Genomic DNA, 133,285 nt, shown 5'->3' with positions numbered 1-133,285 from the left:
CAGGGTGCTCAGTGCTCAGTACTCAGGGTGCTCAGTGCTCAGGGTGCTGGGTGCTCAGTGCTCAGGGTGCTGGGTGCTCAGTGCTCAGGGTGCTCATTGCTCAGGGTGCTGGGTGCTCAGTACTCAGGGTGCTGGGTGCTCAGTACTCAGGGTGCTCAGTGCTCAGTACTCAGGGTGCTAGGTGCTCAGTACTCAGGGTGCTCAGTGCTGAGGGTGCTGGGTGCTCAGTGCTCAGGGTGCTGGGTGCTCATTGCTCAGGGTGCTGTGTGCTCAGTGCTCAGGGTGCTGGGTGCTCAGTGCTCAGGGTGCTCGGTGTTCAGTGCTCAGGTTGCTGGGTGCTCAGTACTCAGGGTGCTGGGTGCTCAGTACTCAGGGTGCTCATTGCTCAGTACTCAGGGTGCTCAGTGCTCAGTACTCAGGGTGCTCGGTGCTCAGTGCTCAGGGTGCTCAGTGCTCAGTACTCAGGTTGCTCGGTGCTCAGTGCTCAGGGTGCTCAGTGCTCAGTACTCAGGGTGCTCAGTGCTCAGTGCTCTGGGTGCTGGGTGATCAGTGCTCAGGGTGCTGGGTGCTCAGTACTCAGGGTGCTGGGTGCTCAGTGCTCAGGGTGCTGGGTGCTCAGTGCTCAGGGTGCTGGGTGCTCAGTGCTCAGGTTGCTGGGTGCTCAGTACTCAGGGTGCTGGGTGCTCAGTAATCAGGGTGATCATTGCTCAGTACTCAGGGTGCTCAGTGCTCAGTACTCAGGGTGCTGGGTGCTCAGTACTCAGGGTGATCATTGCTCAGTACTCAGGGTGCTCAGTGCTCAGGGTGCTGTGTGCTCAGTGCTCGGGGTGCTGGGTGCTCAGTCCTCAGGGTGCTGGGTGCTCAGTGCTCAGGGTGCTCGGTGCTCAGTGCTCAGGGTGCTGGGTGCTCAGTACTCAGGGTGCTGGGTGCTCAGTGCTCGGGGTGCTGGGTGCTCAGTACTCAGGGTGCTGGGTGCTCAGTACTCGGGTGCTGGGTGCTCAGTGCTCAGGGTGCTGGGTGCTCAGTGCTCGGGGTGCTGGGTGCTTAGTGCTCAGTGCTCAGGTTGCTGGGTGCTCAGTGCTCGGGGTGCTGGGTGCTCAGTGCTCAGTACTCAGGGTGCTGGGTGCTCGGGGTGCTGGGTGCTCAGTACTCGGGGTGCTGCGTGCTCAGTACTCAGGGTACTGGGTGCTCAGTGCTCAGGGTGCTGGGTGCTCAGTGCTCGATGTGCTGGGTGCTCAGTACTCGAGGTGCTGGGTGCTCAGTGCTCAGGGTGCTGGGTCTCAGTGCTCGGGGTACTGGGTACTCAGTGCTCAGTACACAGGGTGCTGGGTGCTCAGTGCTCGGGGTGCTTGGTGCTCAGTGCTCAGTACTCAGGGTGCTGGGTGCTCAGTGCTCGGGGTGCTGGGTGCTCAGTACTCAGGGTACTCGGTGCTAAGTACTCAGGGTGCTGGGTGATCAGTGCTCAGGGTGCTGGGTGCTCTGTACTCAGTGTGCTGGGTGCTGCTGAGTGCTCAGTGCGCAGTGCTCGGGGTGCTGTGTGCTCAGTGCTCAGGGTGCTGGGTGCTCAGTGCTCAGGGTGCTGGGTGCTCAGTACTCAGGGTGTGGGGTGCTCAGTACTCAGGGTGCTGGGTGATCAGTACTCGGGTGCTGGGTGCTCAGTGCTCAGGGTGCTGGGTGCTCAGTGCTCGGGGTGCTGGGTGCTCAGTACTCAGGGTGTGGGGTGCTCAGTACTCAGGGTGCTGGGTGATCAGTACTCGGGTGCTGGGTGCTCAGTGCTCAGGGTGCTGGGTGCTCAGTGCTCAGGGTGCTGGGTTCTCAGTGCTCAGGGTGCTGGGTACTCAGTACTCGGGGTGCTGGGTGCTCAGTACTCAGGGTGCTGGGTGCTCAGTAATCACGGTGCTGGGTGCTCAGTGCTCGGGGTGCTGGTTGCTCAGTGCTCGGGGTGCTGGCTGCTCAGTGCTCGAGGTGCTCGGTGCTCTGTACTCAGGGTGTTGGATGCTCAGTGCTTGGGGTGCTCAGTACTCAGGGTGCTGTGTGTTCAGTGCTCAGGGTGCTGGGTGCTCAGTACTCAGGGTGCTCGGTGCTTAGTACTCAGGGTGCTGGGTGCTCAGTATTCCGGGTGCTGGGTGCTCAGTGCTCGGGGTGCTCGGTGCTCAGTGCTCAAGGTGCTGGGTGCTCAGTACTCAGGGTGCTCATTGCTCAGGGTGCTGGGTGCTCAGTACTCAGGGTGCTGGGTGCTCAGTGCTCAGGGTGCTCGGTGCTCAGTACGTTGGGTGCTCAGTACTCAGGGTGCTGGGTGCTCAGTGCACAGGGTGCTGGGTGCTCGGTGCTCGGGGTGCTGGGTGCTCAGTGCTCGGGGTGCTCAGTGCTCAGTACACAGGGTGCTCAGTGCTCAGTACTCAGGGTGCTGGGTGCTCAGTGCTCAGTGTGCTGGGTGCTCAGTACTCAGGTTGCTGGGTGGTCGGTGCTCAGTACGCTGGGTGCTCAGTACTCAGGGTGCTGGGTGCTCAGTACTCAGGGTGCTCGGTGCTCAGTACTCAGGGTGCTGGGTGCTCAGTGCTCGGGGTGCTCGGTGCTCAGTACGCTGGGTGCTCAGTACTCATGGTGCTGGTTGCTCAGTCCTCAGGTTGCTGGGTGCTCAGTACTCAGGGTGCTGGGTGCTTAGTACTCAGGGTGCTCAGTGCTCAGTACGTAGGGTGCTCAGTGCTCAGTGCTCGAGGTGCTGGGTGCTCAGTGCTCGGGGTGCTGGGTTCTCAGTGCTCGGGGTACTGGGTGCTCAGTGCTCAGGGTGCTGGGTGCTCAGTGCTCAGAGTGCTGGGTGCTCAGTACTCAGGGTGCTCGGTGCTCAGTACTCAGGGTGCTCAGTGCTCAGTACTCAGCGTGCTGGGTGCTCAGTGCTCTGGGTGCTCGGTGCTCAGTACTCACCGTGCTCAGTGCTCAGTACTCAGCGTGCTGGGTGCTCAGTGCTCAGGGTGCTGGGTGCTCAGTGCTCAGGGTGCTCATTGCTCAGGGTGCTGGGTGCTCAGTACTCAGGGTGCTGGGTGCTCAGTACTCAGGGTGCTCAGTGCTCAGTACTCAGCCTGCTCAGTGCTCAGTACTCAGGGTGCTCAGTGCTCAGGGTGCTGGGTGCTCAGTGCTCAGGGTGCTGGGTGCTCAGTACTCAGGGTGCTCATTGCTCAGTACTCAGGGTGCTCAGTGCTCAGTACTCAGGGTGCTCGGTGCTCAGTGCTCAGGGTGCTCAGTGCTCAGTACTCAGGGTGCTCGGTGCTCAGTGCTCAGGGTGCTCAGTGCTCAGTACTCAGGGTGCTCAGTGCTCAGTGCTCTGGGTGCGGGGTGCTCAGTGCTCAGGGTGCTGGGTGCTCAGTACTCAGGGTGCTGGGTGCTCAGTGCTCAGGGTGCTGGGTGCTCAGTGCTCAGGGTGCTGGGTGCTCAGTGCTCAGGTTGCTGGGTGCTCAGTACTCAGGGTGCTGGGTGCTCAGTACTCAGGGTGATCATTGCTCAGTACTCAGGGTGCTCAGTGCTCAGTACTCAGGGTGCTGGGTGCTCAGTACTCAGGGTGATCATTGCTCAGTACTCAGGGTGCTCAGTGCTCAGTACTCAGGGTGCTCAGTGCTCAGGGTGCTGTGTGCTCAGTGCTCGGGGTGCTGGGTGCTCAGTCCTCAGGGTGCTGGGTGCTCAGTGCTCAGGGTGCTCGGTGCTCAGTGCTCAGGGTGCTGGGTGCTCAGTACTCAGGGTGCTGGGTGCTCAGTGCTCGGGGTGCTGGGTGCTCAGTACTCAGGGTGCTGGGTGCTCAGTACTCGGGTGCTGGGTGCTCAGTGCTCAGGGTGCTGGGTGCTCAGTGCTCGGGGTGCTGGGTGCTTATTGCTCAGTGCTCAGGTTGCTGGGTGCTCAGTGCTCGGGGTGCTGGGTGCTCAGTGCTCAGTACTCAGGGTGCTGGGTGCTCGGGGTGCTGGGTGCTCAGTACTCGGGGTGCTGCGTGCTCAGTACTCAGGGTGCTGGGTGCTCTGTGCTCAGGGTGCTGGGTGCTCAGTGCTCGATGTGCTGGGTGCTCAGTACTCGAGGTGCTGGGTGCTCAGTGCTCAGGGTGCTGGGTGCTCAGTGCTCAGTACTCAGGGTGCTGGGTGCTCAGTGCTCGGGGTGCTGGGTGCTCAGTACTCAGGGTACTCGGTGCTCAGTACTCAGGGTGCTGGGTGATCAGTGCTCAGGGTGCTGGGTGCTCTGTACTCAGTACACAGGGTGCTGGGTGCTCAGTGCTCGGGGTGCTGGGTGCTCAGTGCTCAGTACTCAGGGTGCTGGGTGCTCAGTGCTCGGGGTGCTGGGTGCTCAGTACTCAGGGTACTCGGTGCTCAGTACTCAGGGTGCTGGGTGATCAGTGCTCAGGGTGCTGGGTGCTCTGTACTCAGTGTGCTGGGTGCTGCTGTGTGCTCAGTGCGCAGTGCTCGGGGTGCTGTGTGCTCAGTGCTCAGGGTGCGGGGTGCTCAGTACTCAGGGTGTGGGGTGCTCAGTACTCAGGGTGCTGGGTGATCAGTACTCGGGTGCTGGGTGCTCAGTGCTCAGGGTGCTGGGTGCTCAGTGCTCGGGGTGCTGGGTGCTCAGTACTCAGGGTGTGGGGTGCTCAGTACTCAGGTTGCTGGGTGATCAGTACTCGGGTGCTGGGTGCTCAGTGCTCAGGGTGCTGGGTGCTCAGTGCTCAGGGTGCTGGGTGCTCAGTGCTCAGGGTGCTGGGTACTCAGTGCTCGGGGTGCTGGGTGCTCAGTACTCAGGGTGCTGGGTGCTCAGTAATCACGGTGCTGGGTGCTCAGTGCTCGGGGTGCTGGTTGCTCAGTGCTCGGGGTGCTGGCTGCTCAGTGCTCGGGGTGCTCGGTGCTCTGTACTCAGGGTGTTGGGTGCTCAGTGCTCGGGGTGCTCAGTACTCAGGGTGCTGTGTGTTCAGTGCTCAGGGTGCTGGGTGCTCAGTACTCAGGGTGCTCGGTGCTTAGTCCTCAGGGTGCTGGGTGCTCAGTACTCCGGGTGCTGGGTGCTCAGTGCTCGGGGTGCTCGGTGCTCAGTGCTCAAGGTGCTGGGTGCTCAGTACTCAGGGTGCTCATTGCTCAGGGTGCTGGGTGCTCAGTACTCAGGGTGCTGGGTGCTCAGTGCTCAGGGTGCTCGGTGCTCAGTACTTTGGGTGCTCAGTACTCAGGGTGCTGGGTGCTCAGTGCACAGGGTGCTGGGTGCTCGGTGCTCGGGGTGCTGGGTGCTCAGTGCTCGGGGTGCTCAGGGCTCAGTACACAGGGTGCTCAGTGCTCAGTGCTCAGTGTGCTGGGTGCTCAGTACTCAGGGTGCTGGGTGCTCAGTGCTCGGGGTGCTGGATGCTCAGTAATCGGGGTGCTATGTGCTCAGTGCTCAGGGTGCTGGGTCTCAGTGCTCGGGGTACTGGGTACTCAGTGCTCAGTACACAGGGTGCTTGGTGCTCAGTGCTCGGGATGCTGGGTGCTCAATAATCAGGGTACTCGGTGCTCAGTACTCAGGGTGCTGGGTGATCAGTGCTCACCGTGCTGGGTGCTCAGTACTCAGGGTGCTGCGTGCTCAGTTCTCAGGGTGCTGGGTGCTCAGTACTCAGGGTGCTGGGTGCTCAGTGCTCAGGGTGCTGGGTGCTCAGTGCTCAGGGTGCTGGGTCCCCAGTGCTCGGGGTGCTGGGTGCTCAGTACTCAGGGTGCTGGGTGCTCAGTACTCGGGGTGCTGGGTGCTCAGTACTCGGGGTGCTGGGTGCACAGTACTCAGGGAGCTGGGTGCTCAGTACTCAGGGTGCTGGTTGCTCAGTACTCGGGTGCTGGGTGCTCAGTGCTCAGGGTGCTGGGTGCTCAGTGCTCGGGGTGCTGGGTGCTCAGTGCTCAGTACTCAGGGTGCTGGGTGCTCAGTGTTCGGGGTGCTGGGTGCTCAGTGCTCAGTACTCAGGGTGCTGGGTACTCAGTACTCAGGGTGCTGTGTGTTCAGTGCTCAGGGTGCTGGCTGCTCAGTACTCAGGGTGCTCGGTGCTTCGTACTCAGGGGGCTGGGTGCTCAGTACTCCGGGTGCTGGGTGCTCAGTGCTCGGGTTGCTCGGTGCTCAGTGCTCAAGGTGCTGGGTGCTCAGTACTCAGGGTGATCATTGCTCAGGGTGCTGGGTGTTCAGTACTCAGGGTGCTGGGTGCTCAGTACTCAGGGTGCTGGTTGCTCATTACTCAGGGTGCTCGGTGCTCGGGGTGCTGGGTGCTCAGTGCTCGGGGTGCTCGGTGCTCAGTACTCGGGGTGATCAGTGCTCAGTACTCAGGGTGCTGGGTGCTCAGTACTCAGGGTGCTGGGTGCTCGGTGCTCTGTACGCTGGGTGCTCAGTACTCAGGGTGCTGGGTGCTCAGTACTCAGGGTGCTGGGTGCTCAGTACTCAGGGTGCTGGGTGCTCAGTGCTCAGTGTGCTGGGTGCTCAGTGCTCGGGGTGCTCGGTGCTCAGTACGCTGTGTGCTCAGTACTCAGGTTGCTGGGTGCTCAGTGCTCGGGGTGCTGGGTGCTCAGTACTCAGGGTGCTGTGTGCTCAGTGCTCGCTGTGCTGGGTGCTCAGTACTAAGTTTGCTGGGTGCTCAGTGCTCAGGGTGCTGTGTGCTCAGTGCTCAGGGTGCTCGGTGCTTAGTACTCAGGGTGCTCGGTGCTCGGGGTGCTGGGTGCTCAGTACTCGGGGTGCTGGGTGCTCAGTACTCAGGGTGCTGGGTGCTCAGTGCTCAGGGTGCTGGGTGCTCAGTGCTCGGGGTGCTGGGTGCTCATTACTCAGGGTGCTGGGTGTCAGTACTCAGGGTGCTCAGTGCTTGGGGTGCTGGGTGCTCAGTACTCAGGGTGCTCAGTGCTTGGGGTGTTGGGTGCTCAGTACTCAGGGTGCTGGGTGCTCAGTGCTCAGGGTGCTGGGTGTTCAGTACTCAGGGTGCTGGGTGCTCAGTACTCACGGGGCTGGATACTCAGTGCTCAGGGTGCTGGGTACTCAGTGCTCGGGGTGCTGGGTGCTCAGTACTCGGGGTGCGGGGTGCTCAGTACTCAGGTTGCTCAGTGCTCAGTACTCAGGGTGCTCAGTGCTCAGTACTCAGGGTGCTCAGTGCTCAGGGTGCTGGGTGCTCAGTCCTCGGGGTGCTGGGTGCTCAGTGCTCAGTACTCAGGGTGCTGGGTGCTCAGTGCTCAGGGTGCTGGGTGCTCAGTGCTCAGGGTGCTGGGTGCTCAGTGCTCAGGGTGCTGGGTGCTCAGTGCTCACGGGGCTGGATACTCAGTGCTCAGGGTGCTGGGTACTCAGTGCTCGGGGTGCTGGGTGCTCAGTACTCGGGGTGCTGGGTGCTCAGTACTCAGGGTGCTCAGTGCTCAGTACTCAGGGTGCTCAGTGCTCAGTACTCAGGGTGCTCAGTGCTCAGGGTGCTGGGTGCTCAGTGCTCGGGGTGCTGGGTGCTCAGTCCTCAGGGTGCTGGGTGCTCAGTGCTCAGGGTGCTCGGTGCTCAGTGCTCAGGGTGCTGGGTGCTCAGTACTCAGGGTGCTGGGTGCTCAGTACTCAGGGTGCTGGGTGCTCAGTGCTCAGGGTGCTGGGTGCTCAGTGCTCAGGGTGCTCGGTGCTTAGTACTCAGTGTGCTGGGTGCTCAGTACTCAGTGTGCTGGGTGCTCAGTGCTCGGGTTGCTGGGTGCTCAGTACTCAGGGTGCTCGGTGCACAGTGCTCAGGGTGCTGGGTGCTCAGTGCTCAGGGTGCTCGGTGCTTAGTACTCAGGGTGCTGGGTGCTCAGTACTCCGGGTGCTGGGTGCTCAGTGCTCGGGGTGCTCGGTTCTCAGTGCTCAGTGTGCTGGGTGCTCAGTACTCAGGGTGCTCATTGCTCAGGGTGCTGGGTGCTCAGTACTCAGGGTGCTGGGTGCTCAGTACTCAGGGTGCTCAGTGCTCAGAACTCAGGGTGCTCAGTGCTCAGTTCTCAGGGTGCTCAGTGCTCAGGGTGCTGGGTGCTCAGTGCTCAGGTTCCTGGGTGCTCAGTACTCAGGGTGCTGGGTGCTCAGTGCTCAGGGTGCTGTGTGCTCAGTGCTCAGGGTGCTGGGTGCTCAGTGCTCAGGGTGCTCGGTGCTCAGTGCTCAGGTTGCTGGGTGCTCAGTACTCAGGGTGCTGGGTGCTCAGTACTCAGGGTGCTCATTGCTCAGTACTCAGGGTGCTCAGTGCTCAGTACTCAGGGTGCTCGGTGCTCAGTGCTCAGGGTGCTCAGTGCTCAGTACTCAGGGTTCTCGGTGCTCAGTGCTCAGGGTGCTCAGTGCTCAGTACTCAGGGTGCTCAGTGTTCAGTGCTCTGGGTGCTGGGTGCTCAGTGCTCAGGGTGCTGGGTGCTCAGTACTCAGGGTGCTGGGTGCTAAGTGCTCAGAGTGCTGGGTGCTCAGTGCTCAGGGTGCTCGGTGCTCAGTGCTCAGGTTGCTGGGTGCTAAGTACTCAGGGTGCTGGGTGCTCAGTACTCACGGTGCTCATTGCTCAGTACTCAGGGTGCTCAGTGCTCAGTACTCAATGTGCTCAGTGCTCAGGGTGCTGTGTGCTCAGTGCTCGGGGTGCTGGGTGCTCAGTCCTCAGTGTGCTGGGTGCTCAGTGCTCAGGGTGCACGGTGCTCAGTGCTCAGGGTGCTTTGTGCTCAGTACTCAGCGTGCTGGGTGCTCAGTGCTCGGGGTGCTGGGTGCTCAGTGCGCAGGGTGATGGGTGCTCAGTGCTCGGGGTGCTGGGTGCTTAGTGCACAGTTCTCAGGTTGCTGGGTGCTCAGTGCTCGGGGTGCTGGGTGCTCAGTGCTCAGTACTCAGGGTGCTGGGTGCTCACTGCTCAGGGTGCTGCGTGCTCAGTGCTCAGGGTGCTGGGTGCTCAGTGCTCAGGGTGCGGGGTACTCAGTGCTCGGGGTGCTGGGTGCTCAGTACTCAGGGTGCTGGGTGCTCAGTACTCAGGGTGCTGGGTGCTCAGTGCTCGGGGTGCTGGGTGCTCATTGCTCGGGGTGCTCGCTGCTCAGTACTCAGGGTGCTGGGTGCTCAGTGCTCGGGGTGCTCAGTACTCAGGGTGCTGTGTGTTCAGTGCTCAGGGTGCTGGTTGCTCAGTACTCAGGGTGCTCGGTGCTTAGTATTCAGGGTGCTGGGTGCTCAGTACTCCGGGTGCTTGGTGCTCAGTGCTCAGTGTGCTCGGTGCTCAGTGCTCAAGGTGCTGGCTGCTCAGTACTCAGGGTGCTCATTGCTCAGGGTGCTGGGTGCTCAGTACTCAGGGTGCTGGGTGCTCAGTGCTCAGGGTGCTCGGTGCTGAGTACGTTGGGTGCTCAGGACTCAGGGTGCTGGGTGCTCAGTGCTCAGGGTGCTGGGTGCTCAGTGCTCAGGGTGCTGGGTGCTCAGTGCTCAGGGTGCTGGGTGCTCGGTGCTCGGGGTGCTGGGTGCTCAGTGCGCGGGGTGCTCGGTGCTCAGTACTCAGGGTGCTCAGTGCTCAGTACTCAGGGTGCTGGGTGATCAGTGCTCAGGGTGCTGGGTGCTCAGTACTCAGGGTGCTGGGTGCTTGGTGCTCAGTACGCTGGGTGCTCAGTACTCAGGGTGCTTGGTGCTCTGTACTCAGGGTGCTCGGTGCTTAGTACTCAGGGTGCTGGGTGCTCAGTACTCCGGGTGCTGGGTGCTCAGTGCTTGGGATGCTCGGTGCTCAGTGCTCAAGGTGCTGGGTGCTCAGTAGTCAGGGTGATCATTGCTCAGGGTGCTGGGTGTTCAGTACTCAGGGTGCTGGGTGCTCAGTACTCAGGGTGCTCGGTGCTCAGTACTCAGGGTGCTGGGTGCTCAGTGCTCGCGGTGCTGTGTGCTCATTACTCAGGGTGCTGTGTGTCAGTACTCAGGGTGCTCAGTGCTTGGGGTGCTGGGTGCTCAGTACTCAGGGTGCTCAGTGCTTGGGGTGTTGGGTGCTCAGTACTCAGCGTGCTGGGTGCTCAGTGCTCGGGGTCCTGGGTGCTCAGTGCTCGGGGTGCTGGGTGCTCAGTGCTCGGGGTGCTGGGTGCTCAGTGCTCGGGGTTCTGGGTGCGCAGTGCTCGGGGCGCTGGGTGCTCAGTGCTCGGGGCGCTGGGTGCTCAGTGCTCGGGGTGCTCGGAGCTCAGGACTCAGGGTGCTGGGTGCTCAGTGCTCTTGGTGCTCGGTGCTCAGTACTCAGGGTGCTGGGTGCGCAGTGCTCGGGGTGCTGGGTGCTCAGTGCTCAGGGTGCTGGGTGCTCAGTGCTCAGGGTGCTGGGTGCTCAGTACTCGGGGTGCTGGGTGCTCAGTACTCGGGGTGCTGGGTGCTCAGTACTCAGGGTGCTCAGTGCTCAGTACTCAGGGTGCTCAGTGCTCAGTACTCAGGATGCTCAGTGCTCAGGGTGCTGGGTGCTCAGTGCTCGGGGTGCGGGGTGCTCAGTCCTCAGGGTGCTGGGTGATCAGTGCTCAGGGTGCTCGGTGCTCAGTTCTCAGGGTGCTGGGTGCTCAGTACTCAGGGTGCTGGGTGCTCAGTACTCAGGGTGCTGGGTGCTCAGTGCTCGGGTTGCTGGGTGCTCAGTACTCAGGGTGCTCGGTGCACAGTGCTCAGGGTGCGGGGTGCTCAGTGCTCAGGGTGCTCTGTGCTTAGTACTCAGGGTGCTGGGTGCTCAGTGCTCAGGGTGCTGGGTGCTCAGTACTCAGGGTGCTGGGTGCTCAGTACTCAGGGTGCTCGGTGCTCAGTGCTCAGGGTGCTGGGTGCTCAGTACTCGGGGTGCTGGGTGCTCAGTACTCAGGGTGCTGGGTGCTCAGTGCTCAGGGTGCTGGGTGCTCAGTGCTCGGGGTGCTGGGTGCTCAGTACTCGGGGTGCTATGTGCTCAGTGCTCAGGGTGCTGGGTCTCAGTGCTCGGGGTACTGGGTACTCAGTGCTCAGTACACAGGGTGCTGGGTGCTCAGTGCTCGGGATGCTGGGTGCTCAATAATCAGGGTACTCGGTGCTCAGTACTCAGGGTGCTGGGTGATCAGTGCTCACCGTGCTGGGTGCTCAGTACTCAGGGTGCTGCGTGCTCAGTTCTCAGGGTGCTGGGTGCTCAGTGCTCAGGGTGCTGGGTGCTCAGTGCTCAGGGTGCTGGGTCCTCAGTGCTCGGCGTGCTGGGTGCTCAGTACTCAGGGTGCTGGGTGCTCAGTACTCGGGGTGCTGGGTGCTCAGTACTCGGGGTGCTGGGTGCACAGTACTCAGGGAGCTGGGTGCTCAGTACTCAGGGTGCTGGTTGCTCAGTACTCGGGTGCTGGGTGCTCAGTGCTCAGGGTGCTGGGTGCTCAGTGCTCGGGGTGCTGGGTGCTCAGTGCTCAGTACTCAGGGTGCTGGGTGCTCAGTGTTCGGGGTGCTGGGTGCTCAGTGCTCAGTACTCAGGGTGCTGGGTACTCAGTACTCAGGGTGCTGTGTGTTCAGTGCTCAGGGTGCTGGCTGCTCAGTACTCAGGGTGCTCGGTGCTTCGTACTCAGGGTGCTGGGTGCTCAGTACTCCGGGTGCTGGGTGCTCAGTGCTCGGGGTGCTCGGTGCTCAGTGCTCAAGGTGCTGGGTGCTCAGTACTCAGGGTGATCATTGCTCAGGGTGCTGGGTGTTCAGTACTCAGGGTGCTGGGTGCTCAGTACTCAGGGTGCTGGGTGCTCAGTACTCAGGGTGCTCGGTGCTCGGGGTGCTGGGTGCTCAGTGCTCGGGGTGCTCGGTGCTCAGTACTCGGGGTGATCAGTGCTCAGTACTCAGGGTGCTTGGTGCTCAGTACTCAGGGTGCTGGGTGCTCGGTGCTCTGTACGCTGGGTGCTCAGTACTCAGGGTGCTGGGTGCTCAGTACTCAGGGTGCTGGGTGCTCAGTACTCAGGGTGCTGGGTGCTCAGTGCTCAGTGTGCTGGGTGCTCAGTGCTCGGGGTGCTCGGTGCTCAGTACGCTGTGTGCTCAGTACTCAGGTTGCTGGGTGCTCAGTGCTCGGGGTGCTGGGTGCTCAGTACTCAGGGTGCTGTGTGCTCAGTGCTCGCTGTGCTGGGTGCTCAGTACTAAGGTTGCTGGGTGCTCAGTGCTCAGGGTGCTGTGTGCTCAGTGCTCAGGGTGCTCGGTGCTTAGTACTCAGGGTGCTCGGTGCTCGGGGTGCTGGGTGCTCAGTACTCGGGGTGCTGGGTGCTCAGTACTCAGGGTGCTGGGTGCTCAGTGCTCAGGGTGCTGGGTGCTCAGTGCTCGGGGTGCTGGGTGCTCATTACTCAGGGTGCTGGGTGTCAGTACTCAGGGTGCTCAGTGCTTGGGGTGCTGGGTGCTCAGTACTCAGGGTGCTCAGTGCTTGGGGTGTTGGGTGCTCAGTACTCAGGGTGCTGGGTGCTCAGTGCTCAGGGTGCTGGGTGTTCAGTACTCAGGGTGCTGGGTGCTCAGTACTCAGGGTGCTGGGTGCTCAGTGCTCGGGGTGCTGGGTGCTCAGTGCTCGGGGTGCTGGGTGCTCAGTGCTCGGGGTGCTGGGTGCTCAGTGCTCGGGGTTCTGGGTGCGCAGCGCTCGGGGCGCTGGGTGCTCAGTGCTCGGGGTACTCGGTGCTCAGTACTCAGGGTGCTGGGTGCGCAGTGCTCGGGGTGCTGGGTGCTCAGTGCTCAGGGTGCTGGGTGCTCAGTGCTCAGGGTGTTGGGTGCTCAGTACTCGGGGTGCTGGGTGCTCAGTACTCGGGGTGCTGGGTGCTCAGTACTCAGGGTGCTCAGTGCTCAGTACTCAGGGTGCTCAGTGCTCAGTACTCAGGGTGCTCAATGCTCAGGGTGCTGGGTGCTCAGTGCTCGGGGTGCGGGGTGCTCAGTCCTCAGGGTGCTGGGTGCTCAGTGCTCAGGGTGCTCGGTGCTCAGTTCTCAGGGTGCTGGGTGCTCAGTACTCAGGGTGCTGGGTGCTCAGTACTCAGGGTGCTGGGTGCTCAGTGCTCGGGTTGCTGGGTGCTCAGTACTCAGGGTGCTCGGTGCACAGTGCTCAGGGTGCTGGGTGCTCAGTGCTCAGGGTGCTCGGTGCTTAGTACTCAGGGTGCTGGGTGCTCAGTGCTCAGGGTGCTGGGTGCTCAGTACTCAGGGTGCTGGGTGCTCAGTACTCAGGGTGCTCGGTGCTCAGTGCTCAGGGTGCTGGGTGCTCAGTACTCGGGGTGCTGGGTGCTCAGTACTCAGGGTGCTGGGTGCTCAGTGCTCAGGGTGCTGGGTGCTCAGTGCTCGGGGTGCTGGGTGCTCAGTACTCGGGGTGCTATGTGCTCAGTGCTCAGGGTGCTGGGTCTCAGTGCTCGGGGTACTGGGTACTCAGTGCTCAGTACACAGGGTGCTGGGTGCTCAGTGCTCGGGATGCTGGGTGCTCAATAATCAGGGTACTCGGTGCTCAGTACTCAGGGTGCTGGGTGATCAGTGCTCAGGGTGCTGGGTGCTCAGTACTCAGGGTGCTGCGTGCTCAGTTCTCAGGGTGCTGCGTGCTCAGTACTCAGGGTGCTGGGTGCTCAGTGCTCAGGGTGCTGGGTGCTCAGTGCTCAGGGTGCTGGGTCCTCAGTGCTCGGCGTGCTGGGTGCTCAGTACTCAGGGTGCTGGGTGCTCAGTACTCGGGGTGCTGGGTGCTCAGTACTCGGGGTGCTGGGTGCACAGTACTCAGGGAGCTGGGTGCTCAGTACTCAGGGTGCTGGTTGCTCAGTACTCGGGTGCTGGGTGCTCAGTGCTCAGGGTGCTGGGTGCTCAGTGCTCGGGGTGCTGGGTGCTCAGTGCTCAGTACTCAGGGTGCTGGGTGCTCAGTGTTCGGGGTGCTGGGTGCTCAGTGCTCAGTACTCAGGGTGCTGGGTACTCAGTACTCAGGGTGCTGTGTGTTCAGTGCTCAGGGTGCTGGCTGCTCAGTACTCAGGGTGCTCGGTGCTTCGTACTCAGGGTGCTGGGTGCTCAGTACTCCGGGTGCTGGGTGCTCAGTGCTCGGGGTGCTCGGTGCTCAGTGCTCAAGGTGCTGGGTGCTCAGTACTCAGGGTGATCATTGCTCAGGGTGCTGGGTGTTCAGTACTCAGGGTGCTGGGTGCTCAGTACTCAGGGTGCTGGGTGCTCAGTACTCAGGGTGCTCGGTGCTCGGGGTGCTGGGTGCTCAGTGCTCGGGGTGCTCGGTGCTCAGTACTCGGGGTGATCAGTGCTCAGTACTCAGGGTGCTTGGTGCTCAGTACTCAGGGTGCTGGGTGCTCGGTGCTCTGTACGCTGGGTGCTCAGTACTCAGGGTGCTGGGTGCTCAGTACTCAGGGTGCTGGGTGCTCAGTACTCAGGGTGCTGGGTGCTCAGTGCTCAGTGTGCTGGGTGCTCAGTGCTCGGGGTGCTCAGTGCTCAGTACGCTGTGTGCTCAGTACTCAGGTTGCTGGGTGCTCAGTGCTCGGGGTGCTGGGTGCTCAGTACTCAGGGTGCTGTGTGCTCAGTGCTCGCTGTGCTGGGTGCTCAGTACTAAGGTTGCTGGGTGCTCAGTGCTCAGGGTGCTGTGTGCTCAGTGCTCAGGGTGCTCGGTGCTTAGTACTCAGGGTGCTCGGTGCTCGGGGTGCTGGGTGCTCAGTACTCGGGGTGCTGGGTGCTCAGTACTCAGGGTGCTGGGTGCTCAGTGCTCAGGGTGCTGGGTGCTCAGTGCTCGGGGTGCTGGGTGCTCATTACTCAGGGTGCTGGGTGTCAGTACTCAGGGTGCTCAGTGCTTGGGGTGCTGGGTGCTCAGTACTCAGGGTGCTCAGTGCTTGGGGTGTTGGGTGCTCAGTACTCAGGGTGCTGGGTGCTCAGTGCTCAGGGTGCTGGGTGTTCAGTACTCAGGGTGCTGGGTGCTCAGTACTCAGGGTGCTGGGTGCTCAGTGCTCGGGGTGCTGGGTGCTCAGTGCTCGGGGTGCTGGGTGCTCAGTGCTCGGGGTGCTGGGTGCTCAGTGCTCGGGGTTCTGGGTGCGCAGCGCTCGGGGCGCTGGGTGCTCAGTGCTCGGGGTACTCGGTGCTCAGTACTCAGGGTGCTGGGTGCGCAGTGCTCGGGGTGCTGGGTGCTCAGTGCTCAGGGTGCTGGGTGCTCAGTGCTCAGGGTGTTGGGTGCTCAGTACTCGGGGTGCTGGGTGCTCAGTACTCGGGGTGCTGGGTGATCAGTACTCAGGGTGCTCAGTGCTCAGTACTCAGGGTGCTCAGTGCTCAGTACTCAGGGTGCTCAATGCTCAGGGTGCTGGGTGCTCAGTGCTCGGGGTGCGGGGTGCTCAGTCCTCAGGGTGCTGGGTGCTCAGTGCTCAGGGTGCTCGGTGCTCAGTTCTCAGGGTGCTGGGTGCTCAGTACTCAGGGTGCTGGGTGCTCAGTACTCAGGGTGCTGGGTGCTCAGTGCTCGGGTTGCTGGGTGCTCAGTACTCAGGGTGCTCGGTGCACAGTGCTCAGGGTGCTGGGTGCTCAGTGCTCAGGGTGCTCGGTGCTTAGTACTCAGGGTGCTGGGTGCTCAGTGCTCAGGGTGCTGGGTGCTCAGTACTCAGGGTGCTGGGTGCTCAGTACTCAGGGTGCTCGGTGCTCAGTGCTCAGGGTGCTGGGTGCTCAGTACTCGGGGTGCTGGGTGCTCAGTACTCAGGGTGCTGGGTGCTCAGTGCTCAGGGTGCTCCGTGCTCAGTGCTCGGGGTGCTGGGTGCTCAGTACTCGGGGTGCTATGTGCTCAGTGCTCAGGGTGCTGGGTCTCAGTGCTCGGGGTACTGGGTACTCAGTGCTCAGTACACAGGGTGCTGGGTGCTCAGTGCTCGGGATGCTGGGTGCTCAATAATCAGGGTACTCGGTGCTCAGTACTCAGGGTGCTGGGTGATCAGTGCTCAGGGTGCTGGGTGCTCAGTACTCAGGGTGCTGCGTGCTCAGTTCTCAGGGTGCTGGGTGCTCAGTACTCAGGGTGCTGGGTGCTCAGTGCTCAGGGTGCTGGGTGCTCAGTGCTCAGGGTGCTGGGTCCTCAGTGCTCGGGGTGCTGGGTGCTCAGTACTCAGGGTGCTGGGTGCTCAGTACTCGGGGTGCTGGGTGCTCAGTACTCGGGGTGCTGGGTGCACAGTACTCAGGGAGCTGGGTGCTCAGTACTCAGGGTGCTGGTTGCTCAGTACTCGGGTGCTGGGTGCTCAGTGCTCAGGGTGCTGGGTGCTCAGTGCTAGGGGTGCTGGGTGCTCAGTGCTCAGTACTCAGGGTGCTGGGTGCTCAGTGTTCGGGGTGCTGGGTGCTCAGTGCTCAGTACTCAGGGTGCTGGGTACTCAGTACTCAGGGTGCTGTGTGTTCAGTGCTCAGGGTGCTGGCTGCTCAGTACTCAGGGTGCTCGGTGCTTCGTACTCAGGGTGCTGGGTGCTCAGTACTCCGGGTGCTGGGTGCTCAGTGCTCGGGGTGCTCGGTGCTCAGTGCTCAAGGTGCTGGGTGCTCAGTACTCAGGGTGATCATTGCTCAGGGTGCTGGGTGTTCAGTACTCAGGGTGCTGGGTGCTCAGTACTCAGGGTGCTGGGTGCTCAGTACTCAGGGTGCTCGGTGCTCGGGGTGCTGGGTGCTCAGTGCTCGGGGGGCTCGGTGCTCAGTACTCGGGGTGATCAGTGCTCAGTACTCAGGGTGCTGGGTGCTCAGTACTCAGGGTGCTGGGTGCTCGGTGCTCTGTACGCTGGGTGCTCAGTACTCAGTGTGCTGGGTGCTCAGTACTCAGGGTGCTGGGTGCTCAGTACTCAGGGTGCTGGGTGCTCAGTGCTCAGTGTGCTGGGTGCTCAGTGCTCGGGGTGCTCGGTGCACAGTACGCTGTGTGCTCAGTACTCAGGTTGCTGGGTGCTCAGTGCTCGGGGTGCTGGGTGCTCAGTACTCAGGGTGCTGTGTGCTCAGTGCTCGCTGTGCTGGGTGCTCAGTACTAAGGTTGCTGGGTGCTCAGTGCTCAGGGTGCTGTGTGCTCAGTGCTCAGGGTGCTCGGTGCTTAGTACTCAGGGTGCTCGGTGCTCGGGGTGCTGGGTGCTCAGTACTCGGGGTGCTGGGTGCTCAGTACTCAGGGTGCTGGGTGCTCAGTGCTCAGGGTGCTGGGTGCTCAGTGCTCGGGGTGCTGGGTGCTCATTACTCAGGGTGCTGGGTGTCAGTACTCAGGGTGCTCAGTGCTTGGGGTGCTGGGTGCTCAGTACTCAGGGTGCTCAGTGCTTGGGGTGTTGGGTGCTCAGTACTCAGGGTGCTGGGTGCTCAGCGCTCAGGGTGCTGGGTGTTCAGTACTCAGGGTGCTGGGTGCTCAGTACTCAGGGTGCTGGGTGCTCAGTGCTCGGGGTGCTGGGTGCTCAGTGCTCGGGGTGCTGGGTGCTCAGTGCTCGGGGTGCTGGGTGCTCAGTGCTCGGGGTTCTGGGTGCGCAGTGCTCGGGGCGCTGGGTGCTCAGTGCTCGGGGTACTCGGAGCTCAGTACTCAGGGTGCTGGGTGCACAGTGCTCGGGGTGCTGGGTGCTCAGTGCTCAGGGTGCTGGGTGCTCAGTGCTCAGGGTGTTGGGTGCTCAGTACTCGGGGTGCTGGGTGCTCAGTACTCGGGGTGCTGGGTGCTCAGTACTCAGGGTGCTCAGTGCTCAGTACTCAGGGTGCTCAGTGCTCAGTACTCAGGGTGCTCAATGCTCAGGGTGCTGGGTGCTCAGTGCTCGGGGTGCGGGGTGCTCAGTCCTCAGGGTGCTGGGTGCTCAGTGCTCAGGGTGCTCGGTGCTCAGTTCTCAGGGTGCTGGGTGCTCAGTACTCAGGGTGCTGCGTGCTCAGTACTCAGGGTGCTGGGTGCTCAGTGCTCGGGTTGCTGGGTGCTCAGTACTCAGGGTGCTCGGTGCACAGTGCTCAGGGTGCTGGGTGCTCAGTGCTCAGGGTGCTCGGTGCTTAGTACTCAGGGTGCTGGGTGCTCAGTGCTCAGGGTGCTGGGTGCTCAGTACTCAGGGTGCTGGGTGATCAGTACTCAGGGTGCTCGGTGCTCAGTGCTCAGGGTGCTGGGTGCTCAGTACTCGGGGTGCTGGGTGCTCAGTACTCAGGGTGCTGTGTGCTCAGTGCTCAGGGTGCTGGGTGCTCAGTGCTCGGGGTGCTGGGTGCTCAGTACTCGGGGTGCTGGGTGCTCAGTGCTCAGGGTGCTGGGTCTCAGTGCTCGGGGTACTGGGTACTCAGTGCTCAGTACACAGGGTGCTGGGTGCTCAGTGCTCGGGGTGCTGGGTGCTCAATAATCAGGGTACTCGGTGCTCAGTACTCAGGGTGCTGGGTGATCAGTGCTCAGGGTGCTGGGTGCTCAGTACTCAGGGTGCTGCGTGCTCAGTTCTCAGGGTGCTGGGTGCTCAGTACTCAGGGTGCTGGGTGCTCAGTGCTCAGGGTGCTGCGTGCTCAGTGCTCAGGGTGCTGGGTCCTCAGTGCTCGGGGTGCTGGGTGCTCAGTACTCAGGGTGCTGGGTGCTCAGTACTCAGGGTGCTGGGTGCTCAGTGCTCGGGGTGCTGGGTGCTCAGTGCTCAGTACTAAGGGTGCTGGGTGCTCAGTGCTCAGTACTCAGGGTGCTGGGTGCTCAGTGCTCGGGGTGCTGGGTGCTCAGTACTCAGGGTACTCGGTGCTCAGTACTCAGGGTCCTGGGTGATCAGTGCTCAGTGTGCTGGGTGCTCAGTACTCAGTGTGCTGGGTGCTGCTGGGTGCTCAGTGCGCAGTGCTCGGGGTGCTGGGTGCTCAGTTCTCAGGGTGCTGGGTGCTCAGTGCTCAGGGTGCTCGGTGCTCAGTACGTTGGGTGCTCAGTACTCAGGGTGCTGGGTGCTCAGTGCTCAGGGTGCTGGGTGCTCAGTGCTCAGGGTGCTGGGTGCTCAGTGCTCAGGGTTCTGGGTGCTCGGTGCTCGGGGTGATGGGTGCTCAGTGCTCGGGGTGCTCGGTGCTCAGTACTCAGGGTGCTCAGTGCTCAGTACTCAGGGTGCTGGGTGCTCAGTGCTCAGGGTGCTGGGTGCTCAGTACTCAGGGTGCTGGGTGCTCGGTGCTCAGTACGCTGGGTGCTCAGTGCTCAAGGTGCTGGGTGCTCAGTAGTCAGGGTGATCATTGCTCAGGGTGCTGGGTGTACAGTACTCAGGGTGCTGGGTGCTCAGTACTCAGGGTGCTCGGTGCTCAGTACTCAGGGTGCTGGGTGTTCAGTGCTCGGGGTGCTGTGTGCTCATTACTCAGGGTGCTGGGTGCTCAGTACTCAGGGTGCTCAGTGCTTGGGGTGCTGGGTGCTCAGTACTCAGGGTGCTCAGTGCTTGGGGTGTTGGGTGCTCAGTACTCAGGGTGCTGGGTGCTCACTACTAAGGGTGCTGGATGCTCAGTGCTCGGGGTGCTGGGTGCTCAGTGCTCGGGGTGCTGGGTGCTCAGTGCTCGGGGCGCTGGGTGCTCAGTGCTCGGGGCGCTGGGTGCTCAGTGCTCGGGGTGCTCGGAGCTCAGTACTCAGGGTGCTGGGTGCTCAGTGCTCGGGGTGCTCGGTGCTCAGTACTCAGGGTGCTGGGTGCTCAGTGCTCGGGGTGCTCGGTGCTCAGTACGTTGGGTGCTCACTACTCAGGGTGCTGGGTGCTCAGTGCTCAGGGTGCTGGGTGCTCAGTACTCAGTGTGCTGGGTGCTCAGTTCTCAGGGTGCTGGGTGCTCAGTACTCAGGGTGCTCGGTGCTCAGTACTCAGGGTGCAGGGTGCTCAGTGCTCAGGGTGCTGGGTCCTCAGTGCTTGGGGTACTGGGTGCTCAGAGCTCAGGGTGCTGGGTGCTCAGTACTCAGGGTGCTGGGTGCTCAGTACTCGGGGTGCTGGGTGCTCAGTACTCAGGGAGCTGGGTGCTCAGTACTCAGGGTGCTGGGTGCTCAGTACTCGGGTGCTGGGTGCTCAGTGCTCAGGGTGCTGGGTGCTCAGTGCTCGGGGTGCTGGGTGCTCAGTGCTCAGTACTCAGGGTGCTGGGTGCTCAGTGCTCGGGGTGCTGGGTGATCAGTACTCGGGTGCTGGGTGCTCAGTGCTCAGGGTGCTGGGTGCTCAGTGCTCGGGGTGCTGGGTGCTCAGTGCTCAGTACTCAGGGTGCTGGGTGCTCAGTGCTCGGGGTGCTGGATGCTCAGTGCTCAGTACTCAGGGTGCTGGGTGCTCAGTGCTCAGGGTGCTGGGTGCTCAGTGCTCAGGGTGCTGGGTTCTCAGTGCTCAGGGTGCTGGGTACTCAGTGCTCAGGGTGCTGGGTACTCAGTGCTCGGGGTGCTGGGTGCTCAGTACTCAGGGTGCTGGGTGCTCAGTACTCAGGGTGCTCAGTGCTCAGTACACAGGGTGCTCAGTGCTCAGTACTCAGGGTGCTCAGTGCTCAGGGTGCTGGGTGCTCAGTGCTCGGGGTGCTGGGTGCTCAGTACTCAGGGTGCTGGTTGCTCAGTACTCGGGTGCTGGGTGCTCAGTGCTCAGGGTGCTGGGTGCTCAGTGCTCGGGGTGCTGGGTGCTCAGTGCTCAGTACTCAGGGTGCTGGGTGCTCAGTGTTCGGGGTGCTGGGTGCTCAGTGCTCAGTACTCAGGGTGCTGGGTACTCAGTACTCAGGGTGCTGTGTGTTCAGTGCTCAGGGTGCTGGCTGCTCAGTACTCAGGGTGCTCGGTGCTTCGTACTCAGGGTGCTGGGTGCTCAGTACTCCGGGTGCTGGGTGCTCAGTGCTCGGGGTGCTCGGTGCTCAGTGCTCAAGGTGCTGGGTGCTCAGTACTCAGGGTGATCATTGCTCAGGGTGCTGGGTGTTCAGTACTCAGGGTGCTGGGTGCTCAGTACTCAGGGTGCTGGGTGCTCAGTACTCAGGGTGCTCGGTGCTCGGGGTGCTGGGTGCTCAGTGCTCGGGGTGCTCGTTGCTCAGTACTCGGGGTGATCATTGCTCAGTACTCAGGGTGCTGGGTGCTCAGTACTCAGGGTGCTGGGTGCTCGGTGCTCTGTACGCTGGGTGCTCAGTACTCAGGGTGCTGGGTGCTCAGTACTCAGGGTGCTGGGTGCTCAGTACTCAGGGTGCTGGGTGCTCAGTGCTCAGTGTGCTGGGTGCTCAGTGCTCGGGGTGCTCGGTGTTCAGTACGCTGTGTGCTCAGTACTCAGGTTGCTGGGTGCTCAGTGCTCGGGGTGCTGGGTGCTCAGTACCCAGGGTGCTGTGTGCTCAGTGCTCGCTGTGCTGGGTGCTCAGTACTAAGGTTGCTGGGTGCTCAGTGCTCAGGGTGCTGTGTGCTCAGTGCTCAGGGTGCTCGGTGCTTAGTACTCAGGGTGCTCGGTGCTCGGGGTGCTGGGTGCTCAGTACTCGGGGTGCTGGGTGCTCAGTACTCAGGGTGCTGGGTGCTCAGTGCTCGGGGTGCTGGGTGCTCATTACTCAGGGTGCTGGGTGTCAGTACTCAGGGTGCTCAGTGCTTGGGGTGCTGGGTGCTCAGTACTCAGGGTGCTCAGTGCTTGGGGTGTTGGGTGCTCAGTACTCAGGGTGCTGGGTGCTCAGTGCTCAGGGTGCTGGGTGTTCAGTACTCAGGGTGCTGGGTGCTCAGTACTCAGGGTGCTGGGTGCTCAGTGCTCGGGGTGCTGGGTGCTCAGTGCTCGGGGTGCTGGGTGCTCAGTGCTCGGGGTGCTGGGTGCTCAGTGCTCGGGGTTCTGGGTGCGCAGTGCTCGGGGCGCTGGGTGCTCAGTGCTCGGGATACTCGGTGCTCAGTACTCAGGGTGCTGGGTGCGCAGTGCTCGGGGTGCTGGGTGCTCAGTGCTCAGGGTGCTGGGTGCTCAGTGCTCAGGGTGTTGGGTGCTCAGTACTCGGGGTGCTGGGTGCTCAGTACTCGGGGTGCTGGGTGCTCAGTACTCAGGGTGCTCAGTGCTCAGTACTCAGGGTGCTCAGTGCTCAGTACTCAGGGTGCTCAATGCTCAGGGTGCTGGGTGCTCAGTGCTCGGGGTGCGGGGTGCTCAGTCCTCAGGGTGCTGGGTGCTCAGTGCTCAGGGTGCTCGGTGCTCAGTTCTCAGGGTGCTGGGTGCTCAGTACTCAGGGTGCTGGGTGCTCAGTACTCAGGGTGCTGGGTGCTCAGTGCTCGGGTTGCTGGGTGCTCAGTACTCAGGGTGCTCGGTGCACAGTGCTCAGGGTGCTGGGTGCTCAGTGCTCAGGGTGCTCGGTGCTTAGTACTCAGGGTGCTGGGTGCTCAGTGCTCAGGGTGCTGGGTGCTCAGTACTCAGGGTGCTGGGTGCTCAGTACTCAGGGTGCTCGGTGCTCAGTGCTCAGGGTGCTGGGTGCTCAGTACTCGGGGTGCTGGGTGCTCAGTACTCAGGGTGCTGGGTGCTCAGTGCTCAGGGTGCTGGGTGCTCAGTGCTCGGGGTGCTGGGTGCTCAGTACTCGGGGTGCTATGTGCTCAGTGCTCAGGGTGCTGGGTCTCAGTGCTCGGGGTACTGGGTACTCAGTGCTCAGTACACAGGGTGCTGGGTGCTCAGTGCTCGGGATGCTGGGTGCTCAATAATCAGGGTACTCGGTGCTCAGTACTCAGGGTGCTGGGTGATCAGTGCTCAGGGTGCTGGGTGCTCAGTACTCAGGGTGCTGCGTGCTCAGTACTCAGGGTGCTGGGTGCTCAGTACTCAGGGTCCTGGGTGCTCAGTGCTCAGGGTGCTGGGTGCTCAGTGCTCAGGGTGCTGGGTCCTCAGTGCTCGGGGTGCTGGGTGCTCAGTACTCAGGGTGCTGGGTGCTCAGTACTCGGGGTGCTGGGTGCTCAGTACTCGGGGTGCTGGGTGCACAGTACTCAGGGAGCTGGGTGCTCAGTACTCAGGGTGCTGGTTGCTCAGTACTCGGGTGCTGGGTGCTCAGTGCTCAGGGTGCTGGGTGCTCAGTGCTCGGGGTGCTGGGTGCTCAGTGCTCAGTACTCAGGGTGCTGGGTGCTCAGTGTTCGGGGTGCTGGGTGCTCAGTGCTCAGTACTCAGGGTGCTGGGTACTCAGTACTCAGGGTGCTGTGTGTTCAGTGCTCAGGGTGCTGGCTGCTCAGTACTCAGGGTGCTCGGTGCTTCGTACTCAGGGTGCTGGGTGCTCAGTACTCCGGGTGCTGGGTGCTCAGTGCTCGGGGTGCTCGGTGCTCAGTGCTCAAGGTGCTGGGTGCTCAGTACTCAGGGTGATCATTGCTCAGGGTGCTGGGTGTTCAGTACTCAGGGTGCTGGGTGCTCAGTACTCAGGGTGCTGGGTGCTCAGTACTCAGGGTGCTCGGTGCTCGGGGTGCTGGGTGCTCAGTGCTCGGGGTGCTCGGTGCTCAGTACTCGGGGTGATCAGTGCTCAGTACTCAGGTTGCTGGGTGCTCAGTGCTCGGGGTGCTGGGTGCTCAGTACTCAGGGTGCTGTGTGCTCAGTGCTCGCTGTGCTGGGTGCTCAGTACTAAGGTTGCTGGGTGCTCAGTGCTCAGGGTGCTGTGTGCTCAGTGCTCAGGGTGCTCGGTGCTTAGTACTCAGGGTGCTCGGTGCTCGGGGTGCTGGGTGCTCAGTACTCGGGGTGCTGGGTGCTCAGTACTCAGGGTGCTGGGTGCTCAGTGCTCAGGGTGCTGGGTGCTCAGTGCTCGGGGTGCTGGGTGCTCATTACTCAGGGTGCTGGGTGTCAGTACTCAGGGTGCTCAGTGCTTGGGGTGCTGGGTGCTCAGTACTCAGGGTGCTCAGTGCTTGGGGTGTTGGGTGCTCAGTACTCAGGGTGCTGGGTGCTCAGTGCTCAGGGTGCTGGGTGTTCAGTACTCAGGGTGCTGGGTGCTCAGTACTCAGGGTGCTGGGTGCTCAGTGCTCGGGGTGCTGGGTGCTCAGTGCTCGGGGTGCTGGGTGCTCAGTGCTCGGGGTGCTGGGTGCTCAGTGCTCGGGGTTCTGGGTGCGCAGTGCTCGGGGCGCTGGGTGCTCAGTGCTCGGGGTACTCGGAGCTCAGTACTCAGGGTGCTGGGTGCACAGTGCTCGGGGTGCTGGGTGCTCAGTGCTCAGGGTGCTGGGTGCTCAGTGCTCAGGGTGTTGGGTGCTCAGTACTCGGGGTGCTGGGTGCTCAGTACTCGGGTTGCTGGGTGCTCAGTACTCAGGGTGCTCAGTGCTCAGTACTCAGGGTGCTCAGTGCTCAGTACTCAGGGTGCTCAATGCTCAGGGTGCTGGGTGCTCAGTGCTCGGGGTGCGGGGTGCTCCGTCCTCAGGGTGCTGGGTGCTCAGTGCTCAGGGTGCTCGGTGCTCAGTTCTCAGGGTGCTGGGTGCTCAGTACTCAGGGTGCTGCGTGCTCAGTACTCAGGGTGCTGGGTGCTCAGTGCTCGGGTTGCTGGGTGCTCAGTACTCAGGGTGCTCGGTGCACAGTGCTCAGGGTGCTGGGTGCTCAGTGCTCAGGGTGCTCGGTGCTTAGTACTCGGGGTGCTGGGTGCTCAGTGCTCAGGGTGCTGGGTGCTCAGTACTCAGGGTGCTGGGTGCTCAGTACTCAGGGTGCTCGGTGCTCAGTGCTCAGGGTGCTGGGTGCTCAGTACTCGGGGTGCTGGGTGCTCAGTACTCAGGGTGCTGTGTGCTCAGTGCTCAGGGTGCTGGGTGCTCAGTGCTCGGGGTGCTGGGTGCTCAGTACTCGGGGTGCTGGGTGCTCAGTGCTCAGGGTGCTGGGTCTCAGTGCTCGGGGTACTGGGTACTCAGTGCTCAGTACACAGGGTGCTGGGTGCTCAGTGCTCGGGGTGCTGGGTGCTCAATAATCAGGGTACTCGGTGCTCAGTACTCAGGGTGCTGGGTGATCAGTGCTCAGGGTGCTGGGTGCTCAGTACTCAGGGTGCTGCGTGCTCAGTTCTCAGGGTGCTGGGTGCTCAGTACTCAGGGTGCTCGGTGCTCAGTACTCAGGGTGCTGGGTGTTCAGTGCACGGGGTGCTGTGTGCTCATTACTCAGGGTGCTGGGTGCTCAGTACTCAGGGTGCTCAGTGCTTGGGGTGCTGGGTGCTCAGTACTCAGGGTGCTCAGTGCTTGGGGTGTTGGGTGCTCAGTACTCAGGGTGCTGGGTGCTCACTACTAAGGGTGCTGGGTGCTCAGTGCTCGGGGTGCTTGGTGCTCAGTACTCAGGGTGCTGGGTGCTCAGTGCTCGGGGTGCTCGGTGCTCAGTACGTTGGGTGCTCACTACTCAGGGTGCTGGGTGCTCAGTGCTCAGGGTGCTGGGTGCTCAGTACTCAGTGTGCTGGGTGCTCAGTTCTCAGGGTGCTGGGTGCTCAGTACTCAGGGTGCTCGGTGCTCAGTACTCAGGGTGCAGGGTGCTCAGTGCTCAGGGTGCTGGGTCCTCAGTGCTTGGGGTACTGGGTGCTCAGTGCTCAGGGTGCTGGGTGCTCAGTACTCAGGGTGCTGGGTGCTCAGTACTCGGGGTCCTGGGTGCTCAGTACTCAGGGAGCTGGGTGCTCAGTACTCAGGGTGCTGGGTGCTCAGTACTCGGGTGCTGGGTGCTCAGTGCTCAGGGTGCTGGGTGCTCAGTGCTCGGGGTGCTGGGTGCTCAGTGCTCAGTACTCAGGGTGCTGGGTGCTCAGTGCTCGGGGTGCTGGGTGATCAGTACTCGGGTGCTGGGTGCTCAGTGCTCAGTGTGCTGGGTGCTCAGTGCTCGGGGTGCTGGGTGCTCAGTGCTCAGTACTCAGGGTGCTGGGTGCTCAGTGCTCGGGGTGCTGGATGCTCAGTGCTCAGTACTCAGTGTGCTGGGTGCTCAGTTCTCAGGGTGCTGGGTGCTCAGTACTCAGGGTGCTCGGTGCTCAGTACTCAGGGTGCAGGGTGCTCAGTGCTCAGGGTGCTAGGTCCTCAGTGCTTGGGGTACTGGGTGCTCAGTGCTCAGGGTGCTGGGTGCTCAGTACTCAGGGTGCTGGGTGCTCAGTACTCGGGGTGCTGGGTGCTCAGTACTCAGGGAGCTGGGTGCTCAGTACTCAGGGTGCTGGGTGCTCAGTACTCGGGTGCTGGGTGCTCAGTGCTCAGGGTGCTGGGTGCTCAGTGCTCGGGGTGCTGGGTGCTCAGTGCTCAGTACTCAGGGTGCAGGGTGCTCAGTGATCGGGGTGCTGGGTGATGAGTACTCGGGTGCTGGGTGCTCAGTGCTCAGGGTGCTGGGTGCTCAGTGCTCGGGGTGCTGGGTGCTCAGTGCTCAGTACTCAGGGTGCTGGGTGCTCAGTGCTCGGGGTGCTGGATGCTCAGTGCTCAGTACTCAGGGTGCTGGGTGCTCAGTGCTCAGGGTGCTGGGTGCTCAGTGCTCAGGGTGCTGGGTTCTCAGTGCTCAGGGTGCTGGGTACTCAGTGCTCAGGTTGCTGGGTACTCAGTGCTCGGGGTGCTGGGTGCTCAGTACTCAGGGTGCTGGGTGCTCAGTACTCAGGGTGCTCAGTGCTCAGTACACAGGGTGCTCAGTGCTCAGTACTCAGGGTGCTCAGTGCTCAGGGTGCTGGGTGCTCAGTGCTCGGGGTGCTGGGTGCTCAGTCCTCAGGGTGCTGGGTGCTCAGTGCTCAGGGTGCTCGGTGCTCAGTGCTCAGGGTGCTGGGTGCTCAGTGCTCAGGGTGCTCGGTGCTCAGTACTCAGGGTGCTGGGTGCTCAGTGCTCAGGATGCTGGGTGCTCAGTACTCAGGGTGCTGGGTGCTCAGTACTCAGGGTGCTCGGTGCTCAGTGCTCAGGGTGCTGGGTGCACAGTGCTCGGGGTGCTGGGTGCTCAGTACTCGGGGTGCTGGGTGCTCAGTACTCAGGGTGATGGGTGCTCAGTGCTCAGGGTGCTGGGTGCTCAGTGCTCGGGGTACTGGGTGCTCAGTACTCGGGGTGCTGGGTGCTCAGTGCTCAGGGTGCTAGGTCTCAGTGCTCGGGGTACTTGGTGCACAGTGCTCGGGGTGCTGGGTGCTCAGTACTCGGGGTGCTGGGTGCTCAGTACTCAGGGTGCTGGGTGCTCAGTGCTCAGGGTGCTGGGTGCTCAGTGCTCGGGGTACTGGGTGCTCAGTACTCGGGGTGCTGGGTGCTCAGTGCTCAGGGTGCTGGGTCTCAGTGCTCGGGGTACTGGGTACTCAGTGTTCAGTACACAGGGTGCTGGGTGCTCAGTGCTCGGGGTGCTGGGTGCTCAGTGCTCAGTACTGAGGGTGCTGGGTGCTCAGTGCTCAGGGTGCTGGGTGCTCAGTACTCAGGGTACTCGGTGCTCAGTACTCAGGGTGCTGGGTGATCAGTGCTCAGGGTGCTGGGTGCTCAGTACTCAGTGAGCTGGGTGCTCAGTTCTCAGGGTGCTGGGTGCTCAGTACTCAGGGTGCTCGGTGCTCAGTACTCAGGGTGCTGGGTGCTCAGTGCTCAGGGTGCTGCGTCTTCAGTGCCCGGGGAGCTGGGTGCTCAGTACGCTGGGTGCTCAGTACTCAGGGTGCTTGGTGCTCTGTACTCAGGGTGCTCGGTGCTTAGTACTCAGGGTGCTGGGTGCTCAGTACTCCGGGTGCTGGGTGCTCAGTGCTCGGGATGCTCGGTGCTCAGTGCTCAAGGTGCTGGGTGCTCAGTAGTCAGGGTGATCATTGCTCAGGGTGCTGGGTGTTCAGTACTCAGGGTGCTGGGTGCTCAGTACTCAGGGTGCTCGGTGCTCAGTACTCAGGGTGCTGGGTGCTCAGTGCTCGCGGTGCTGTGTTCTCATTACTCAGGGTGCTGGATGTCAGTACACAGGGTGCTCAGTGCTTGGGGTGCTGGGTGCTCAGTACTCAGGGTGCTCAGTGCTTGGGGTGTTGGGTGCTCAGTACTCAGCGTGCTGGGTGCTCAGTGCTCGGGGTCCTGGGTGCTCAGTGCTCGGGGTGCTGGGTGCTCAGTGCTCGGGGTGCTGGGTGCTCAGTGCTCGGGGTTCTGGGTGCGCAGTGCTCGGGGCGCTGGGTGCTCAGTGCTCGGGGCGCTGGGTGCTCAGTGCTCGGGGTGCTCAGAGCTCAGGACTCAGGGTGCTTGGTGCTCAGTGCTCTTGGTGCTCGGTGCTCAGTACTCGGGGTGCTGGGTGCTCAGTACTCGGGGTGCTGGGTGCTCAGTACTCAGGGTGCTCAGTGCTCCGTACTCAGGGTGCTCAGTGCTCAGTACTCAGGATGCTCAGTGCTCAGGGTGCTGGGTGCTCAGTGCTCGGGGTGCGGGGTGCTCAGTCCTCAGGGTGCTGGGTGATCAGTGCTCAGGGTGCTCGGTGCTCAGTTCTCAGGGTGCTGGGTGCTCAGTACTCAGGGTGCTGGGTGCTCAGTACTCAGGGTGCTGGGTGCTCAGTGCTCGGGTTGCTGGGTGCTCAGTACTCAGGGTGCTCGGTGCACAGTGCTCAGGGTGCTGGGTGCTCAGTGCTCAGGGTGCTCTGTGCTTAGTACTCAGGGTGCTGGGTGCTCAGTGCTCAATGTGCTGGGTGCTCAGTACTCAGGGTGCTGGGTGCTCAGTACTCAGGGTGCTCGGTGCTCAGTGCTCAGGGTGCTGGGTGCTCAGTACTCGGGGTGCTGGGTGCTCAGTACTCAGGGTGCTGGGTGCTCAGTGCTCAGGGTGCTGGGTGCTCAGTGCTCGGGGTGCTGGGTGCTCAGTACTCGGGGTGCTATGTGCTCAGTGCTCAGGGTGCTGGGTCTCAGTGCTCGGGGTACTGGGTACACAGTGCTCAGTACACAGGGTGCTGGGTGCTCAGTGCTCGGGATGCTGGGTGCTCAATAATCAGGGTACTCGGTGATCAGTACTCAGGGTGCTGGGTGATCAGTGCTCAGGGTGCTGGGTGCTCAGTACTCAGGGTGCTGCGTGCTCAGTTCTCAGGGTGCTGGGTGCTCAGTACTCAGGGTGCTGGGTGCTCAGTGCTCAGGGTGCTGGGTGCTCAGTGCTCAGGGTGCTGGGTCCTCAGTGCTCGGGGTGCTGGGTGCTCAGTACTCAGGGTGCTGGGTGCTCAGTACTCAGGGTGCTGGGTGCTCAGTACTCGGGGTGCTGGGTGCACAGTACTCAGGGAGCTGGGTGCTCAGTACTCAGGGTGCTGGTTGCTCAGTACTCGGGTGCTGGGTGCTCAGTGCTCAGGGTGCTGGGTGCTCAGTGCTCGGGGTGCTGGGTGCTCAGTGCTCAGTACTCAGGGTGCTGGGTGCTCAGTGTTCGGGGTGCTGGGTGCTCAGTGCTCAGTACTCAGGGTGCTGGGTACTCAGTACTCAGGGTGCTGTGTGTTCAGTGCTCAGGGTGCTGGCTGCTCAGTACTCAGGGTGCTCGGTGCTTCGTACTCAGGGTGCTGGGTGCTCAGTACTCCGGGTGCTGGGTGCTCAGTGCTCGGGGTGCTCGGTGCTCAGTGCTCAAGGTGCTGGGTGCTCAGTACTCAGGGTGATCATTGCTCAGGGTGCTGGGTGTTCAGTACTCAGGGTGCTGGGTGCTCAGTACTCAGGGTGCTGGGTGCTCAGTACTCAGGGTGCTCGGTGCTCGGGGTGCTGGGTGCTCAGTGCTCGGGGTGCTTGGTGCTCAGTGCTCAGGGTGCTGGTTTCTTAGTCCTCAGGGTCCTGGGTGCTTAGTACTCAGGGTGCTCAGTGCTCAGTACACAGGGTGCTGGGTGCTCAGTGCTCGGGGTGCTGGGTGCTCAGTGCTCAGTACTCAGGGTGCTGGGTGCTCAGTGCTCGGGGTGCTGGGTGCTCAGTGCTCAGTACTCGGGGTGATCAGTGCTCAGTACTCAGGGTGCTGGGTGCTCAGTACTCAGGGTGCTGGGTGCTCGGTGCTCTGTACGCTTGGTGCTCAGTACTCAGGGTGCTGGGTGCTCAGTACTCAGGGTGCTGGGTGCTCAGTACTCAGGGTGCTGGGTGCTCAGTGCTCAGTGTGCTGGGTGCTCAGTGCTTGGGGTGCTCGGTGCTCAGTACGCTGTGTGCTCAGTACTCAGGTTGCTGGGTGCTCAGTGCTCGGGGTGCTGGGTGCTCAGTACTCAGGGTGCTGTGTGCTCAGTGCTCGCTGTGCTGGGTGCTCAGTACTAAGGTTGCTGGGTGCTCAGTGCTCAGGGTGCTGTGTGCTCAGTGCTCAGGGTGCTCGGTGCTTAGTACTCAGGGTGCTCGGTGCTCGGGGTGCTGGGTGCTCAGTACTCAGGGTGCTGGGTGCTCAGTGCTCAGGGTGCTGGGTGCTCAGTGCTCGGGGTGCTGGGTGCTCATTACTCAGGGTGCTGGGTGTCAGTACTCAGGGTGCTCAGTTCTTGGGGTGCTGGGTGCTCAGTACTCAGGGTGCTCAGTGCTTGGGGTGTTGGGTGCTCAGTACTCAGGGTGCTGGGTGCTCAGTGCTCAGGGTGCTGGGTGTTCAGTACTCAGGGTGCTGGGTGCTCAGTACTCAGGGTGCTGGGTGCTCAGTGCTCGGGGTGCTGGGTGCTCAGTGCTCGGGGTTCTGGGTGCGCAGTGCTCGGGGCGCTGGGTGCTCAGTGCTCGGGGTACTCGGAGCTCAGTACTCAGGGTGCTGGGTGCGCAGTGCTCGGGGTGCTGGGTGCTCAGTGCTCAGGGTGCTGGGTGCTCAGTGCTCAGGGTGTTGGGTGCTCAGTACTCGGGGAGCTGGGTGCTCAGTACTCGGGGTGCTGGGTGCTCAGTACTCAGGGTGCTCAGTGCTCAGTACTCAGGGTGCTCAGTGCTCAGTACTCAGGGTGCTCAATGCTCAGGGTGCTGGGTGCTCAGTGCTCGGGGTGCGGGGTGCTCAGTCCTCAGGGTGCTGGGTGCTCAGTGCTCAGGGTGCTCGGTGCTCAGTTCTCAGGGTGCTGGGTGCTCAGTACTCAGGGTGCTGGGTGCTCAGTGCTCAGTACTCAGGGTGCTGGGTGCTCAGTACTCAGGGTGCTCGGTGTACAGTACTCAGGGTGCTGGGTGCTCAGTGCCCAGGGTGCTGGGTGCTCAGTACTCAGGGTGCTGGGTGCGCAGTACTCAGGGTGCTGGGTGCTCAGTGCTCGGTGTGCTGGGTGCGCAGTACTCAGGGTGCTGGGTGCTCAGTGCTCGGTGTGCTGGGTGCTCAGTGCTCAGGGTGATCAGTGGTCAGTACTCAGGGTGCTGGGTGCTCAGTGCTCAGTGTGCTGGGTGCTCAATCCTCAGGGTGCTCAGTACTCAGGGTGCTCAGTGCTCAGTGCTCAGTACTCAGGGTGTTCAGTACTCAGGGTGCTGGGTGCTCAGTGCTCGGGGTGCTGGGTGCTCAGTACCCAGGGTGCTGGGTGCTCAGTACTCGCGGTGCTGGGTGCTCAGTACTCAGGGTGCTGGGTGCTCAGTGCTCGGGGTGCTGGGTGCTCAGTGCTCAGGGTGATCGGTGCTCAGTGCTCAGGGTGCTGGGTGCTCAGTACTCAGGGTGCTCAGTGCTCAAGGTGCTGGGTGCTCAGTGCTCGGGGTGCTCGGTGCTCAGTACTCAGGGTGCTGAGTGCTCAGTACTCAGGGTGCTGGGTGCTCAGTACTCAGGGTGCTGGGTGCTCAGTACTCAGGGTGCTGGGTGCTCAGTGCTCCAGGGTGCTGGGTGCTCAGTGCTCGGGGTGCTGGGTGCTCAGTGCTCAGGGTGCTGGGTGCTCAGTGCTCATGGTGCTGGGTGCTCACTACTCAGGGTGCTGGGTGCTCAGTACTCGGGGTGCTTGGTGCTCAGTATTCAAGGTGCTGGGTGCTCAGTGCTCAGGGTGCTGGGTGCTCAGTCCTCGGGGTGCACCGTGCTCAGTGATCAGGGTGCTGGGTGCTCAGTACTCAGGGTGCTCGGTGCTCAGTACTCAGGGTTCTCAGTGCTCAGTACTCAGGGTGCTGGGTGCTCAGTGCTCAGGGTGCTGGGTGCTCAGTACTCAGGGTGCTCAGTGCTCAGTACTCGGGGTGCTTAGTGCTCAGTACTCAGGGTGCTCAGTGCTCAGTACTCGGGGTGCTGGGTCCTCAGTGCTCAGGGTGCTCAGTGCTCAGTGCTCGGGGTGTTGGGTGCTCAGTGCTCAGGGTGCTGGGTGTTCAGTACTCAGGGTGCAGGGTGCTCAGTACTCAGGGTGCTTGGTGCTCAGTGCTCAGGGTGCTGGTTTCTTAGTCCTCAGGGTCCTGGGTGCTTAGTACTCAGGGTGCTCAGTGCTCAGGGTGCTGGGTGCTCAGTGATCGGGGTGCTGTGTGCTCAGTACTCAGGGTGCTCAGTGCTCGGGGAGCTCGGTGCTCAGTACTCACGGTGCTGGGTGCTCAGTACTCAGTACTCGGGGTGCTGGGTGCTCAGTGCTCAGGGTGCTCAGTGCTCAGTACTCAGTGCTCAGGGTGCTCAGTGCTCAGTGCTCAGGGTGCTGGGTGTTCAGTACTCAGGGTGCTGGGTGCTCAGTACTCAGGGTGCTGGGTGCTCAGTACTCAGGGTGCTGGGTGCTCATTCTCGGGGTGCTGGGTGCTCAGTGCTCGGGGTGCTGGGTGCTCAGTACTCAGGGTGCTGGGGGCTCAGTACTCAGGGTGCTGGGTGCCCAGGACTCAGGGTGCTCGGTTCTCAGTACTCAGGGTGCTGGGTGCTCATTCTCGGGGTGCTGGGTGCTCAGTACTCAGGGTGCTGGTTGCTCAGTACTCAGGGTGCTGGGTGCTCAGTACTCAGGGTGATCTGTTCTCAGTACTCTGGTTGCTGGGTGCTCAGTGCTCGGGGTGCTGGGTGCTCAGTACTCGGGGTGCTCAGTGCTCAGTACTCAGGGTGCTGGGTGCTCAGTACTCAGGGTGCTGGGTGCTCAGTGCTCAGGGTGCTGGGTGCTCAGTACTAAGGGTGCTGGGTGCTCAGTACTCAGGGTGCTCAGTGCTCAGTACTCAGGGTGCTGGGTGCTCAGTGCTCAGGGTGCTGGGTACTCAGTACTCAGGGTGCTGGGTGCTCAGTACTCAGGGTGCTGGGTGCGCAGTGCTCAGGGTGCTGGGTGCTCAGTGCTCAGGGTGCTGGGTGCTCAGTACTCAGGGTGCTGGGTGCTCAGTGCTCAGGTTGATCGGTGCTCAGTACTCAGGGTGCTCAGTACTCAGGGTGCTGGGTGCTCAGTGCTCGGGGTGCTGGGTGCTCAGTACTCGGGGTGCTGGGTGCTCTGTACTCAGGGTGCTGGGTGCTCAGTGCTCGGGGTCCTGGGTGCTCAGTGCTCAATGTGATCGGTGCTCAGTACTCAGGGTGTTAGGTGCTCAGTGCTCAGGGTGCTGGGTGCTCAGTACTCAGGGTGCTCAGTGCTCAGGGTGCTGGGTGCTCAGTCCTCGGGGTGCTCGGTGCTCAGTACTCAGGGGGCTGAGTGCTCAGTACTCAAGGTGCTGGGTGCTCAGTACTCATGGTTCTGGGTGCTCAGTACTCAGGGGGCTTGGTGCTCAGTGCTCAGGGTGCTGGGTGCTCAGTGCTCAGGGTGCTGGGTGCTCAGTACTCGGGGTGCTCAGTGCTCAGTACTCAGGGTGCTCAGTGCTCAGTACTCAGGGTGCTCAATGCTCAGGGTGCTGGGTGCTCAGTGCTCGGGGTGCGGGGTGCTCAGTCCTCAGGGTGCTGGGTGCTCAGTGCTCAGGGTGCTCGGTGCTCAGTTCTCAGGGTGCTGGGTGCTCAGTACTCAGGGTGCTGGGTGCTCAGTGCTCAGTACTCAGGGTGCTGGGTGCTCAGTACTCAGGGTGCTCGGTGTACAGTACTCAGGGTGCTGGGTGCTCAGTGCCCAGGGTGCTGGGTGCTCAGTACTCAGGGTGCTGGGTGCGCAGTACTCAGGGTGCTGGGTGCTCAGTGCTCGGTGTGCTGGGTGCGCAGTACTCAGGGTGCTGGGTGCTCAGTGCTCGGTGTGCTGGGTGCTCAGTGCTCAGGGTGATCAGTGGTCAGTACTCAGGGTGCTGGGTGCTCAGTGCTCAGTGTGCTGGGTGCTCAATCCTCAGGGTGCTCAGTACTCAGGGTGCTCAGTGCTCAGTGCTCAGTACTCAGGGTGTTCAGTACTCAGGGTGCTGGGTGCTCAGTGCTCGGGGTGCTGGGTGCTCAGTACCCAGGGTGCTGGGTGATCAGTACTCGCGGTGCTGGGTGCTCAGTACTCAGGGTGCTGGGTGCTCAGTGCTCGGGGTGCTGGGTGCTCAGTGCTCAGGGTGATCGGTGCTCAGTGCTCAGGGTGCTGGGTGCTCAGTACTCAGGGTGCTCAGTGCTCAAGGTGCTGGGTGCTCAGTGCTCGGGGTGCTCGGTGCTCAGTACTCAGGGTGCTGAGTGCTCAGTACTCAGGGTGCTGGGTGCTCAGTACTCAGGGTGCTGGGTGCTCAGTACTCAGGGTGCTGGGTGCTCAGTGCTCCAGGGTGCTGGGTGCTCAGTGCTCGGGGTGCTGGGTGCTCAGTGCTCAGGGTGCTGGGTGCTCAGTGCTCATGGTGCTGGGTGCTCACTACTCAGGGTGCTGGGTGCTCAGTACTCGGGGTGCTTGGTGCTCAGTATTCAAGGTGCTGGGTGCTCAGTGCTCAGGGTGCTGGGTGCTCAGTCCTCGGGGTGCACCGTGCTCAGTGATCAGGGTGCTGGGTGCTCAGTACTCAGGGTGCTCGGTGCTCAGTACTCAGGGTTCTCAGTGCTCAGTACTCAGGGTGCTGGGTGCTCAGTGCTCAGGGTGCTGGGTGCTCAGTACTCAGGGTGCTCAGTGCTCAGTACTCGGGGTGCTTAGTGCTCAGTACTCAGGGTGCTCAGTGCTCAGTACTCGGGGTGCTGGGTCCTCAGTGCTCAGGGTGCTCAGTGCTCAGTGCTCGGGGTGTTGGGTGCTCAGTGCTCAGGGTGCTGGGTGTTCAGTACTCAGGGTGCAGGGTGCTCAGTACTCAGGGTGCTTGGTGCTCAGTGCTCAGGGTGCTGGTTTCTTAGTCCTCAGGGTCCTGGGTGCTTAGTACTCAGGGTGCTCAGTGCTCAGGGTGCTGGGTGCTCAGTGATCGGGGTGCTGTGTGCTCAGTACTCAGGGTGCTCAGTGCTCGGGGAGCTCGGTGCTCAGTACTCACGGTGCTGGGTGCTCAGTACTCAGTACTCGGGGTGCTGGGTGCTCAGTGCTCAGGGTGCTCAGTGCTCAGTACTCAGTGCTCAGGGTGCTCAGTGCTCAGTGCTCAGGGTGCTGGGTGTTCAGTACTCAGGGTGCTGGGTGCTCAGTACTCAGGGTGCTGGGTGCTCAGTACTCAGGGTGCTGGGTGCTCATTCTCGGGGTGCTGGGTGCTCAGTGCTCGGGGTGCTGGGTGCTCAGTACTCAGGGTGCTGGGGGCTCAGTACTCAGGGTGCTGGGTGCCCAGGACTCAGGGTGCTCGGTTCTCAGTACTCAGGGTGCTGGGTGCTCATTCTCGGGGTGCTGGGTGCTCAGTACTCAGGGTGCTGGTTGCTCAGTACTCAGGGTGCTGGGTGCTCAGTACTCAGGGTGATCTGTTCTCAGTACTCTGGTTGCTGGGTGCTCAGTGCTCGGGGTGCTGGGTGCTCAGTACTCGGGGTGCTCAGTGCTCAGTACTCAGGGTGCTGGGTGCTCAGTACTCAGGGTGCTGGGTGCTCAGTGCTCAGGGTGCTGGGTGCTCAGTACTAAGGGTGCTGGGTGCTCAGTACTCAGGGTGCTCAGTGCTCAGTACTCAGGGTGCTGGGTGCTCAGTGCTCAGGGTGCTGGGTACTCAGTACTCAGGGTGCTGGGTGCTCAGTACTCAGGGTGCTGGGTGCTCAGTGCTCAGGGTGCTGGGTGCTCAGTGCTCAGGGTGCTGGGTGCTCAGTACTCAGGGTGCTGGGTGCTCAGTGCTCAGGTTGATCGGTGCTCAGTACTCAGGGTGCTCAGTACTCAGGGTGCTGGGTGCTCAGTGCTCGGGGTGCTGGGTGCTCAGTACTCGGGGTGCTGGGTGCTCTGTACTCAGGGTGCTGGGTGCTCAGTGCTCGGGGTCCTGGGTGCTCAGTGCTCAATGTGATCGGTGCTCAGTACTCAGGGTGTTAGGTGCTCAGTGCTCAGGGTGCTGGGTGCTCAGTACTCAGGGTGCTCAGTGCTCAGGGTGCTGGGTGCTCAGTCCTCGGGGTGCTCGGTGCTCAGTACTCAGGGGGCTGAGTGCTCAGTACTCAAGGTGCTGGGTGCTCAGTACTCATGGTTCTGGGTGCTCAGTACTCAGGGGGCTTGGTGCTCAGTGCTCAGGGTGCTGGGTGCTCAGTGCTCAGGGTGCTGGGTGCTCAGTGCTCAGGGTGCTGGGTGCTCAGTGCTCGGGGTGCTGGGTGCTCAGTGCTCAGTGCTCAGGGTGTTGGGTGCTCAGTGCTCAGTGCTCAGGGTGCTGGGTGCTCAGTACTCTGGGTGCTCAGTGCTCAGCACACGGGGTGCTGGGTGCTCAGTGCTCAGGGTGCTCAGTGCTCAGTGCTCGGGGTTCTGGGTGCTCAGTGCTCGGGGAGCTGGGTGCTCAGTGCTCGGAGTTCTGCGTGCTCAGTACTCAGGGTGCTTTGTGCTCAGTGCTCAGTACTCAGCGTTCTGGGTGCTCAGTGCTCAGAGTGTTGGGTGCTCAGTACTCAGGGTGCTGGGTGCTCAGTGCTCAGTGCTCAGGGTGCTCAGTGCTCAGGGTACTGGGAGCTCAGGGTGCTGGGTGCTCAGTGCTCGGGGTGCTGGGTGCTCAGTGCTCAGGGTGCTGGGTGCTCAGTGCTCAGTGCTCAGGGTGCTGGGTGCTCAGTGCTCAGTGCTCAGGGTGCTGGGTGTTCAGTACTCAGGGTGCTGGGTGCTCAGTACTCAGGGTGCTTGGTGCTCAGTGCTCAGGGTGCTGGTTTCTTAGTCCTCAGGGTGCTGGGTGCTCAGTACTCAGGGTGCTGGGTGCTCAGTACTCAGGTTGCTCGGTGTACAGTACTCAGGGTGCTGGGTGCTCAGTGCCCAGGGTGCTGGGTGCTCAGTACTCAGGGTGCTGGGTGCGCAGTACTCAGGGTGCTGGGTGCTCAGTGCTCGGTGTGCTGGGTGCGCAGTACTCAGGGTGCTGGGTGCTCAGTGCTCGGTGTTCTGGGTGCTCAGTGCTCAGGGTGATCAGTGGTCAGTACTCAGGGTGCTGGGTGCTCAGTGCTCAGTGTGCTGGGTGCTCAATCCTCAGGGTGCTCAGTACTCAGGGTGCTCAGTGCTCAGTGCTCAGTACTCAGGGTGTTCATTACTCAGGGTGCTGGGTGCTCAGTGCTCGGGGTGCTGGGTGCTCAGTACCCAGGGTGCTGGGTGCTCAGTACTCGCGGTGCTGGGTGCTCAGTACTCACGGTGCTGGGAGCTCAGTGCTCGGGGTGCTGGGTGCTCAGTGCTCAGGGTGATCGGTGCTCAGTGCTCAGGGTGCTGGGTGCTCAGTACTCAGGGTGCTCAGTGCTCAAGGTGCTGGGTGCTCAGTGCTCGGGGTGCTCGGTGCTCAGTACTCAGGGTGATGAGTGCTCAATACTCAGGGTGCTGGGTGCTCAGTACTCAGGGTTCTGGGTGCTCAGTACTCAGGGTGCTGGGTGCTCAGTGCTCCAGGGTGCTGGGTGCTCAGTGCTCGGGGTGCTGGGTGCTCAGTGCTCAGGGTGCTGGGTGCTCAGTGCTCATGGTGCTGGGTGCTCACTACTCAGGGTGCTGGGTGCTCAGTGCTCGGGGTGCTCGGTGCTCAGTATTCAAGGTGCTGGGTGCTCAGTGCTCAGGGTGCTGGGTGCTCAGTCCTCGGGGTGCACCGTGCTCAGTGATCAGGGTGCTGGGTGCTCAGTACTCAGGGTGCTCGGTGCTCAGTACTCAGGGTTCTCAGTGCTCAGTACTCAGGGTGCTGGGTGCTCAGTGCTCAGGGTGGTGGGTGCTCAGTACTCAGGGTGCTCAGTGCTCAGTACTCGGGGTGCTTGATGCTCAGTACTCAGGGTGCTCAGTGCTCAGTACTCAGGGTGCTGGGTGCTCATTGCTCAGGGTGCTCAGTGCTCAGTGCTCGGTGTGTTGTGTGCTCAGTGCTCAGGGTGCTGGGTGCTCAGTGCTCAGTACTCAGTGCTCAGGGTGCTGGGTGCTCAGTACTCAGGGTGCTGGGTGCTCAGTGCTCGGGTTGCTGGGTGCTCAGTACTCAGGGTGCTCGGTGCACAGTGCTCAGGGTACTGGGTGCTCAGTGCTCAGGGTGCTCGGTGCTTAGTACTCAGGGTGCTGGGTGCTCAGTGCTCAGGGTGCTGGGTGCTCAGTACTCAGGGTGCTGGGTGCTCAGTACTCAGGGTGCTCGGTGCTCAGTGCTCAGGGTGCTGGGTGCTCAGTACTCGGGGTGCTGGGTGCTCAGTACTCAGGGTGCTGGGTGCTCAGTGCTCAGGGTGCTGGGTGCTCAGTGCTCGGGGTGCTGGGTGCTCAGTACTCGGGGTGCTGGGTGCTCAGTGCTCAGGGTGCTGGGTCTCAGTGCTCGGGGTACTGGGTACTCAGTGCTCAGTACACAGGGTGCTGGGTGCTCAGTGCTCGGGGTGCTGGGTGCTCAATAATCAGGGTACTCGGTGCTCAGTACTCAGGGTGCTGGGTGATCAGTGCTCAGGGTGCTGGGTGCTCAGTACTCAGGGTGCTGCGTGCTCAGTTCTCAGGGTGCTGGGTGCTCAGTACTCAGGGTGCTGGGTGCTCAGTGCTCAGGGTGCTGCGTGCTCAGTGCTCAGGGTGCTGGGTCCTCAGTGCTCAGGGTGCTGGGTGCTCAGTACTCAGGGTGCTGGGTGCTCAGTGCTCAGGGTGCTGGGTGCTCAGTACTCAGTGTGCTGGGTGCTCAGTTCTCAGGGTGCTGGGTGCTCAGTACTCAGGGTGCTCGGTGCTCAGTACTCAGGGTGCAGGGTGCTCAGTGCTCAGGGTGCTGGGTCCTCAGTGCTTGGGGTACTGGGTGCTCAGTGCTCAGGGTGCTGGGTGCTCAGTACTCAGGGTGCTGGGTGCTCAGTACTCGGGGTGCTGGGTGCTCAGTACTCAGGGAGCTGGGTGCTCAGTACTCATGGTGCTGGGTGCTCAGTACTCGGGTGCTGGGTGCTCAGTGCTCAAGGTGCTGGGTGCTCAGTGCTCGGGGTGCTGGGTGCTCAGTGCTCAGTACTCAGGGTGCTGGGTGCTCAGTGCTCGGGGTGCTGGGTGCTCAGTGCTCAGGGTGCTGGGTACTCAGTGCGCAGGGTGCTGGGTGCTCAGTACTCGGGTGCTGGGTGCTCAGTGCTCAGGGTGCTGGGTGATCAGTGCTCGGGGTGCTGGGTGATCAGTACTCGGATGCTGGGTGCTCAGTGCTCAGGGTGCTGGGTGCTCAGTGCTCGGGGTGCTGGGTGCTCAGTGCTCAGTACTCAGGGTGCTGGGTGCTCAGTGCTCGGGGTGCTGGATGCTCAGTGCTCAGTACTCAGGGTGCTGGGTGCTCAGTGCTCAGGGTGCTGGGTGCTCAGTGCTCAGGGTGCTGGGTTCTCAGTGCTCAGGGTGCTGGGTACTCAGTGCTCAGGGTGCTGGGTACTCAGTGCTCGGGGTGCTGGGTGCTCAGTACTCAGGGTGCTGGGTGCTCAGTACTCAGGGTGCTCAGTGCTCAGTACACAGGGTGCTCAGTGCTCAGTACTCAGGGTGCTCAGTGCTCAGGGTGCTGGGTGCACAGTGATCGGGGTGCTGGGTGCTCAGTCCTCAGGGTGCTGGGTGCTCAGTGCTCAGGGTGCTCGGTGCTCAGTGCTCAGGGTGCTGGGTGCTCAGTACTCAGGTTGCTGGGTGCTCAGTGCTCGGGGTGCTGGGTGCTCAGTACTCAGGGTGCTGGTTGCTCAGTGCTCAGGGTGCTGGGTGCTCAGTGCTCGGGGTACTGGGTGCTCAGTACTCGGGGTGCTGGGTGCTCAGTGCTCAGGGTGCTGGGTCTCAGTGCTCGGGGTACTGGGTACTCAGTGTTCAGTACACAGGGTGCTGGGTGCTCAGTGCTCGGGGTGCTGGGTGCTCAGTGCTCAGTACTCAGGGTGCTGGGTGCTCAGTGCTCAGGGTGCTGGGTGCTCAGTACTCAGGGTACTCGGTGCTCACTACTCAGGGTGCTGGGTGCTCAGTGCTCGGGGTGCTCGGTGCTCAGTATTCAAGGTGCTGGGTGCTCAGTGCTCAGGGTGCTGGGTGCTCAGTCCTCGGGGTGCACCGTGCTCAGTGATCAGGGTGCTGGGTGCTCAGTACTCACTGTGCTCGGTGCTCAGTACTCAGGGTTCTCAGTGCTCAGTACTCAGGGTGCTGGGTGCTCAGTGCTCAGGGTGGTGGGTGCTCAGTACTCAGGGTGCTCAGTGCTCAGTACTCGGGGTGCTTGGTGCTCAGTACTCAGGGTGCTCAGTGCTCAGTACTCGGGGTGCTGGGTGCTCAGTGCTCAGGGTGCTCAGTGCTCAGTGCTCGGTGTGTTGTGTGCTCAGTGCTCAGGGTGCTGGGTGCTCAGTGCTCAGTACTCAGTGCTCAGGGTGCTGGGTGCTCAGTACTCAGGGTGCTGGGTGCTCAGTGCTCGGGTTGCTTGGTGCTCAGTACTCAGGGTGCTCGGTGCACAGTGCTCAGGGTGCTGGGTGCTCAGTGCTCAGGGTGCTCGGTGCTTAGTACTCAGGGTGCTGGGTGCTCAGTGCTCAGGGTGCTGGGTGCTCAGTACTCAGGGTGCTGGGTGCTCAGTACTCAGGGTGCTCGGTGCTCAGTGCTCAGGGTGCTGGGTGCTCAGTACTCGGGGTGCTGGGTGCTCAGTACTCAGGGTGCTGGGTGCTCAGTGCTCAGGGTGCTGGGTGCTCAGTGCTCGGGGTGCTGGGTGCTCAGTACTCGGGGTGCTGGGTGCTCAGTGCTCAGGGTGCTGGGTCTCAGTGCTCGGGGTACTGGGTACTCAGTGCTCAGTACACAGGGTGCTGGGTGCTCAGTGCTCGGGGTGCTGGGTGCTCAATAATCAGGGTACTCGGTGCTCAGTACTCAGGGTGCTGGGTGATCAGTGCTCAGGGTGCTGGGTGCTCAGTACTCAGGGTGCTGCGTGCTCAGTTCTCAGGGTGCTGGGTGCTCAGTACTCAGGGTGCTGGGTGCTCAGTGCTCAGGGTGCTGCGTGCTCAGTGCTCAGGGTGCTGGGTCCTCAGTGCTCGGGGTGCTGGGTGCTCAGTACTCAGGGTGCTGGGTGCTCAGTGCTCAGGGTGCTGGGTGCTCAGTACTCAGTGTGCTGGGTGCTCAGTTCTCAGGGTGCTGGGTGCTCAGTACTCAGGGTGCTCGGTGCTCAGTACTCAGGGTGCAGGGTGCTCAGTGCTCAGGGTGCTGGGTCCTCAGTGCTTCGGGTACTGGGTGCTCAGTGCTCAGGGTGCTGGGTGCTCAGTACTCAGGGTGCTGGGTGCTCAGTACTCGGGGTGCTGGGTGCTCAGTACTCAGGGAGCTGGGTGCTCAGTACTCAGGGTGCTGGGTGCTCAGTACTCGGGTGCTGGGTGCTCAGTGCTCAGGGTGCTGGGTGCTCAGTGCTCGGGGTGCTGGGTGCTCAGTGCTCAGTACTCAGGGTGCTGGGTGCTCAGTGCTCGGGGTGCTGGGTGCTCAGTGCTCAGTACTCAGGGTGCTGGGTGCTCAGTGCTCAGGGTGCTGGGTGCTCAGTGCTCAGGGTGCTGGGTGCTCAGTGCTCAGGGTGCTGGGTACTCAGTGCGCAGGGTGCTGGGTGCTCAGTACTCGGGTGCTGGGTGCTCAGTGCTCAGGGTGCTGGGTGATCAGTGCTCGGGTTGCTGGGTGATCAGTACTCGGATGCTGGGTGCTCAGTGCTCAGGGTGCTGGGTGCTCAGTGCTCGGGGTGCTGGGTGCTCAGTGCTCAGTACTCAGGGTGCTGGGTGCTCAGTGCTCGGGGTGCTGGATGCTCAGTGCTCAGTACTCAGGGTGCTGGGTGCTCAGTGCTCAGGGTGCTGGGTGCTCAGTGCTCAGGGTGCTGGGTTCTCAGTGCTCAGGGTGCTGGGTACTCAGTGCTCAGGGTGCTGGGTACTCAGTGCTCGGGGTGCTGGGTGCTCAGTACTCAGGGTGCTGGGTGCTCAGTACTCAGGGTGCTCAGTGCTCAGTACACAGGGTGCTCAGTGCTCAGTACTCAGGGTGCTCAGTGCTCAGGGTGCTGGGTGCTCAGTTCTCGGGGTGCTGGGTGCTCAGTCCTCAGGGTGCTGGGTGGTCAGTGCTCAGGGTGCTCGGTGCTCAGTGCTCAGGGTGCTGGGTGCTCAGTACTCAGGTTGCTGGGTGCTCAGTGCTCGGGGTGCTGGGTGCTCAGTACTCAGGGTGCTGGGTGCTCAGTGCTCAGGGTGCTGGGTGCTCAGTGCTCAGGGTGCTCGGTGCTTAGTACTCAGGGTGCTGGGTGCTCAGTACTCAGGGTGCTGGGTGCTCAGTGCTCGGGTTGCTGGGTGCTCAGTACTCAGGGTGCTCAGTGCTCAGTGCTCAGGGTGCTGCGTGCTCAGTGCTCAGGGTGCTCGGTGCTCAGTACTCAGGGTGCTGGGTGCTCAGTGCTCAGGGTGCTGGGTGCTCAGTACTCAGGGTGCTGGGTGCTCAGTACTCAGGGTGCTCGGTGCTCAGTGCTCAGGGTGCTGGGTGCACAGTGCTCGGGGTGCTGGGTGCTCAGTACTCGGGGTGCTGGGTGCTCAGTACTCAGGGTGATGGGTGCTCAGTGCTCAGGGTGCTGGGTGCTCAGTGCTCGGGGTACTGGGTGCTCAGTACTCGGGGTGCTGGGTGCTCAGTGCTCAGGGTGCTGGGTCTCAGTGCTCGGGGTACTTGGTGCACAGTGCTCGGGGTGCTGGGTGCTCAGTACTCGGGGTGCTGGGTGCTCAGTACTCAGGGTGCTGGGTGCTCAGTGCTCAGGGTGCTGGGTGCTCAGTGCTCGGGGTACTATGTGCTCAGTACTCGGGGTGCTGGGTGCTCAGTGCTCAGGGTGCTGGGTCTCAGTGCTCGGGGTACTGGGTACTCAGTGTTCAGTACACAGGGTGCTGGGTGCTCAGTGTTCGGGGTGCTGGGTGCTCAGTGCTCAGTACTCAGGGTGCTGGGTGCTCAGTGCTCAGGGTGCTGGTGCTCAGTACTCAGGGTACTCGGTGCTCAGTACTCAGGTGCTGGGTGATCAGTGCTCAGGGTGCTGGGTGCTCAGTTCTCAGGGTGCTGGGTGCTCAGTACTCAGTGAGCTGGGTGCTCAGTTCTCAGGGTGCTGGGTGCTCAGTACTCAGGGTACTCGGTGCTCAGTACTCAGGGTGCTGGGTGATCAGTGCTCAGGGTGCTGGGTGCTCAGTACTCAGTGAGCTGGGTGCTCAGTTCTCAGGGTGCTGGGTGCTCAGTACTCAGGGTGCTCGGTGCTCAGTACTCGGGTGCTGGGTGCTCAGTGCTCAGGGTGCTGGGTGATCAGTGCTCGGGTTGCTGGGTGATCAGTACTCGGATGCTGGGTGCTCAGTGCTCAGGGTGCTGGGTGCTCAGTGCTCGGGGTGCTGGGTGCTCAGTGCTCAGTACTCAGGGTGCTGGGTGCTCAGTGCTCGGGGTGCTGGATGCTCAGTGCTCAGTACTCAGGGTGCTGGGTGCTCAGTGCTCAGGGTGCTGGGTGCTCAGTGCTCAGGGTGCTGTGTTCTCAGTGCTCAGGGTGCTGGGTACTCAGTGCTCAGGGTGCTGGGTACTCAGTGCTCGGGGTGCTGGGTGCTCAGTACTCAGGGTGCTGGGTGCTCAGTACTCAGGGTGCTCAGTGCTCAGTACACAGGGTGCTCAGTGCTCAGTACTCAGGGTGCTCAGTGCTCAGGGTGCTGGGTGCTCAGTTCTCGGGGTGCTGGGTGCTCAGTCCTCAGGGTGCTGGGTGGTCAGTGCTCAGGGTGCTCGGTGCTCAGTGCTCAGGGTGCTGGGTGCTCAGTACTCAGGTTGCTGGGTGCTCAGTGCTCGGGGTGCTGGGTGCTCAGTACTCAGGGTGCTGGGTGCTCAGTGCTCAGGGTGCTGGGTGCTCAGTGCTCAGGGTGCTCGGTGCTTAGTACTCAGGGTGCTGGGTGCTCAGTACTCAGGGTGCTGGGTGCTCAGTGCTCGGGTTGCTGGGTGCTCAGTACTCAGGGTGCTCAGTGCTCAGTGCTCAGGGTGCTGCGTGCTCAGTGCTCAGGGTGCTCGGTGCTCAGTACTCAGGGTGCTGGGTGCTCAGTGCTCAGGGTGCTGGGTGCTCAGTACTCAGGGTGCTGGGTGCTCAGTACTCAGGGTGCTCGGTGCTCAGTGCTCAGGGTGCTGGGTGCACAGTGCTCGGGGTGCTGGGTGCTCAGTACTCGGGGTGCTGGGTGCTCAGTACTCAGGGTGATGGGTGCTCAGTGCTCAGGGTGCTGGGTGCTCAGTGCTCGGGGTACTGGGTGCTCAGTACTCGGGGTGCTGGGTGCTCAGTGCTCAGGGTGCTGGGTCTCAGTGCTCGGGGTACTTGGTGCACAGTGCTCGGGGTGCTGGGTGCTCAGTACTCGGGGTGCTGGGTGCTCAGTACTCAGGGTGCTGGGTGCTCAGTGCTCAGGGTGCTGGGTGCTCAGTGCTCGGGGTACTATGTGCTCAGTACTCGGGGTGCTGGGTGCTCAGTGCTCAGGGTGCTGGGTCTCAGTGCTCGGGGTACTGGGTACTCAGTGTTCAGTACACAGGGTGCTGGGTGCTCAGTGTTCGGGGTGCTGGGTGCTCAGTGCTCAGTACTCAGGGTGCTGGGTGCTCAGTGCTCAGGGTGCTGGGTGCTCAGTACTCAGGGTACTCGGTGCTCAGTACTCAGGTGCTGGGTGATCAGTGCTCAGGGTGCTGGGTGCTCAGTTCTCAGGGTGCTGGGTGCTCAGTACTCAGTGAGCTGGGTGCTCAGTTCTCAGGGTGCTGGGTGCTCAGTACTCAGGGTACTCGGTGCTCAGTACTCAGGGTGCTGGGTGATCAGTGCTCAGGGTGCTGGGTGCTCAGTACTCAGTGAGCTGGGTGCTCAGTTCTCAGGGTGCTGGGTGCTCAGTACTCAGGGTGCTCGGTGCTCAGTACTCAGGGTGCTGGGTGCTCAGTGCTCAGGGTGCTGCGTCTTCAGTGCCCGGGGTGCTGGGTGCTCAGTGCTCAGGGTGCTGGGTGCTCAGTACTCAGGGTGCTGGGAGCTCAGTACACGGGGTGCTGGGTGCTCAGTACTCAGGGAGCTGGGTGCTCAGTACTCAGGGTTCTGGGTGCTCAGTGTTCAGGGTGCTGGGTGCTCAGTGCTCGGGGTGCTGGGTGCTCAGTGCTCAGTACTCAGGGTGCTATGTTCTCAGTGCTCGGGGTGCTGGGTGCTCAGTGCTCAGTACTCAGGGTGCTGGGAGCTCAGTGCTCAGGGTGCTGGGTGCTCAGTGCTCAGGGTGCTGGGTGCTCAGTGCTCAGGGTGCTGGGTACTCAGTGCTCAGGGTGCTGGGTGCTCAGTACTCAGGGTGCTGGGTGCTCAGTACTCAGGGTTCTGGGTGCTCAGTGCTCGGTGTGCTGGGTGCTCAGTGCTCGGTGTGCTGGGTGCTCAGTGCTCGGGGTGCTCGGTGCTCAGTGCTCAAGGTGCTGGGTGCTCAGTACTCAGGGTGATCATTGCTCAGGGTGCTGGGTGTTCAGTACTCAGGGTGCGGGGTGCTCAGTACTCAGGGTGCTCAGTGCTCAGTACTCAGGGTGCTCAGTGCTCAGTACTAAGGGTGCTCAGTGCTCAGGGTTCTGGGTGCTCAGTGCTCGGGGTGCTCGGTGCTCAGTACTCAGGTTGCCGTGTGCTCAGTGCTCAGGGTGCTGGGTGCTCAGTGCTCAGGGTGCTGGGTGCTCAGTGCTCAGGGTGCAGGGTGCTCAGTACTAAGGGTGCTCGGTGCTCGGGGTGCTGGGTGCTCAGTGCTCGGGGTGCTCGGTGCTCAGTACTCGGGGTGCTCAGTGCTCAGTACTCAGGGTGCTGGGTGCTCAGTGCTCAGGGTGCTTGGTGCTCAGTACTCAGGGTGCTGGGTGCTTGGTGCTCAGTACGCTGGGTGCTCAGTACTCAGGGTGCTGGGTGCTCAGTACTCAGGGTGCTGGGTGCTCAGTACTCAGGGTGCGGGGTGCTCAGTGCTCAGGTTGCTGGGTGCTCAGTGTTCGGGGTGTTGGGTGCTCAGTGCTCGGGGTGCTCGGTGCTCAGTGCTCGGGGTGCTTGGTGCTCAGTAATCAGGGTGCTGGGTACTCAGTACTCGTGCTGGGTGCTCAGTGCTCAGGGTGCTGGGTGCTCAGTACTCAGGGTGCTGGGTGCTCAGTGCTCGGGGTGCTGGGTGCTCAGTACTCAGGTTGCTGGGTGCTCAGTGCTCAGGGTGCTGTATGCTCAGTGCTCAGGGTGCTCGGTGCTTAGTACTCAGGGTGCTCGGTGCTCGGGGTGCTGGGTGCTCAGTACTCGGGGTGCTGGGTGCTCAGTACTCAGGATGCTGGTTGCTCAGTGCTCAGGGTGCTGGGTGCTCAGTGCTAGGGGTGCTGGGTGCTCAGTACTCGGGGTGCTGGGTGCTCAGTGCTCAGGGTGCTGGGTACTCAGTGCTCAGGGTGCTGGGTGCTCAGTACTCAGGGTGCTGGGTGCTCAGTACTCAGGGTTCTGGGTGCTCAGTGCTCGGGGTGCTGGGTGCTCAGTGCTCGGGGTGCTGGGTGCTCAGTGCTCGGGGTGCTCGGTGCTCAGTGCTCAAGGTGCTGGGTGCTCAGTACTCAGGGTGATCATTGCTCAGGGTGCTGGGTGTTCAGTACTCAGGGTGCGGGGTGCTCAGTACTCAGGGTGCTCAGTGCTCAGTACTCAGGGTGCTCAGTGCTCAGTACTAAGGGTGCTCAGTGCTCAGGGTTCTGGGTGCTCAGTGCTCGGGGTGCTCGGTGCTCAGTACTCAGCTTGCTGTGTGCTCAGTGCTCAGGGTGCTGGGTGCTCAGTGCTCAGGGTGCTGGGTGCTCAGTGCTCAGGGTGCAGGGTGCTCAGTACTAAGGGTGCTCGGTGCTCGGGGTGCTGGGTGCTCAGTGCTCGGGGTGCTCGGTGCTCAGTACTCGGGGTGCTCAGTGCTCAGTACTCAGGGTGCTGGGTGCTCAGTGCTCAGGGTGCTTGGTGCACAGTACTCAGGGTGCTGGGTGCTTGGTGCTCAATACGCTGGGTGCTCAGTACTCAGGGTGCTGGGTGCTCAGTACTCAGGGTGCTGGGTGCTCAGTACTCAGGGTGCTCGGTGCTCAGTACTCAGGGTGCTCAGTGCTCAGTACTCAGCGTGCTGGGTGCTCAGTGCTCTGGGTGCTCGCTGCTCAGTACTCAGGGTGCTCAGTGCTCAGTACTCAGAGTGCTGGGTGCTCAGTGCTCAGGGTGCTGGGTGCTCAGTACTCAGGGTGCTGGGTGCTTACTACTCAGGGTGCTCAGTGCTCAGGGTGCTGGGTGCTCAGTACTCAGGGTGCTGGGTGCTCAGTGCTCAGGGTGCTCAGTGCTCAGTACTCAGGGTGCTCGGTGCTCAGTGCTCAGGGTGCTCAGTGCTCTGTACTCAGGGTGCTCAGTGCTCAGTGCTCTGGGTGCTGGGTGCTCAGTGCTCGGGGTGCTGGGTGCTCAGTGCTCAGGGTGCTGGGTGCTCTGTACTCAGGGTGCTCAGTGCTCAGGTTGCTGGGTGCTCAGTGCTCGGGGTGCTGGGTACTCAGTGCTCAGTACACAGGGTACTGAGTGCTCAGAGCTCGGGGTGCTGGGTGCTCAGTGCTCAGTACTCAGGGTGCTGGCTGCTCAGTGCTCGGGGTGCTGGATGCTCAGTACTCAGGGTGCTGGGTGCTCAGTGCTCAGGGTGCTGGGTGCTCAGTACTCAGTGAGCTGGGTGCTCAGTTCTCAGGGTGCTGGGTGCTCAGTACTCAGGGTACTCGGTGCTCAGTACTCAGGGTGCTGGGTGATCAGTGCTCAGGGTGCTGGGTGCTCAGTACTCAGTGAGCTGGGTGCTCAGTTCTCAGGGTGCTGGGTGCTCAGTACTCAGGGTGCTCGGTGCTCAGTACTCAGGGTGCTGGGTGCTCAGTGCTCAGGGTGCTGCGTCTTCAGTGCCCGGGGTGCTGGGTGCTCAGTGCTCAGGGTGCTGGGTGCTCAGTACTCAGGGTGCTGGGAGCTCAGTACACGGGGTGCTGGGTGCTCAGTACTCAGGGAGCTGGGTGCTCAGTACTCAGGGTTCTGGGTGCTCAGTGTTCAGGGTCCTGGGTGCTCAGTGCTCGGGGTGCTGGGTGCTCAGTGCTCAGTACTCAGGGTGCTATGTTCTCAGTGCTCGGGGTGCTGGGTGCTCAGTGCTCTGTACTCAGGTTGCTGGGAGCTCAGTGCTCATGGTGCTTGGTGCTCAGTGCTCAGGGTGCTGGGTGCTCAGTGCTCAGGGTGCTGGGTACTCAGTGCTCAGTGTGCTGGGTGCTCAGTACTCAGGGTGCTGGGTGCTCAGTACTCAGGGTTCTGGGTGCTCAGTGCTCGGGGTGCTGGGTGCTCAGTGCTCGGGGTGCTGGGTGCTCAGTGCTCGGGGTGCTCGGTGCTCAGTGCTCAAGGTGCTGGGTGCTCAGTACTCAGGGTGATCATTGCTCAGGGTGCTGGGTGTTCAGTACTCAGGGTGCGGGGTGCTCAGTACTCAGGGTGCTCAGTGCTCAGTACTCAGGGTGCTCAGTGCTCAGTACTAAGGGTGCTCAGTGCTCAGGGTTCTGGGTGCTCAGTGCTCGGGGTGCTCGGTGCTCAGTACTCAGGTTGCTGTGTGCTCAGTGCTCAGGGTGCTGGGTGCTCAGTGCTCAGGGTGCTGGGTGCTCAGTGCTCAGGGTGCAGGGTGCTCAGTACTAAGGGTGCTCGGTGCTCGGGGTGCTGGGTGCTCAGTGCTCGGGGTGCTCGGTGCTCAGTACTCGGGGTGCTCAGTGCTCAGTACTCAGGGTGCTGGGTGCTCAGTGCTCAGGGTGCTTGGTGCTCAGTACTCAGGGTGCTGGGTGCTTGGTGCTCAGTACGCTGGGTGCTCAGTACTCAGGGTGCTGGGTGCTCAGTACTCAGGGTGCTGGGTGCTCAGTACTCAGGGTGCGGGGTGCTCAGTGCTCAGGTTGCTGGGTGCTCAGTGTTCGGGGTGTTGGGTGCTCAGTGCTCGGGGTGCTCGGTGCTCAGTGCTCGGGGTGCTTGGTGCTCAGTAATCAGGGTGCTGGGTACTCAGTACTCGTGCTGGGTGCTCAGTGCTCAGGGTGCTGGGTGCTCAGTACTCAGGGTGCTGGGTGCTCAGTGCTCGGGGTGCTGGGTGCTCAGTACTCAGGTTGCTGGGTGCTCAGTGCTCAGCGTGCTGTATGCTCAGTGCTCAGGGTGCTCGGTGCTTAGTACTCAGGGTGCTCGGTGCTCGGGGTGCTGGGTGCTCAGTACTCGGGGTGCTGGGTGCTCAGTACTCAGGATGCTGGTTGCTCAGTGCTCAGGGTGCTGGGTGCTCAGTGCTAGGGGTGCTGGGTGCTCAGTACTCGGGGTGCTGGGTGCTCAGTGCTCAGGGTGCTGGGTACTCAGTGCTCAGGGTGCTGGGTGCTCAGTACTCAGGGTGCTGGGTGCTCAGTACTCAGGGTTCTGGGTGCTCAGTGCTCGGGGTGCTGGGTGCTCAGTGCTCGGGGTGCTGGGTGCTCAGTGCTCGGGGTGCTCGGTGCTCAGTGCTCAAGGTGCTGGGTGCTCAGTACTCAGGGTGATCATTGCTCAGGGTGCTGGGTGTTCAGTACTCAGGGTGCGGGGTGCTCAGTACTCAGGGTGCTCAGTGCTCAGTACTCAGGGTGCTCAGTGCTCAGTACTAAGGGTGCTCAGTGCTCAGGTTTCTGGGTGCTCAGTGCTCGGGGTGCTCGGTGCTCAGTACTCAGGTTGCTGTGTGCTCAGTGCTCAGGGTGCTGGGTGCTCAGTTCTCAGGGTGCTGGGTGCTCAGTGCTCAGGGTGCAGGGTGCTCAGTACTAAGGGTGCTCGGTGCTCGGGGTGCTGGGTGCTCAGTGCTCGGGGTGCTCGGTGCTCAGTACTCGGGGTGCTCAGTGCTCAGTACTCAGGGTGCTGGGTGCTCAGTGCTCAGGGTGCTTGGTGCACAGTACTCAGGGTGCTGGGTGCTTGGTGCTCAATACGCTGGGTGCTCAGTACTCAGGGTGCTGGGTGCTCAGTACTCAGGGTGCTGGGTGCTCAGTACTCAGGGTGCTCGGTGCTCAGTACTCAGGGTGCTCAGTGCTCAGTACTCAGCGTGCTGGGTGCTCAGTGCTCTGGGTGCTCGCTGCTCAGTACTCAGGGTGCTCAGTGCAAAGTACTCAGAGTGCTGGGTGCTCAGTGCTCAGGGTGCTGGGTGCTCAGTACTCAGGGTGCTGGGTGCTTACTACTCAGGGTGCTCAGTGCTCAGGGTGCTGGGTGCTCAGTACTCAGGGTGCTGGGTGCTCAGTGCTCAGGGTGCTCAGTGCTCAGTACTCAGGGTGCTCGGTGCTCAGTGCTCAGGGTGCTCAGTGCTCTGTACTCAGGGTGCTCAGTGCTCAGTGCTCTGGGTGCTGGGTGCTCAGTGCTCGGGGTGCTGGGTGCTCAGTGCTCAGGGTGCTGGGTGCTCTGTACTCAGGGTGCTCAGTGCTCAGGTTGCTGGGTGCTCAGTGCTCGGGGTGCTGGGTACTCAGTGCTCAGTACACAGGGTACTGAGTGCTCAGAGCTCGGGGTTCTGGGTGCTCAGTGCTCAGTACTCAGGGTGCTGGCTGCTCAGTGCTCGGGGTGCTGGATGCTCAGTACTCAGGGTGCTGGGTGCTCAGTGCTCAGGGTGCTGGGTGCTCAGTACTCAGGGTGCTGGGTGCTCAGTGCTCAGGGTGCTGGGAGCTCAGTACTCAGGGTGCTGGGTCCTCAGTGCTCAGGGTGCTGGGTGCCCAGTGCTCGGGGTGCTCAGTACTCAGGGTGCTGTGTGTTCAGTGCTCAGGGTACTCGGTGCTCAGTACTCAGGGTGCTCGGTGCTTAGTACTCAGGGTGCTGGGTGCTCAGTACTCCGGGTGCTGGGTGCTCAGTGCTCGGGGTGCTCGGTGCTCAGTGCTCAGTGTGCTGGGTGCTCAGTACTCAGGGTGCTCATTGCTCAGGGTGCTGGGTGCTCAGTACTCAGGGTGCTCAGTGCTCAGTACTCAGGGTGCTCAGTGCTCAGTACTCAGGGTGCTCAGTGCTCAGGGTGCTGGGTGCTCAGTGCTCGGGGTGCTGGGTGCTCAGTGCTCAGGGTGCTGGGTGCTCAGTACTCAGGGTGCTGGGTGCTCAGTGCTCGGGGTGCTGGGTGCTCAGTGCTCAGGGTGCTTGGTGCTCAGTACTCAGGGTGCTGGGTGCTTGGTGCTCAGTACGCTGGGTGCTCAGTACTCAGGGTGCTGGGTGCTCGGGGTGCTGGGTGCTCAGTACTCGGGGTGCTGGGTGCTCAGTACTCAGGATGCTGGGTGCTCGGGGTGCTCGGTGCTCAGTACTCAGGTTGCTGTGTGCTCAGTGCTCAGGGTGCTCGGTGCTCAGTGCTCAGGGTGCTGGGTGCTCAGTGCTCAGGGTGCTGTATGCTCAGTTCTCAGGGTGCTCGGTGCTTAGTACTCAGGGTGCTCGGTGCTCGGGGTGCTGGGTGCTCAGTACTCGGGGTGCTGGGTGCTCAGTACTCAGGATGCTGGTTGCTCAGTGCTCAGGGTGCTGGGTGCTCAGTGCTAGGGGTGCTGGGTGCTCAGTACTCGGGGTGCTGGGTGCTCAGTGCTCAGGGTGCTGGGTACTCAGTGCTCAGGGTGCTGGGTGCTCAGTACTCAGGGTGCTGGGTGCTCAGTACTCAGGGTTCTGGGTGCTCAGTGCTCGGGGTTCTGGGTGCTCAGTGCTCGGGGTGCTGGGTGCTCAGTGCTCGGGGTGCTCGGTGCTCAGTGCTCAAGGTGCTGGGTGCTCAGTACTCAGGGTGATCATTGCTCAGGGTGCTGGGTGTTCAGTACTCAGGGTGCGGGGTGCTCAGTACTCAGGGTGCTCAGTGCTCAGTACTCAGGGTGCTCAGTGCTCAGTACTAAGGGTGCTCAGTGCTCAGGGTTCTGGGTGCTCAGTGCTCGGGGTGCTCGGTGCTCAGTACTCAGGTTGCTGTGTGCTCAGTGCTCAGGGTGCTGGGTGCTCAGTGCTCAGGGTGCTGGGTGCTCAGTGCTCAGGGTGCAGGGTGCTCAGTACTAAGGGTGCTCGGTGCTCGGGGTGCTGGGTGCTCAGTGCTCGGGGTGCTCGGTGCTCAGTACTCGGGGTGCTCAGTGCTCAGTACCCAGGGTGCTGGGTGCTCAGTGCTCAGGGTGCTTGGTGCTCAGTACTCAGGGTGCTGGGTGCTTGGTGCTCAGTACGCTGGGTGCTCAGTACTCAGGGTGCTGGGTGCTCAGTACTCAGGGTGCTGGGTGCTCAGTACTCAGGGTGCGGGGTGCTCAGTGCTCAGGGTGCTAGGTGCTCAGTGCTCGGGGTGTTGGGTGCTCAGTGCTCGGGGTGCTCGGTGCTCAGTGCTCGGGGTGCTTGGTGCTCAGTAATCAGGGTGCTGGGTGCTCAGTACTCGTGCTGGGTGCTCAGTGCTCAGGGTGCTGGGTGCTCAGTACTCAGGGTGCTCGGTGCTCAGTGCTCGGGGTGCTGGGTGCTCAGTACTCAGGGTGCTGGGTGCTCAGTGCTCGGGGTGCTGGGTGCTCAGTACTCAGGGTGCTGGGTGCTCAGTGCTCGGGGTGCTGGGTGCTCAGTACTCAGGTTGCTGGGTGCTCAGTGCTCATGGTGCTGTATGCTCAGTGCTCAGGGTGCTCGGTGCTTAGTACTCAGGGTGCTCGGGGCTCGGGGTGCTGGGTGCTCAGTACTCGGGGTGCTGGGTGCTCAGTACTCAGGATGCTGGTTGCTCAGTGCTCAGGGTGCTGGGTGCTCAGTGCTAGGGGTGCTGGGTGCTCAGTACTCAGAGTGCTGGGTGCTAAGTGCTCAGGGTGCTGGGTCTCAGTGCTCGGGGTACTGATTACTCAGTGCTCAGTACACAGGGTGCTGGGTGCTCAGTGCTCGGGGTGCTGGGTGCTCAGTGCTCAGTACTCAGGGTGCTGGGTGCTCAGTGCTCGGGGTGCTGGGTGCTCAGTACTCAGGGTACTCGGTGCTCAGTACTCAGGTTGCTGGGTGATCAGTGCTCAGGGTGCTGGGTGCTCAGTACTCAGTGTGCTGGGTGCTGCTGGGTGCTCAGTGCACAGGGCTCAGGGTGCTGGGTGCTCAGTGCTCGGGGTGCTCGGTGCTCAGTACACAGGGTGCTCAGTGCTCAGTACTCAGGGTGCTGGGTGCTCAGTGCTCAGGGTGCTGGGTGCTCAGTACTCAGGGTGCTGGGTGCTCGGTGCTCAGTACGCTGGGTGCTCAGTACTCAGGGTGCTGGGTGCTCAGTACTCAGGGTGCTCGGTGCTCAGTACTCAGGGTGCTGGGTGCTCAGTGCTCGGGGTGCTCGGTGCTCAGTACGCTGGGTGCTCAGTAATCAGGGTGCTGGGTGCTCAGTACTCAGGGTGCTGGGTGCGTAGTACTCAGGGTGCTCAGTGCTCAGTACTTAGGGTGCTCAGTGCTCAGTGTTCGGGGTGCTGGGTGCTCAGTGCTCGGGGTGCTGGGTGCTCAGTGCTCGGGGTGCTGGGTGCTCAGTGCTCAGAGTGCTGGGTGCTCAGTACTCAGGGTGCTCGGTGCTCAGTACTCAGGGTGCTCAGTGCTCAGTACTCAGCGTGCTGGGTGCTCAGTGCTCTGGGTGCTCGCTGCTCAGTACTCAGGGTGCTCAGTGCTCAGTACTCAGAGTGCTGGGTGCTCAGTGCTCAGGGTGCTGGGTGCTCAGTACTCAGGGTGCTGGGTGCTTAGTACTCAGGGTGCTCAGTGCTCAGGGTGCTGGGTGCTCAGTACTCAGGGTGCTGGGTGCTCAGTGCTCAGGGTGCTCAGTGCACAGTACTCAGGGTGCTCGGTGCTCAGTGCTCAGGGTGCTCAGTGCTCTGTACTCAGGGTGCTCAGTGCTCAGTGCTCTGGGTGCTGGGTGCTCAGTGCTCGGGGTGCTGGGTGCTCAGTGCTCAGGGTGCTGGTTGCTCTGTACTCAGGGTGCTCAGTGCTCAGGTTGCTGGGTGCTCAGTGCTCGGGGTGCTGGGTACTCAGTGCTCAGTACACAGGGTGCTGAGTGCTCAGAGCTCGGGGTGCTGGGTGCTCAGTGCTCAGTACTCAGGGTGCTGGCTGCTCAGTGCTCGGGGTGCTGGATGCTCAGTACTCAGGGTGCTGGGTGCTCAGTGCTCAGGGTGCTGGGTGCTCAGTACTCAGGGTGCTGGGTGCTCAGTGCTCAGGGTGCTGGGAGCTCAGTACTCAGGGTGCTGGGTCCTCAGTGCTCAGGGTGCTGGGTGCCCAGTGCTCGGGGTGCTCAGTAGTCAGGGTGCTGTGTGTTCAGTGCTCAGGGTACTGGGTGCTCAGTACTCAGGGTGCTCGGTGCTTAGTACTCAGGGTGCTGGGTGCTCAGTACTCCGGGTGCTGGGTGCTCAGTGCTCGGGGTGCTCGGTGCTCAGTGCTCAGTGTGCTGGGTGCTCAGTACTCAGGGTGCTCATTGCTCAGGGTGCTGGGTGCTCAGTACTCAGGGTGCTCAGTGCTCAGTACTCAGGGTGCTCAGTGCTCAGTACTCAGGGTGCTCAGTGCTCAGGGTGCTGGGTGCTCAGTGCTCGGGGTGCTGGGTGCTCAGTGCTCAGGGTGCTGGGTGCTCAGTACTCAGGGTGCAGGGTGCTCAGTGCTCGGGGTGCTGGGTGCTCAGTGCTCAGTACTCAGGGTGCTGGGTGCTCAGTGCTTGGGGTGCTGGGTGCTCAGTGCTCAGTACTCAGGGTGCTGGGTGCTCAGTGCTCAGGGTGCTGGGTGCTCAGTGCTCAGGGTGCTGGGTGCTCAGTGCTCAGGGTGCTGGGTACTCAGTGCTCAGGGTGCTGGGTGCTCAGTACTCAGGGTGCTGGGTGCTCAGTACTCAGGGTGCTGGGGGCTCAGTGCTCGGGGTGCTGGGTGCTCAGTGCTCGGGGTGCTGGGTGCTCAGTGCTCGGGGTGCTCGGTGCTCAGTACTCAGGGTGCTGGGTGCTCAGTGCTCGGGGTGCTCAGTACTCAGGGTGCTGTGTGTTCAGTGGTCAGGGTGCTGGGTGCTCAGTGCTCAGGGTGCTCGGTGCTTAGTACTCAGGGTGCTGGGTGCTCAGTACTCCGGGTGCTGGGTGCTCAGTGCTCGGGGTTCTCGGTGCTCAGTGCTCAAGGTGCTGGGTGCTCAGTACTCAGGGTGATCATTGCTCGGGGTGCTGGGTGCTCAGTGCTCAGGGTGCTGGGTGCTCAGTACTCAGGGTGCTGGGTGCTCAGTACTCAGGGTGCGGTGTGCTCAGTACTCAGGGTGCTCAGTGCTCAGTACTAAGGGTGCTCAGTGCTCAGGGTTCTGGGTGCTCAGTGCTCGGGGTGCTCGGTGCTCAGTACTCAGGTTGCTGTGTGTTCAGTGCTCAGGGTGCTGGGTGCTCAGTGCTCGGGGTGCTCGGTGCTCAGTACTCGGGGTGCTCAGTGCTCAGTGCTCAGGGTGCTGGGTGCTCAGTGCTCAGGGTGCAGGGTGCTCAGTACTCAGGGTGCTCGGTGCTCGGGGTGCTGGGTGCTCAGTGCTCGGGGTGCTCAGTGCTCAGTACTCGGGGTGCTCAGTGCTCAGTACTCAGGGTGCTGGGTGCTCAGTGCTCAGGGTGCTTGGTGCTCAGTACTCAGTGTGATGGGTGCTCGGTGCTCAGTACGCTGGGTGCTCAGTACTCAGGGTGCTGGGTGCTCAGTACTCAGGGAGCTGGGTGCTCAGTACTCAGGGTGCTGGGTGCTCAGTGCTCAGGGTGCTGTGTGCTCAGTGCTCGGGGTGCTGGGTGCTCAGTGCTCGGGGTGTTGGGTGCTCAGTGCTCGGGGTGCTCGGTGCTCAGTGCTCGGGGTGCTTGGTGCTCAGTAATCAGGGTGCTGGGTGCTCAGCACTCGTGCTGGGTGCTCAGTGCTCAGGGTGCTGGGTGCTCAGTACTCAGGGTGCTGGGTGCTCAGTGCTCAGGGTGCTGGGTGCTCAGTGCTCAGGATGCTGGGTGCTCAGTGCTCGGGGTGTTGGGTGCTCAGTGCTCGGAGTGCTCGGTGCTCAGTGCTCGGGGTGCTTGGTGCTCAGTGCTCAGGGTGCTGGGTGCTCAGTACTCAGGGTGCTCGGTGCTCAGTACTCGGGGTGCTGGGTGCTCAGTACTCAGGATGCTGTTTGCTCAGTGCTCAGGGTGCTGGGTGCACAGTGCTAGGGGTGCTGGGTGCTCAGAACTCGGGGTGCTGGGTGTTCAGTGCTGAGGGTGCTGGGTCTCAGTGCTCGGGGTACTGGGTACTCAGTGCTCAGTACACAGGGTGCTGGGTGCTCAGTGCTCGGGGTGCTGGGTGCTCAGTGCTCAGTACTCAGGGTGCTGGGTGCTCAGTGCTCGGGGTGCTGGGTGCTCAGTACTCAGGGTACTCGGTGCTCAGTACTCAGGTTGCTGGGTGATCAGTGCTCAGGGTGCTGGGTGCTCAGTACTAAGTGTGCTGGGTGCTGCTGGGTGCTCAGTGCACAGTGCCCAGGGTGCTGGGTGCTCAGTGCTCAGGGTGCTGGGTGCTCAGTACTCGGGGTGCTGGGTGCTCAGTTCTCAGGGTGCGGTGTGCTCAGTACTCAGGGTGCTGGGTGCTCAGTCCTCGGGGTGCTGGTTGCTCAGTGCTCGGGGTGCTATGTGCTCAGTGATCGGGGTGCTCGGTGCTCAGTACACAGGGTGCTCAGTGCTCAGTACTCACGGTGCTGGGTGCTCAGTGCTCAGGGTGCTGGGTGCTCAGTACTCAGGGTGCTGGGTGCTCGGTGCTCAGTACGCTGGGTGCTCAGTACTCAGGGTGCTGTGTGCTCAGTACTCAGGGTGCTCGGTGCTCAGTACTCAGGGTGCTGGGTGCTCAGTGCTCGGTGTGCTCGGTGCTCAGTACGCTGGGTGCTCAGTACTCAGGGTGCTGTGTGCTCAGTACTCAGGGTGCTGGGTGCTCAGTACTCAGGGTGCTGGGTGCTCAGTGCTCGGGGTGCTGGGTGCTCAGTGCTCGGGGTGCTGGGTGCTCAGTGCTCGGGGTGCTGGGTGCTCAGTGCTCAGAGTGCTGGGTGCTCAGTACTCAGGGTGCTCGGTGCTCAGTACTCAGGGTGCTCAGTGCTCAGTACTCAGCGTGCTGGGTGCTCAGTGCTCTGGGTGCTCGCTGCTCAGTACTCAGGGTGCTCAGTGCTCAGTACTCAGCATGCTGGGTGCTCAGTGCTCAGGGTGCTGGTTGCTCAGTACTCAGGGTGCTGGGTGCTTAGTACTCAGGGTGCTCAGTGCTCAGGGTGCTGGGTGCTCAGTACTCAGGGTGCTGGGTGCTCAGTGCTCAGGGTGCTCAGTGCTCAGTACTCAGGGTGCTTGGTGCTCAGTGCTCAGGTTGCTCAGTGCTCTGTACTCAGGGTGCTCAGTGCTCAGTGCTCTGGGTGCTGGGTGCTCAGTTCTCGGGGTGCTGGGTGCTCAGTGCTCAGGGTGCTGGGTGCTCTGTACTCAGGGTGCTCAGTGCTCAGGTTGCTGGGTGCTCAGTGCTCGGGGTGCTGGGTACTCAGTGCTCAGTACACATGGTGCTGAGTGCTCAGTGCTCAGGGTGCTGGGTGCTCAGTGCTCAGTACTCAGGGTGCTGGCTGCTCAGTGCTCGGGGTGCTGGATGCTCAGTACTCAGGGTGCTGGGTGCTCAGTGCTCAGGGTGCTGGGTGCTCAGTACTCAGGGTGCTGGGTGCTCAGTGCTCAGGGTGCTGGGAGCTCAGTACTCAGGGTGCTGGGTCCTCAGTGCTCAGGGTGCTGGGTGCCCAGTGCTCGGGGTGCTCAGTACTCAGGGTGCTGTGTGTTCAGTGCTCAGGGTACTGGGTGCTCAGTACTCAGGGTGCTCGGTGCTTAGTACTCAGGGTGCTGGGTGCTCAGTACTACGGGTGCTGGGTGCTCAGTGCTCGGGGTGCTCGGTGCTCAGTGCTCAGTGTGCTGGGTGCTCAGTACTCAGGGTGCTCATTGCTCAGGGTGCTGGGTGCTCAGTACTCAGGGTGCTCAGTGCTCAGTACTCAGGGTGCTCAGTGCTCAGTACTCAGGGTGCTCAGTGCTCAGGGTGCTGGGTGCTCAGTGCTCGGGGTGCTGGGTGCTCAGTGCTCAGGGCGCTGGGTGCTCAGTACTCAGGGTGCTGGGTGCTCAGTGCTCGGGGTGCTGGGTGCTCAGTGCTCAGTACTCAGGGTGCTGGGTGCTCAGTGCTTGGGGTGCTGGGTGCTCAGTGCTCAGTACTCAGGGTGCTCAGTGCTCAGTACTCAGGGTGCTCAGTGCTCAGTACTAAGGGTGCTCAGTGCTCAGGGTTCTGGGTGCACAGTGCTCGGGGTGCTCGGTGCTCAGTACTCAGGTTGCTGTGTGTTCAGTGCTCAGGGTGCTGGGTGCTCAGTGCTCGGGGTGCTCGGTGCTCAGTACTCGGGGTGCTCAGTGCTCAGTGCTCAGGGTGCTGGGTGCTCAGTGCTCAGGGTGCAGGGTGCTCAGTACTCAGGGTGCTCGGTGCTCGGGGTGCTGGGTGCTCAGTGCTCGGGGTGCTCGGTGCTCAGTGCTCGGGGTGCTTGGTGCTCAGTAATCAGGGTGCTGGGTGCTCAGTACTCGTGCTGGGTGCTCAGTGCTCAGGGTGCTGGGTGCTCAGTACTCAGGGTGCTCGGTGCTCAGTGCTCGGGGTGCTGGGTGCTCAGTACTCAGGGTGCTGGGTGCTCAGTGCTCGGGGTGCAGGGTGCTCAGTACTCAGGGTGCTGGGTGCTCAGTGCTCGGGGTGCTGGGTGCTCAGTACTCAGGTTGCTGTGTGCTCAGTGCTCAGGGTGCTGTATGCTCAGTGCTCAGGGTGCTCGGTGCTTTGTACTCAGGGTGCTCGGTGTTCGGGGTGCTCGGTGCTCAGTACTCGGGGTGCTGGGTGCTCAGTACTCAGGATGCTGGTTGCTCAGTGCTTAGGGTGCTGGGTGCACAGTGCTAGGGGTGCTGGGTGCTCAGAACTCGGGGTGCTGGGTGCTCAGTGCTCAGGGTGCTGGGTCTCAGTGCTCGGGGTACTACGTACTCAGTGCTCAGTACACAGGGTGCTGGGTGCTCAGTGCTCGGGGTGCTGGGTGCTCAGTGCTCAGTACTCAGGGTGCTGGGTGCTCAGTGCTCGGGGTGCTGGGTGCTCAGTACTCAGGGTACTCGGTGCTCAGTACTCAGGTTGCTGGGTGATCAGTGCTCAGGGTGCTGGGTGCTCAGTACTCAGTGTGCTGGGTGCTGCTGGGTGCTCAGTGCACAGTGCTCAGGGTGCTGGGTGCTCAGTGCTCAGGGTGCTGGGTGCTCAGTACTCGGGGTGCTGGGTGCTCAGTTCTCAGGGTGCGGTGTGCTCAGTACTCAGGGTGCTGGGTGCTCAGTCCTCGGGGTGCTGGTTGCTCAGTGCTCGGGGTGCTATGTGCTCAGTGATCGGGGTGCTCGGTGCTCAGTACACAGGGTGCTCAGTGCTCAGTACTCAGGGTGCTCAGTGCTCAGTACTCAGGGTGCTGGGTGCTCAGTGCTCGGGGTGCTCGGTGCTCAGTACGCTGGGTGCTGGGTGCTCGGTGCTCAGTACTCAGGGTGCTGGGTGCTCAGTGCTCAGGGTGCTGGGTGCTCAGTACTCAGGGTGCTGGGTGCTCGGTGCTCAGTACGCTGGGTGCTCAGTACTCAGGGTGCTGGGTGCTCAGTACTCAGGGTGCTCGGTGCTCAGTACTCAGGGTGCTGGGTGCTCAGTGCTCGGGGTGCTCGGTGCTCAGTACGCGGGGTGCTCAGTACTCAGGGTGCTGGGTGCTCAGTACTCAGGGTGCTGGGTGCTCAGTACTCAGGGTGGTGGGTGCTCTGTGCTCGGGGTGCTGGGTGCTCAGTGCTCGGGGTGCTGGGTGCTCAGTGCTCAGAGTGCTGGGTGCTCAGTACTCAGGGTGCTCGGTGCTCAGTACTCAGGGTGCTCAGTGCTCAGTACTCAGCGTGCTGGGCGCTCAGTGCTCTGGGTGCTCGCTGCTCAGTACTCAGGGTGCTCAGTGCTCAGTACTCAGCATGCTGGGTGCTCAGTGCTCAGGGTGCTGGTTGCTCAGTACTCAGGGTGCTGGGTGCTTAGTACTCAGGGTGCTCAGTGCTCAGGGTGCTGGGTGCTCAGTACTCAGGGTGCTGGGTGCTCAGTGCTCAGGGTGCTCAGTGCTCAGTACTCAGGGTGCTTGGTGCTCAGTGCTCAGGTTGCTCAGTGCTCTGTACTCAGGGTGCTCAGTGCTCAGTGCTCTGGGTGCTGGGTGCTCAGTTCTCGGGGTGCTGGGTGCTCAGTGCTCAGGGTGCTGGGTGCTCTGTACTAAGGGTGCTCAGTGCTCAGGTTGCTGGGTGCTCAGTGCTCGGGGTGCTGGGTACTCAGTGCTCAGTACACATGGTGCTGAGTGCTCAGTGCTCAGGGTGCTGGGTGCTCAGTGCTCAGTACTCAGGGTGCTGGCTGCTCAGTGCTCGGGGTGCTGGATGCTCAGTACTCAGGGTGCTGGGTGCTCAGTGCTCAGGGTGCTGGGTGCTCAGTACTCAGGGTGCTGGGTGCTCAGTGCTCAGGGTGCTGGGAGCTCAGTACTCAGGGTGCTGGGTCCTCAGTGCTCAGGGTGCTGGGTGCCCAGTGCTCGGGGTGCTCAGTACTCAGGGTGCTGTGTGTTCAGTGCTCAGGGTACTGGGTGCTCAGTACTCAGGGTGCTCGGTGCTTAGTACTCAGGGTGCTGGGTGCTCAGTACTACGGGTGCTGGGTGCTCAGTGCTCGGGGTGCTCGGTGCTCAGTGCTCAGTGTGCTGGGTGCTCAGTACTCAGGGTGCTCATTGCTCAGGGTGCTGGGTGCTCAGTACTCAGGGTGCTCAGTGCTCAGTACTCAGGGTGCTCAGTGCTCAGTACTCAGGGTGCTCAGTGCTCAGGGTGCTGGGTGCTCAGTGCTCGGGGTGCTGGGTGCTCAGTGCTCAGGGCGCTGGGTGCTCAGTACTCAGGGTGCTGGGTGCTCAGTGCTCGGGGTGCTGGGTGCTCAGTGCTCAGTACTCAGGGTGCTGGGTGCTCAGTGCTTGGGTTGCTGGGTGCTCAGTGCTCAGTACTCAGGGTGCTCAGTGCTCAGTACTCAGGGTGCTCAGTGCTCAGTACTAAGGGTGCTCAGTGCTCAGGGTTCTGGGTGCACAGTGCTCGGGGTGCTCGGTGCTCAGTACTCAGGTTGCTGTGTGTTCAGTGCTCAGGGTGCTGGGTGCTCAGTGCTCGGGGTGCTCGGTGCTCAGTACTCGGGGTGCTCAGTGCTCAGTGCTCAGGGTGCTGGGTGCTCAGTGCTCAGGGTGCAGGGTGCTCAGTACTCAGGGTGCTCGGTGCTCGGGGTGCTGGGTGCTCAGTGCTCGGGGTGCTCGGTGCTCAGTGCTCGGGGTGCTTGGTGCTCAGTAATCAGGGTGCTGGGTGCTCAGTACTCGTGCTGGGTGCTCAGTGCTCAGGGTGCTGGGTGCTCAGTACTCAGGGTGCTCGGTGCTCAGTGCTCGGGGTGCTGGGTGCTCAGTACTCAGGGTGCTTGGTGCTCAGTGCTCGGGGTGCAGGGTGCTCAGTACTCAGGGTGCTGGGTGCTCAGTGCTCGGGGTGCTGGGTGCTCAGTACTCAGGTTGCTGTGTGCTCAGTGCTCAGGGTGCTGTATGCTCAGTGCTCAGGGTGCTCGGTGCTTTGTACTCAGGGTGCTCGGTGTTCGGGGTGCTCGGTGCTCAGTACTCGGGGTGCTGGGTGCTCAGTACTCAGGATGCTGCTTGCTCAGTGCTTAGGGTGCTGGGTGCACAGTGCTAGGGGTGCTGGGTGCTCAGAACTCGGGGTGCTGGGTGCTCAGTGCTCAGGGTGCTGGGTCTCAGTGCTCGGGGTACTACGTACTCAGTGCTCAGTACACAGGGTGCTGGGTGCTCAGTGCTCGGGGTGCTGGGTGCTCAGTGCTCAGTACTCAGGGTGCTGGGTGCTCAGTGCTCGGGGTGCTGGGTGCTCAGTACTCAGGGTACTCGGTGCTCAGTACTCAGGTTGCTGGGTGATCAGTGCTCAGGGTGCTGGGTGCTCAGTACTCAGTGTGCTGGGTGCTGCTGGGTGCTCAGTGCACAGTGCTCAGGGTGCTGGGTGCTCAGTGCTCAGGGTGCTGGGTGCTCAGTACTCGGGGTGCTGGGTGCTCAGTTCTCAGGGTGCGGTGTGCTCAGTACTCAGGGTGCTGGGTGCTCAGTCCTCGGGGTGCTGGTTGCTCAGTGCTCGGGGTGCTATGTGCTCAGTGATCGGGGTGCTCGGTGCTCAGTACACAGGATGCTCAGTGCTCAGTACTCAGGGTGCTCGGTGCTCAGTACTCAGGGTGCTGGGTGCTCAGTGCTCGGGGTGCTCGGTGCTCAGTACGCTGGGTGCTGGGTGCTCGGTGCTCAGTACTCAGGGTGCTGGGTGCTCAGTGCTCAGGGTGCTGGGTGCTCAGTACTCAGGGTGCTGGGTGCTCGGTGCTCAGTACGCTGGGTGCTCAGTACTCAGGGTGCTGGGTGCTCAGTACTCAGGGTGCTCGGTGCTCAGTACTCAGGGTGCTGGGTGCTCAGTGCTCGGGGTGCTCGGTGCTCAGTACGCTGGGTGCTCAGTACTCAGGGTGCTGGGTGCTCAGTACTCAGGGTGCTGGGTGCTCAGTACTCAGGGTGGTGGGTGCTCTGTGCTCGGGGTGCTGGGTGCTCAGTACTCAGGGTGCTCGGTGCTCAGTACTCAGGGTGCTCAGTGCTCAGTACTCAGCGTGCTGGGTGCTCAGTGCTCTGGGTGCTCGCTGCTCAGTACTCAGGGTGCTCAGTGCTCAGTACTCAGCGTGCTGGGTGCTCAGTGCTCAGGGTGCTGGTTGCTCAGTACTCAGGGTGCTGGGTGCTTAGTACTCAGGGTGCTCAGTGCTCAGGGGGCTGGGTGCTCAGTACTCAGGGTGCTGGGTGCTCAGTGCTCAGGGTGCTCAGTGCTCAGTACTCAGGGTGCTTGGTGCTCAGTGCTCAGGTTGCTCAGTGCTCTGTACTCAGGGTGCTCAGTGCTCAGTGCTCTGGGTGCTGGGTGCTCAGTTCTCGGGGTGCTGGGTGCTCAGTGCTCAGGGTGCTGGGTGCTCTGTACTCAGGGTGCTCAGTGCTCAGGTTGCTGGGTGCTCAGTGCTCGGGGTGCTGGGTATTCAGTGCTCAGTACACATGGTGCTGAGTGCTCAGTGCTCGGGGTGCTGGGTGCTCAGTGCTCAGTACTCAGTGTGCTGGCTGCTCAGTGCTCGGGGTGCTGGATGCTCAGTACTCAGGGTGCTGGGTGCTCAGTGCTCAGGGTGCTGGGTGCTCAGTACTCAGGGTGCTGGGTGCTCAGTGCTCAGGTTGCTGGGAGCTCAGTACTCAGGGTGCTGGGTCCTCAGTGCTCAGGGTGCTGGATGCCCAGTGCTCGGGGTGCTCAGTACTCAGGGTGCTGTGTGTTCAGTGCTCAGGGTACTGGGTGCTCAGTACTCAGGGTGCTCGGTGCTTAGTACTCAGGGTGCTGGGTGCTCAGTACTACGGGTGCTGGGTGCTCAGTGCTCGGGGTGCTCGGTGCTCAGTGCTCAGTGTGCTGGGTGCTCAGTACTCAGGGTGCTCATTGCTCAGGGTGCTGGGTGCTCAGTACTCAGGGTGCTCAGTGCTCAGTACTCAGGGTGCTCAGTGCTCAGTACTCAGGGTTCTCAGTGCTCAGGGTGCTGGGTGCTCAGTGCTCGGGGTGCTTGGTGCTCAGTGCTCAGGGCGCTGGGTGCTCAGTACTCAGGGTGCTGGGTGCTCAGTACTCAGGGTGCTCATTGCTCAGGGTGCTGGGTGCTCAGTGCTCAGGGTGCTCAGTGCTCAGTACTCAGGGTGCTCAGTGCTCAGTACTCAGGGTGCTCAGTGCTCAGGGTGCTGGGTGCTCAGTGCTCGGGGTGCTTGGTGCTCAGTGCTCAGGGCGCTGGGTGCTCAGTACTCAGGGTGCTGGGTGCTCAGTGCTTGGGGTGCTGGGTGCTCAGTGCTCAGTACTCAGGGTGCTCAGTGCTCAGTACTCAGGGTGCTCAGTGCTCAGTACTAAGGGTGCTCAGTGCTCAGGGTTCTGGGTGCACAGTGCTCGGGGTGCTCGGTGCTCAGTACTCAGGTTGCTGTGTGTTCAGTGCTCAGGGTGCTGGGTGCTCAGTACTCAGGGTGCTGGGTGCTCAGTGCTCAGGGTGCTGGGAGCTCAGTACTCAGGGTGCTGGGTCCTCAGTACTCAGGGTGCTGGGTGCCCAGTGCTCGGGGTGCTCAGTACTCAGGGTGCTGTGTGTTCAGTGCTCAGGGTACTGTGTGCTCAGTACTCAGGGTGCTCGGTGCTTAGTACTCAGGGTGCTGGGTGCTCAGTACTACGGTTGCTGGGTGCTCAGTGCTCGGGGTGCTCGGTGCTCAGTGCTCAGTGTGCTGGGTGCTCAGTACTCAGGGTGCTCATTGCTCAGGGTGCTGGGTGCTCAGTACTCAGGGTGCTCAGTGCTCAGTACTCAGGGTGCTCAGTGCTCAGTACTCAGGGTGCTCAGTGCTCAGGGTGCTGGGTGCTCAGTGCTCGGGGTGCTGGGTGCTCAGTGCTCAGGGCGCTGGGTGCTCAGTACTCAGGGTGCTGGGTGCTCAGTGCTCGGGGTGCTGGGTGCTCAGTGCTCAGTACTCAGGGTGCTGGGTGCTCAGTGCTTGGGGTGCTGGGTGCACAGTGCTCAGTACTCAGGGTGCTCAGTGCTCAGTACTCAGGGTGCTCAGTGCTCAGTACTAAGGGTGCTCAGTGCTCAGGGTTCTGGGTGCACAGTGCTCGGGGTGCTCGGTGCTCAGTACTCAGGTTGCTGTGTGTTCAGTGCTCAGGGTGCTGGGTGCTCAGTGCTCGGGGTGCTCGGTGCTCAGTACTTGGGGTGCTCAGTGCTCAGTGCTCAGGTTGCTGGGTGCTCAGTGCTCAGGGTGCAGGGTGCTCAGTACTCAGGGTGCTCGGTGCTCGGGGTGCTGGGTGCTCAGTGCTCGGGGTGCTCGGTACTCAGTGCTCGGGGTGCTTGGTGCTCAGTAATCAGGGTGCTGGGTGCTCAGTACTCGTGCTGGGTGCTCAGTGCTCAGGGTGCTGGGTGCTCAGTACTCAGGGTGCTCGGTGCTCAGTGCTCGGGGTGCTGGGTGCTCAGTACTCAGGGTGCTGGGTGCTCAGTGCTCGGGGTGCAGGGTGCTCAGTACTCAGGGTGCTGGGTGCTCAGTGCTCGGGGTGCTGGGTGCTCAGTACTCAGGTTGCTGAGTGCTCAGTGCTCAGGGTGCTGTATGCTCAGTGCTCAGGGTGCTCGGTGCTTTGTACTCAGGGTGCTCGGTGTTCGGGGTGCTCGGTGCTCAGTACTCGGGGTGCTGGGTGCTCAGTACTCAGGATGCTGGTTGCTCAGTGCTCAGGGTGCTGGGTGCACAGTGCTAGGGGTGCTGGGTGCTCAGAACTTGGGGTGCTGGGTGCTCAGTGCTCAGGGTGCTGGGTCTCAGTGCTCGGGGTACTGGGTACTCAGTGCTCAGTACACAGGGTGCTGGGTGCTCAGTGCTCGGGGTGCTGGGTGCTCAGTGCTCAGTACTCAGGGTGCTGGGTGCTCAGTGCTCGGGGTGCTGGGTGCTCAGTACTCAGGGTACTCGGTGCTCAGTACTCAGGTTGCTGGGTGATCAGTGCTCAGGGTGCTGGGTGCTCAGTACTCAGTGTGCTGGGTGCTGCTGGGTGCTCAGTGCACAGTGCTCAGGGTGCTGGGTGCTCAGTGCTCAGGGTGCTGGGTGCTCAGTACTCGGGGTGCTGGGTGCTCAGTTCTCAGGGTGCGGTGTGCTCAGTACTCAGGGTGCTGGGTGCTCAGTCCTCGGGGTGCTGGTTGCTCAGTGCTCGGGGTGCTATGTGCTCAGTGATCGGGGTGCTCGGTGCTCAGTACACAGGGTGCTCAGTGCTCAGTACTCAGGGTGCTCGGTGCTCAGTACTCAGGGTGCTGGGTGCTCAGTGCTCGGGGTGCTCGGTGCTCAGTACGCTGGGTGCTGGGTGCTCGGTGCTCAGTACTCAGGGTGCTGGGTGCTCAGTGCTCAGGGTGCTGGGTGCTCAGTACTCAGGGTGCTGGGTGCTCGGTGCTCAGTACGCTGGGTGCTCAGTACTCAGGGTGCTGGGTGCTCAGTACTCAGTGTGCTCGGTGCTCAGTACTCAGGGTGCTGGGTGCTCAGTGCTCGGGGTGCTCGGTGCTCAGTACGCTGGGTGCTCAGTACTCAGGGTGCTGGGTGCTCAGTACTCAGGGTGCTGGGTGCTCAGTACTCAGGGTGGTGGGTGCTCTGTGCTCGGGGTGCTGGGTGCTCAGTGCTCGGGGTGCTGGGTGCTCAGTGCTCGGGGTGCTGGGTGCTCAGTGCTCAGAGTGCTGGGTGCTCAGTACTCAGGGTGCTCGGTGCTCAGTACTCAGGGTGCTCAGTGCTCAGTACTCAGCGTGCTGGGTGCTCAGTGCTCTGGGTGCTCGCTGCTCAGTACTCAGGGTGCTCAGTGCTCAGTACTCAGCGTGCTGGGTGCTCAGTGCTCAGGGTGCTGGTTGCTCAGTACTCAGGGTGCTGGGTGCTTAGTACTCAGGGTGCTCAGTGCTCAGGGTGCTGGGTGCTCAGTACTCAGGGTGCTGGGTGCTCAGTGCTCAGGGTGCTCAGTGCTCAGTACTCAGGGTGCTTGGTGCTCAGTGCTCAGGTTGCTCAGTGCTCTGTACTCAGGGTGCTCAGTGCTCAGTGCTCTGGGTGCTGGGTGCTCAGTTCTCGGGGTGCTGGCTGCTCAGTGCTCAGGGTGCTGGGTGCTCTGTACTCAGGGTGCTCAGTGCTCAGGTTGCTGGGTGCTCAGTGCTCGGGGTGCTGGGTACTCAGTGCTCAGTACACATGGTGCTGAGTGCTCAGTGCTCGGGGTGCTGGGTGCTCAGTGCTCAGTACTCAGGGTGCTGGCTGCTCAGTGCTCGGGGTGCTGGATGCTCAGTACTCAGGGTGCTGGGTGCTCAGTGCTCAGGGTGCTGGGTGCTCAGTACTCAGGGTGCTGGGTGCTCAGTGCTCAGGGTGCTGGGAGCTCAGTACTCAGGGTTCTGGGTCCTCAGTGGTCTGGGTGCTGGGTGCCCAGTGCTCGGTTTGCTCAGTACTCAGGGTGCTGTGTGTTCAGTGCTCAGGGTACTGGGTGCTCAGTACTCAGGGTGCTCGGTGCTTAGTACTCAGGGTGCTGGGTGCTCAGTAATACGGGTGCTGGGTGCTCAGTGCTCGGGGTGCTCGGTGCTCAGTGTGCTGGGTGCTCAGTACTCAGGGTGCTCATTGCTCAGGGTGCTGGGTGCTCAGTACTCAGGGTGCTCAGTGCTCAGTACTCAGGGTGCTCAGTGCTCAGTACTCAGGGTGCTCAGTGCTCAGGGTGCTGGGTGCTCAGTGCTCGGGGTGCTTGGTGCTCAGTGCTCAGGGCGCTGGGTGCTCAGTACTCAGGGTGCTGGGTGCTCAGTGCTCGGGGTGCTGGGTGCTCAGTACTCAGGGTGCTCATTGCTCAGGGTGCTGGGTGCTCAGTGCTCAGGGTGCTCAGTGCTCAGTACTCAGGGTGCTCAGTGCTCAGTACTCAGGGTGCTCAGTGCTCAGGGTGCTGGGTGCTCAGTGCTCGGGGTGCTTGGTGCTCAGGGCGCTGGGTGCTCAGTACTCAGGGTGCTGGGTGCTCAGTGCTTGGGGTGCTGGGTGCTCAGTGCTCAGTACTCAGGGTGCTCAGTGCTCAGTACTCAGGGTGCTCAGTGCTCAGTACTAAGGGTGCTCAGTGCTCAGGGTTCTGGGTGCACAGTGCTCGGGGTGCTCGGTGCTCAGTACTCAGGTTGCTGTGTGTTCAGTGCTCAGGGTGCTGGGTGCTCAGTGCTCGGGGTGCTCGGTGCTCAGTACTCGGGGTGCTCAGTGCTCAGTGCTCAGGGTGCTGGGTGCTCAGTGCTCAGGGTGCAGGGTGCTCAGTACTCAGGGTGCTCGGTGCTCGGGGTGCTGGGTGCTCAGTGGTCGGGGTGCTCGGTGCTCAGTACTCGGGGTGCTCAGTGCTCAGTACTCAGGGTGCTGGGTGCTCAGTGCTCAGGGTGCTTGGTGCTCAGTACTCAGTGTGATGGGTGCTCGGTGCTCAGTACGCTGGGTGCTCAGTACTCAGGGTGCTGGGTGCTCAGTACTCAGGGTGCTGTGAAGGCGTAAGTCACAAACAATGCCACACCAATTCGGGGTTATGATTATTAGGGTGGTATTTATTTAAAGGGGAAAAAACTTACAGATCACTGTCCCAGGCAACAGCCCTCTTAGCAACCAGGAAAGGAGTCTAGTCGCAGGCGGAGCAGGAAGTGAAGAGAGAGAGAAGAGGGAAGTGGCCGCTTTTTTAAAGGGAGAGAAACCACGCCCCAGTGGGTTGGTACCTCAGTGGTGATAGGCTGGAGGAGTGGGAGGACCTCCCGCAACACCTCCCCCTTTTGTTTAAATAAGAGAGTTCTAAACCTACTATGAAATTATATACAATAAGTACAAATATCCTATTCTAACTAGCTTAGGTCTTGTATAATAAATAACTTGGCCAAGTCATGAGAGAAAGTAACTACATTTATATAGTCTTCAACCCCATCGAAGATCTGAGAAGGGAAATAATGTTACCTGGGTAATTAGGAAGTTCAGTAGAACAACTTCCAAAACATGCAACAAATTACAGAGACAACTAGCTACCTGGGCAATCACCCAAAGTCACATTAGCAGCGTTGAAGCAACCAACTTTGGCTAAGGCCTAACATAACTGACATACCATTTTCTAAGGCAAGCAACTTTTCAAAACTATCTTACCCTGTCTTGGCAGGATATGACAGTCCTGTTTTATCCATTGATGTATGCTCTGTATCTTTGTCAGTTGTTGAGGTATGGGCATTTCTTTGCCCAAACGCCAGTTCTGCCAAAAAGAAAGGCTCCAGGTGGAGTGTCTTTGGTGCTCAACATTCTCTCGGGAATAGAGTGGTGTTGCCAGGAGCAATTGTGTCTCACTACCACAAAACTCTGAGTTAGATTAAAGGCCATTTTCTACAGCTCTTTGAAGAAGTTGAAGATTATCTATCTATACTGAGTATAATCTCTATATATCTAAAGAACCTGATTAGTCTATTATAAATGACAAACTTAGATGACTATTAGTCTATATAATTCTCAATATCTATCTAACTTAAAGACTAAGACAATAAACGGCTGTGAAACAAATGAGGACAATGACCTCCAAATATAAACAATGTACAAATATACATTGCAGTAGGCAAATATATATCAATACACAATCATTATATAAGTATCTTAATCAGAGGTAGAAATGTACACTGCAATATGGTAAATATATACTATATATATATATATCAATACAATATATGTCAATACATAAAAAAATGTTTTAAACAGAGGTAGAAACATGCATGCGTACAATAGTCAATATAATTTAACTTTGTATCAATATACAAGAATCTATACCAATGTATTTGTCTAAAAACAGTAACTCACAATTACAAATCTATTATCCCATCATCCCTCTTTTTTTTTTTTTTTCAAAATGATCCCTGAGCGTATAAAATTCCTCCCCCAACCCTCAATCGTGTACTAATTATAATCAACCCCTAAATGATGTCCCTAAACCCAAGGGCAAGTTTTACTGGGAAAGGGGACGTCGTCCTCTAGAATTACTTCCAGCTGTCATGGGGGCGACGTTCTTTCTGGGGGATCCTGTGAAAGTGAAATGATGGTTAAATTTCAAGATCAATGTCTTTTAAAATTGCCAATAGTCTCTGAGTATTTTGTGCAGGTCTGGCCAAAATGTTGTATAAGATGTGCACCATTTCAGCTAACCAAGTTGGAACTGTCTTGTGCAGCTGGTACCAAAAGCAGGTCTTGTAGTAGCGCTATCAGTATCATGATGTCATATCAACCAGGTGGAGTTGTTGTTATGGGGCCCCATCTTCTTCCTGGAAACTTCAAATGTCACTTCAGGAAAAACTCATTGTTCATTATGAAAAACTTAAACATTAATCATATAGACATATAAAAACATATATATATATATTCAATGAAAGTCATGATAGATATATTCAATGAAAAGTATGATAGATATGAAGAAAAGCAAAGATGTTTTCTAAACTCATATTTCTTTCTGTCCCATATCATGGCTCTTGACATGAGACAGAAACTCCAGAAACTCTGGGTTTTTCTCTTACTAACAGGCTTGGAATTGGAGAGGGACTGAGCCAAAGTCCAACTTCAAAACCAGCTTTATAAAAATTTAGAAATATGGTTTAATATTACTTACACAATCCATTCAGTTGTCTTCATATTTCCTATTGGGCAGGTATTTTTCCATTTGTCAGTATCCAAACATCCAGGGTCCCTTGAATTTCTCAAAGATGAGTGTTTTCCTGTGGAGATAAGAACAGAACCCTGCCCCCATTCTATATGTTTTTCTTACCACCTGTATGAATATCATCGTTGTGGATGAGTTGTCATTTCTCCTTTCCAAGAGGTTTCTCCTCTTCAAATCGAAACTTTATTAATTTTGATGGTATCCACAATTTTTCTTCTCCTGTGGAAACAAGAGCAAAACCCCTTCCCCAACGTAGCACATCTCCTGGCTTCCACTGAGAGGTCAGCACATCTTTGAAATAAATCGGTTGATTTAGTTCAGCAGACTTTTCCATTATCCAATGTCTTTCTGCTGCTGTCGTTCCTTTCTCATTAGCGTTAAGAAAATTCAAGGTTAATAAAGCATTATGTAATCTATTTCTGGGGGTATTTTCAGTCCCTTTCTGTTTGTTCAGCATATCCTTTATAGTACGATTTGATCTTTCTATAACTGCCTGACCTGTAGGATTATTTGGTATACCTGTAATGTGTTTTATATTATAATAATCAAAAAAGTGTTTCATTTTCTTAGATACATATGCTGGACCATTATCTGTCTTTATTTGCGCAGGTATACCCATGATGGCCATAACTTCCAATAAATGTGTGATTACTGAATCAGCCTTTTCTGAGCTCAGGGCAGTAGCCCATTGAAAACCTGAATACGTGTCTATGGTGTGGTGTACATATTTTAATTTACCAAATTCCATAAAGTGGAACACATCCATCTGCCAGATTTCATTTCTCTTAGTACCCTTTGGGTTACTCCCTGCAGGCAACGGTGTTTGATTATAGAAAGAACAAGTAGGGCATCTCTTTATAATGTCCTTAGCTTGTTGCCAAGTAATGGAAAATTCTTTCTTTAGGCCTTTACTATTGACATGATGCTTCTTATGAAATTCCGAGGCCTGCAACACACTTCCAATCAATAATTGATCAATCTCAGCATTGCCTTGGGCTAGAGGACCAGGCAGACCTGTATGGGACCGGATGTGTGTTATGTACATCGGACAAAGCCTGTTCCTGATTATGTCTTGTACCTGGATAAACAATGAAGTCAACTCTGTGTCATCTGGTATAAATTCAGCGGTTTCAATATGCAAGATAACTCTTTCTGCATATTGTGAATCTGTAACTATATTAAGAGGTTCTTTAAAATCCCTTAGCACCATAAGAATGGCATATAATTCTGCCTTCTGGACAGAATTATAAGGGCTTTGTTCCACCTTACTCAATTCATCTGACTTGTAACCTGCTTTCCCTGATTTATTTGCATCAGTATAGAACGTACGGGCTCCAGTTATTGGAGCATCACGTACAATTCTAGGAAGAATCCAAGAAGTTCTTTTTATGAGATTAAGTCTATCACTTTTGGGATAGTTGCTATTAATTTCTCCCAAAAAGTTAGCACAAGCTCTTTGCCACGGTTCATTGTCTTCCCATAACTTTTTTATTTCTTCAGTAGTAAAAGGCACTATAATTTCTGCTGGGTCTATACCTGCTAGTTGACGAAGTCTCAGCTTACCTTTTATAATTAATTCAGAGACCTTTTCCACATAAGTTTTTAATTTTTTACTTGGTTTATTAGGTATAAATATCCACTCTAAAATAATATCTTCCCTCTGCATTAGAATCCCTGTAGGAGAAATTCTGGAAGGCAATATGACTAGGATGCAGCTAAGATTTGGGTTCACCCTATCCACATGTGCCTCCTGTAATTTTTCCTCAATCATTGTCAGTTCCTTTTCTGCTTCAGCTGTCAGTTCTCTTGGACTATTCAAATCTTTATCACCATCTAAGGTTTTGTTTAAATGAACTATTAGATCAGGTGTTATCCCAACAGCTGGTCGTAGACTGGAAATGTCTCCTAACAATCTTTGGAAGTCATTAAGAGTCTTTAACCGGTCTCTCCTAATTTGTGCCTTTTGCGTTTTAATTTTCTCTAACCCTATTCTGTAACCTAGGTAATTAATAGAATTTCCTCTTTGAATCTTTTCAGGGGCAATTTGTAATCCCCACCTAGGCAAGACTTTCTTTACTTCTTCAAACATCCTTTCTAAAGTATCTTTATTTGAATCAGATAATAAGATGTCATCCATGTAATGATAAATGATGGACTTGGGGAATTGTTTACGAATTATTTCCAATGGCTTACTTACAAAATATTGGCACAGTGTAGGACTATTGAGCATACCCTGTGGGAGGACAGTCCACTGATATCTCCTATTAGGCTGAGAATTATTATAAGTAGGCACTGTGAAGGCAAATTTTTCTCTATCCTTTTCTTGTAACGGTATAGTGAAAAAACAATCTTTCAAATCAATAACTATAAGAGGCCATCCTTTTGGTAACAGAGAAGGCAAAGGAATTCCAGATTGTAGTGGGCCCATAGGTTGAATTACTTTGTTGACAGCTCTTAGATCTGTCACCATTCTCCATTTACCAGATTTCTTTTTTACAACAAACACAGGAGAATTCCAAGGGCTGGTTGATTCTTCAATATGGTGAGCATCTAGTTGCTCTTGCACCAGCTGTTCCAATGCCTGTAGTTTATCTTCAGCTAGAGGCCATTGTTTGGTCCATATTGGCTTCTCAGTTAGCCATTTTAAAGGTAGGGCCGTTGGTACCTCTAAAGGTTTGGTATTTGCTGTATGTTCTTGTACAGCCTGAATGGCTGGTGACCTTTTCCCATAATACCTCATCATATCCTTCCCAGAATTATGAGTTCCTGGAAATACAGGAATGTTAATCTGGGTATTCCATTGCTGTAGCAGGTCACGGCCCCATAAATTTATGGCAATATTAGCTATATATGGCCTTAGTCTTCCTATTTGCCCTTCGGGCCCTATGCATTCAACCCATCTTGTGCTTTGTTTTACACGAGATAGGGTTCCAATTCCCAGGAATTGAACATCTACCTCTTGAAGAGGCCAATTCGGATGCCAAGATTCTGGGGTAATGATACTTACATCCGCACCTGTGTCTAATAAGCCTTCAATAAAAGTGCCATTTATACAGACTCTTAGCTTTGGTCTTTGATCATTAATAGAAGTCTGCCAAAATATACGTTTACTCTGTCCTATTGGGTTTTTTGACTCATCCTCCACACGTAATTCTTCATTTAGACCAGTATTACTTTTTACAGCAGAAATTGGAGCTTTTAATTTTCTTGGTGAGGCACGTTCTCCACTGTGACTGGGAATGACTGGGCCACTGTTGGCTTGGGGGCCTGCGAGAGGCCCCCCAAGGAGTTTCCCGATGATATCGGATTGCCCCGTCTGTCTGTTGTTGACCTACATTCGTTGGACCAATGCCTGCCTTTACCGCATCTCCTACATATACCTGAAGGCCGAGGTCTCCTATTTTTGTCATTCCCAGAAGAGATATTATTCCTAGAAATTCTTTGCCTGCAATTCCTTTGCAAATGTCCTAATTTACCACAATTAAAACACCTGGCAGTTTGATGTCTCCTCATTGCTTTGGAAATCGCTTCTCCTACCCAAGATTCATCATTATAGCTAAACGTCTCAACATTCATCGTATGCTGAATCCATTCATCCATAGGTGCTGATCTAGACTTTAAAGGCCCAATTATCTTTTTGCATTCTATGTTTGCATTCTCAAAAGCTAGAGATTCAAGAAGTATTCGTCTAGCTTCTGGGTCTGTTACCCCTATGTCCAGAGCCTTAATTAATCTTTGCAAAAAGTCAATAAAGGGTTCTCTCTGTCCCTGCCTAATTCTGGTATATGATTCAACCCTTTTTGCTGGATCTTGTATCCTATTCCAAGCATTTAAAGCTGCTTGGTGACATAGACACAGTACTTCATCGTCATAAAGAGCTTGGACCTGTGGATCAGCATATTCTCCTGCACCAAGAATTTGATCTTGGGAAACCTCAATACCTTTTGCTCTTCCTTGCTGTTCCATATGTTTGGATTCTTCTCTGAAATAAATTCCAAACATCAAGGAAGGTCCATTATCTAAAACTGCAGACACTAACTGATGGAAATCATGGGGAGTAGCTCTAGCATTAGAAGCCCAAGTCCTTATCATTTCCTTTACATATGCATTGTGCAAGCCAAAATTAACAACAGCTTGCTTAATTTCTTTCAGATCATTCATTGCTATTGGCGTCCATCTAGCTTCTCTGACTCCCTTTGAGCCTTTAGAAGTTGATGCTTTTTCAGAATTAAGTATAGGGTATGTCGCTAGAACCCTGGGTAAGCCAGTTCTAATAGCTGGTGGAGGCCTTGTATCCTGTCCTTGTGCCTCCTTACTCTGTTCACCAGCTGCAATAATTTCCCCAATCTTTTCAAATCTTTTTATCATTGTCTCTCTTAAATCCTGAATCTCCTGACCTGTATATATTTCCAGTGATTTCACTGAGGTATCAATTTTTTGGTCCCCATTCTGCACCTGTGATTCCAAAGCTTTAATTTTTTCCTTCAAAGATAACATGTCCTCCTTAAACTTTTCTTGTATATCATGTAGATTCCCATCTTGGAGGTACATTCTGTCTGTTACCTTATCAAAACTTTGTGATAAAGTCTGAACGTCAAATTCAACAGCCTGAACCCTTTCAGGTAACTTTCTAATACCCTTGGATATGGAATCAATTTTGTCTGTCATAGTATCCACTTGTTCAGATAACCTCTGATTTTCAATAATTTTAATCCTGTCAATTAGTTGTTCATTATTAGTTCGTAAAGATTCTATCATTCTTAGGAGTGCCATATTCTTCTGTTCATTATTAGTACGTAAAGATTCAATCGTTCTTAGGAGTGCCATATTCTTCCTTAATGATAGAATATGGAAAAGAAAACTGAAGGCTAGTAACAAGCAAATTAAGGTATCCCCATAATCATATAAACCTTGTATGATGTAATTCATTGTATTAGTAAATATAAATTTACTAATCCATTGTATTAGTGAAAACAAAGCAGTAAAATTTGCGTTAGAAACAAAAACTGCAATATTACCTATTATCCAGCAGGTGGCGCTGTTGCAGAGTCGCGGTGAAAACATGGTCCTGTTTCAGTGCCTTAGTAGATGTTAAAAACTGGAAAATTCAAGTTTCTCAACAAAATAAATCTAATTAAATCAATTCCTGAGACGGAACAAGTCACCCTGAGGGGTTGCAGCTTTCAGCAACCACGTGCTCTGGTTCGTGCCACTTAAGAGCTGTACTTGCAAGGGAGATTTAAAAATGACTCAGAAAAGAGCAAACCACGCGGCCAGAGACTACGCGGGCCTGTGGAGTTTAAATCCACATGGGGAGTCCAAGGCCGCTGGCGGCTGAGGAAGGGGAGGGCTCCCGCCAAGCCGAACTAGAGCCCGCCAAGCCCGCGGCCGCCAAGCTGAACTTGCGCCCGCCAAGCCCGCAGCCGCCAAGCCGAACTTGGGGCCGCCAAGCCGAACTTGGGGCCGCCAAGCCGAACTCGCAGCTGCGAGTGGGGAAAGGAGAGGTTCTAAAACCAAACGTTGGGCGCCAAAATGAAGGCGTAAGTCACAAACAATGCCACACCAATTCGGGGTTATGATTATTAGGGTGGTATTTATTTAAAGGGGAAAAAACTTACAGATCACTGTCCCAGGCAACAGCCCTCTTCGCAACCAGGAAAGGAGTCTAGTCGCAGGCGGAGCAGGAAGTGAAGAGAGAGAGAAGAGGGAAGTGGCCGCTTTTTTAAAGGGAGAGAAACCACGCCCCAGTGGGTTGGTACCTCAGTGGTGATAGGCTGGAGGAGTGGGAGGACCTCCCGCAACAGTGCTGGGTGCTCAGTACTCAGGGTGCTGGGTGCTCAGTGCTCAGGGTGCTGGGTGCTCAGTGCTCAGGGTGCTGGGTGCTCAGTGCTCGGGGTGTTGGGTGCTCAGTGCTCGGGGTGCTCGGTGCTCAGTGCTCGGGTTGCTTGGTGCTCAGTAATCAGGGTGCTGGGTGCTCAGTACTCGTGCTGGGTGCTCAGTGCTCAGGGTGCTGGGTGCTCAGTACTCAGGGTGCTCGGTGCTCAGTGCTCGGGGTGCTGGGTGCTCAGTACTCAGGGTGCTGGGTGCTCAGTGCTCGGGGTGCTGGGTGCTCAGTACTCAGGGTGCTGGGTGCTCAGTGCTCGGGGTGCTGGGTGCTCAGTACTCAGGTTGCTGTGTGCTCAGTGCTCCGGGTGCTGTATGCTCAGTGCTCAGGGTGCTCGGTGCTTTGTACTCAGGGTGCTCGGTGTTCGGGGTGCTGGGTGCTCAGTACTCGGGGAGCTGGGTGCTCAGTACTCAGGATGCTGGTTGCTCAGTGCTCAGGGTGCTGGGTGCTCAGTGCTAGGGGTGCTGGGTGCTCAGAACTCGGGGTGCTGGGTGCTCAGTGCTCAGGGTGCTGGGTCTCAGTGCTCGGGGTACTGGGTACTCAGTGCTCAGTACACAGGGTGCTGGGTGCTCAGTGCTCGGGGTGCTGGGAGCTCAGTGCTCAGTACTCAGGGTGCTGGGTGCTCAGTGCTCGGGGTGGTGGGTGCTCAGTACTCAGGGTACTCGGTGCTCAGTACTCAGGTTCCTGGGTGATCAGTGCTCCGGGTGCTGGGTGCTCAGTACTCAGTGTGCTGGGTGCTGCTGGGTGCTCAGTGCACAGTGCTCAGGGTGCTGGGTGCTCAGTGCTCAGGGTGCTGGGTGCTCAGTACTCGGGGTGCTGGGTGCTCAGTTCTCAGGGTGCGGTGTGCTCAGTACTCAGGGTGCTGGGTGCTCAGTCCTCGGGGTGCTGGTTGCTCAGTGCTCGGGGTGGTATGTGCTCAGTGATCGGGGTGCTCGGTGCTCAGTACACAGGGTGCTCAGTGCTCAGTACTCAGGGTGCTGGGTGCTCAGTGCTCAGGGTGCTGGGTGCTCAGTACTCAGGGTGCTGGTTGCTCAGTACTCAGGGTGCTGGGTGCTCAGTGCTCAGGGTGCTAGGTGCTCAGTACTCAGGGTGCTGGGTGCTCAGTACTCAGGGTTCTGGGTGCTCAGTACTCAGGGTGCTGGGTGCTTAGTACTCAGGGTGCTCAGTGCTCAGTACTTAGGGTGCTCAGTGCTCAGTGCTCGGGGTGCTGGGTGCTCAGTGCTCGGGGTGCTGGGTGCTCAGTGCTCGGGGTGCTGGGTGCTCAGTGCTCGGGGTGCTGGGTGCTCAGTGCTCAGAGTGCTGGGTGCTCAGTACTCAGGGTGCTCGGTGCTCAGTACTCAGGGTGCTCAGTGCTCAGTACTCAGCGTGCTGGGTGCTCAGTGCTCTGGGTGCTCGCTGCTCAGTACTCAGGGTGCTCAGTGCTCAGTGCTCAGGTTGCTGGGTGCTCAGTGCTCAGGGTGCTGGTTGCTCAGTACTCAGGGTGCTGGGTGCTTAGTACTCAGTGTGCTCAGTGCTCAGGGTGCTGGGTGCTCAGTACTCAGGGTGCTGGGTGCTCAGTGCTCAGGGTGCTCAGTGCTCAGTACTCAGGGTGCTTGGTGCTCAGTGCTCAGGGTGCTCAGTGCTCTGTACTCAGGGTGCTCAGTGCTCAGTGCTCTGGGTGCTGGGTGCTCAGTGCTCGGGGTGCTGGGTGCTCAGTGCTCAGGGTGCTGGGTGCTCTGTACTCAGGGTGCTCAGTGCTCAGGTTGCTGGGTGCTCAGTGCTCGGGGTGCTGGGTACTCAGTGCTCAGTACACATGGTGCTGAGTGCTCAGTGCTCGGGGTGCTGGGTGCTCAGTGCTCAGTACTCAGGGTGCTGGCTGCTCAGTGCTCGGGGTGCTGGATGCTCAGTACTCAGGGTGCTGGGTGCTTAGTGCTCAGGGTGCTGGGTGCTCAGTACTCAGGGTGCTGGGTGCTCAGTGCTCAGGGTGCTGGGAGCTCAGTACTCAGGGTGCTGGGTCCTCAGTGCTCAGGGTGCTGGGTGCCCAGTGCTCGGGGTGCTCAGTACTCAGGGTGCTGTGTGTTCAGTGCTCAGGGTACTGGGTGCTCAGTACTCAGGGTGCTGGGTGCTCAGTGCTCAGGGTGCTGGGAGCTCAGTACTAAGGGTGCTGGGTCCTCAGTGCTCGGGGTGCTTGGTGCTCAGTAATCAGGGTGCTGGGTGCTCAGTACTCGTGCTGGGTGCTCAGTGCTCAGGGTGCTGGGTGCTCAGTACTCAGGGTGCTGGGTGCTCAGTGCTCAGGGTGCTGGGTGCTCAGTGCTCAGGATGCTGGGTGCTCAGTGCTCGGGGTGTTGGGTGCTCAGTGCTCGGGGTGCTCGGTGCTCAGTGCTCGGGGTGCTTGGTGCTCAGTAATCAGGGTGCTGGGTGCTCAGTACTCGTGCTGGGTGCTCAGTGCTCAGGGTGCTGGGTGCTCAGTACTCAGGGTGCTCGGTGCTCAGTGCTCGGGGTGCTGGGTGCTCAGTACTCAGGGTGCTGTGTGCTCAGTGCTCGGGGTGCAGGGTGCTCAGTACTCAGGGTGCTGGGTGCTCAGTGCTCGGGGTGCTGGGTGCTCAGTACTCAGGTTGCTGTGTGCTCAGTGCTCAGGGTGCTGTATGCTCAGTGCTCAGGGTGCTCGGTGCTTTGTACTCAGGGTGCTCGGTGTTCGGGGTGCTGGGTGCTCAGTACTCGGGGTGCTGGGTGCTCAGTACTCAGGATGCTGGTTGCTCAGTGCTCAGGGTGCTGGGTGCACAGTGCTAGGGGTGCTGGGTGCTCAGAACTCGGGGTGCTGGGTGCTCAGTGCTCAGGGTGCTGGTTGCTCAGTACTCAGGGTGCTGGGTGCTTAGTACTCAGGGTGCTCAGTGCTCAGGGTGCTGGGTGCTCAGTACTCAGGGTGCTGGGTGCTCAGTGCTCAGGGTGCTCAGTGCTCAGTACTCAGGGTGCTTGGTGCTCAGTGCTCAGGGTGCTCAGTGCTCTGTACTCAGGGTGCTCAGTGCTCAGTGCTCTGGGTGCTGGGTGCTCAGTGCTCGGGGTGCTGGGTGCTCAGTGCTCAGGGTGCTGGGTGCTCTGTACTCAGGGTGCTCAGTGCTCAGGTTGCTGGGTGCTCAGTGCTCGGGGTGCTGGGTACTCAGTGCTCAGTACACATGGTGCTGAGTGCTCAGTGCTCGGGGTGCTGGGTGCTCAGTGCTCAGTACTCAGGGTGCTGGCTGCTCAGTGCTCGGGGTGCTGGATGCTCAGTACTCAGGGTGCTGGGTGCTTAGTGCTCAGGGTGCTGGGTGCTCAGTACTCAGGGTGCTGGGTGCTCAGTGCTCAGGGTGCTGGGAGCTCAGTACTCAGGGTGCTGGGTCCTCAGTGCTCAGGGTGCTGGGTGCCCAGTGCTCGGGGTGCTCAGTACTCAGGGTGCTGTGTGTTCAGTGCTCAGGGTACTGGGTGCTCAGTACTCAGGGTGCTGGGTGCTCAGTGCTCAGGGTGCTGGGAGCTCAGTACTAAGGGTGCTGGGTCCTCAGTGCTCGGGGTGCTTGGTGCTCAGTAATCAGGGTGCTGGGTGCTCAGTACTCGTACTGGGTGCTCAGTGCTCAGGGTGCTGGGTGCTCAGTACTCAGGGTGCTGGGTGCTCAGTGCTCAGGGTGCTGGGTGCTCAGTGCTCAGGATGCTGGGTGCTCAGTGCTCGGGGTGTTGGGTGCTCAGTGCTCGGGGTGCTCGGTGCTCAGTGCTCGGGGTGCTTGGTGCTCAGTAATCAGGGTGCTGGGTGCTCAGTACTCGTGCTGGGTGCTCAGTACTCAGGGTGCTGGGTGCTCAGTGCTCGGGGTGCTGGGTGCTCAGTACTCAGGGTGCTGTGTGCTCAGTGCTCGGGGTGCAGGGTGCTCAGTACTCAGGGTGCTGGGTGCTCAGTGCTCGGGGTGCTGGGTGCTCAGTACTCAGGTTGCTGTGTGCTCAGTGCTCAGGGTGCTGTATGCTCAGTGCTCAGGGTGCTCGGTGCTTTGTACTCAGGGTGCTCGGTGTTCGGGGTGCTGGGTGCTCAGTACTCGGGGTGCTGGGTGCTCAGTACTCAGGATGCTGGTTGCTCAGTGCTCAGGGTGCTGGGTGCACAGTGCTAGGGGTGCTGGGTGCTCAGAACTCGGGGTGCTGGGTGCTCAGTGCTCAGGGTGCTGGGTGCTCAGTGCTCAGTACTCAGGGTGCTGGGTGCTCAGTGCTTGGCGTGCTGGGTGCTCAGTGCTCAGTACTCAGGGTGCTCAGTGCTCAGTACTCGGGGTGCTGGGTGCTCAGTACTCAGGGTGCTGGGTGCTCAGTGCTCAGGGTGCTGGGTGCTCAGTGCTCAGGGTGCTGGGTGCTCAGTGCTCGGGGTGTTGGGTGCTCAGTGCTCGGGGTGCTCGGTGCTCAGTGCTCGGGTTGCTTGGTGCTCAGTAATCAGGGTGCTGGGTGCTCAGTACTCGTGCTGGGTGCTCAGTGCTCAGGGTGCTGGGTGCTCAGTACTCAGGGTGCTCGGTGCTCAGTGCTCGGGGTGCTGGGTGCTCAGTACTCAGGGTGCTGGGTGCTCAGTGCTCGGGGTGCTGGGTGCTCAGTACTCAGGGTGCTGGGTGCTCAGTGCTCGGGGTGCTGGGTGCTCAGTACTCAGGTTGCTGTGTGCTCAGTGCTCCGGGTGCTGTATGCTCAGTGCTCAGGGTGCTCGGTGCTTTGTACTCAGGGTGCTCGGTGTTCGGGGTGCTGGGTGCTCAGTACTCGGGGAGCTGGGTGCTCAGTACTCAGGATGCTGGTTGCTCAGTGCTCAGGGTGCTGGGTGCTCAGTGCTAGGGGTGCTGGGTGCTCAGAACTCGGGGTGCTGGGTGCTCAGTGCTCAGGGTGCTGGGTCTCAGTGCTCGGGGTACTGGGTACTCAGTGCTCAGTACACAGGGTGCTGGGTGCTCAGTGCTCGGGGTGCTGGGAGCTCAGTGCTCAGTACTCAGGGTGCTGGGTGCTCAGTGCTCGGGGTGGTGGGTGCTCAGTACTCAGGGTACTCGGTGCTCAGTACTCAGGTTCCTGGGTGATCAGTGCTCCGGGTGCTGGGTGCTCAGTACTCAGTGTGCTGGGTGCTGCTGGGTGCTCAGTGCACAGTGCTCAGGGTGCTGGGTGCTCAGTGCTCAGGGTGCTGGGTGCTCAGTACTCGGGGTGCTGGGTGCTCAGTTCTCAGGGTGCGGTGTGCTCAGTACTCAGGGTGCTGGGTGCTCAGTCCTCGGGGTGCTGGTTGCTCAGTGCTCGGGGTGGTATGTGCTCAGTGATCGGGGTGCTCGGTGCTCAGTACACAGGGTGCTCAGTGCTCAGTACTCAGGGTGCTGGGTGCTCAGTGCTCAGGGTGCTGGGTGCTCAGTACTCAGGGTGCTGGTTGCTCAGTACTCAGGGTGCTGGGTGCTCAGTGCTCAGGGTGCTAGGTGCTCAGTACTCAGGGTGCTGGGTGCTCAGTACTCAGGGTTCTGGGTGCTCAGTACTCAGGGTGCTGGGTGCTTAGTACTCAGGGTGCTCAGTGCTCAGTACTTAGGGTGCTCAGTGCTCAGTGCTCGGGGTGCTGGGTGCTCAGTGCTCGGGGTGCTGGGTGCTCAGTGCTCGGGGTGCTGGGTGCTCAGTGCTCGGGGTGCTGGGTGCTCAGTGCTCAGAGTGCTGGGTGCTCAGTACTCAGGGTGCTCGGTGCTCAGTACTCAGGGTGCTCAGTGCTCAGTACTCAGCGTGCTGGGTGCTCAGTGCTCTGGGTGCTCGCTGCTCAGTACTCAGGGTGCTCAGTGCTCAGTGCTCAGGTTGCTGGGTGCTCAGTGCTCAGGGTGCTGGTTGCTCAGTACTCAGGGTGCTGGGTGCTTAGTACTCAGTGTGCTCAGTGCTCAGGGTGCTGGGTGCTCAGTACTCAGGGTGCTGGGTGCTCAGTGCTCAGGGTGCTCAGTGCTCAGTACTCAGGGTGCTTGGTGCTCAGTGCTCAGGGTGCTCAGTGCTCTGTACTCAGGGTGCTCAGTGCTCAGTGCTCTGGGTGCTGGGTGCTCAGTGCTCGGGGTGCTGGGTGCTCAGTGCTCAGGGTGCTGGGTGCTCTGTACTCAGGGTGCTCAGTGCTCAGGTTGCTGGGTGCTCAGTGCTCGGGGTGCTGGGTACTCAGTGCTCAGTACACATGGTGCTGAGTGCTCAGTGCTCGGGGTGCTGGGTGCTCAGTGCTCAGTACTCAGGGTGCTGGCTGCTCAGTGCTCGGGGTGCTGGATGCTCAGTACTCAGGGTGCTGGGTGCTTAGTGCTCAGGGTGCTGGGTGCTCAGTACTCAGGGTGCTGGGTGCTCAGTGCTCAGGGTGCTGGGAGCTCAGTACTCAGGGTGCTGGGTCCTCAGTGCTCAGGGTGCTGGGTGCCCAGTGCTCGGGGTGCTCAGTACTCAGGGTGCTGTGTGTTCAGTGCTCAGGGTACTGGGTGCTCAGTACTCAGGGTGCTGGGTGCTCAGTGCTCAGGGTGCTGGGAGCTCAGTACTAAGGGTGCTGGGTCCTCAGTGCTCGGGGTGCTTGGTGCTCAGTAATCAGGGTGCTGGGTGCTCAGTACTCGTGCTGGGTGCTCAGTGCTCAGGGTGCTGGGTGCTCAGTACTCAGGGTGCTGGGTGCTCAGTGCTCAGGGTGCTGGGTGCTCAGTGCTCAGGATGCTGGGTGCTCAGTGCTCGGGGTGTTGGGTGCTCAGTGCTCGGGGTGCTCGGTGCTCAGTGCTCGGGGTGCTTGGTGCTCAGTAATCAGGGTGCTGGGTGCTCAGTACTCGTGCTGGGTGCTCAGTGCTCAGGGTGCTGGGTGCTCAGTACTCAGGGTGCTCGGTGCTCAGTGCTCGGGGTGCTGGGTGCTCAGTACTCAGGGTGCTGTGTGCTCAGTGCTCGGGGTGCAGGGTGCTCAGTACTCAGGGTGCTGGGTGCTCAGTGCTCGGGGTGCTGGGTGCTCAGTACTCAGGTTGCTGTGTGCTCAGTGCTCAGGGTGCTGTATGCTCAGTGCTCAGGGTGCTCGGTGCTTTGTACTCAGGGTGCTCGGTGTTCGGGGTGCTGGGTGCTCAGTACTCGGGGTGCTGGGTGCTCAGTACTCAGGATGCTGGTTGCTCAGTGCTCAGGGTGCTGGGTGCACAGTGCTAGGGGTGCTGGGTGCTCAGAACTCGGGGTGCTGGGTGCTCAGTGCTCAGGGTGCTGGTTGCTCAGTACTCAGGGTGCTGGGTGCTTAGTACTCAGGGTGCTCAGTGCTCAGGGTGCTGGGTGCTCAGTACTCAGGGTGCTGGGTGCTCAGTGCTCAGGGTGCTCAGTGCTCAGTACTCAGGGTGCTTGGTGCTCAGTGCTCAGGGTGCTCAGTGCTCTGTACTCAGGGTGCTCAGTGCTCAGTGCTCTGGGTGCTGGGTGCTCAGTGCTCGGGGTGCTGGGTGCTCAGTGCTCAGGGTGCTGGGTGCTCTGTACTCAGGGTGCTCAGTGCTCAGGTTGCTGGGTGCTCAGTGCTCGGGGTGCTGGGTACTCAGTGCTCAGTACACATGGTGCTGAGTGCTCAGTGCTCGGGGTGCTGGGTGCTCAGTGCTCAGTACTCAGGGTGCTGGCTGCTCAGTGCTCGGGGTGCTGGATGCTCAGTACTCAGGGTGCTGGGTGCTTAGTGCTCAGGGTGCTGGGTGCTCAGTACTCAGGGTGCTGGGTGCTCAGTGCTCAGGGTGCTGGGAGCTCAGTACTCAGGGTGCTGGGTCCTCAGTGCTCAGGGTGCTGGGTGCCCAGTGCTCGGGGTGCTCAGTACTCAGGGTGCTGTGTGTTCAGTGCTCAGGGTACTGGGTGCTCAGTACTCAGGGTGCTGGGTGCTCAGTGCTCAGGGTGCTGGGAGCTCAGTACTAAGGGTGCTGGGTCCTCAGTGCTCGGGGTGCTTGGTGCTCAGTAATCAGGGTGCTGGGTGCTCAGTACTCGTACTGGGTGCTCAGTGCTCAGGGTGCTGGGTGCTCAGTACTCAGGGTGCTGGGTGCTCAGTGCTCAGGGTGCTGGGTGCTCAGTGCTCAGGATGCTGGGTGCTCAGTGCTCGGGGTGTTGGGTGCTCAGTGCTCGGGGTGCTCGGTGCTCAGTGCTCGGGGTGCTTGGTGCTCAGTAATCAGGGTGCTGGGTGCTCAGTACTCGTGCTGGGTGCTCAGTACTCAGGGTGCTGGGTGCTCAGTGCTCGGGGTGCTGGGTGCTCAGTACTCAGGGTGCTGTGTGCTCAGTGCTCGGGGTGCAGGGTGCTCAGTACTCAGGGTGCTGGGTGCTCAGTGCTCGGGGTGCTGGGTGCTCAGTACTCAGGTTGCTGTGTGCTCAGTGCTCAGGGTGCTGTATGCTCAGTGCTCAGGGTGCTCGGTGCTTTGTACTCAGGGTGCTCGGTGTTCGGGGTGCTGGGTGCTCAGTACTCGGGGTGCTGGGTGCTCAGTACTCAGGATGCTGGTTGCTCAGTGCTCAGGGTGCTGGGTGCACAGTGCTAGGGGTGCTGGGTGCTCAGAACTCGGGGTGCTGGGTGCTCAGTGCTCAGGGTGCTGGGTGCTCAGTGCTCAGTACTCAGGGTGCTGGGTGCTCAGTGCTTGGCGTGCTGGGTGCTCAGTGCTCAGTACTCAGGGTGCTCAGTGCTCAGTACTCAGGGTGCTCAGTGCTCAGGGTGCTGGGTGCTCAGTGCTCGGGGTGCTGGGTGCTCAGTGCTCAGGGCGCTGGGTGCTCAGTACTCAGGGTGCTGGGTGCTCAGTGCTCGGGGTGCTGGGTGCTCAGTGCTCAGTACTCAGGGTGCTGGGTGCTCAGTGCTTGGGGTGCTGGGTGCTCAGTGCTCAGTACTCAGGGTGCTCAGTGCTCAGTACTCAGGGTGCTCAGTGCTCAGTACTAAGGGTGCTCAGTGCTCAGGGTTCTGGGTGCACAGTGCTCGGGGTGCTCGGTGCTCAGTACTCAGGTTGCTGTGTGTTCAGTGCTCAGGGTGCTGGGTGCTCAGTGCTCGGGGTGCTCGGTGCTCAGTACTCGGGGTGCTCAGTGCTCAGTGCTCAGGGTGCTGGGTGCTCAGTGCTCAGGGTGCAGGGTGCTCAGTACTCAGGGTGCTCGGTGCTCGGGGTGCTGGGTGCTCAGTGCTCGGGGAGCTCGATGCTCAGTGCTCGGGGTGCTTGGTGCTCAGTAATCAGGGTGCTGGGTGCTCAGTACTCGTGCTGGGTGCTCAGTGCTCAGGGTGCTGGGTGCTCAGTACTCAGGGTGCTCGGTGCTCAGTGCTCGGGGTGCTGGGTGCTCAGTACTCAGGGTGCTGGGTGCTCAGTGCTCGGGGTGCAGGGTGCTCAGTACTCAGGGTGCTGGGTGCTCAGTGCTCGGGGTGCTGGGTGCTCAGTACTCAGGTTGCTGTGTGCTCAGTGCTCAGGGTGCTGTATGCTCAGTGCTCAGGGTGCTCGGTGCTTTGTACTCAGGGTGCTCGGTGTTCGGGGTGCTCGGTGCTCAGTACTCGGGTTGCTGGGTGCTCAGTACTCAGGACGCTGGTTGCTCAGTGCTCAGGGTGCTGGGTGCACAGTGCTAGGGGTGCTGGGTGCTCAGAACTCGGGGTGCTGGGTGCTCAGTGCTCAGGGTGCTGGGTCTCAGTGCTCGGGGTACTGGGTACTCAGTGCTCAGTACACAGGGTGCTGGGTGCTCAGTGCTCGGGGTGCTGGGTGCTCAGTGCTCAGTACTCAGGGTGCTGGGTGCTCAGTGCTCGGGGTGCTGGGTGCTCAGTACTCAGGGTACTCGGTGCTCAGTACTCAGGTTGCTGGGTGATCAGTGCTCAGGGTGCTGGGTGCTCAGTACTCAGTGTGCTGGGTGCTTCTGGGTGCTCAGTGCACAGTGCTCAGGGTGCTGGGTGCTCAGTGCTCAGGGTGCTGGGTGCTCAGTACTCGGGGTGCTGGGTGCTCAGTTCTCAGGGTGCGGTGTGCTCAGTACTCAGGGTGCTGGGTGCTCAGTCCTCGGGGTGCTGGTTGCTCAGTGCTCGGGGTGCTATGTGCTCAGTGATCGGGGTGCTCGGTGCTCAGTACACAGGGTGCTCAGTGCTCAGTACTCAGGGTGCTCGGTGCTCAGTACTCAGGGTGCTGGGTGCTCAGTGCTCGGGGTGCTCGGTGCTCAGTACGCTGGGTGCTGGGTGCTCGGTGCTCAGTACTCAGGGTGCTGGGTGCTCAGTGCTCAGGGTGCTGGGTGCTCAGTACTCAGGGTGCTGGGTGCTCGGTGCTCAGTACGCTGGGTGCTCAGTACTCAGGGTGCTGGGTGCTCAGTACTCAGGGTGCTCGGTGCTCAGTACTCAGGGTGCTGGGTGCTCAGTGCTCGGGGTGCTCGGTGCTCAGTACGCTGGGTGCTCAGTACTCAGGGTGCTGGGTGCTCAGTACTCAGGGTGCTGGGTGCTCAGTACTCAGGGTGGTGGGTGCTCTGTGCTCGGGGTGCTGGGTGCTCAGTGCTCGGGGTGCTGGGTGCTCAGTGCTCGGAGTGCTGGGTGCTTAGTGCTCAGAGTGCTGGGTGCTCAGTACTCAGGGTGCTCGGTGCTCAGTACTCAGGGTGCTCAGTGCTCAGTACTCAGCGTGCTGGGTGCTCAGTGCTCTGGGTGCTCGCTGCTCAGTACTCAGGGTGCTCAGTGCTCAGTACTCAGCGTGCTGGGTGCTCAGTGCTCAGGGTGCTGGTTGCTCAGTACTCAGGGTGCTGGGTGCTTAGTACTCAGGGTGCTCAGTGCTCAGGGAGCTGGGTGCTCAGTACTCAGGGTGCTGGGTGCTCAGTGCTCAGGGTGCTCAGTGCTCAGTACTCAGGGTGCTTGGTGCTCAGTGCTCAGGTTGCTCAGTGCTCTGTACTCAGGGTGCTCAGTGCTCAGTGCTCTGGGTGCTGGGTGCTCAGTTCTCGGGGTGCTGGGTGCTCAGTGCTCAGGGTGCTGGGTGCTCTGTACTCAGGGTGCTCAGTGCTCAGGTTGCTGGGTGCTCAGTGCTCGGGGTGCTGGGTACTCAGTGCTCAGTACACATGGTGCTGAGTGCTCAGTGCTCGGGGTGCTGGGTGCTCAGTGCTCAGTACTCAGGGTGCTGGCTGCTCAGTGCTCGGGGTGCTGGATGCTCAGTACTCAGGGTGCTGGGTGCTCAGTGCTCAGGGTGCTGGGTGCTCAGTACTCAGGGTGCTGGGTGCTCAGTGCTCAGGGTGCTGGGAGCTCAGTACTCAGGGTGCTGCGTCCTCAGTGCTCAGGGTGCTGGGTGCCCAGTGCTCGGGGTGCTCAGTACTCAGGGTGCTGTGTGTTCAGTGCTCAGGGTACTGGGTGCTCAGTACTCAGGGTGCTCGGTGCTTAGTACTCAGGGTGCTGGGTGCTCAGTACTACGGGTGCTGGGTGCTCAGTGCTCGGGGTGCTCGGTGCTCAGTGCTCAGTGTGCTGGGTGCTCAGTACTCAGGGTGCTCATTGCTCAGGGTGCTGGGTGCTCAGTACTCAGGGTGCTCAGTGCTCAGTACTCAGGGTGCTCAGTGCTCAGTACTCAGGGTGCTCAGTGCTCAGGGTGCTGGGTGCTCAGTGCTCGGGGTGCTTGGTGCTCAGTGCTCATGGCGCTGGGTGCTCAGTACTCAGGGTGCTCAGTGCTCAGGGTTCTGGGTGCACAGTGCTCGGGGTGCTCGGTGCTCAGTACTCAGGTTGCTGTGTGCTCAGTACTCAGGGTGCTGGGTGCTCAGTGCTTGGGGTGCTGGGTGCTCAGTGCTCAGTACTCAGGGTGCTCAGTGCTCAGTACTCAGGGTGCTCAGTGCTCAGTACTATGGGTGCTCAGTGCTCAGGGTTCTGGGTGCACAGTGCTCGGGGTGCTCGGTGCTCAGTACTCAGGTTGCTGTGTGTTCAGTGCTCAGGGTGCTGGGTGCTCAGTGCTCGGGGTGCTCGGTGCTCAGTACTCGGGGTGCTCAGTGCTCAGTGCTCAGGGTGCTGGGTGCTCAGTGCTCAGGGTGCAGGGTGCTCAGTACTCAGGGTGCTCGGTGCTCGGGGTGCTGGGTGCTCAGTGCTCGGGGTGCTCGGTGCTCAGTACTCGGGGTGCTCAGTGCTCAGTACTCAGGGTGCTGGGTGCTCAGTGCTCAGGGTGCTTGGTGCTCAGTACTCAGTGTGATGGGTGCTCGGTGCTCAGTACGCTGGGTGCTCAGTACTCAGGGTGCTGGGTGCTCAGTACTCAGGGTGCTGGGTGCTCAGTACTCAGGGTGCTGGGTGCTCAGTGCTCAGGGTGCTGGGTGCTCAGTGCTCGGGGTGCTGGGTGCTCAGTGCTCGGGGTGTTGGGTGCCCAGTGCTCGGGGTGCTCGGTGCTCAGTGCTCGGGGTGCTTGGTGCTCAGTAATCAGGGTGCTGGGTGCTCAGTACTCGTGCTGGGTGCTCAGTGCTCAGGGTGCTGGGTGCTCAGTACTCAGGGTGCTCGGTGCTCAGTGCTCGGGGTGCTGGGTGCTCAGTACTCAGGGTGCTGGGTGCTCAGTGCTCGGGGTGCTGGGTGCTCAGTACTCAGGGTGCTGGGTGCTCAGTGCTCGGGGTGCTGGGTGCTCAGTACTCAGGTTGCTGTGTGCTCAGTGCTCCGGGTGCTGTATGCTCAGTGCTCAGGGTGCTCGGTGCTTTGTACTCAGGGTGCTCGGTGTTCGGGGTGCTGGGTGCTCAGTACTCGGGGTGCTGGGTGCTCAGTACTCAGGATGCTGGTTGCTCAGTGCTCAGGGTGCTGGGTGCTCAGTGCTAGGGGTGCTGGGTGCTCAGAACTCGGGGTGCTGGGTGCTCAGTGCTCAGGGTGCTGGGTCTCAGTGCTCGGGGTACTGGGTACTCAGTGCTCAGTACACAGGGTGCTGGGTGCTCAGTGCTCGGGGTGCTGGGAGCTCAGTGCTCAGTACTCAGGGTGCTGGGTGCTCAGTGCTCGGGGTGCTGGGTGCTCAGTACTCAGGGTACTCGGTGCTCAGTACTCAGTTTCCTGGGTGATCAGTGCTCCGGGTGCTGGGTGCTCAGTACTCAGTGTGCTGGGTGCTGCTGGGTGCTCAGTGCACAGTGCTCAGGGTGCTGGGTGCTCAGTGCTCAGGGTGCTGGGTGCTCAGTACTCGGGGTGCTGGGTGCTCAGTTCTCAGGGTGCGGTGTGCTCAGTACTCAGGGTGCTGGGTGCTCAGTCCTCGGGGTGCTGGTTGCTCAGTGCTCAGGGTGCTATGTGCTCAGTGATCGGGGTGCTCGGTGCTCAGTACACAGGGTGCTCAGTGCTCAGTACTCAGGGTGCTGGGTGCTCAGTGCTCAGGGTGCTGGGTGCTCAGTACTCAGGGTGCTGGTTGCTCAGTACTCAGGGTGCTGGGTGCTCAGTGCTCAGGGTGCTGGGTGCTCAGTACTCAGGGTGCTGGGTGCTCAGTACTCAGGGTTCTGGGTGCTCAGTACTCAGGGTGCTGGGTGCTTAGTACTCAGGGTGCTCAGTGCTCAGTACTTAGGGTGCTCAGTGCTCAGTGCTCGGGGTGCTGGGTGCTCAGTGCTCGGGGTGCTGGGTGCTCAGTGCTCGGGGTGCTGGGTGCTCAGTGCTCGGGGTGCTGGGTGCTCAGTGCTCAGAGTGCTGGGTGCTCAGTACTCAGGGTGCTCGGTGCTCAGTACTCAGGGTGCTCAGTGCTCAGTACTCAGCGTGCTGGGTGCTCAGTGCTCTGGGTGCTCGCTGCTCAGTACTCAGGGTGCTCAGTGCTCAGTGCTCAGGTTGCTGGGTGCTCAGTGCTCAGGGTGCTGGTTGCTCAGTACTCAGGGTGCTGGGTGCTTAGTACTCAGGGTGCTCAGTGCTCAGGGTGCTGGGTGCTCAGTACTCAGGGTGCTGGGTGCTCAGTGCTCAGGGTGCTCAGTGCTCAGTACTCAGGGTGCTTGGTGCTCAGTGCTCAGGGTGCTCAGTTCTCTGTACTCAGGGTGCTCAGTGCTCAGTGCTCTGGGTGCTGGGTGCTCAGTGCTCGGGGAGCTGGGTGCTCAGTGCTCAGGGTGCTGGGTGCTCTGTACTCAGGGTGCTCAGTGCTCAGGTTGCTGGGTGCTCAGTGCTCGGGGTGCTGGGTACTCAGTGCTCAGTACACATGGTGCTGAGTGCTCAGTGCTCGGGGTGCTGGGTGCTCAGTGCTCAGTACTCAGGGTGCTGGCTGCTCAGTGCTCGGGGTGCTGGATGCTCAGTACTCAGGGTGCTGGGTGCTTAGTGCTCAGGGTGCTGGGTGCTCAGTACTCAGGGTGCTGGGTGCTCAGTGCTCAGGGTGCTGGGAGCTCAGTACTCAGGGTGCTGGGTCCTCAGTGCTCAGGGTGCTGGGTGCCCAGTGCTCGGGGTGCTCAGTACTCAGGGTGCTGTGTGTTCAGTGCTCAGGGTACTGGGTGCTCAGTACTCAGGGTGCTGGGTGCTCAGTGCTCAGGGTGCTGGGAGCTCAGTACTCAGGGTGCTGGGTCCTCAGTGCTCGGGGTGCTTGGTGCTCAGTAATCAGGGTGCTGGGTGCTCAGTACTCGTGCTGGGTGCTCAGTGCTCAGGGTGCTGGGTGCTCAGTACTCAGGGTGCTGGGTGCTCAGTGCTCAGGGTGCTGGGTGCTCAGTGCTCAGGATGCTGGGTGCTCAGTGCTCGGGGTGTTGGGTGCTCAGTGCTCGGGGTGCTCGGTGCTCAGTGCTCGGGGTGCTTGGTGCTCAGTAATCAGGGTGCTGGGTGCTCAGTACTCGTGCTGGGTGCTCAGTGCTCAGGGTGCTGGGTGCTCAGTACTCAGGGTGCTCGGTGCTCAGTGCTCGGGGTGCTGGGTGCTCAGTACTCAGGGTGCTGTGTGCTCAGTGCTCGGGGTGCAGGGTGCTCAGTACTCAGGGTGCTGGGTGCTCAGTGCTCGGGGTGCTGGGTGCTCAGTACTCAGGTTGCTGTGTGCTCAGTGCTCAGGGTGCTGTATGCTCAGTGCTCAGGGTGCTCGGTGCTTTGTACTCAGGGTGCTCGGTGTTCGGGGTGCTGGGTGCTCAGTACTCGGGGTGCTGGGTGCTCAGTACTCAGGATGCTGGTTGCTCAGTGCTCAGGGTGCTGGGTGCACAGTGCTAGGGGTGCTGGGTGCTCAGAACTCGGGGTGCTGGGTGCTCAGTGCTCAGGGTGCTGGGTCTCAGTGCTCGGGGTACTGGGTACTCAGTGCTCAGTACACAGGGTGCTGGGTGCTCAGTGCTCGGGGTGCTGGGTGCTCAGTGCTCAGTACTCAGGGTGCTGGGTGCTCAGTGCTCGGGGTGCTGGGTGCTCAGTACTCAGGGTACTCGGTGCTCAGTACTCAGGTTGCTGGGTGATCAGTGCTCAGGGTGCTGGGTGCTCAGTACTCAGTGTGCTGGGTGCTGCTGGGTGCTCAGTGCACAGTGCTCAGGGTGCTGGGTGCTCAGTGCTCAGGGTGCTGGGTGCTCAGTACTCGGGGTGCTGGGTGCTCAGTTCTCAGGGTGCGGTGTGCTCAGTACTCAGGGTGCTGGGTGCTCAGTCCTCGGGGTGCTGGTTGCTCAGTGCTCGGGGTGCTATGTGCTCAGTGATCGGGGTGCTCGGTGCTCAGTACACAGGGTGCTCAGTGCTCAGTACTCAGGGTGCTGGGTGCTCAGGGCTCAGGGTGCTGGGTGCTCAGTACTCAGGGTGCTGGGTGCTCGGTGCTCAGTACGCTGGGTGCTCAGTACTCAGGGTGCTGGGTGCTCAGTACTCAGGGTGCTCGGTGCTCAGTACTCAGGGTGCTGGGTGCTCAGGGCTCGGGGTGCTCGGTGCTCAGTGCTCGGGGTGCTGGGTGCTCAGTGCTCGGGGTGCTGGGTGCTCAGTGCTCGGGGTGCTGGGTGCTCAGTGCTCAGGGTGCTGGGTGCTCAGTACTCAGGGTGCTGGGTGCTCAGTACTCAGGGTGCTCGGTGCTCAGTACTCAGGGTGCTGGGTGCTCAGTACTCAGGGTGCTGGGTGCTCAGTACTCAGGGTGCTGGGTGCTCAGTGCTCGGGGTGCTGGGTGCTCAGTGCTCGGGGTGCTGGGTGCTCAGTGCTCGGGGTGCTGGGTGCTCAGTGCTCAGAGTGCTGGGTGCTCAGTACTCAGGGTGCTCGGTGCTCAGTACTCAGGGTGCTCAGTGCTCAGTACTCAGCGTGCTGGGTGCTCAGTGCTCTGGGTGCTCGCTGCTCAGTACTCAGGGTGCTCAGTGCTCAGTACTCAGCGTGCTGGGTGCTCAGTGCTCAGGGTGCTGGTTGCTCAGTACTCAGGGTGCTGGGTGCTTAGTACTCAGGGTGCTCAGTGCTCAGGGTGCTGGGTGCTCAGTACTCAAGGTGCTGGGTGCTCAGTGCTCAGGGTGCTCAGTGCTCAGTACTCAGGGTGCTTGGTGCTCAGTGCTCAGGTTGCTCAGTGCTCTGTACTCAGGGTGCTCAGTGCTCAGTGCTCTGGGTGCTGGGTGCTCAGTTCTCGGGGTGCTGGGTGCTCAGTGCTCAGGGTGCTGGGTGCTCTGTACTCAGGGTGCTCAGTGCTCAGGTTGCTGGGTGCTCAGTGCTCGGGGTGCTGGGTACTCAGTGCTCAGTACACATGGTGCTGAGTGCTCAGTGCTCGGGGTGCTGGGTGCTCAGTGCTCAGTACTCAGGGTGCTGGCTGCTCAGTGCTCGGGGTGCTGGATGCTCAGTACTCAGGGTGCTGCGGGCTCAGTGCTCAGGGTGCTGGGTGCTCAGTACTCAGGGTGCTGGGTGCTCAGTGCTCAGGGTGCTGGGAGCTCAGTACTCAGGGTGCTGGGTCCTCAGTGCTCAGGGTGCTGGGTGCCCAGTGCTCGGGGTGCTCAGTACTCAGGGTGCTGTGTGTTCAGTGCTCAGGGTACTGGGTGCTCAGTACTCAGGGTGCTCGGTGCTTAGTACTCAGGGTGCTGGGTGCTCAGTACTACGGGTGCTGGGTGCTCAGTGCTCGGGGTGCTCGGTGCTCAGTGCTCAGTGTGCTGGGTGCTCAGTACTCAGGGTGCTCATTGCTCAGGGTGCTGGGTGCTCAGTACTCAGGGTGCTCAGTGCTCAGTACTCAGGGTGCTCAGTGCTCAGTACTCAGGGTGCTCAGTGCTCAGGGTGCTGGGTGCTCAGTGCTCGGGGTGCTGGGTGCTCAGTGCTCAGGGCGCTGGGTGCTCAGGACTCAGGGTGCTGGGTGCTCAGTGCTCGGGGTGCTGGGTGCTCAGTGCTCAGTACTCAGGGTGCTGGGTGCTCAGTGCTTGGGGTGCTGGGTGCTCAGTGCTCAGTACTCAGGGTGCTCAGTGCTCAGTACTCAGGGTGCTCAGTGCTCAGTACTAAGGGTGCTCAGTGTTCAGGGTTCTGGGTGCACAGTGCTCGGGGTGCTCGGTGCTCAGTACTCAGGATGCTGTGTGTTCAGTGCTCAGGGTGCTGGGTGCTCAGTGCTCGGGGTGCTCGGTGCTCAGTACTCGGGGTGCTCAGTGCTCAGTGCTCAGGGTGCTGGGTGCTCAGTGCTCAGGGTGCAGGGTGCTCAGTACTCAGGGTGCTCGGTGCTCGGGGTGCTGGGTGCTCAGTGTTCGGGGTGCTCGGTGCTCAGTACTCGGGGTGCTCAGTGCTCAGTACTCAGGGTGCTGGGTGCTCAGTGCTCAGGGTGCTTGGTGCTCAGTACTCAGTGTGATGGGTGCTCGGTGCTCAGTACGCTGGGTGCTCAGTACTCAGGGTGCTGGGTGCTCAGTACTCAGGGTGCTGGGTGCTCAGTACTCAGGGTGCTGGGTGCTCAGTGCTCAGGGTGCTGGGTGCTCAGTGCTCGGGGTGCTGGGTGCTCAGTGCTCAGGGTGTTGGGTGCTCAGTGCTCGGGGTGCTCGGTGCTCAGTGCTCGGGGTGCTTGGTGCTCAGTAATCAGGGTGCTGGGTGCTCAGTACTCGTGCTGGGTGCTCAGTGCTCAGGGTGCTGGGTGCTCAGTACTCAGGGTGCTCGGTGCTCAGTGCTCGGGGTGCTGGGTGCTCAGTACTCAGGGTGCTGGGTGCTCAGTGCTCGGGGTGCTGGGTGCTCAGTACTCAGGGTGCTGGGTGCTCAGTGCTCGGGGTGCTGGGTGCTCAGTACTCAGGTTGCTGTGTGCTCAGTGCTCCGGGTGCTGTATGCTCAGTGCTCAGGGTGCTCGGTGCTTTGTACTCAGGGTGCTCGGTGTTCGGGGTGCTGGGTGCTCAGTACTCGGGGTGCTGGGTGCTCAGTACTCAGGATGCTGGTTGCTCAGTGCTCAGGGTGCTGGGTGCTCAGTGCTAGGGGTGCTGGGTGCTCAGAACTCGGGGTGCTGGGTGCTCAGTGCTCAGGGTGCTGGGTCTCAGTGCTCGGGGTACTGGGTACTCAGTGCTCAGTACACAGGGTGCTGGGTGCTCAGTGCTTGGGGTGCTGGGTGCTCAGTGCTCAGTACTCAGGGTGCTGGGTGCTCAGTGCTCGGGGTGCTGGGTGCTCAGTACTCAGGGTACTCGGTGCTCAGTACTCAGGTTGCTGGGTGATCAGTGCTCAGGGTGCTGGGTGCTCAGTACTCAGTGTGCTGGGTGCTGCTGGGTGCTCAGTGCACAGTGCTCAGGGTGCTGGGTGCTCAGTGCTCAGGGTGCTGGGTGCTCAGTACTCGGGGTGCTGGGTGCTCAGTTCTCAGGGTGCGGTGTGCTCAGTACTCAGGGTGCTGGGTGCTCAGTCCTCGGGGTGCTGGTTGCTCAGTGCTCGGGGTGCTATGTGCTCAGTGATCGGGGTGCTCGGTGCTCAGTACACAGGGTGCTCAGTGCTCAGTACTCAGGGTGCTGGGTGCTCAGGGCTCAGGGTGCTGGGTGCTCAGTACTCAGGGTGCTGGGTGCTCGGTGCTCAGTACGCTGGGTGCTCAGTACTCAGGGTGCTGGGTGCTCAGTACTCAGGGTGCTCGGTGCTCAGTACTCAGGGTGCTGGGTGCTCAGTGCTCAGTACTCAGGGTGCTCAGTGCTCAGTACTCAGGGTGCTCAGTGCTCAGTACTAAGGGTGCTCAGTGCTCAGGGTTCTGGGTGCACAGTGCTCGGGGTGCTCGGTGCTCAGTACTCAGGATGCTGTGTGTTCAGTGCTCAGGGTGCTGGGTGCTCAGTGCTCGGGGTGCTCGGTGCTCAGTACTCGGGGTGCTCAGTGCTCAGTGCTCAGGGTGCTGGGTGCTCAGTGCTCAGGGTGCAGGGTGCTCAGTACTCAGGGTGCTCGGTGCTCGGGGTGCTGTGTGCTCAGTGCTCGGGGTGCTCGGTGCTCAGTACTCGGGGTGCTCAGTGCTCAGTACTCAGGGTGCTGGGTGCTCAGTGCTCAGGGTGCTTGGTGCTCAGTACTCAGTGTGATGGGTGCTCGGTGCTCAGTACGCTGGGTGCTCAGTACTCAGGGTGCTGGGTGCTCAGTACTCAGGGTGCTGGGTGCTCAGTACTCAGGGTGCTCGGTGCTCAGTGCTCGGGGTGCTGGGTGCTCAGTACTCAGGGTGCTGTGTGCTCAGTGCTCGGGGTGCAGGGTGCTCAGTACTCAGGGTGCTGGGTGCTCAGTGCTCGGGGTGCTGGGTGCTCAGTACTCAGGTTGCTGTGTGCTCAGTGCTCAGGGTGCTGTATGCTCAGTGCTCAGGGTGCTCGGTGCTTTGTACTCAGGGTGCTCGGTGTTCGGGGTGCTGGGTGCTCAGTACTCGGGGTGCTGGGTGCTCAGTACTCAGGATGCTGGTTGCTCAGTGCTCAGGGTGCTGGGTGCACAGTGCTAGGGGTGCTGGGTGCTCAGAACTCGGGGTGCTGGGTGCTCAGTGCTCAGGGTGCTGGGTCTCAGTGCTCGGGGTACTGGGTACTCAGTGCTCAGTACACAGGGTGCTGGGTGCTCAGTGCTCGGGGTGCTGGGTGCTCAGTGCTCAGTACTCAGGGTGCTGGGTGCTCAGTGCTCGGGGTGCTGGGTGCTCAGTACTCAGGGTACTCGGTGCTCAGTACTCAGGTTGCTGGGTGATCAGTGCTCAGGGTGTTGGGTGCTCAGTACTCAGTGTGCTGGGTGCTGCTGGGTGCTCAGTGCACAGTGCTCAGGGTGCTGGGTGCTCAGTGCTCAGGGTGCTGGGTGCTCAGTACTCGGGGTGCTGGGTGCTCAGTTCTCAGGGTGCGGTGTGCTCAGTACTCAGGGTGCTGGGTGCTCAGTCCTCGGGGTGCTGGTTGCTCAGTGCTCGGGGTGCTATGTGCTCAGTGATCGGGGTGCTCGGTGCTCAGTACACAGGGTGCTCAGTGCTCAGTACTCAGGGTGCTGGGTGCTCAGGGCTCAGGGTGCTGGGTGCTCAGTACTCAGGGTGCTGGGTGCTCGGTGCTCAGTACGCTGGGTGCTCAGTACTCAGGGTGCTGGGTGCTCAGTACTCAGGGTGCTCGGTGCTCAGTACTCAGGGTGCTGGGTGCTCAGGGCTCGGGGTGCTCGGTGCTCAGTGCTCGGGGTGCTGGGTGCTCAGTGCTCGGGGTGCTGGGTGCTCAGTGCTCGGGGTGCTGGGTGCTCAGTGCTCAGGGTGCTGGGTGCTCAGTACTCAGGGTGCTGGGTGCTCAGTACTCAGGGTGCTGGGTGCTCAGTACTCAGGGTGCTCAGTGCTCAGTACTCAGCGTGCTGGGTGCTCAGTGCTCTGGGTGCTCGCTGCTCAGTACTCAGGGTGCTCAGTGCTCAGTACTCAGCGTGCTGGGTGCTCAGTGCTCAGGGTGCTGGTTGCTCAGTACTCAGGGTGCTGGGTGCTTAGTACTCAGGGTGCTCAGTGCTCAGGGTGCTGGGTGCTCAGTACTCAGGGTGCTGGGTGCTCAGTGCTCAGGGTGCTCAGTGCTCAGTACTCAGGGTGCTTGGTGCTCAGTGCTCAGGTTGCTCAGTGCTCTGTACTCAGGGTGCTCAGTGCTCAGTGCTCTGGGTGCTGGGTGCTCAGTTCTCGGGGTGCTGGGTGCTCAGTGCTCAGGGTGCTGGGTGCTCTGTACTCAGGGTGCTCAGTGCTCAGGTTGCTGGGTGCTCAGTGCTCGGGGTGCTGGGTACTCAGTGCTCAGTACACATGGTGCTGAGTGCTCAGTGCTCGGGGTGCTGGGTGCTCAGTGCTCAGTACTCAGGGTGCTGGCTGCTCAGTGCTCGGGGTGCTGGATGCTCAGTACTCAGGGTGCTGCGGGCTCAGTGCTCAGGGTGCTGGGTGCTCAGTACTCAGGGTGCTGGGTGCTCAGTGCTCAGGGTGCTGGGAGCTCAGTACTCAGGGTGCTGGGTCCTCAGTGCTCAGGGTGCTGGGTGCCCAGTGCTCGGGGTGCTCAGTACTCAGGGTGCTGTGTGTTCAGTGCTCAGGGTACTGGGTGCTCAGTACTCAGGGTGCTCGGTGCTTAGTACTCAGGGTGCTGGGTGCTCAGTACTACGGGTGCTGGGTGCTCAGTGCTCGGGGTGCTCGGTGCTCAGTGCTCAGTGTGCTGGGTGCTCAGTACTCAGGGTGCTCATTGCTCAGGGTGCTGGGTGCTCAGTACTCAGGGTGCTCAGTGCTCAGTACTCAGGGTGCTCAGTGCTCAGTACTCAGGGTGCTCAGTGCTCAGGGTGCTGGGTGCTCAGTGCTCGTGGTGCTGGGTGCTCAGTGCTCAGGGCGCTGGGTGCTCAGGACTCAGGGTGCTGGGTGCTCAGTGCTCAGGGTGCTGGGTGCTCAGTGCTCAGTACTCAGGGTGCTGGGTGCTCAGTGCTTGGGGTGCTGGGTGCTCAGTGCTCAGTACTCAGGGTGCTCAGTGCTCAGTACTCAGGGTGCTCAGTGCTCAGTACTAAGGGTGCTCAGTGCTCAGGGTTCTGGGTGCACAGTGCTCGGGGTGCTCGGTGCTCAGTACTCAGGATGCTGTGTGTTCAGTGCTCAGGGTGCTGGGTGCTCAGTGCTCGGGGTGCTCGGTGCTCAGTACTCGGGGTGCTCAGTGCTCAGTGCTCAGGGTGCTGGGTGCTCAGTGCTCAGGGTGCAGGGTGCTCAGTACTCAGGGTGCTCGGTGCTCGGGGTGCTGGGTGCTCAGTGCTCGGGGTGCTCGGTGCTCAGTACTCGGGGTGCTCAGTGCTCAGTACTCAGGGTGCTGGGTGCTCAGTGCTCAGGGTGCTTGGTGCTCAGTACTCAGTGTGATGGGTGCTCGGTGCTCAGTACGCTGGGTGCTCAGTACTCAGGGTGCTGGGTGCTCAGTACTCAGGGTGCTGGGTGCTCAGTACTCAGGGTGCTGGGTGCTCAGTGCTCAGGGTGCTGGGTGCTCAGTGCTCGGGGTGCTGGGTGCTCAGTGCTCAGGGTGTTGGGTGCTCAGTGCTCGGGGTGCTCGGTGCTCAGTGCTCGGGGTGCTTGGTGCTCAGTAATCAGGGTGCTGGGTGCTCAGTACTCGTGCTGGGTGCTCAGTGCTCAGGGTGCTGGGTGCTCAGTACTCAGGGTGCTCGGTGCTCAGTGCTCGGGGTGCTGGGTGCTCAGTACTCAGGGTGCTGGGTGCTCAGTGCTCGGGGTGCTGGGTGCTCAGTACTCAGGGTGCTGGGTGCTCAGTGCTCGGGGTGCTGGGTGCTCAGTACTCAGGTTGCTGTGTGCTCAGTGCTCCGGGTGCTGTATGCTCAGTGCTCAGGGTGCTCGGTGCTTTGTACTCAGGGTGCTCGGTGTTCGGGGTGCTGGGTGCTCAGTACTCGGGGTGCTGGGTGCTCAGTACTCAGGATGCTGGTTGCTCAGTGCTCAGGGTGCTGGGTGCTCAGTGCTAGGGGTGCTGGGTGCTCAGAACTCGGGGTGCTGGGTGCTCAGTGCTCAGGGTGCAGGGTCTCAGTGCTCGGGGTACTGGGTACTCAGTGCTCAGTACACAGGGTGCTGGGTGCTCAGTGCTCGGGTTGCTGGGTGCTCAGTGCTCAGTACTCAGGGTGCTGGGTGCTCGGTGCTCGGGGTGCTGGGTGCTCAGTACTCAGGGTACTCGGTGCTCAGTACTCAGGTTGCTGGGTGATCAGTGCTCAGGGTGCTGGGTGCTCAGTACTCAGTGTGCTGGGTGCTGCTGGGTGCTCAGTGCACAGTGCTCAGGGTGCTGGGTGCTCAGTGCTCAGGGTGCTGGGTGCTCAGTACTCGGGGTGCTGGGTGCTCAGTTCTCAGGGTGCGGTGTGCTCAGTACTCAGGGTGCTGGGTGCTCAGTCCTCGGGGTGCTGGTTGCTCAGTGCTCGGGGTGCTATGTGCTCAGTGATCGGGGTGCTCGGTGCTCAGTACACAGGGTGCTCAGTGCTCAGTACTCAGGGTGCTTGGTGCTCAGGGCTCAGGGTGCTGGGTGCTCAGTACTCAGGGTGCTGGGTGCTCGGTGCTCAGTACGCTGGGTGCTCAGTACTCAGGGTGCTGGGTGCTCAGTACTCAGGGTGCTCGGTGCTCAGTACTCAGGGTGCTGGGTGCTCAGGGCTCGGGGTGCTCGGTGCTCAGTGCTCGGGGTGCTGGGTGCTCAGTGCTCGGGGTGCTGGGTGCTCAGTGCTCGGGGTGCTGGGTGCTCAGTGCTCAGGGTGCTGGGTGCTCAGTACTCAGGGTGCTGGGTGCTCAGTACTCAGGGTGCTCGGTGCTCAGTACTCAGGGTGCTGGGTGCTCAGTACTCAGGGTGCTGGGTGCTCAGTACTCAGGGTGCTGGGTGCTCAGTGCTCGGGGTGCTGGGTGCTCAGTGCTCGGGGTGCTGGGTGCTCAGTGCTCGGGGTGCTGGGTGCTCAGTTCTCAGGGTGCGGTGTGCTCAGTACTCAGGGTGCTGGGTGCTCAGTCCTCGGGGTGCTGGTTGCTCAGTGCTCGGGGTGCTATGTGCTCAGTGATCGGGGTGCTCGGTGCTCAGTACACAGGGTGCTCAGTGCTCAGTACTCAGGGTGCTTGGTGCTCAGGGCTCAGGGTGCTGGGTGCTCAGTACTCAGGGTGCTGGGTGCTCGGTGCTCAGTACGCTGGGTGCTCAGTACTCAGCGTGCTGGGTGCTCAGTACTCAGTGTGCTGGGTGCTGCTGGGTGCTCAGTGCACAGTGCTCAGGGTGCTGGGTGCTCAGTGCTCAGGGTGCTGGGTGCTCAGTACTCGGGGTGCTGGGTGCTCAGTTCTCAGGGTGCGGTGTGCTCAGTACTCAGGGTGCTGGGTGCTCAGTCCTCGGGGTGCTGGTTGCTCAGTGCTCGGGGTGCTATGTGCTCAGTGATCGGGGTGCTCGGTGCTCAGTACACAGGGTGCTCAGTGCTCAGTACTCAGGGTGCTTGGTGCTCAGGGCTCAGGGTGCTGGGTGCTCAGTACTCAGGGTGCTGGGTGCTCGGTGCTCAGTACGCTGGGTGCTCAGTACTCAGGGTGCTGGGTGCTCAGTACTCAGGGTGCTCGGTGCTCAGTACTCAGGGTGCTGGGTGCTCAGGGCTCGGGGTGCTCGGTGCTCAGTGCTCGGGGTGCTGGGTGCTCAGTGCTCGGGGTGCTGGGTGCTCAGTGCTCGGGGTGCTGGGTGCTCAGTGCTCAGGGTGCTGGGTGCTCAGTACTCAGGGTGCTGGGTGCTCAGTACTCAGGGTGCTCGGTGCTCAGTACTCAGGGTGCTGGGTGCTCAGTACTCAGGGTGCTGGGTGCTCAGTGCTCGGGGTGCTGGGTGCTCAGTGCTCGGGGTGCTGGGTGCTCAGTGCTCGGGGTGCTGGGTGCTCAGTGCTCAGAGTGCTGGGTGCTCAGTACTCAGGGTGCTCGGTGCTCAGTACTCAGGGTGCTCAGTGCTCAGTACTCAGCGTGCTGGGTGCTCAGTGCTCTGGGTGCTCGCTGCTCAGTACTCAGGGTGCTCAGTGCTCAGTACTCAGCGTGCTGGGTGCTCAGTGCTCAGGGTGCTGGTTGCTCAATACTCAGGTTGCTGGGTGCTTAGTACTCAGGGTGCTCAGTGCTCAGGGTGCTGGGTGCTCAGTACTCAGGGTGCTGGGTGCTCAGTGCTCAGGGTGCTCAGTGCTCAGTACTCAGGGTGCTTGGTGCTCAGTGCTCAGGTTGCTCAGTGCTCTGTACTCAGGGTGCTCAGTGCTCAGTGCTCTGGGTGCTGGGTGCTCAGTTCTCGGGGTGCTGGGTGCTCAGTGCTCAGGGTGCTGGGTGCTCTGTACTCAGGGTGCTCAGTGCTCAGGTTGCTGGGTGCTCAGTGCTCGGGGTGCTGGGTACTCAGTGCTCAGTACACATGGTGCTGAGTGCTCAGTGCTCGGGGTGCTGGGTGCTCAGTGCTCAGTACTCAGGGTGCTGGCTGCTCAGTGCTCGGGGTGCTGGATGCTCAGTACTCAGGGTGCTGGGTGCTCAGTGCTCAGGGTGCTGGGTGCTCAGTACTCAGGGTGCTGGGTGCTCAGTGCTCAGGGTGCTGGGAGCTCAGTACTCAGGGTGCTGGGTCCTCAGTGCTCAGGGTGCTGGGTGCCCAGTGCTCGGGGTGCTCAGTACTCAGGGTGCTGTGTGTTCAGTGCTCAGGGTACTGGGTGCTCAGTACTCAGGGTGCTCGGTGCTTAGTACTCAGGGTGCTGGGTGCTCAGTACTACGGGTGCTGGGTGCTCAGTGCTCGGGGTGCTCGGTGCTCAGTGCTCAGTGTGCTGGGTGCTCAGTACTCAGGGTGCTCATTGCTCAGGGTGCTGGGTGCTCAGTACTCAGGGTGCTCAGTGCTCAGTACTCAGGGTGCTCAGTGCTCAGTACTCAGGGTGCTCAGTGCTCAGGGTGCTGGGTGCTCAGTGCTCGGGGTGCTGGGTGCTCAGTGCTCGGGGTGCTGGGTGCTCAGTGCTCAGTACTCAGGGTGCTGGGTGCTCAGTGCTTGGGGTGCTGGGTGCTCAGTGCTCAGTACTCAGGGTGCTCAGTGCTCAGTACTCAGGGTGCTCAGTGCTCAGTACTAAGGGTGCTCAGTGCTCAGGGTTCTGGGTGCACAGTGCTCGGGGTGCTCGGTGCTCAGTACTCAGGATGCTGTGTGTTCAGTGCTCAGGGTGCTGGGTGCTCAGTGCTCGGGGTGCTCGGTGCTCAGTACTCGGGGTGCTCAGTGCTCAGTGCTCAGGGTGCTGGGTGCTCAGTGCTCAGGGTGCAGGGTGCACAGTACTCAGGGTGCTCGGTGCTCGGGGTGCTGGGTGCTCAGTGCTCGGGGTGCTCGGTGCTCAGTACTCGGGGTGCTCAGTGCTCAGTACTCAGGGTGCTGGGTGCTCAGTGCTCAGGGTGCTTGGTGCTCAGTACTCAGTGTGATGGGTGCTCGGTGCTCAGTACGCTGGGTGCTCAGTACTCAGGGTGCTGGGTGCTCAGTGCTCAGGGTGCTGGGTGCTCAGTGCTCGGGGTGCTGGGTGCTCAGTGCTCAGGGTGTTGGGTGCTCAGTGCTCGGGGTGCTCGGTGCTCAGTGCTCGGGGTGCTTGGTGCTCAGTAATCAGGGTGCTGGGTGCTCAGTACTCGTGCTGGGTGCTCAGTGCTCAGGGTGCTGGGTGCTCAGTACTCAGGGTGCTCGGTGCTCAGTGCTCGGGGTGCTGGGTGCTCAGTACTCAGGGTGCTGGGTGCTCAGTGCTCGGGGTGCTGGATGCTCAGTACTCAGGGTGCTGGGTGCTCAGTGCTCGGGGTGCTGGGTGCTCAGTACTCAGGTTGCTGTGTGCTCAGTGCTCCGGGTGCTGTATGCTCAGTGCTCAGGGTGCTCGGTACTTTGTACTCAGGGTGCTCGGTGTTCGGGGTGCTGGGTGCTCAGTACTCGGGGTGCTGGGTGCTCAGTACTCAGGATGCTGGTTGCTCAGTGCTCAGGGTGCTGGGTGCTCAGTGCTAGGGGTGCTGGGTGCTCAGAACTCGGGGTGCTGGGTGCTCAGTGCTCAGGGTGCTGGGTCTCAGTGCTCGGGGTACTGGGTACTCAGTGCTCAGTACACAGGGTGCTGGGTGCTCAGTGCTCGGGGTGCTGGGAGCTCAGTGCTCAGTACTCAGGGTGCTGGGTGCTCAGTGCTCGGGGTGCTGGGTGCTCAGTACTCAGGGTACTCGGTGCTCAGTTCTCAGGTTCCTGGGTGATCAGTGCTCCGGGTGCTGGGTGCTCAGTACTCAGTGTGCTGGGTGCTGCTGGGTGCTCAGTGCACAGTGCTCAGGGTGCTGGGTGCTCAGTGCTCAGGGTGCTGGGTGCTCAGTACTCGGGGTGCTGGGTGCTCAGTTCTCAGGGTGCGGTGTGCTCAGTACTCAGGGTGCTGGGTGCTCAGTCCTCGGGGTGCTGGTTGCTCAGTGCTCGGGGTGCTATGTGCTCAGTGATCGGGGTGCTCGGTGCTCAGTACACAGGGTGCTCAGTGCTCAGTACTCAGGGTGCTGGGTGCTCAGTGCTCAGGGTGCTGGGTGCTCAGTACTCAGGGTGCTGTTTGCTCAGTACTCAGGGTGCTGGGTGCTCAGTGCTCAGGGTGCTGGGTGCTCAGTACTCAGGGTGCTGGGTGCTCAGTACTCAGGGTTCTGGGTGCTCAGTACTCAGGGTGCTGGGTGCTTAGTACTCAGGGTGCTCAGTGCTCAGTACTTAGGGTGCTCAGTGCTCAGTGCTCGGGGTGCTGGGTGCTCAGTGCTCGGGGTGCTGGGTGCTCAGTGCTCGGGGTGCTGGGTGCTCAGTGCTCGGGGTGCTGGGTGCTCAGTTCTCAGAGTGCTGGGTGCTCAGTACTCAGGGTGTTCGGTGCTCAGTACTCAGGGTGCTCAGTGCTCAGTACTCAGCGTGCTGGGTGCTCAGTGCTCTGGGTGCTCGCTGCTCAGTACTCAGGGTGCTCAGTGCTCAGTACTCAGCGTGCTGGGTGCTCAGTGCTCAGGGTGCTGGTTGCTCAGTACTCAGGGTGCTGGGTGCTTAGTACTCAGGGTGCTCAGTGCTCAGGGTGCTGGGTGCTCAGTACTCAGGGTGCTGGGTGCTCAGTGCTCAGGGTGCTCAGTGCTCAGTACTCAGGGTGCTTGGTGCTCAGTGCTCAGGGTGCTCAGTGCTCTGTACTCAGGGTGCTCAGTGCTCAGTGCTCTGGGTGCTGGGTGCTCAGTGCTCGGGGTGCTGGGTGCTCAGTGCTCAGGGTGCTGGGTGCTCTGTACTCAGGGTGCTCAGTGCTCAGGTTGCTGGGTGCTCAGTGCTCAGTACACATGGTGCTGAGTGCTCAGTGCTCGGGGTGCTGGGTGCTCAGTGCACAGTACTCAGGGTGCTGGCTGCTCAGTGCTCGGGGTGCTGGATGCTCAGTACTCAGGGTGCTGGGTGCTTAGTGCTCAGGGTGCTGGGTGCTCAGTACTCAGGGTGCTGGGTGCTCAGTGCTCAGGGTGCTGGGAGCTCAGTACTCAGGGTGCTGGGTCCTCAGTGCTCAGGGTGCTGGGTGCCCAGTGCTCGGGGTGCTCAGTACTCAGGGTGCTGTGTGTTCAGTGCTCAGGGTACTGGGTGCTCAGTACTCAGGGTGCTCGGTGCTTAGTACTCAGGGTGCTGGGTGCTCAGTACTACGGGTGCTGGGTGCTCAGTGCTCGGGGTGCTCGGTGCTCAGTGCTCAGTGTGCTGGGTGCTCAGTACTCAGGGTGCTCATTGCTCAGGGTGCTGGGTGCTCAGTACTCAGGGTGCTCAGTGCTCAGTACTCAGGGTGCTCAGTGCTCAGTACTCAGGGTGCTCAGTGCTCAGGGTGCTGGGTGCTCAGTGCTCGGGGTGCTGGGTGCTCAGTGCTCAGGGCGCTGGGTGCTCAGTACTCAGGGTGCTGGGTGCTCAGTGCTCGGGGTGCTGGGTGCTCAGTGCTCAGTACTCAGGGTGCTGGGTGCTCAGTGCTTGGGGTGCTGGGTGCTCAGTGCTCAGTACTCAGGGTGCTGGGTGCTCAGTGCTCAGGGTGCTGGGTGCTCAGTGCTCAGGGTGCTGGGTGCTCAGTGCTCAGGGTGCTGGGTACTCAGTGCTCAGGGTGCTGGGTGCTCAGTACTCAGGGTGCTGGGTGCTCAGTACTCAGGGTGCTGGGTGCTCAGTGCTCGGGGTGCTGGGTGCTCAGTGCTCGGGGTGCTGGGTGCTCAGTGCTCGGGTGCTCAGTGCTCAGTACTCAGGGTGCTGGGTGCTCAGTGCTCGGGGTGCTCAGTACTCAGGGTGCTGTGAGTTCAGTGGTCAGGGTGCTGGGTGCTCAGTGCTCAGGGTGCTCGGTGCTTAGTACTCAGGGTGCTGGGTGCTCAGTACTCCGGGTGCTGGGTGCTCAGTGCTCGGGGTTCTCGGTGCTCAGTGCTCAAGGTGCTGGGTGCTCAGTACTCAGGGTGATCATTGCTCAGGGTGCTGGGTGTTCAGTACTCAGGGTGCTGGGTGCTCATTACACAGGGTGCTCAGTGCTCAGTACTCAGGGTGCTCAGTGCTCAGTACTAAGGGTGCTCAGTGCTCAGGGTTCTGGGTGCTCAGTGCTCGGGGTGCTCGGTGCTCAGTACTCAGGATGCTGTGTGTTCAGTGCTCAGGGTGCTGGGTGCTCAGTGCTCGGGGTGCTCGGTGCTCAGTACTCGGGGTGCTCAGTGCTCAGTGCTCAGGGTGCTGGGTGCTCAGTGCTCAGGGTGCAGGGTGCTCAGTACTCAGGGTGCTCGGTGCTCGGGGTGCTGGGTGCTTAGTGCTCGGGGTGCTCGGTGCTCAGTACTCGGGGTGCTCAGTGCTCAGTACTCAGGGTGCTGGGTGCTCAGTGCTCAGGGTGCTTGGTGCTCAGTACTCAGGGTGCTGGGTGCTCGGTGCTCAGTACGCTGGGTGCTCAGTACTCAGGGTGCTGGGTGCTCAGTACTCAGGGTGCTGGGTGCTCAGTGCTCAGGGTGCTGGGTGCTCAGTGCTCAGGGTGCAGGGTGCTCAGTACTCAGGGTGCTCGGTGCTCGGGGTGCTGGGTGCTCAGTGCTCGGGGTGCTCGGTGCTCAGTACTCGGGGTGCTCAGTGCTCAGTACTCAGGGTGCTGGGTGCTCAGTGCTCAGGGTGCTTGGTGCTCAGTACTCAGTGTGATGGGTGCTCGGTGCTCAGTACGCTGGGTGCTCAGTACTCAGGGTGCTGGGTGCTCAGTACTCAGGGTGCTGGGTGCTCAGTACTCAGGGTGCTGGGTGCTCAGTGCTCAGGGTGCTGGGTGCTCAGTGCTCGGGGTGCTGGGTGCTCAGTGCTCGGGGTGTTGGGTGCTCAGTGCTCGGGGTGCTCGGTGCTCAGTGCTCGGGTTGCTGGGTGCTCAGTAATCAGGGTGCTGGGTGCTCAGTACTCGTGCTGGGTGCTCAGTGCTCAGGGTGCTGGGTGCTCAGTACTCAGGGTGCTCGGTGCTCAGTGCTCGGGGTGCTGGGTGCTCAGTACTCAGGGTGCTGGGTGCTCAGTGCTCGGGGTGCTGGGTGCTCAGTACTCAGGGTGCTGGGTGCTCAGTGCTCGGGGTGCTGGGTGCTCAGTACTCAGGTTGCTGTGTGCTCAGTGCTCCGGGTGCTGTATGCTCAGTGCTCAGGGTGCTCGGTGCTTTGTACTCAGGGTGCTCGGTGTTCGGGGTGCTGGGTGCTCAGTACTCGGGGTGCTGGGTGCTCAGTACTCAGGATGCTGGTTGCTCAGTGCTCAGGGTGCTGGGTGCTCAGTGCTAGGGGTGCTGGGTGCTCAGAACTCGGGGTGCTGGGTGCTCAGTGCTCAGGGTGCTGGGTCTCAGTGCTCGGGGTACTGGGTACTCAGTGCTCAGTACACAGGGTGCTGGGTGCTCAGTGCTCGGGGTGCTGGGAGCTCAGTGCTCAGTACTCAGGGTGCTGGGTGCTCAGTGCTCGGGGTGCTGGGTGCTCAGTACTCAGGGTACTCGGTGCTCAGTACTCAGGTTCCTGGGTGATCAGTGCTCCGGTTGCTGGGTGCTCAGTGCACAGTGCTCAGGGTGCTGGGTGCTCAGTGCTCAGGGTGCTGGGTGCTCAGTACTCGGGGTGCTGGGTGCTCAGTTCTCAGGGTGCGGTGTGCTCAGTACTCAGGGTGCTGGGTGCTCAGTCCTCGGGGTGCTGGTTGCTCAGTGCTCGGGGTGCTATGTGCTCAGTGATCGGGGTGCTCGGTGCTCAGTACACAGTGTGCTCAGTGCTCAGTACTCAGGGTGCTGGGTGCTCAGTGCTCAGGGTGCTGGGTGCTCAGTACTCAGGGTGCTGGTTGCTCAGTACTCAGGGTGCTGGGTGCTCAGCGCTCAGGGTGCTGGGTGCTCAGTACTCAGGGTGCTGGGTGCTCAGTACTCAGGGTTCTGGGTGCTCAGTACTCAGGGTGCTGGGTGCTTAGTACTCAGGGTGCTCAGTGCTCAGTACTTAGGGTGCTCAGTGCTCAGTGCTCGGGGTGCTGGGTGCTCAGTGCTCGGGGTGCTGGGTGCTCAGTGCTCGGGGTGCTGGGTGCTCAGTGCTCGGGGTGCTGGGTGCTCAGTGCTCAGAGTGCTGGGTGCTCAGTACTCAGGGTGCTCGGTGCTCAGTACTCAGGGTGCTCAGTGCTCAGTACTCAGCGTGCTGGGTGCTCAGTGCTCTGGGTGCTCGCTGCTCAGTACTCAGGGTGCTCAGTGCTCAGTACTCAGCGTGCTGGGTGCTCAGTGCTCAGGGTGCTGGTTGCTCAGTACTCAGGGTGCTGGGTGCTTAGTACTCAGGGTGCTCAGTGCTCAGGGTGCTGGGTGCTCAGTACTCAGGGTGCTGGGTGCTCAGTGCTCAGGGTGCTCAGTGCTCAGTACTCAGGGTGCTTGGTGCTCAGTGCTCAGGGTGCTCAGTGCTCTGTACTCAGGGTGCTCAATGCTCAGTGCTCTGGGTGCTGGGTGCTCAGTGCTCGGGGTGCTGGGTGCTCAGTGCTCAGGGTGCTGGGTGCTCTGTACTCAGGGTGCTCAGTGCTCAGGTTGCTGGGTGCTCAGTGCTCGGGGTGCTGGGTACTCAGTGCTCAGTACACATGGTGCTGAGTGCTCAGTGCTCGGGGTGCTGGGTGCTCAGTGCTCAGTACTCAGGGTGCTGGCTGCTCAGTGCTCGGGGTGCTGGATGCTCAGTACTCAGGGTGCTGGGTGCTCAGTGCTCAGGGTGCTGGGTGCTCAGTACTCAGGGTGCTGGGTGCTCAGTGCTCAGGGTGCTGGGAGCTCAGTACTCAGGGTGCTGGGTCCTCAGTGCTCAGGGTGCTGGGTGCCCAGTGCTCGGGGTGCTCAGTACTCAGGGTGCTGTGTGTTCAGTGCTCAGGGTACTGGGTGCTCAGTACTCAGGGTGCTCGGTGCTTAGTACTCAGGGTGCTGGGTGCTCAGTACTACGGGTGCTGTGTGTTCAGTGCTCGGGGTGCTCGGTGCTCAGTGCTCAGTGTGCTGGGTGCTCAGTACTCAGGGTGCTCATTGCTCAGGGTGCTGGGTGCTCAGTACTCAGGGTGCTCAGTGCTCAGTACTCAGGGTGCTCAGTGCTCAGTACTCAGGGTGCTCAGTGCTCAGGGTGCTGGGTGCTCAGTGCTCGGGGTGCTGGGTGCTCAGTGCTCAGGGCGCTGGGTGCTCAGTACTCAGGGTGCTGGGTGCTCAGTGCTCGGGGTGCTGGGTGCTCAGTGCTCAGTACTCAGGGTGCTGGGTGCTCAGTGCTTGGGGTGCTGGGTGCTCAGTGCTCAGTACTCAGGGTGCTGGGTGCTCAGTGCTCAGGGTGCTGGGTGCTCAGTGCTCAGGGTGCTGGGTGCTCAGTGCTCAGGGTGCTGGGTACTCAGTGCTCAGGGTGCTGGGTGCTCAGTACTCAGGGTGCTGGGTGCTCGGTACTCAGGGTGCTGGGTGCTCAGTGCTCGGGGTGCTGGGTGCTCAGTGCTCGGGGTGCTGGGTGCTCAGTGCTCGGGGTGCTCGGTGCTCAGTACTCAGGGTGCTGGGTGCTCAGTGCTCGTGGTGCTCAGTACTCAGGGTGCTGTGTGTTCAGTGGTCAGGGTGCTGGGTGCTCAGTGCTCAGGGTGCTCGGTGCTTAGTACTCAGGGTGCTGAGTGCTCAGTACTCCGGGTGCTGGGTGCTCAGTGCTCGGGGTTCTCGGTGCTCAGTGCTCAAGGTGCTGGGTGCTCAGTACTCAGGGTGATCATTGCTCAGGGTGCTGGGTGTTCAGTACTCAGGGTGCTGGGTGCTCAGTACACAGGGTGCTCATTGCTCAGTACTCAGGGTGCTCAGTGCTCAGTACTAAGGGTGCTCAGTGCTCAGGGTTCTGGGTGCTCAGTGCTCGGGGTGCTCGTTGCTCAGTACTCAGGATGCTGTGTGTTCAGTGCTCAGGGTGCTGGGTGCTCAGTGCTCGGGGTGCTCAGTGCTCAGTACTCGGGGTGCTCAGTGCTCAGTGCTCAGGGTGCTGGGTGCTCAGTGCTCAGGGTGCAGGGTGCTCAGTACTCAGGGTGCTCGGTGCTCGGGGTGCTGGGTGCTCAGTGCTCGGGGTGCTCGGTGCTCAGTACTCGGGGTGCTCAGTGCTCAGTACTCAGGGTGCTGGGTGCTCAGTGCTCAGGGTGCTTGGTGCTCAGTACTCAGGGTGCTGGGTGCTCGGTGCTCAGTACGCTGGGTGCTCAGTACTCAGGGTGCTGGTTGCTCAGTACTCAGGGTGCTGGGTGCTCAGTACTCAGGGTGCTGGGTGCTCAGTGCTCAGGGTGCTGGGTGCTCAGTGCTCGGGGTGCTCGGTGCTCAGTACGCTGTGTGCTCAGTACTCAGGGTGCTGGGTGCTCAGTACTCAGGGTGCTGGGTGCTCAGTACTCAGGGTGCTGGGTGCTTAGCACTCAGGGTGCTGGGTGCTCAGTGCTCGGGGTGTTGGGTGCTCAGTGCTCGGTGTGCTCGGTGCTCAGTGCTCAGGGTGCTTGGTGCTCAGTAATCAGGGTGCTGGGTGCTCAGTACTCGTGCTGGGTGCTCAGTGCTCAGGGTGCTGGGTGCTCAGTACTCAGGGTGCTCGGTGCTCAGTGCTCGGGGTGCTGGGTGCTCAGTACTCAGGGTGCTGGGTGCTCAGTGCTCGGGGTGCTGGGTGCTCAGTACTCAGGGTGCTGGGTGCTCAGTTCTCGGGGTGCTGGGTGCTCAGTACTCAGGTTGCTGGGTGCTCAGTGCTCAGGGTGCTGTATGCTCAGTGCTCAGGGTCCTCGGTGCTTAGTACTCAGGGTGCTCGGTGCTCGGGGTGCTGGGTGCTCAGTACTCGGGGTGCTGGGTGCTCAGTACTCAGGATGCTGGTTGCTCAGTGCTCAGGGTGCTGGGTGCTCAGTGCTCGGGGTGCTGGGTGCTCAGTACTCGGGGTGCTGGGTGCTCAGTGCTCAGGGTGCTGGGTCTCAGTGCTCGGGGTACTGGGTACTCAGTGCTCAGTACACAGGGTGCTGGGTGCTCAGTGCTCGGGGTGCTTGGTGCTCAGTGCTCAGTCCTCAGGGTGCTGGGTGCTCAGTGCTCGGGGTGCTGGGTGCTCAGTACTCAGGGTACTCGGTGCTCAGTACTCAGGTTGCTGGGTGATCAGTGCTCAGGGTTCTGGGTGCTCAGTACTCAGTGTGCTGGGTTCTGCTGGGTGCTCAGGGTGCTGGGTGCTCAGTGCTCAGGGTGCTGGGTGCTCAGTGCTCAGGGTGCTGGGTGCTCAGTGCTCAGGGTGCTGGGTACTCAGTGCTCGGGGTGCTGGGTGCTCAGTAATCAGGGTGCTGGGTGCTCAGTACTCAGGGTGCTGGGTGCCCAGTGCTCGGGGTGCTGGTTGCTCAGTGCTCGGGTTGCTGGGTGCTCAGTGCTCGGGGTGCTCGGTGCTCAGTACTCAGGGTGCTGGGTGCTCAGTGCTCGGGGTGCTCAGTACTCAGGGTGCTGTGTGTTTAGTGCTCAGGGTGCTGGGTGCTCAGTACTCAGGGTGCTCAGTGCTCAGTACTAAGGGTGCTCAGTGCTCAGGGTTCTGGGTGCACAGTGCTCGGGGTGCTCGGTGCTCAGTACTCAGGATGCTGTGTGTTCAGTGCTCAGGGTGCTGGGTGCTCAGTGCTCGGGGTGCTCGGTGCTCAGTACTCGGGGTGCTCAGTGCTCAGTGCTCAGGGTGCTGGGTGCTCAGTGCTCAGGGTGCAGGGTGCACAGTACTCAGGGTGCTCGGTGCTCGGGGTGCTGGGTGCTCAGTGCTCGGGGTGCTCAGTGCTCAGTACTCAGGGTGCTGGGTGCTCAGTGCTCAGGGTGCTTGGTGCTCAGTACTCAGTGTGATGGGTGCTCGGTGCTCAGTACGCTGGGTGCTCAGTACTCAGGGTGCTGGGTGCTCAGTGCTCAGGGTGCTGGGTGCTCAGTGCTCGGGGTGCTGGGTGCTCAGTGCTCAGGGTGATGGGTGCTCAGTGCTCGGGGTGCTTGGTGCTCAGTGCTCGGGGTGCTTGGTGCTCAGTAATCAGGGTGCTGGGTGCTCAGTACTCGTGCTGGGTGCTCAGTGCTCAGGGTGCTGGGTGCTCAGTACTCAGGGTGCTCGGTGCTCAGTGCTCGGGGTGCTGGGTGCTCAGTACTCAGGGTGCTGGGTGCTCAGTGCTCGGGGTGCTGGGTGCTCAGTACTCAGGGTGCTGGGTGCTCAGTGCTCGGGGTGCTGGGTGCTCAGTACTCAGGTTGCTGTGTGCTCAGTGCTCCGGGTGCTGTATGCTCAGTGCTCAGGGTGCTCGGTGCTTTGTACTCAGGGTGCTCGGTGTTCGGGGTGCTGGGTGCTCAGTACTCGGGGTGCTGGGTGCTCAGTACTCAGGATGCTGGTTGCTCAGTGCTCAGGGTGCTGGGTGCTCAGTGCTAGGGGTGCTGGGTGCTCAGAACTCGGGGTGCTGGGTGCTCAGTGCTCAGGGTGCTGGGTCTCAGTGCTCGGGGTACTGGGTACTCAGTGCTCAGTACACAGGGTGCTGGGTGCTCAGTGCTCGGGGTGCTGGGAGCTCAGTGCTCAGTACTCAGGGTGCTGGGTGCTCAGTGCTCGGGGTGCTGGGTGCTCAGTACTCAGGGTACTCGGTGCTCAGTACTCAGGTTCCTGGGTGATCAGTGCTCCGGGTGCTGGGTGCTCAGTACTCAGTGTGCTGGGTGCTGCTGGGTGCTCAGTGCACAGTGCTCAGGGTGCTGGGTGCTCAGTGCTCAGGGTGCTGGGTGCTCAGTACTCGGGGTGCTGGGTGCTCAGTTCTCAGGGTGCGGTGTGCTCAGTACTCAGGGTGCTGGGTGCTCAGTCCTCGGGGTGCTGGTTGCTCAGTGCTCGGGGTGCTATGTGCTCAGTGATCGGGGTGCTCGGTGCTCAGTACACAGGGTGCTCAGTGCTCAGTACTCAGGGTGCTGGGTGCTCAGTGCTCAGGGTGCTGGGTGCTCAGTACTCAGGGTGCTGTTTGCTCAGTACTCAGGGTGCTGGGTGCTCAGTGCTCAGGGTGCTGGGTGCTCAGTACTCAGGGTGCTGGGTGCTCAGTACTCAGGGTTCTGGGTGCTCAGTACTCAGGGTGCTGGGTGCTTAGTACTCAGAGTGCTCAGTGCTCAGTACTTAGGGTGCTCAGTGCTCAGTGCTCGGGGTGCTGGGTGCTCAGTGCTCGGGGTGCTGGGTGCTCAGTGCTCGGGGTGCTGGGTGCTCAGTGCTCGGGGTGCTGGGTGCTCAGTTCTCAGAGTGCTGGGTGCTCAGTACTCAGGGTGTTCGGTGCTCAGTACTCAGGGTGCTCAGTGCTCAGTACTCAGCGTGCTGGGTGCTCAGTGCTCTGGGTGCTCGCTGCTCAGTACTCAGGGTGCTCAGTGCTCAGTACTCAGCGTGCTGGGTGCTCAGTGCTCAGGGTGCTGGTTGCTCAGTACTCAGGGTGCTGGGTGCTTAGTACTCAGGGTGCTCAGTGCTCAGGGTGCTGGGTGCTCAGTACTCAGGGTGCTGGGTGCTCAGTGCTCAGGGTGCTCAGTGCTCAGTACTCAGGGTGCTTGGTGCTCATTGCTCAGGGTGCTCAGTGCTCTGTACTCAGGGTGCTCAGTGCTCAGTGCTCTGGGTGCTGGGTGCTCAGTGCTCGGGGTGCTGGGTGCTCAGTGCTCAGGGTGCTGGGTGCTCTGTACTCAGGGTGCTCAGTGCTCAGGTTGCTGGGTGCTCAGTGCTCGGGGTGCTGGGTACTCAGTGCTCAGTACACATGGTGCTGAGTGCTCAGTGCTCGGGGTGCTGGGTGCTCAGTGCACAGTACTCAGGGTGCTGGCTGCTCAGTGCTCGGGGTGCTGGATGCTCAGTACTCAGGGTGCTGGGTGCTTAGTGCTCAGGGTGCTGGGTGCTCAGTACTCAGGGTGCTGGGTGCTCAGTGCTCAGGGTGCTGGGAGCTCAGTACTCAGGGTGCTGGCTCCTCAGTGCTCAGGGTGCTGGGTGCCCAGTGCTCGGGGTGCTCAGTACTCAGGGTGCTGTGTGTTCAGTGCTCAGGGTACTGGGTGCTCAGTACTCAGGGTGCTCGGTGCTTAGTACTCAGGGTGCTGGGTGCTCAGTACTACGGGTGCTGGGTGCTCAGTGCTTGGGGTGCTCGGTGCTCAGTGCTCAGTGTGCTGGGTGCTCAGTACTCAGGGTGCTCATTGCTCAGGGTGCTGGGTGCTCAGTACTCAGGGTGCTCAGTGCTCAGTACTCAGGGTGCTCAGTGCTCAGTACTCAGGGTGCTCAGTGCTCAGGGTGCTGGGTGCTCAGTGCTCGGGGTGCTGGGTGCTCAGTGCTCAGGGCGCTGGGTGCTCAGTACTCAGGGTGCTGGGTGCTCAGTGCTCGGGGTGCTGGGTGCTCAGTGCTCAGTACTCAGGGTGCTGGGTGCTCAGTGCTTGGGGTGCTGGGTGCTCAGTTCTCAGTACTCAGGGTGCTGGGTGCTCAGTGCTCAGGGTGCTGGGTGCTCAGTGCTCAGGGTGCTGGGTGCTCAGTGCTCAGGGTGCTGGGTACTCAGTGCTCAGGGTGCTGGGTGCTCAGTACTCAGGGTGCTGGGTGCTCAGTACTCAGGGTGCTGGGTGCTCAGTGCTCGGGGTGCTGGGTGCTCAGTGCTCGGGGTGCTGGGTGCTCAGTGCTCGGGTGCTCAGTGCTCAGTACTCAGGGTGCTGGGTGCTCAGTGCTCGGGGTGCTCAGTACTCAGGGTGCTGTGAGTTCAGTGGTCAGGGTGCTGGGTGCTCAGTGCTCAGGGTGCTCGGTGCTTAGTACTCAGGGTGCTGGGTGCTCAGTACTCCGGGTGCTGGGTGCTCAGTGCTCGGGGTTCTCGGTGCTCAGTGCTCAAGGTGCTGGGTGCTCAGTACTCAGGGTGATCATTGCTCAGGGTGCTGGGTGTTCAGTACTCAGGGTGCTGGGTGCTCAGTACACAGGGTGCTCAGTGCTCAGTACTCAGGGTGCTCAGTGCTCAGTACTAAGGGTGCTCAGTGCTCAGGGTTCTGGGTGCTCAGTGCTCGGGGTGCTCGGTGCTCAGTACTCAGGATGCTGTGTGTTCAGTGCTCAGGGTGCTGGGTGCTCAGTGCTCGGGGTGCTCGGTGCTCAGTACTCGGGGTGCTCAGTGCTCAGTGCTCAGGGTGCTGGGTGCTCAGTGCTCAGGGTGCAGGGTGCTCAGTACTCAGGGTGCTCGGTGCTCGGGGTGCTGGGTGCTTAGTGCTCGGGGTGCTCGGTGCTCAGTACTCGGGGTGCTCAGTGCTCAGTACTCAGGGTGCTGGGTGCTCAGTGCTCAGGGTGCTTGGTGCTCAGTACTCAGGGTGCTGGGTGCTCGGTGCTCAGTACGCTGGGTGCTCAGTACTCAGGGTGCTGGGTGCTCAGTACTCAGGGTGCTGGGTGCTCAGTGCTCAGGGTGCTGGGTGCTCAGTGCTCAGGGTGCAGGGTGCTCAGTACTCAGGGTGCTCGGTGCTCGGGGTGCTGGGTGCTCAGTGCTCGGGGTGCTCGGTGCTCAGTACTCGGGGTGCTCAGTGCTCAGTACTCAGGGTGCTGGGTGCTCAGTGCTCAGGGTGCTTGGTGCTCAGTACTCAGTGTGATGGGTGCTCGGTGCTCAGTACGCTGGGTGCTCAGTACTCAGGGTGCTGGGTGCTCAGTACTCAGGGTGCTGGGTGCTCAGTACTCAGGGTGCTGGGTGCTCAGTGCTCAGGGTGCTGGGTGCTCAGTGCTCGGGGTGCTGGGTGCTCAGTGCTCGGGGTGTTGGGTGCTCAGTGCTCGGGGTGCTCGGTGCTCAGTGCTCGGGTTGCTGGGTGCTCAGTAATCAGGGTGCTGGGTGCTCAGTACTCGTGCTGGGTGCTCAGTGCTCAGGGTGCTGGGTGCTCAGTACTCAGGGTGCTCGGTGCTCAGTGCTCGGGGTGCTGGGTGCTCAGTACTCAGGGTGCTGGGTGCTCAGTGCTCGGGGTGCTGGGTGCTCAGTACTCAGGGTGCTGGGTGCTCAGTGCTCGGGGTGCTGGGTGCTCAGTACTCAGGTTGCTGTGTGCTCAGTGCTCCGGGTGCTGTATGCTCAGTGCTCAGGGTGCTCGGTGCTTTGTACTCAGGGTGCTCGGTGTTCGGGGTGCTGGGTGCTCAGTACTCGGGGTGCTGGGTGCTCAGTACTCAGGATGCTGGTTGCTCAGTGCTCAGGGTGCTGGGTGCTCAGTGCTAGGGGTGCTGGGTGCTCAGAACTCGGGGTGCTGGGTGCTCAGTGCTCAGGGTGCTGGGTCTCAGTGCTCGGGGTACTGGGTACTCAGTGCTCAGTACACAGGGTGCTGGGTGCTCAGTGCTCGGGGTGCTGGGAGCTCAGTGCTCAGTACTCAGGGTGCTGGGTGCTCAGTGCTCGGGGTGCTGGGTGCTCAGTACTCAGGGTACTCGGTGCTCAGTACTCAGGTTCCTGGGTGATCAGTGCTCCGGTTGCTGGGTGCTCAGTGCACAGTGCTCAGGGTGCTGGGTGCTCAGTGCTCAGGGTGCTGGGTGCTCAGTACTCGGGGTGCTGGGTGCTCAGTTCTCAGGGTGCGGTGTGCTCAGTACTCAGGGTGCTGGGTGCTCAGTCCTCGGGGTGCTGGTTGCTCAGTGCTCGGGGTGCTATGTGCTCAGTGATCGGGGTGCTCGGTGCTCAGTACACAGTGTGCTCAGTGCTCAGTACTCAGGGTGCTGGGTGCTCAGTGCTCAGGGTGCTGGGTGCTCAGTACTCAGGGTGCTGGTTGCTCAGTACTCAGGGTGCTGGGTGCTCAGCGCTCAGGGTGCTGGGTGCTCAGTACTCAGGGTGCTGGGTGCTCAGTACTCAGGGTTCTGGGTGCTCAGTACTCAGGGTGCAGGGTGCTTAGTACTCAGGGTGCTCAGTGCTCAGTACTTAGGGTGCTCAGTGCTCAGTGCTCGGGGTGCTGGGTGCTCAGTGCTCGGGGTGCTGGGTGCTCAGTGCTCGGGGTGCTGGGTGCTCAGTGCTCGGGGTGCTGGGTGCTCAGTGCTCAGAGTGCTGGGTGCTCAGTACTCAGGGTGCTCGGTGCTCAGTACTCAGGGTGCTCAGTGCTCAGTACTCAGCGTGCTGGGTGCTCAGTGCTCTGGGTGCTCGCTGCTCAGTACTCAGGGTGCTCAGTGCTCAGTACTCAGCGTGCTGGGTGCTCAGTGCTCAGGGTGCTGGTTGCTCAGTACTCAGGGTGCTGGGTGCTTAGTACTCAGGGTGCTCAGTGCTCAGGGTGCTGGGTGCTCAGTACTCAGGGTGCTGGGTGCTCAGTGCTCAGGGTGCTCAGTGCTCAGTACTCAGGGTGCTTGGTGCTCAGTGCTCAGGGTGCTCAGTGCTCTGTACTCAGGGTGCTCAATGCTCAGTGCTCTGGGTGCTGGGTGCTCAGTGCTCGGGGTGCTGGGTGCTCAGTGCTCAGGGTGCTGGGTGCTCTGTACTCAGGGTGCTCAGTGCTCAGGTTGCTGGGTGCTCAGTGCTCGGGGTGCTGGGTACTCAGTGCTCAGTACACATGGTGCTGAGTGCTCAGTGCTCGGGGTGCTGGGTGCTCAGTGCTCAGTACTCAGGGTGCTGGCTGCTCAGTGCTCGGGGTGCTGGATGCTCAGTACTCAGGGTGCTGGGTGCTCAGTGCTCAGGGTGCTGGGTGCTCAGTACTCAGGGTGCTGGGTGCTCAGTGCTCAGGGTGCTGGGAGCTCAGTACTCAGGGTGCTGGGTCCTCAGTGCTCAGGGTGCTGGGTGCCCAGTGCTCGGGGTGCTCAGTACTCAGGGTGCTGTGTGTTCAGTGCTCAGGGTACTGGGTGCTCAGTACTCAGGGTGCTCGGTGCTTAGTACTCAGGGTGCTGGGTGCTCAGTACTACGGGTGCTGTGTGCTCAGTGCTCGGGGTGCTCGGTGCTCAGTGCTCAGTGTGCTGGGTGCTCAGTACTCAGGGTGCTCATTGCTCAGGGTGCTGGGTGCTCAGTACTCAGGGTGCTCAGTGCTCAGTACTCAGGGTGCTCAGTGCTCAGTACTCAGGGTGCTCAGTGCTCAGGGTGCTGGGTGCTCAGTGCTCGTGGTGCTGGGTGCTCAGTGCTCAGGGCGCTGGGTGCTCAGTACTCAGGGTGCTGGGTGCTCGGTGCTCAGTACACTGGGTGCTCAGTACTCAGGGTGCTGGGTGCTCAGTACTCAGGGTGCTCGGTGCTCAGTACTCAGGGTGCTGGGTGCTCAGTGCTCGGGGTGCTTGGTGCTCAGTACGCTGTGTGCTCAGTACTCAGGTTGCTGGGTGCTCAGTACTCAGGGTGCTGGGTGCTCAGTACTCAGGGTGCTGGGTGCTTAGCACTCAGGGTGCTGGGTGCTCAGTGCTCGGGGTGTTGGGTGCTCAGTGCTCGGGGTGCTCGGTGCTCAGTGCTCGGGGTGCTTGGTGCTCAGTAATCAGGGTGCTGGGTGCTCAGTACTCGTGCTGGGTGCTCAGTGCTCAGGGTGCTGGGTGCTCAGTACTCAGGGTGCTCGGTGCTCAGTGCTCGGGGTGCTGGGTGCTCAGTACTCAGGGTGCTGGGTGCTCAGTGCTCGGGGTGCTGGGTGCTCAGTACTCAGGGTGCTGGGTCCTCAGTTCTCAGGGTGCTGGGTGCTCAGTACTCAGGGTGCTGGGTGCTCAGTACTCAGGGGGCTGGGTGCTCAGTGCTCGGGGTGCTGGGTGCTCAGTGCTCGCAGTGCTGGGTGCTCAGTGCTCGGGGTGCTCGGTGCTCAGTACTCAGGGTGCTGGGTGCTCAGTTTTCGAGGTGCTCAGTACTCAGGGTGCTGTGTGTTCAGTGCTCAGGGTGCTGGGTGCTCAGTACTCAGGGTGCTGGGTGCTCGGTTCTCAGTACGCTGGGTGCTCAGTACTCAGGGTGCTGGGTGCTCAGTACTCAGGGTGCTCGGTGCTCAGTACTCAGGGTGCTGGGTGCTCAGTGCTCGGGGTGCTGGGTGCTCAGTACTCAGGGTGCTGGGTGCTCAGTGCTCGGGGTGCTCGGGGTGCTCGGTGCTCAGTACGCTGGGTGATCAGTACTCAGGGTGCTGGGTGCTTAGTACTCAGGGTGCTAGGTGCTCAGTGCTCGGGGTGCTGGGTACTCAGTGCTCAGTACTCAGGGTGCTGGGTGCTCAGTGCTCAGGGTGCTGGGTGCTCAGTGCTCAGGGTGCTGGGTGCTCAGCGCTCAGGGTGCTGGGTGCTCAGTACTCAGGGTGCTGGGTGCTCAGGACTCAGGGTGCTGGGTGCTCAGTGCTCGGGGTGCTGGGTGCTCAGTGCTCGGGGTGCTGGGTGCTCAGTGCTCGGGGTGCTCGGTGCTCAGTACTCATGGTGCTGGGTGCTCAGTGCTCGAGGTGCTCAGTACTCAGGGTGCTGTGTGTTCAGTGCTCAGGGATCTGGGTGCTCAGTACTCAGGGTGCTCGGTGCTTAGTACTCAGGGTGCTGGGTGCTCAGTGCTCGGGGTGCTGGGTGCTCAGTGCTCAGTACTCAGGGTGCCGGGTGCTCATTGCTCGGGGTGCTGGGTGCTCAGTGCTCAGTACACAGGGTGCTGGGTGCTCAGTGCTCAGTTTGCTGGGTGCTTAGTGCTCGGGGTGCTGGGTGTTCAGTACTCAGGGTGCTGGGTGCTCAGTACTCCGGGTGCTGGGTGCTCAGTGCTCAGGTTGCTGGATGCTCAGTACTCGGGGTGCTCGGTGCTCAGTGCTCAGGGTGCTGGGTGCTCAGTACTCAGGGTGCTGGGTGCTCAGTACTCAGGGTGCTGGGTGCTCAGTGCTCAGGGTGCTGGGTACTCAGTGCTCAGGGTGCTCGGTGCTCAGTACTCGGGGTGCTGGGTGCTCATTCTCGGGGTGCTGGGTGCTCAGTGCTCAGGGTGCTGGGTCCTCAGTGCTCAGGGAGCTGGGTGCTCAGTGCTCGGGTGCTCGGTGCTCAGTACGCTGGGTGCTCAGTGCTCAGGGTGCTGGGTGCTCAGTACTCAGGGTGCTGGGTGCTCAGTGCTCGGGGTGCTGGGTGCTCAGTGCTCAGTACTCAGGGTGCTGGGTGCTCAGTGCTCGGGGTGCTGGGTGCTCAGTGCTCAGTACTCAGGGTGCTGGGTGCTCAGTGCTCAGGGTGCTGGGTGCTCAGTGCTCAGTACTCAGGGTGCTGGCTGCTCAGTGCTCAGGGTGCTGGGTACTCAGTGCTCAGGGTGCTGGGTGCTCAGTACTCAGGGTGCTGGGTGCTCAGTACTCAGGGTGCTGGGTGCTCAGTGCTCAGGGTGCTCGGTGCTCAGTACGCTGGGTGCTCAGTACTCAGGGTGCTGGGTGCTCAGTACTCAGGGTGCTGGGTGCTCAGTACTCAGGGTGCTGGGTGCTTAGTACTCAGGGTGCTCAGTGCTCAGTACTTAGGGTGCTCAGTGCTCAGTGCTCGGGGTGCTGGGTGCTCAGTGCTCGGGGTGCTGGGTGCTCAGTGCTCGGGGTGCTGGGTGCTCAGTGCTCAGAGTGCTGGGTGCTCAGTACTCAGGGTGCTCGGTGCTCAGTACTCAGGGTGCTCAGTGCTCAGTACTCAGCGTGCTGGGTGCTCAGTGCTCTGGGTGCTCGCTGCTCAGTACTCAGGGTGCTCAGTGCTCAGTACGCAGCGTGCTGTGGGCTCAGTGCTCAGGGTGCTGGGTGCTCAGTACTCAGTGTGCTGGGTGCTTAGTACTCAGGTTGCTCAGTGCTCAGGGTGCTGGGTGCTCAGTACTCAGGGTGCTGGGTGCTCAGTGCTCAGGGTGCTCAGTGCTCAGTACTCAGGGTGCTCAGTGCTCTGGGTGCTGGGTGCTCAGTGCTCGGGGTGCTGGGTGCTCAGTGCTCAGGGTGCTGGGTGCTCTGTACTCAGGGTGCTCAGTGCTCAGGTTGCTGGGTGCTCAGTGCTCGGGGTGCTGGGTACTCAGTGCTCAGTACACAGGGTGCTGAGTGCTCAGTGCTCGGGGTGCTGGGTGCTCAGTGCTCAGTACTCAGGGTGCTGGCTGCTCAGTGCTCGGGGTGCTGGATGCTCAGTACTCAGGGTGCTCAGTGCTCAGTACTAAGGGTGCTCAGTGCTCAGGGTTCTGTGTGCTCAGTGCTCGGGGTGCTCGGTGCTCAGTACTCAGGTGGCTGTGTGTTCAGTGCTCAGGGTGCTGGGTGCTCAGTGCTCGGGGTGCTCGGTGCTCAGTACTCGGGGTGCTCAGTGCTCAGTGCTCAGGGTGCTGGGTGCTCAGTGCTCAGGGTGCTGGGTGCTCAGTGCTCAGGGTGCTTGGTGCTCAGTACTCAGTGTGCTTGGTGCTCGGTGCTCAGTACGCTGGGTGCTCAGTACTCAGGGTGCTGGGTGCTCAGTACTCAGGGTGCTGGGTGCTCAGTACTCAGGGTGCTGGGTGCTCAGTGCTCAGGGTGCTGGGTGCTCAGTGCTCGGGGTGCTCGGTGCTCAGTACGCTGTGTGCTCAGTACTCAGGGTGCTGGGTGCTCAGTACTCAGGGTGCTGGGTGCTCAGTACTCAGGGTGCTGGGTGCTTAGCACTCAGGGTGCTGGGTGCTCAGTGCTCGGGGTGCTGGGTGCTCAGTACTCAGGGTGCTGTGTGCTCAGTGCTCGGGGTGCTGGGTGCTCAGTACTCAGGTTGCTGGGTGCTCAGTGCTCAGGGTGCTGTATGCTCAGTACTCAGGGTGCTCGGTGCTTAGTACTCAGGGTGCTCGGTGCTCGGGGTGATGGGTGCTCAGTACTCGGGGTGCTGGGTGCTCAGTACTCAGGATGCTGGTTGCTCAGTGCTCAGGGTGCTGGGTGCTCAGTGCTCGGGGTGCTGGGTGCTCAGTACTCGGGGTGCTGGGTGCTTAGTGCTCAGGGAGCTGGGTCTCAGTGCTCGGGGTACTGGGTACTCAGTGCTCAGTACACAGGGTGCTCGGTGCTCAGTGCTCGGGGTGCTTGGTGCTCAGTGCACAGTACTCAGGGTGCTGGGTGCTCAGTGCTCGGGGTGCTGGGTGCTCAGTACTCAGGGTACTCGGTGCTCAGTACTCAGGTTGCTGGGTGATCAGTGCTCAGGGTTCTGGGTGCTCAGTACTCAGTGTGCTGGGTGCTGCTGGGTGCTCAGGGTGCTGGGTGCTCAGTGCTCAGGGTGCTGGGTGCTCAATGCTCAGGGTGCTGGGTGCTCAGTGCTCAGGGTGCAGGGTACTCATTGCTCGGGGTGCTGGGTGCTCAGTAATCAGGGTGCTGGGTGCTCAGTACTCAGGTTGCTGGGTGCTCAGTGCTCGGGGTGCTGGTTGCTCAGTGCTCGGGGTGCTGGGTGCTCAGTGCTCGGGGTGCTCGGTGCTCAGTACTCAGGGTGCTGGGTGCTCAGTACTCAGGGTGCTCATTGCTCAGGGTGCTGGGTGCTCAGTACTCAGGGTGCTCAGTGCTCAGTACTCAGGGTGCTCAGTGCTCAGTACTCAGGGTGCTCAGTGCTCAGGGTGCTGGGTGCTCAGTGCTCGGGGTGCTGGGTGCTCAGTGCTCAGGGCGCTGGGTGCTCAGTACTCAGGGTGCTGGGTGCTCAGTGCTCGGGGTGCTGGGTGCTCAGTGCTCAGTACTCAGGGTGCTGGGTGCTCAGTGCTTGGGGTGCTGGGTGCTCAGTGCTCAGTACTCAGGGTGCTGGGTGCTCAGTGCTCAGGGTGCTGGGTGCTCAGTGCTCAGGGTGATGGGTGCTCAGTGCTCAGGGTGCTGGGTACTCAGTGCTCAGGGTGCTGGGTGCTCAGTACTCAGGGTGCTGGCTGCTCAGTACTCAGGGTGCTGGGTGCTCAGTGCTCGGGTTGCTGGGTGCTCAGTGCTCGGGGTGCTGGGTGCTCAGTGCTCGGGGTGCTCGGTTTTCAGTACTCAGGGTGCTGGGTGCTCAGTGCTCGGGGTGCTCAGTACTCAGGGTGCTGTGTGTTCAGTGGTCAGGGTGCTGGGTGCTCAGTGCTCAGGGTGCTCAGTGCTTAGTACTCAGGGTGCTGGGTGCTCAGTACTCCGGGTGCTGGGTGCTCAGTGCTCGGGGTTCTCGGTGCTCAGTGCTCAAGGTGCTGGGTGCTCAGTACTCAGGGTGATCATTGCTCAGGGTGCTGGGTGTTCAGTACTCAGGTTGCTGGGTGCTCAGTACTCAGGGTGCTCAGTACTCAGGGTGCTCAGTGCTCAGTACTAAGGGTGCTCAGTGCTCAGGGTTCTGGGTGCTCAGTGCTCGGGGTGCTCGGTGCTCAGTACTCAGGATGCTGTGTGTTCAGTGCTCAGGGTGCTGGGTGCTCAGTGCTCGGGGTGCTCGGTGCTCAGTACTCGGGGTGCTCAGTGCTCAGTGCTCAGGGTGCTGGGTGCTCAGTGCTCAGGGTGCAGGGTGCTCAGTACTCAGGGTGCTCGGTGCTCGGGGTGCTGGGTGCTCAGTGCTCGGGGTGCTCGGTGCTCAGTACTCGGGGTGCTCAGTGCTCAGTACTCAGGGTGCTGGGTGCTCAGTGCTCAGGGTGCTTGGTGCTCAGTACTCAGGGTGCTGGGTGCTCGGTGCTCAGTACGCTGGGTGCTCAGCACTCAGGGTGCTGGGTGCTCAGTACTCAGGGTGATGGGTGCTCAGTACTCAGGGTGCTGGGTGCTCAGTGCTCAGGGTGCTGGGTGCTCAGTGCTCGGGGTGCTCGGTGCTCAGTACGCTGTGTGCTCAGTACTCAGGGTGCTGGGTGCTCAGTACTCAGGGTGCTGGGTGCTCAGTACTCAGGGTGCTGGGTGCTTAGCACTCAGGGTGCTGGGTGCTCAGTGCTCGGGGTGTTGGGTGCTCAGTGCACGGGGTGCTCGGTGCTCAGTGCTCGGGGTGCTTGGTGCTCAGTAATCAGGGTGCTGGGTGCTCAGTACTCGTGCTGGGTGCTCAGTGCTCAGGGTGCTGGGTGCTCAGTACTCAGGGTGCTCGGTGCTCAGTGCTCGGGGTGCTGGGTGCTCAGTACTCAGGGTGCTGGGTGCTCAGTGCTCGGGGTGCTGGGTGCTCAGTACTCAGGGTGCTGGGTGCTCAGTTCTCGGGGTGCTGGGTGCTCAGTACTCAGGTTGCTGGGTGCTCAGTGCTCAGGGTGCTGTATGCTCAGTGCTCAGGGTGCTCGGTGCTTAGTACTCAGGGTGCTCGGTGCTCGGGGTGCTGGGTGCTCAGTACTCGGGGTGCTGGGTGCTCAGTACTCAGGATGCTGGTTGCTCAGTGCTCAGGGTGCTGGGTGCTCAGTGCTCGGGGTGCTGGGTGCTCAGTACTCGGGGTGCTGGGTGCTCAGTGCTCAGGGTGCTGGGTCTCAGTGCTCGGGGTACTGGGTACTCAGTGCTCAGTACACAGGGTGCTGGGTGCTCAGTGCTCGGGGTGCTTGGTGCTCAGTGCTCAGTGCTCAGGGTGCTGGGTGCTCAGTGCTCGGGGTGCTGGGTGCTCAGTACTCAGGGTACTCGGTGCTCAGTACTCAGGTTGCTGGGTGATCAGTGCTCAGGGTTCTGGGTGCTCAGTACTCAGTGTGCTGGGTTCTGCTGGGTGCTCAGGGTGCTGGGTGCTCAGTGCTCAGGGTGCTGGGTGCTCAGTGCTCAGGGTGCTGGGTGCTCAGTGATCAGGGTGCTGGGTACTCAGTGCTCGGGGTGCTGGGTGCTCAGTAATCAGGGTGCTGGGTGATCAGTACTCAGGGTGCTGGGTGCCCAGTGCTCGGGGTGCTGGTTGCTCAGTGCTCGGGGTGCTGGGTGCTCAGTGCTCGGGGTGCTCGGTGCTCAGTACTCAGGGTGCTGGGTGCTCAGTGCTCGGGGTGCTCAGTACTCAGGGTGCTGTGTGTTTAGTGCTCAGGGTGCTGGGTGCTCAGTACTCAGGGTTCTCGGTGTTTAGTACTCAGGGTGCTGGGTGCTCAGTACTCCGGGTGCTGGGTGCTCAGTGCTCGGGGTGCTCGGTGCTCAGTGCTCAAGGTGCTGGGTGCTCAGTACTCAGGGTGCTCATTGCTCAGGGTGCTGGGTGCTCAGTACTCAGGGTGCTGGGTGCTCAGTGCTCAGGGTGCTCGGTGCTCAGTACGTTGGGTGCTCAGTACTCATGGTGCTGGGTGCTCAGTGCTCAGGGTGCTCGGTGCTCGGTGCTCGGGGTGCTGGGTGCTCAGTGCTCGGGGTTCTCGGTGCTCAGTACACAGGGTGCTCCGTGCTCAGTACTCAGGGTGCTGGGTGCTCAGTGCTCAGGGTGCTGGGTGCTCAGTACTCAGGGTGCTGGGTGCTCGGTGCTCAGTACACTGGGTGCTCAGTACTCAGGGTGCTGGGTGCTCAGTACTCAGGGTGCTCGGTGCTCAGTACTCAGGGTGCTGGGTGCTCAGTGCTCGGGGTGCTCGGTGCTCAGTACGCTGGGTGCTCAGTACTCAGGGTGCTGGGTGCTCAGTGCTCGGGGTGCTGGGTGCTCAGTGCTCAGGGTGCTGGGTGCTCAGTACTCAGGGTGCTGGGTGCTCAGTACTCGGGGTGCTGGGTGCTCAGTACTCAGCGTGCTGGGTGCACAGTACTCAGGGTGCTGGGTGCTCAGTACTCGGGTGCTGGGTGCTCAGTGCTCAGGGTGCTGGGTGCTCAGTGCTCGGTGTGCTGGATGCTCAGTGCTCAGTACTCAGGGTGCTGGGTGCTCAGTGCTCGGGGTGCTGGGTGCTCAGTGCTCAGTACTCAGGGTGCTGTGTGCTCAGTGCTCAGGGTGCGGTGTGCTCAGTGCTCAGGGTGCTGGGTGCTCAGTGCTCAGGGGGCTGGGTACTCAGTGCTCAGGGTGCTGGGTGCTCAGTACTCAGGGTGCTGGGTGCTCAGTACTCAGGGTGCTGGGTGCTCAGTGCTCGGGGTGCTGGGTGCTCAGTGCTCGCAGTGCTGGGTGCTCAGTGCTCGGGGTGCTCGGTGCTCAGTACTCAGGGTGCTGGGTGCTCAGTTTTCGAGGTGCTCAGTACTCAGGGTGCTGTGTGTTCAGTGCTCAGGGTGCTGGGTGCTCAGTACTCAGGGTGCTGGGTGCTCGGTTCTCCGTACGCTGGGTGCTCAGTACTCAGGGTGCTGGGTGCTCAGTTCTCAGGGTGCTCGGTGCTCAGTACTCAGGGTGCTGGGTGCTCAGTGCTCGGGGTGCTCGGTGCTCAGTACTCAGGGTGCTGGGTGCTCAGTGCTCGGGGTGCTCGGTGCTCAGTACGCTGGGTGATCAGTACTCAGGGTGCTGGGTGCTTAGTACTCAGGGTGCTAGGTGCTCAGTGCTCGGGGTGCTGGGTGCTCAGTGCTCAGGGTGCTGGGTGCTCAGTGCTCAGGGTGCTGGGTGCTCAGTGCTCAGGGTGCTGGGTGCTCAGTACTCAGGGTGCTGGGTGCTCAGGACTCAGGGTGCTGGGTGCTCAGTGCTCGGGGTGCTGGGTGCTCAGTGCTCGGGGTGCTGGGTGCTCAGTGCTCGGGGTGCTCGGTGCTCAGTACTCATGGTGCTGGGTGCTCAGTGCTCGAGGTGCTCAGTACTCAGGGTGCTGTGTGTTCAGTGCTCAGGGATCTGGGTGCTCAGTACTCAGGGTGCTCGGTGCTTAGTACTCAGGGTGCTGGGTGCTCAGTGCTCGGGGTGCTGGGTGCTCAGTGCTCAGTACTCAGGGTGCCGGGTGCTCATTGCTCGAGGTGCTGGGTGCTCATTACTCAGGGTGCTGGGTGCTCAGTACTCCGGGTGCTGGGTGCTCAGTTCTCGGGGTGCTCGGTGCTCAGTACTCAGTGCTCAGGGTGCTCAGTGCTCAGTGCTCAGGGTGCTGGGTGTTCAGTACTCAGGGTGCTGGGTGCTCAGTACTCAGGGTGCTGGGTGCTCAGTGCTCAGGGTGCTGGATGCTCAGTACTCGGGGTGCTCGGTGCTCAGTGCTCAGGGTGCTGGGTGCTCAGTACTCAGGGTTCTGGGTGCTCAGTACTCAGGGTGCTGGGTGCTCAGTGCTCAGGGTGCTGGGTACTCAGTGCTCAGGGTGCTCGGTGCTCAGTACTCGGTGTGCTGGGTGCTCATTCTCGGGGTGCTGGGTGCTCAGTGCTCAGGGTGCTGGTTGCTCAGTGCTCAGGGAGCTGGGTGCTCAGTGCTCGGGGTGCTCGGTGCTCAGTACGCTGGGTGCTCAGTGCTCAGGGTGCTGTGTGCTCAGTACTCAGGGTGCTGGGTGCTCAGTGCTCGGGGTGCTGGGTGCTCAGTCCTCAGTACTCAGGGTGCTGGGTGCTCAGTGCTCGGGGTGCTGGGTGCTCAGTGCTCAGTACTCAGGGTGCTGGGTGCTCAGTGCTCAGGGTGCTGGGTACTCAGTGCTCAGGGTGCTGGGTGCTCAGTACTCAGGGTGCTGGGTGCTCAGTACTCAGGGTGCTGGGTGCTCAGTGCTCAGGGTGCTCGGTGCTCAGTACGCTGGGTGCTCAGTACTCAGGGTGCTGGGTGCTCAGTACTCAGGGTGCTGGGTGCTCAGTACTCAGGGTGCTGGGTGCTTAGTACTCAGGGTGCTCAGTGCTCAGTATTTAGGGTGGTCAGTGCTCAGTGCTCGGGGTGCTGGGTGCTCAGTGCTCGGGGTGCTGGGTGCTCAGTGCTCAGAGTGCTGGGTGCTCAGTACTCAGGGTGCTCTGTGCTCAGTACTCAGGGTGCTCAGTGCTCAGTACTCAGCGTGCTGGGTGCTCAGTGCTCTGGGTGCTCGCTGCTCAGTACTCAGGGTGCTCAGTGCTCAGTACTCAGCGTGCTGGGGGCTCAGTGCTCAGGGTGCTGGGTGCTCAGTACTCAGGGTGCTGGGTGCTTAGTACTCAGGTTGCTCAGTGCTCAGGGTGCTGGGTGCTCTGTACTCAGGGTGCTGGGTGCTCAGTGCTCAGGGTGCTCAGTGCTCAGTACTCAGGGTGCTCGGTGCTCAGTGCTCAGGGTGCTCAGTGCTCAGTACTCAGGGTGCTCAGTGCTCAGTGCTCTGGGTGCTGGGTGCTCAGTGCTCGGGGTGCTGGGTGCTCAGTGCTCAGGGTGCTGGGTGCTCTGTACTCAGGGTGCTCAGTGCTCAGGTTGCTGGGTGCTCAGTGCTCGGGGTGCTGGGTACTCAGTGCTCAGTACACAGGGTGCTGGGTGCTCAGTGCTCAGTTTGCTGGGTGCTTAGTGCTCGGGGTGCTGGGTACTCAGTGCTCAGTACACAGGGTGCTGGGTGTTCAGTACTCAGGGTGCTGGGTGCTCAGTTCTCGGGGTGCTCGGTGCTCAGTACTCAGTGCTCAGGGTGCTCAGTGCTCAGTGCTCAGGGTGCTGGGTGTTCAGTACTCAGGGTGCTGGGTGCTCAGTACTCAGGGTGCTGGGTGCTCAGTGCTCAGGGTGCTGGATGCTCAGTACTCGGGGTGCTCGGTGCTCAGTGCTCAGGGTGCTGGGTGCTCAGTACTCAGGGTGCTGGGTGCTCAGTACTCAGGGTGCTGGGTGCTCAGTGCTCAGGGTGCTGGGTACTCAGTGCTCAGGGTGCTCGGTGCTCAGTACTCGGTGTGCTGGGTGCTCATTCTCGGGGTGCTGGGTGCTCAGTGCTCAGGGTGCTGGGTGCTCAGTGCTCAGGGAGCTGGGTGCTCAGTGCTCGGGGTGCTCGGTGCTCAGTACGCAGGGTGCTCATTGCTCAGGGTGCTGGGTGCTCAGTACTCAGGGTGCTGGGTGCTCAGTACTCAGGGTGCTGGGTGCTCAGTGCTCAGGGTGCTCGGTGCTCAGTACGCTGGGTGCTCAGTACTCAGGGTGCTGGGTGCTCAGTACTCAGGGTGCTGGGTGCTCAGTACTCAGGGTGCTGGGTACTCAGTGCTCAGGGTGCTGGGTGCTCAGTACTCAGGGTGCTGGGTGCTCAGTACTCAGGGTGCTGGGTGCTCAGTGCTCAGGGTGCTCGGTGCTCAGTACGCTGGGTGCTCAGTACTCAGGGTGCTGGGTGCTCAGTACTCAGGGTGCTGGGTGCTCAGTACTCAGGGTGCTGGGTGCTTAGTACTCAGGGTGCTCAGTGCTCAGTACTTAGGGTGCTCAGTGCTCAGTGCTCGGGGTGCTGGGTGCTCAGTGCTCGGGGTGCTGGGTGCTCAGTGCTCGGGGTGCTGGGTGCTCAGTGCTCAGAGTGCTGGGTGCTCAGTACTCAGGGTGCTGGGTGCTCAGTGCTCAGGGTGCTCGGTGCTCAGTGCTCGGGGTGCTGGGTGCTCAGTGCTCAGGGTGCTGGGTGCTCAGTGCTCAGGGTGCTGGGTGCTCAGTGCTCAGGGTGCTGGGTGCTCAGTACTCAGGGTGCTGGGTGCTCAGGACTCAGGGTGCTGGGTGCTCAGTGCTCGGGGTGCTGGGTGCTCAGTGCTCGGGGTGCTGGGTGCTCAGTGCTCGGGTGCTCGGTGCTCAGTACTCATGGTGCTGGGTGCTCAGTGCTCGAGGTGCTCAGTACTCAGGGTGCTGTGTGTTCAGTGCTCAGGGATCTGGGTGCTCAGTACTCAGGGTGCTCGGTGCTTAGTACTCAGGGTGCTGGGTGCTCAGTGCTCGGGGTGCTGGGTGCTCAGTGCTCAGTACTCAGGGTGCCGGGTGCTCATTGCTCGGGGTGCTGGGTGCTCAGTGCTCAGTACACAGGGTGCTGGGTGCTCAGTGCTCAGTGCTCGGGGTGCTGGGTGCTCAGTGCTCGGGGTGCTGGGTGCTCATTACTCAGGGTGCTGGGTGCTCAGTACTCCGGGTGCTGGGTGCTCAGTTCTCGGGGTGCTCGGTGCTCAGTACTCAGTGCTCAGGGTGCTCAGTGCTCAGTGCTCAGGGTGCTGGGTGTTCAGTACTCAGGGTGCTGGGTGCTCAGTACTCAGGGTGCTGGGTGCTCAGTGCTCAGGGTGCTGGATGCTCAGTACTCGGGGTGCTCGGTGCTCAGTGCTCAGGGTGCTGGGTGCTCAGTACTCAGGGTGCTGGGTGCTCAGTACTCAGGGTGCTGGGTGCTCAGTGCTCAGGGTGCTGTGTACTCAGTGCTCAGGGTGCTCGGTGCTCAGTACTCGGTGTGCTGGGTGCTCATTCTCGGGGTGCTGGGTGCTCAGTGCTCAGGGTGCTGGGTGCTCAGTGCTCAGGGAGCTGGGTGCTCAGTGCTCGGTGTGCTCGGTGCTCAGTACGCTGGGTGCTCAGTGCTCAGGGTGCTGGGTGCTCAGTACTCAGGGTGCTGGGTGCTCAGTGCTCGGGGTGCTGGGTGCTCAGTGCTCAGTACTCAGGGTGCTGGGTGCTCAGTGCTCGGGGTGCAGGGTGCTCAGTGCTCAGTACTCAGGGTGCTGGGTGCTCAGTGCTCAGGGTGCTGGGTACTCAGTGCTCAGGGTGCTGGGTGCTCATTACTCAGGGTGCTGGGTGCTCAGTACTCAGGGTGCTGGGTGCTCAGTGCTCAGGGTGCTCGGTGCTCAGTACGCTGGGTGCTCAGTACTCAGGGTGCTGGGTGCTCAGTACTCAGGGTGCTGGGTGCTCAGTACTCAGGGTGCTGGGTGCTTAGTACTCAGGGTGCTCAGTGCTCAGTACTTAGGGTGCTCAGTGCTCGGGGTGCTGGGTGCTCAGTGCTCGGGGTGCTGGGTGCTCAGTGCTCGGGGTGCTGGGTGCTCAGTGCTCAGAGTGCTGGGTGCTCAGTACTCAGGGTGCTCGGTGCTCAGTACTCAGGGTGCTCAGTGCTCAGTACTCAGCGTGCTGGGTGCTCAGTGCTCTGGGTGCTCGCTGCTCAGTACTCAGGGTGCTCAGTGCTCAGTACTCAGCGTGCTGGGGGCTCAGTGCTCAGGGTGCTGGGTGCTCAGTACTCAGGGTGCTGGGTGCTTAGTACTCAGGTTGCTCAGTGCTCAGGGTGCTGGGTGCTCAGTACTCAGGGTGCTGGGTGCTCAGTGCTCAGGGTGCTCAGTGCTCAGTACTCAGGGTGCTCGGTGCTCAGTGCTCAGGGTGCTCAGTGCTCAGTACTCAGGGTGCTCAGTGCTCAGTGCTCTGGGTGCTGGGTGCTCAGTGCTCGGGGTGCTGGGTGCTCAGTGCTCAGGGTGCTGGGTGCTCTGTACTCAGGGTGCTCAGTGCTCAGGTTGCTGGGTGCTCAGTGCTCGGGGTGCTGGGTACTCAGTGCTCAGTACACAGGGTGCTGAGTGCTCAGTGCTCGGGGTGCTGGGTGCTCTGTACTCAGGGTGTTCACTACTCAGGGTGCTGGGTGCTCAGTACTCAGGGTGCTCAGTGCTCAGTACTCAGGGTGCTCAGTGCTCAGTACTAAGGGTGCTCAGTGCTCAGGGTTCTGGGTGCTCAGTGCTCGGGGTGCTCGGTGCTCAGTACTCAGGATGCTGTGTGTTCAGTGCTCAGGGTGTTGGGTGCTCAGTGCTCGGGGTGCTCGGTGCTCAGTACTCGGGGTGCTCAGTGCTCAGTGCTCAGGGTGCTGGGTGCTCAGTGCTCAGGGTGCAGGGTGCTCAGTACTCAGGGTGCTCGGTGCTCGGGGTGCTGGGTGCTCAGTGCTCGGGGTGCTGGGTGCTCAGTGCTCAGGGTGCTTGGTGCTCAGTACTCAGGGTGCTGGGTGCTCGGTGCTCAGTACGCTGGGTGCTCAGTACTCAGGGTGCTGGGTGCTCAGTACTCAGGGTGCTGGGTGCTCAGTACTCAGGGTGCTGGGTGCTCAGTGCTCAGGGTGCTGGGTGCTCAGTGCTCGGGGTGCTCGGTGCTCAGTACGCTGGGTGCTCAGTACTCAGGGTGCTGGGTGCTCAGTACTCAGGGTGCTGGGTGCTCAGTACTCAGGGTGCTGGGTGCTCAGTGCTCGGGGTGTTGGGTGCACAGTGCTCGGGGTGCTCAGTGCTCAGTGCTCGGGGTGCTTGGTGCTCAGTAATCAGGGTGCTGGGTGCTCAGTACTCGTGCTGGGTGCTCAGTGCTCAGGGTGCTGGGTGCTCAGTGCTCGGGGTGCTGGGTGCTCAGTACTCGGGGTGCTGGGTGCTCAGTGCTCGGGGTGCTGGGTGCTCAGTACTCAGGGTGCTGGGTGCTCAGTTCTCGGGGTGCTGGGTGCTCAGTACTCAGGTTGCTGGGTGCTCAGTGCTCAGGGTGCTGTATGCTCAGTGCTCAGGGTGCTCGGTGCTTAGTACTCAGGGTGCTCGGTGCTCGGGGTGCTGGGTGCTCAGTACTCGGGGTGCTGGGTGCTCAGTACTCAGGATGCTGGTTGCTCAGTGCTCAGGGTGCTGGGTGCTCAGTGCTCGGGGTGCTGGGTGCTCAGTACTCGGGGTGCTGGGTGCTCAGTGCTCGGGGTGCTGGGTCTCAGTGCTCGGGGTACTGGGTACTCAGTGCTCAGTACACAGGGTGCTGGGTGCTCAGTGCTCGGGGTGCTTGGTGCTCAGTGCTCAGTGCTCAGGGTGCTGGGTGCTCAGTTCTCGGGGTGCTGGGTGCTCAGTACTCAGGGTACTCGGTGCTCAGTACTCAGGTTGCTGGGTGATCAGTGCTCAGGGTTCTGGGTGCTCAGTACTCAGTGTGCTGGGTTCTGCTGGGTGCTCAGGGTGCTGGGTGCTCAGTGCTCAGGGTGCTGGGTGCTCAGTGCTCAGGGTGCTGGGTGCTCAGTGCTCAGGGTGCTGGGTACTCAGTGCTCGGGGTGCTGGGTGCTCAGTAATCAGGGTGCTGGGTGCTCAGTACTCAGGGTGCTGGGTGCCCAGTGCTTGGGGTGCTGGTTGCTCAGTGCTCGGGGTGCTGGGTGCTCAGTGCTCGGGGTGCTCGGTGCTCAGTACTCAGGGTGCTGGGTGCTCAGTGCTCGGGGTGCTCAGTACTCAGGGTGCTGTGTGTTTAGTGCTCAGGGTGCTGGGTGCTCAGTACTCAGGGTGCTGGGTGCTCAGTGCTCGGGGTGCTGGTTGCTCAGTGCTTGGGGTGCTGGGTGCTCAGTGCTCGGGGTGCTCAGTACTCAGGGTGCTGGGTGCTCAGTGCTCGGGGTGCTCAGTACTCAGGGTGCTGTGTGTTCAGTGCTCAGGGTGCTGGGTGCTCAGTACTCAGGGTGCTCATTGCTCAGGGTGCTGGGTGCTCAGTACTCCGGTTGCTGGGTGCTCAGTGCTCGGGGTGCTCGGTGCTCAGATCTCAAGGTGCTGGGTGCTCAGTACTCAGGGTGCTCATTGCTCAGGGTGCTGGGTTCTCAGTACTCAGGGTGCTGGGTGCTCAGTGCTCAGGGTGCCCGGTGCTCAGTACGTTGGGTGCTCAGTACTCATGGTGCTGGGTGCTCAGTGCTCAGGGTGCTCGGTGCTCGATGCTCGGGGTGCTGGGTGCTCAGTGCTCGGGGTTCTCGGTGCTCAGTACACAGGGTGCTCAGTGCTCAGTACTCAGGGTGCTGGGTGCTCAGTGCTCAGGGTGCTGGGTGCTCAGTACTCAGGGTGATGGGTGCTCGGTGCTCAGTACACTGGGTGCTCAGTACTCAGGGTGCTGGGTGCTCAGTACTCAGGGTGCTCGGTGCTCAGTACTCAGGGTGCTGGGTGCTCAGTGCTCGGGGTGCTCGGTGCTCAGTACGCTGGGTGCTCAGTTCTCAGGGTGCTGGGTGCTCAGTACTCAGGGTGCTGGGTGCTCAGTACTCAGGGTGCTGGGTGCTTAGTACTCAGGGTGCTCAGTGCTCAGTACTTAGGGTGCTCAGTTCTCAGTGCTTGGGGTGCTGGGTGCTCAGTGCTCGGGGTGCTGGGTGCTCAGTACTCAGGGTCCTGGGTGCTCAGTGCTCGGGGTGCTGGGTGCTCAGTGCTCAGGGTGCTGGGTGCTCAGTACTCAGGGTGCTGGGTGCTCAGTACTCGGGGTGCTGGGTGCTCAGTACTCAGCGTGCTGGGTGCTCAGTACTCAGGGTGCTGGGTGCTCAGTACTCGGGTGCTGAGTGCTCAGTGCTCAGGGTGCTGGGTGCTCAGTGCTCGGTGTGCTTGGTGCTCAGTGCTCAGTACTCAGGGTGCTGGGTGCTCAGTGCTCGGGGTGCTCGGTGCTCAGTACGCTGGGTGCTCAGTTCTCAGGGTGCTGGGTGCTCAGTACTCAGGGTGCTGGGTGCTCAGTACTCAGGGTGCTGGGTGCTTAGTACTCAGGGTGCTCAGTGCTCAGTACTTAGGGTGCTCAGTGCTCAGTGCTCGGGGTGCTGGGTGCTCAGTGCTCGGGGTGCTGGGTGCTCAGTACTCAGGGTGCTGGGTGCTCAGTGCTCGGGGTGCTGGGTGCTCAGTGCTCGGGGTGCTGGGTGCTCAGTACTCAGGGTGCTGGGTGCTCAGTACTCAGGGTGCTGGGTGCTCAGTACTCGGGTGCTGGGTGCTCAGTGCTCATCGTGCTGGGTGCTCAGTGCTCGGTGTGCTGGGTGCTCAGTGCTCAGTACTCAGGGTGCTGGGTGCTCAGTGCTCAGTACTCAGGGTGCTGTGTGCTCAGTGCTCAGGGTGCTGTGTGCTCAGTGCTCAGGGTGCTGGGTGCTCAGTGCTCAGGGGGCTGGGTACTCAGTGCTCAGGGTGCTGGGTGCTCAGTTCTCAGGGTGCTGGGTGCTCAGTACTCAGGGTGCTGGGTGCTCAGTGCTCGGGGTGCTCCGTGCTCAGTGCTCGCGGTGCTGGGTGCTCAGTGCTCGGGGTGCTCGGTGCTCAGTACTCAGGGTGCTGGGTGCTCAGTTTTCGAGGTGCTCAGTACTCAGGGTGCTGTGTGTTCAGTGCTCAGGGTGCTGGGTGCTCAGTACTCAGGGTGCTGGGTGCTCGGTTCTCAGTACGCTGGGTGCTCAGTGCTCGGGGTGCTGGGTGCTCAGTGCTCGGGGTGCTGGGTGCTCAGTGCTCGGGGTGCTCGGTGCTCAGT

Source organism: Microtus oregoni, unplaced genomic scaffold, assembly GCF_018167655.1.
Source record: "Microtus oregoni isolate MIOR12 unplaced genomic scaffold, Mior012 000051F_ref0000332, whole genome shotgun sequence".
Classification (NCBI taxonomy): Eukaryota; Metazoa; Chordata; class Mammalia; order Rodentia; family Cricetidae; genus Microtus; species Microtus oregoni.
This window is presented reverse-complemented; position numbering follows the sequence as displayed.